This window comes from Nelumbo lutea, chromosome 3 (genome assembly GCF_056320005.1).
Source record: "Nelumbo lutea isolate HS-2025 chromosome 3, American lotus-T2T, whole genome shotgun sequence".
Taxonomy (NCBI): domain Eukaryota; kingdom Viridiplantae; phylum Streptophyta; class Magnoliopsida; order Proteales; family Nelumbonaceae; genus Nelumbo; species Nelumbo lutea.
The window spans coordinates 28,072,270-28,216,448 of NC_142686.1; the positions used below are offsets into that span (position 1 = coordinate 28,072,270).

Sequence of the window (144,179 nt, forward strand, 5' to 3'; positions counted from 1 at the left end):
CAACCCGAACTAGCCCACCCTAGGGCAGCTCGGACCACACTTCTACCCAAACTCAAGACTTTACCTCGCACACCACTCCAGCACTTCATCTCCAGGCTGCCGAACTGAACAACCGTACCTGACACCAAAGGAGTCCGTATCCTGAGGCGGCGCACCTGACTGACTTAGGATCTGACGCTTGACAGCCGCACTTCAACGGCCACCTGCCACCGCCACCTCCAATCACAGAGACGGCTCCGACAAAGAGAGCAGTGGCGGTTGTCTGCCCCAGCAGAGGTGATGACACCCGAACTGGCAGAAGTGCAGAGGTAATGATACCCGACTTGACAGGAGCTTGGGAGTGAGTGTGCAAAGTGGTTATAAAAGGCCTTCTTTCCCCCAAGAAGGGAGGTATGTGATAAATTTGCGTCATCTGGTTTTTCATCTTTCCTTTGAGGAAATACTAACTTGAGCTTCGAAGCACTCTCATCGGGCTCCTCCCCGGAGATTACTCGCTTTCTTCCTCGTTTCAGCACCTTTTGCTCCAGCCAAAGGCAAGATCATTGACAGCTAGGACCGACCGGATTGCGCTCCATCAATTGGCGTCGTCTATGGGAACCGCTTCTAAAAGCCTCCCTCTAAAACTCTCATAACCCCTTTTTTCCAAGAAACCCCAACACCCATGGCTTCTTCCAGCAATGTCAGATGTAGCACGGAGATGAACGCTACTGGGGAACAACTTCAAGTCCCCGTGGTGTGCATCAGACAGTTCACCATCCCCCTTCTGGTGGATGGAATCCCCAGCTTGAATGCGCCACGAATAGTGGCGCCTGTGAATCTTCCCGCCATGAACGCCCCCTGCCTCTCACTGTTGAGACAACCTTTACCGAACCAACTGTTGTCCCTCTGGCGACTAGCCAAAACCAATTTGATGACTTGATGCAGTGCATCCGAGCAATGCAAGACCAAATGCAGCAGTTCCAGCAACATCAGCTCCAACAGCACCAAGTACTGCACTACATCTCTCAGTATCACTATCAACAGCAGTTCCCCCAACTGCCTCTGAACCAACCACAACTTCCACCTTGGCACCCCGCTCCGAAGCCGGTTAAGCCCTCCCCTCAGGGCGAACGCCTTCACCGAGGAGAAGCCTCCCAACTTCAACCCCCCCAAGAGCAAGGCCTCATCCCCAGGTTGGGGGGAAAGAAAAATCACCCCCGCCTTGCAGCTCATCGGTAGGTTGGGAACCTCGCCTGCCAAGTCAGCACCTTGGCACTTCAAGTCTGAGCTCTCGCCACAGATAACCAATTCAGCGTCCTAGCGGTGGACTACCAACAGTCCGAGCCCATCGAGCTTGATAACACCAAGGCCAGCAGCGCCAGTACCAAGCCCACCCAGCAACGAAGACGCCAGCGAAGTCGCCGAACTACCACCCGCGTCCTGCCCAAGTTCTGAGGTAAAGAAGAGACAAGATTGAACAAGGTAAAAGCTGCCCCTATTCTCTCAGTCCCTTCCCCCTCTCATCAGAACTCCTTGTAGTCCCCATGCCCAGAGATTTCAAACTCCCCCCTTTGGACAAGTATGATGGGTCCTTTGACCCCAATGACCACATCGATGCCTTCTAGTCCCAAATGCACCTGGCAAGGGCCAGTGAATAATGCATGTGGGTGGCCTTCACTACCACCTTCAGGGGGTGGCCCGCACCTGGTATAGGAACCTGGCCCCCAGATCAGTAAGAAGCTGGACCCAGTTCGTGTAAGTCTTCACTACACACTTCGTTACCAGCAAGCGGTGCCCCAGAACTGAGGAAAGCATCTTCAGAGTAGTCTAGAGAGAAGAAGAGTCCATCCGGGGCTACATCAAGCCGTTCAATGATGTGTGTTTGCAGATACCGCGACTGGACCCTGCAGCAGCCAAGAGAGGAGTGACACACAAGGAGTTCAAGTGGCACATGGTAGTTACCCAGCCCACGACTGTAGCTGAATTCCTCAAGCTCGCGGATAAATTCATGAGAACAGAGGAGGAGATCAACCAAAGGACCGAAAGCGGGATCGAGAAAAGGAAGAGGGAAGGCGAGCCCTCCAACCCAGATGACAGAAGAAGGAAATATCTAGCTCAGGACATGAAGTCGAGCCAGCTGTTCCGAGCTCCCTTAGCAGCTCGGACAGACTACACACCCTTAAACGCGAAGCGGGCTGAGATCTTGATGACGATCAAAGACGCCCCGTACGTAAAGTGGCCACCTCACCTAAAAGGGAACCCCAACGAGAGGAACAAAAACTTGTACTACAGTTTCCATAGAGACCATAGTCATAGTACTGAACATTGTAATAATCTCCGGGACGAGATAGAGGGACTCATTCGTCATGGGTACTTGAGAAATTTTGTGCAACATAATAATAATAATAATAATAATAATAATAATAATAATAATAATAATAATAATAATAATAATAATAATAATAATAATAATAATAGTAATAAGATAGGTCGGCAAGGAGAGCACGGTAAGGATGCCCCTGAGTCCAATAGCAGGCCGGCCGAACCGTCACAAAGACAACATCCGGAAGAGAGGCTAGTTCGGGGAACCATCCACGTGATAGTGGGAGGTTCGGTAGTAGCGGGTTGTACTTCAGTAGTGGCTCGGGCATCAGTTCGCGAAGCTGCCCCTGAGAAGAATAGAACCCTTTGAAGAGATCGAAGATGGAGGAACCGATTTTCTTCACGGAAGACGATACGCGAGGGGTCCACTACCCCCACGATGATGTGCTTGTCATAAAACCAAGGATCAGCGACTTTGAAGTCAGGCGCGTGCTTGTTGATTCAGGCAGCTCAGTGGACATTCTCTTCAAGTCGGCGTTTGACCAGCTTCAGTTGCAGAGAAGGGAGTTGAAGTCTGCAAACACTCCTCTGGTGGGCTTCAGCGGAGAGGAAGTCAGACTCCTCAGGAAAATAACAGTACCTGTGAAAGTCGGCATATGGCCCTGTGCGGTCAGATTCAACCACGATTTCCTGGTGGTCGCGACCCCCTCCCCATACAATGCCATAATAGGGCGGTCAATCACTCATGTCCTACGGGCAGTGGTTTCCACCTACTAGTTGGCAATGAAGTTTCCTATAGACTTTGGTGTGGGGGTAGCGCGGGGCGACCAACTTGAGTCCCGCAAGTGCTATGTTGCCGCCCTGAAGGGAAAAACCAAGGTGGCCGACGACCTCGAACTGGAGTAGCCTACGGAGCAAGGTGAAGAACGAGCTTCGCCCACAGAAGAAATGGTCGCAATCCCAACTTCAGCTGTGGACCCGGCTCGGACACTACAGATTGGTGCTTCCGTCCAGGAACCTCTACGAACCGAACTGGTGAGTTTCTTACTTTAAAATTTAGATATTTTTGCATGGTCCGAGGCCGATATGCCTAGTATTGACCCCAGCCTTATAACACACAAACTTAATATTGCCCCTGTAGTTAGACCCATTAGACAGAAGAAACACAACTTAGCCCCAAAGCGCTGGAGGGCGGTCGACGAGGAGGTTGAAAAGTTCATCGTAGTAGACTTCATAAGGGAAGTTCATTACCCGAGCTAGGTAGCCAACCCAGTTCTAGTAAAAAAGGCAAACGGCAAGTGGTGCATGTGCGTCGACTACACCAACCTGAACCGAGCTTGCTCGAAAGATTGCTTTCCCCTCCCCAGAATTGACTGCCTAGTGGACACGACCTTGGGACATGATTTGCTAAGCTTCTTGGACGCCTGCTCGGGCTACAACCAAATTAGGATGTACCAGTCCGACGAGGAAAAAACCACCTTCATAACCGAGTTCGGCCTGTACTTCTACAAGGTCATGCCCTTCGGACTAAAGAATGCTGGGACGACCTTCCAAAGACTCGTGAATAAGCTGTTTCAACCCTTAATTGGCACGAAGATAGAATGTTATGTAGACAACATGGTCGTCAAGACAGTTTTCGCACGAATTAATACAATACTTACATTCTGTCTTCCAAATTCTGCGTCAATTTAGCATGAAACTAAACCCAAACAAGTGTGTCTTCGGAGTCACATCGGGTAAGTTCCTAGGGTACATCGTCAACCGGCGCGGTATTGAGGCCAACCCAAATAAGATAAAGGCCATCCTAGATATGAGACCACCCCGAAAGGTAAAAGAGGTTCAAAGGCTAAATGGCCGCATAGCCGCTCTGAGCTGCTTATTGTCCAAGTCAGTAGACCGCTGCTTGCCTTTCTTTAAAGCAATTGAAGGCAAAGGGTTCGAATGGACCCCTGACTGCCAGCTTGCATTCGACGAGCCAAAGAACTACATCGCTAGTGTGTCAATTTTAACCATGCCCGATGAGGGCGATGTCTTGGAACTGTACCTCTCGACAAGCGACGAGGTGGTCTGTTCAATACTAATAAAAAAAGTAGATCGAGTCCAACGACCCATCTATTATGTTAGTAAAATTTTGCAGGGAGTAGAGATGAGATACCCACAGATAGAAAAGTTGGCATACGCATTGATAATTGCAGCTGAACGAGTACGAGGTAATGATACCCGACCTGACAGGAGCTTGGGAGTGAGTGCGCGAAGTGGTTATAAAAGGCCCTCTTCCCCCCAAGAAGGGAGGTACGTGATAACTTTGCGCCATCTGGTTTTTCATCTTGTCTTTGAGGAAATACTAACTTGAGCTTCGGAGCACTCTCACCGGGCTCCTCCCCGAAGATTACTCGCTTTCTTCCCCGTTTCAGACACCTTTTGCTCCAGCCAGCGACAAGATCGTTAACAGTTAGGACCGAACGAATTGCGCTCTATCAAGGCCAAAACAAGCCAAGGCGTGAGCCACCTTGTTTGTTGATCTTGGAGAATATACTATTGAGAAATCTTTGTGGTGATTCAGACTAGTCTTGCAATTGTAAACGAATGTAAGTACATTCCACGGAGGCTTACCAGAATCCTCCAATAAGAAATTAATTAGAGAAGCACAACCACCCTCATAAGTTGCCTTAAAATGGCACAAGAAATTGCAAACTACAGGCTTTCGAGCAGGGCACGAGATTCAGCTTCCAAGGCAGAGCACGGGCAGAGAGGTGCAACACGAGAAAAAATCATATTTCCGTGATGGTCCCTAATGATACATCCAGCTGCTGCACGAATTGAAGAAGTGGCCCCATCAAAATTTATCTTGACCAAATCAGCAGAGGGCCTACACCACCTGAGAGAAATAGAAGACGGATCATCAGCGTCAAGGACCCCCACCAAGGAAAGTTTGACAAAATCACGAGCCTTACAAAGGATTAGATCAAGAGACCAAACACCCTTCCGAAATAATAATGCATTACGCGCCACCCAAAGATGCCACAAGATGGAGAATGCTAAAAGGTAAGGGGGATAAGAGAGGGATTTAGAGGGGATCCCTGGGGAGATCCAGAAGGAAATAAATTCTGGAAGGGACTGAAACAACTCAGTCCGGACACCTAGATCCGAGCCAAACCAAACTAATTTAGCAATGGAACACTTGAGGAATAGATGATGAGCTGATTCCATTTAGAGTAGCAAGCATCAAGATTATATTTCCGGATTTTAAGTCTCTGCTTTGTGGGGATAGCATCATTTAGAGCCCTCCAAAGAAAAATCAGGATTTTAGGAGAGGTCCATTTGAGTTTCCAGAATTTAGACCACTCGTAGTCCCCATATAAAAAGTTCTCCTTTGAGGAGTTAGGGAGATTTGAAAGAAGGAGCTGATGGGCAGAGGAGGCGGAGAATTGTCCATGGGTGGTAAGGGTCCAAACCAGCTGGTCCTCCATAACATTGCCATGCCAAGGAAGATTTAAAGATAATATTTCTTTAGCTGCATGAGGGGAGAAAATTTGATTCACCAGTCAACTGTTCCAAGTCATAGAATGATGATTAATGAGCTCAGCCACTTTCAAGGAACTGAAATTATGAGACTAATTAGGAATATTCACCTCAAGAGGCAGCATCAATATTCCACCCATTACCAATAATCCATCGGCAACCTTGACGAAGAAAAGATTTACAAGCGAGGATATCTCTCCAGATATAAGAGTCAAACGGTTTTGGTCTGAATTCCAAAAATTGGAATTTCTGAAATATTTGGCACGCAAGACCCTCGTCCACAAGGAAGATGGCTCTTTCAATAACCTCCAACCAAGTTTCATGATATGGGCTCTATTTGCCACCTCCAACTCACGAAAGCCCAGTCCACCACAAGCTTTAGGTTGACAGAGAAAAAGACCACTTCCTAAGATGAATGCCATTCACATCAGAATCAGACCACCAGAAATTACGGCATATATTATTAAGCTCAGTGCACGTTTGTTTAGGAAGCAGGTAAGTGTGCATGATGTAGTGAGGAATTTCTAGGAGAGTAGATTTGACGAGAACCAATCTGCCAGCATGAGACAGAATCCGTTTCTTCCAACCCGCCAGCTTGGATTTGAGTCTTTCAACAAAAAATTTCCACTCCTGAATTTTGGATCTACCTAGAAGCAAAGGGACGCCAAGATATTTATCATTTTTCTTCATTGTAGGCACTCCAAATTTTGCAAGAACAAGAGATCTCCTCCTCCGATGAGTGTTAGCACTGAAGTGAATAGCAGATTTCTGAAAATTAATCTCCTGGTCCGACCATTTACAGAAAGAATTAAGCACCTCTAGAATATGGGTTGCATCAGAGGAGCAACACCTTCCAAAAATTACTAAATCATCAGCAAAAAGCAAATGAGTTAGCTTAACACTAGAGCTACCGAATTTGAAGCCATGAGAGAGGTTTCGCGCACATTTGGCTTCCAGCATCCTGGATAGAACTTCAATACTGAGAATGAAGAGATATGGAGAAAGCGGACAGCCCTGCCTAAGGCCTCGAGAGGGAGAGAATGACATACTTGGGTTGCCGTTAATAAGGATGGAAAAGATTGGGGAAGAAATGCAGCACAAAATCAGGTTGCAGAAGGCATCAGAGAAGCCGAAACACTTTAAAGTCTTCATGAGAAAAGCCCATTCGATGCAATCATATGCTTTCGACAAATCAATTTTCAGCATAAATGAGCCATACCAATCTTTTTGGCGCTTCATGGAATGGAGGACCTCTTGAATAATGATGGAATTATCAGCGATATTTCTTCCCAGAGCAAAAGAACATTGGAAAGGGGGAGATGAGCTTCGAACTTCGAAGTAGTGGTTTGAGCCTATTTGTAATAATTTTGGCAATGAGCACATTGCTCAAACCAATAGGCCTGAAATCATTAAGGCCCTCAACAGAATCGGTTTTGGTATTAAGCATATGAAAGTAGAGTTCACTTCACAAATTCATGAAGGATCAGTGAAAAATTTTTTGAACCCAAGGGATAATTTCATTCTTCAACAAACCCCAACAGTGCTGAATCGCGTCAGCAGGAAAACCATCAGGCCCAGGAGAATTCCAAGGGCCCATACTGAACAATGTTTGGGAAATCTTGGTCTCATCAGGGATTGACATCAAGATGTCTTTCTCTTCATCAGAAATAGAGCAAGCAATATCAGGGATATCAAAATCGGATAGATCCGGGTTTGAAGAAGAGAATAACGCCTGAAAGTAATTTTCAAGGATTTATTCAATTTCGTTCATTGATGATGTCCAGGACCCAACATAATTTTTAAGGCAATGAATTCCATTTCTCCTTTTAAGATTATAGGCCGAGATATGAAAAAATCTTGTACAGCGATCCCCATCCACATTCCAGTTGATCCGACTTCTCTGCTTCCAGTAAGTTTCTTTCCTTTCTAACCAGGCAGCTAATTCATCCTGCAAGAGCGCAACTTTCTGGGAGGAGGAAGAATGATAGGGGAGGGATTGTTCATACAGCAATTGCTTTTCAATCTGATTCATATGTCTCTTAATATTACCAAAGCTAGAGTTAGACTAATTCCGGAGGTCACCTAGAGTAGCACTGAGCTTTGTGATCAACAACCCAGAAGACTTGTTCCAAGCATCATGGAAAAAGGAAATGAAGTGAGGTCACCTATGCACACATCCAACAGAATGAAGAAGGATGGGATGATGATCACTTCCCACCGATGCAAGATGTTGAACACGAGCTGTGGGGAACAGACTAGACCAATCTGAGAAGACCAAGAATTGGTCCAACCTTAAGCGGATATCATCAACACCAGTATGATGGTTGGACCAAGTATAACGGAGGCCCGAAATTCCAATGTCAATCAGACCACAATTTGAAATCAAGTTTTCCAAAGGAATAAAATCCGAATCTGCCAGAACTCTACCACCAGACTTTTCAAGAGTAGAAGAAAGCATATTCAAGTCACCGCACAGGCACCGAGGCTTATCAGCTGAGGATGCATAGGAATGGATCTCGTTCAAGAAACGCTGGCGAGTATCAGAGGAGGGATGAACGTAATAGCATAGAAGATCCCAAACTCGATACGAAGGCATATTTAGGATTGAGCAACTCACTGCATTATCAGATATTCTGGTAATGTTAAGGGAAACATTACTGGACCAACCAAACCAGAGACCACCAGAACGACCACGAGACGGAACAATTTCCATATTATAATTTGAGCACCAATGCAGAAAGAATTTGGAACGATTCAACTTATTTTTGGTTTCACATATAAAGAAGATATCCGGCTTGTGCTTCTGGAGGAGTCTTTGAAGATATGGAACTGCCAGACGATCCCCAGCACCCTGACAATTCCAACACATTATTCTCATGGCGCCTGGTGGGGCAATATGGGCCCTACCACCACAGCCATCTCGTCCAAACTAGGTTTATTTGTTAGAGGCCTAACCCGAGCCTGTTTCTTGAGCCTTATCCTCGATGAAGACGGGAAGTTGTCGATCATCAGAAAACTCCATGCTCTTTCTTTTGCGAAGTACCTCAATGGAGGGTGGAGAAGTATCCACAATCATGGGCTGAACATTTGAAAAGCACGAACTATCGGAAGCTGAGGTCTTCAGTGGCATCTCAGAAAGATCCAGATTAACTTCAGTGGGGGGCGAAGCTTGCATGGCATGTACTGGTTTGGGTGCTGAGTCCTGTGGGCTAGTAACCAAGCTGGGGGGGGGGGGCAAAAACATCACCGGCCAACCGTGGTGGGGGCTGAGCGGAGGGGTGTTCGTATGATGCCTCGTCAGCATTAGAATTGTTCAATAATGGATCATGGGAACTCGGAGAGGTGACGAGTGTGTTGGAACAATTAAAGGTTGACATGGCATAATCTAACTTCGGCGTATCCTTGGGAGTAGAACCCCCAATATCCAACGTTGCATGGGGGGAATGCATGCAGTAAACACGTCGCCAACTTTTCCACTACCCAAAAATGGCTACGCATCATCCACTACCAACACAGATGGAACCGGAAGGGTCTCGTGTACAGGCACCGATGAATCACTTTCCGGTGACTCGTGACAACCAACTGGGTGATCATCCCAAGGAGACAGCGGACTAAGAGCAACGCCAGGCGCAGTCTTAGTAGCTTGAGCGAACTTGGTTTACGAAGGAACTCTGATGTCCATGGTGATTCTATCTATTAATACATTTGAGATCCGCTTCTTGGTATCTTCCGAAGCGCAAAGCTCAATAGAAGAGAGAAGCCTATGTTTAGATCTGTATGCAGGAGTCTCATGGCCAATCAAACCGCAGAGCTTGCAGAAACGCAGGAGCCTTTCGTATTGGAATGCAATTTGAATGGTGGATCCATTTAAAAGTTTAAATGAACCGATTGACAGAGGGGTTTTGAGATATCAATAGCAACCTTAATACGTGCATACTTACTCCACTTAAGAGCATCCTTTTTTGCAAGTTCATAAGGGGAACCCAGAGCAGAAGCCACCTTTCTTTCCGCATTCACATTAAGATAGGCCACAGGTAACCCAACAAGATGAACCCAGAAGTCTGCTATGGATAGAGAATAATCCTCCGGTTGTAAAATTGGTTCAGATTTTTGAATAACCAACAGATCATTCTCAAATACCCAGGGACGTTTTTCGCATATTTGGTCACGATCAAAGGAAGTTGGTAGACGTACCATGAAGGAGGCAGAGCCAAACTCCAGTATTGCTGAATCCTTAATTTTCCACGATTTGCAGAGAATTTCCCGTAACCCAGCTACACGAACGGTCTTATTGGTGATTACTTTAAAAACCAACGAGCGACACTACTCATCCTTAGGAAGCATATCATCACTGGACGCCTCAATAGGAGGGCAAGAAGATGAAACTAACAAACCGGACAGGTTTCGAAGTATCTGTTCATCGTCCATAGGGCATGGACTCTCAGAACAGGAAGAGAGAGGAAAAGAGAGACGAAGGAGAGAAAAACTTGCACTACGGCAAGAGAGGCATTAGTGGGTTCATAAAATCAGTTTTTATCAAACGCTCAAAACACATCTTGGCTCATTTTTCCCGTCAATATTTATCAAAATGAGGCCTTAATTTGTTAGTTTTGGATGTTATAAGAGGCTCCTACAGGAGGTCAGATTGGTGCTCCGGAAATGTTTCCAATACACGGTTGGAATGTATTGTGGCTTGTGGGGCACCCTCTATAGAGCATCTATGCCAATTTGCCTAAGAAGTATTCTCTTCCTGTCATTGATATTTCTTATTAAAAACCTTTTTTTTTTCCCTATTCGGGTTGTGAATGTAAATCCAAACCATCATAGTTACCAACCTGTGCATAACCTGAATCATTGGTATTCAAAGCACTCAGCAAAACAGACTCCATGACCAATGTAAGTATACATTAGGGTTTGAATATTGGAGAATTGGAAAAAAAATCTAAATATGTGGTAAATTAATGAATGCCACAGAGATTAAGAAATCACTGGTCAAGTTTTTTTAGGAAGATTTTTCAAAAGCTCAAGACCTCAAAAGATACAATGAGCTTTCACCGGTAAATCATCAAAGACTAAAGATTGCTTGATTTCAATTTTTTTCTTGGATCTTTTCAAAAGTTAAAAGGAGGGAAAGATCATTTGGTAAGTGCAAATAACACAACATAAAAGTGTTAAAGCATCTAAATGGAACACCTGTGAAATGTCATGTGTGAGACCTACTTATGCATTGAAATATATATTTAACACTTATGGGCCTCACATAAACATTCGTCTATGCATATAATATTTGTGAGCCCCACTATACACACACCATTCAATTGTATGCAATTTTCTATTAAAAGATATGATTTCCAATTGCACTATTCAGGTTATGTTTGGAAATGATGCAAATAAGTGTGAGTGTAAACATGTAAAGTGTAAAACGGTTCATATATATAAATTGTAAAGTTGGATTAGTTTTGTATCAATAAATTTATCTTTTTACTTTTAATTGTAATGGATGCAAACATGAATTTCAATAAAACATATGATTTTTTTTTATCAAAAGTTGACTTGAATGCAAAATTACTTCCTACTTTTACATCTTATTATCAATATAGATATACATTGGTCTGTCATTTGTCAATACATAAATTTAATGTTACCAAACATAGACAAAAGTGAATCAGAGTGCAAATTTACCCTGAACCGAGATTTACACTCTATTTGCATCGTTTCCAAAAGCAACCTCAGCATTGATCATCATTATCATTGCACTGAATCACAGTTGTCTCGGCAACAAAAATCCTATTCCCCACTTTATTCATCTAGACGCATTTGCAAACATCTAGCAACCACAATCGGTTTTCTTCTAGACTTAAACATCCTCAGAACTTCACTTTTCTCCATCCTCACAAACCTACCAATCTCTTCTCTATGGCCCTTACAGTACCACAGGAAAAAAAAAAAGACAATAAACAAAAGTTACATAGAAGGGTGGAGCTAAGTAGGCAGTGTGGCTAGCTAAGTTGGGTATTAAGAGTCCAGGCAGCGCCTGATTTTAATCTGGTATAAATTCAGCTTCAGTTCCTTCTTGGCTTGAAATGTTCTTTCTGTTTGGAAAGAGTGCAAATGTTGGTACGTGCATATGTGCACATTGGTTCAGTCATGGTTTTCAAAACCGAACCGAACGGTCAGACCGGAAAAACCGGTAATCATTCAGCCCCCGAGTCCAGTTATACTATAAATCGGTAAATCTTTAAAACCCATTGAAAAAGTCAGGAAACTGCTGACCCGGGGATCGAACCGTTAAATCGTTTGACCCGGGCAATGGTTCGTGGGTTATCATTTTATTTTCACGATTTAAATAAAATAAAAATATAAAAAATAAGATGACCCCCATATCCCCAATCCCATCTCTTACGTTTAGGGTTAGAACGGCACCATTTTCGTTCTAACCCTTTCCTCATCTCAGCTGCCACACTCAACCGATCACCTGCGACGACCACAGTCTACGACATCCGACAGCGATCGGTGACGGCGGTGAGCTTCATCTAATGCGATCAGCGTTGATTTTGCAGCAGATCCAACCGTAATAGTAGTGGCGACTGACTTGCAGTCGTGGCAGACGATTTTGCAACCTTACTTGTAGTGACGGTGATTAGCTTGAGGGTATAGAATCCATCTTTTGGATTCTCGAATCGGTGGTTACCAATTGAATGTTAGGCTCGAAATTGGTGGTTCCAAAGATTTCGTTGGGAATCGCCAATTTCAAGCTTGACAGGCTGACACTCAATTGTGAATCCAAAAGTTTTGCTTTTTTTTTTTTTGAACTTTATACCTTTTTGGTTCGAAGGAGTGAAGGTCGGGTGGTTCCCAAAATTGAAAATGTATTTTTTATTTTTTAATTTATTTATGACAGATTCAGATAGTTGAACCGTTTAACCGAAAACCGATCATCTGACCGGTTCGTTTTTAAAAACCATAAGTTCAGTTTTTCTGGTATTCGGTAAGAATGCATTTATATAGTAAAAGTGATATTTTCAGAAACTTCAAGGCATGTTTACATTCTAAATGAGAGCAAAAATGAATGCAAACTTTGCAATCAAAGTTGGTCAATGTTTAAAAAGTATATTTCAATATCTGAATTTGTATTTACACCTATTACAATTAAAAATTATTTATCAAAAAATAAATTTATCAACACAAAACTAAACCAGCTTTATTTCGCATTTGCATTAACTGCTCTATTTAAACTCTTCCCAAATATAGCCTTAATCTTCTGCCTAGGACCGCCAGATATAAGCAAGTGATACAAATACACAGCTGGCTGGTGCCATCATTTTCTTTTTCAGGGAGCGCTGTAACAAGATGGCAGAGCTGTTTTTGTGGCCATAGCATCTTCGGGAATTTTGGGTCACCAGGCCTCCGAGAGTACTCCAACAACCTTTTAAGTTTTAATTTACTTTGCCATGTGTATCACATCGCCACAGTGTCACGGGGGTAATTCTACAGCGGAAGAAACCCGTGCGGCGTCCTGGCCAAGGCAGGCCAGGACAAGCCTTTGTGCGCTTAGAGGCTAGGAGTTGCCCGCTGGGATGGCTCCACCAAAGTCAGTAGCACTGGATCATGACCTCAAGTCCAATGGCCGGGGCACTCTTCTGGCTCAGACTGGTCCATGGGAGGCGCCGCTTACGTGCTAAAGGGGGACAACCATCATGGAAGGCGACTATGCGCCGATGAGGTGACTTGGCACCGATGTGTAGGGTCTCCTGTATGCCGATGATGACAGGCACCTGTGTGCCATGATGATAGGCAACCGCTTGGGCCGGAACCCACCCGTGCGCTAGGGGCAACGGGATAGCTCAATCAGCTTGGGCAAGGGGCTGGCGAGGTGTAGGGACATGCTTGAGCCAGGCCCGCGTGCCAAGCCTCCCTTGAGTGTCGGCAGCGCAGTGCCGGTCCAACACTGTCCCCATGAGCTAGTGTGCGCCCATGAGGAACCCTGGTAGCCATGCTAGCCGTTAACCAGGGCCGCCCCGCAAGGGGATGATGGTCTAGGAGTGCCAAGGTTAGGCACCCAAGGAGGTCGACCACCCCTCCTCAAGGAGTACGTTAAGCTTTCGGTGGTCTGCCTGAAGATGACATCAGTTCTCCCAAAAGTCTTACAGGCGAAAATGACGGGCATGTCCCCAACGTAAGCCTGCCAAGCGTAGGCAAGGCTAAGCCTGCTTTGAACCGTAACAGGCTCCCCCACTCAATCCATTGTCGTCCTCGACAATGGGTCTTCCTCGTGAATGGGCGTCTGTGTCCCGCGCCATCCACTTCCTTGCCAGTTCCAGGGCTCGTCTGGCTAGCCCGGGTCTTGCCTATATTGGTGTCCATTTATGGGGACGGAACCATTTCACCATGCCGGCCTGCCTGGACTTCACCCCAGTGTCGAGGTTACTCAAACCGCGCAATGGCTATGCCGTTGAATTGTGAAAGAAAGGCCCTCGAAGAAATGTGTGTGGTGCTTCGCGGAGGTCCGCCCCATGTATCATCTTACCTCAAGGCTCAACCGTCTTCTTGGTAGCTTTTCGGTGATGCTACCGAACACGTTGATAGGTCTACTCCTCATGTTGGCGATGACCTGGGTACCCTTTCACCATGCTGGCCTGCAGACTTCACCTCGCCCTGTGCGGGTTACTCAAACCTAGCCATGGCTTATGCTCTCCTGGGCCCTCGAAACTACGCTTCGCCTCGCCGACTCGGGCTACATCTTCACTCCGAGGGGGCCCCACCGCTGCTGCCTCAAGGAGACTTGACCGCTTCGAATGCGAGTGTGGCAACTTTTACCCATGAGTTGCCGAACATGCACTCGCCTTGTGATAAGCTTCTGCTGTTGCAAGTGTTCAACCTGAAAACTGAGCATGTCCACCTGATACTTTGCCGGTGTAGGGCCGCCATGCTCCAACGGCTAGCGTAACCACATTCCTAACAAGGCCCACGCGTCTGCCCCCGCATGAGGACAACCACCAATGCGTCTGCCCCCGCAAAGGAAGCTGTTTTAGGGTCATTGGAATGGGAACGCGAACATTGAATGGCCTCTTGATAGGCCTGATTAACAATCTGCTCGGGCAGTGTACCCATATTCCTATCAAGGCTCACGCGTCTGCCACCGCATGAGGACAACAACCAAAGCGTCTGCAACCGCAAGGGAAGCTGTTTTTAGTGTCATTGGAATGGGGCCACAAACTATGAAATGGCCTCTTACCAGGCCTGATCTGAATTATGCGCGATCCTGGGTGGAGGTGACTAGAGACCGCACCCCACCAAATGCTGCTTGTCGAAATGACCGATTCAACTGGCTCTGGGCTAATCTGTTGAAAACCAACTGCGGCTGCAACTGGCCAACTTGCTCTGATACCAACTGTCACGGGGGTAATTCTACAGCGGAAGAAACCCGTGCGGCGTCCTGGCCAAGGCAGGCCAGGACAAGCCTTTGTGCGCTTAGAGGCTAGGAGTTGCCTGTTGGGATGGCTCCACCAAAGTCAGTAGCACTGGATCATGACTTCAAGTCCAATGGCCGGGGCACTCTTCTGGCTCATACCGGTCCATGGGAGGCGCCGCTTACGTGCTAAAGGGGGACAACCATCATGGAAGGCGACTATGCGCCGATGAGGTGACTTGGCACCGATGTGTAGGGTCTCCTGTATGCCGATGATGACAGGCACCTGTGTGCCATGATGATAGGCAACCGCTTGGGCCGGAACCCACCCGTGCGCTAGGGGCAACGGGATAGCTCAATCAGCTTGGGCAAGGGGCTGGCGAGGTGTAGGGACATGCTTGAGCCAGGCCCGCGTGCCAAGCCTCCCTTGAGTGTCGGCAGCGCAGTGCCGGTCCAACACTGTCCCCATGAGCTAGTGTGCGCCCATGAGGAACCCTGGTAGCCATGCTAGCCATTAACCAGGGCCGCCCCGCAAGGGGATGATGGTCTAGGAGTGCCAAGGTTAGGCACCCAAGGAGGTCGACCACCCCTCCTCAAGGAGTACGTTAAGCTTTCGGTGGTCTGCCTGAATATGACATCAGTTCTCCCAAAAGTCTTACAGGCGAAAATGACGGGCATGTCCCCAACGTAAGCCTGCCAAGCGTAGGCAAGGCTAAGCCTGCTTTGAACCGTAACAACAGAGCAAAGTGTCTTGTCATTTTAAAAGTAATATTTTCAAAATGGGATCGGAAAAACTGGAAACCGGTCATCTAATTGGTTCTGTTTTATCCAAAACCGCTATTTGGCCAAAAGTCATCATTCACTCAGGTGGTTGAATTATGGAATTATTCGATTCTAGAATGGTTTTGTCATTATTTAAAATTTTTAATTTTTTTAATATTTTGTCGGAGCAAGTCATTCGTTTGAATTAGACGATTACCAGAAACTGGACCCAAAATGATTCCTTATTCGCTCTGTTTAAAAATCATGATTGAAAGGGTAAGAAATACTGCAAATTAAGAAGATAAAACCCTAGTGAAAAGGTCTTAAGAGAATGTGGAGAAAGAACCACTACAAGTATAAACTTGAAGTTGTCAAACTAGAAAATAGGGTCTTGAACTTGACTACTCGAGAGGATATACATACACTGTGTATATCCGTCACAATCATGTTTAGGCTATTTGCTGTACAGGGGTTGTGGACTTGTGGTAAAGAGGAATAAGACTAGAAAAAACAATGAAATTAAAGGTACAGGGGTTGTAGTTAAGATTTAAGAAAGAAACAAACAAGCAAACTGCTTTCCCTCCTAAAGAAAAATCCCTCTCATGGTATTATAAAGAGCTAATTATGCACATGTGGAGTCAATAGCAGTAAACATAAAATATAGGAGTATACACGTTTACAATCAATCTGGTTTAAAGAGCCTGCAGTCCATGCAACGGTATATTGAAGTTAGATAGTTCATAGTTAATCATATATGAAGTTAGATATTGCTGCATTTAGGGGTGTAAATGGATTAAATTTGAATTGGATCAGGCAATATCCAAATTCGAATTTGATATCCAAATTCGATTTGATATTTGATGGATATTGAAAATTAATATTTGAATTCAAGTCCGATTAAATGTTTGAATATTCGATTTGAATTTGACTAATTAATTATTTTATGTAATTAATAAATATATAAAATAAATATTTTATTCATATAGTATATAAATATATAAATTAATTATTATATACATAAGTTATATAAAACATTTAAAAATTTTATATATTGTATATGAGAAATAAATAATTGGTTGAATTCAGATATTTATCGAATCGAATCAGGTCATATTCGAATCCAAGTCTGATTAACTATTCGATATAAATAGGATATCCGAATTCGACCAATTAAATATTTGAATTATCTGAATTCGATTCGATTATATCGAATCTTGAATTCGAAATTGGATTTTTGAATACCGTGGACACCTCTAGTTGCAGTATTTCAAAGGCAGATGTTGAAGTGATTTTGTTGCACTTTCTTGGATCTAGAGAGAGAGAGAGAGAGAGAGAGAGAGAGAGTTTAGCTGGGTTCCAACGTGACAAGGAGTGAACCCTTTGTTTTATACCAACCATATTGCTTTGAGTTGTGCATTTTCATGCAATTACAACAAAGAAAGGGGCATCTATAGATTTACTAGGAAAAACATAAAATAAATCCCTATAGAAGTAAATTGGTTTGTGCCACTCATGGCGGCCTGGCATGGTATGACAACATGTGGGTCGTGCCAAGCCCGGTACAATGGTCCAAGCCATGCTAGGCTTGGGGTCATAGGTCCACGGGATAATACGACATGGCACGACTGTGCATACTGTGCCGCCTGCATCCCACGTGTTGGCATGACCTAGCCCGTAGGCTGCGCCCGGCCCACCTGATGCTCCCCAACGGCTAGTTCAAGCTTTTTGTTTTTTTTTTTACAGAAATACCCCTCAACAGCTATAAACAGCTATATAGGAGGATATTTATGTATTTTGCTTTTGGGGGGAGAAAGAATGATACAAATGCCCCCAATAGCTATATAACAACTAGTTTGGGGGCATTTTGAGTAAAGTGATAAATAACTTTACAATGACAAAAATACATCTCCCAACAACTAAAAAACGACTAGTTTTTAGGGTCATTTGGGCAATTGAATTATTTTCAATTCCTATAAATAGCCCTATCCTCCACCATTTTCATCACAACAATTCAAAAATTCTCTTAATCTCTTTTCTATTTCTCATACTCTCTCAAGTCTCAATCTCTCATACATTCTTTGATTCTCCAATTCTCAACTTCATTGAAGTTTCAACAAGAAGGCTTGATTAATAGCTCAAGTATCCCAACTCTCAAGTTAGCAATTTGGGAGGCTTAGACTCTTAGAGATGAAATGCTTCAATTGTTGAAATCAACTTGGGATTCTGAACATCAATTCGGGTAAGTACAAATAAATTAGTTTTTATTATTTTTAGAATTTAAGAAAATAGTCGGTTCCTCCCAAAACCAATTCCCCAACATGTTTAATATTGACGATATTCAATCGCAACATGGTAGTATTAGCACCAATACATATGCTATTGATATTGATGGTACTTCCACCCCTAGTACTAAAACTAGGTGAAAGAAAAAGAAGGCCACTAAGTTGATTAGCCCGATTTGAAAAATATTTAAAATAGAGGAGGTTCAAGGAAAGGGAAAATTATTTGTTTGTCAAAAATGTAGGAAAGCCTTTAGCTATTGTAGCAAGGGTGGTACTGACCATTTGGGTAGACATTTGCTTACCCATGAGAAAGAAGAAGAAGAAAAAGGAGGGATAGAAACAACACAAACACAAATCGGGCGGGGGGTTTGGTACTTTTAAATATTCTTAAGAAAAAATGAGGCAATAATTAGCAAAATACATTGTACATATTGAACAAGCATTTTTGTTAGCCGAAGATACTAAACTTGAAAAATAGTTACGTAGTTCTATAAATTAACAATTTAAAGAAGTTTCTAGGAATAATATTAGATCATATGCTTTAAAATTTTTTTATTCACATAAAAAATGTAATTTATATGTTATCAAATCTCAATTCTAAAGTTGTAATTACTTCTGATATTTGGACTTCTAAATTTAACATAAGCTATTTTTGTGTTACTAGTCATTTTATTGATGAAATTTGGCTTTTAAATAAAAGAACTTTAAATTTTATTAGGCTTGAATGGCCACATATTGGCCCAGCTATTGTTGCAAGTATCTTAAATACTTTATATGCTTATGGAATTAACAATAAATTATTTTCTATTAGTTTTGATAGTGTTAGTAATAATGATTTTGCAATAAATATTTTCTATTAGTTTTGATAGTGTTAGTAATAATGATTTTGCAATAAATATTTTAAAATCTCAATTAAAACCATGTTTGAATGGTAAATTATTTTATATCAGATGTGCATGTCACATTATAAATTTATTTATTCAGGATGTTTTAAATATTATTTCTAATCATATTTCTAAAATTAGAAATTATATTATATATATTAAATGTTCTAGAGCAAGAAAACAAGAATTATTGGGAGAAACATATTGATTGTTTTGCAACTAATGAATTATTGGGTATTTATTATCCGAATAGTTGTAATTTAACTTATCAATTAATGATGATTAGTGATTGTTTTGCAAAATATAGAAAGAATCCACAATTTAAAAATATTGTTGAAATAATAGAAAATAAATTTAAAAAATATTAGGATAAAATATTTTGAAAATATGAATATTGAAATTAGAAATAAAAAAGAAGAAATTAATAGTTTATTATTTGAAATGCATAGTTTATATGAATATGAAATAATACGGAATAATAAAAATTCTACAACTTGTATATCTACATCTTCCACTTCTGAACTTGGGTCCAATATTGGAAGAGAAAAAAACTTTTTTATTTAATAAGAGGCAAAAATCCATTGCCTCAACAACAAGTTCATTTACTAAACTTAATTTTTATTTACAAGCAAATTTTTCTAATTTAGGTGATTCTTCCTTTACCTCAAAGGGAATAAATAATTTTGATATTTAAGCCTAGTGGAGTGAATATGCAAAAAATTATACAGTTCTCGTCACCATGGCACGTGATCTACCAACCCCTTCGATGTCTATAGTTCCATCAAAGTTTTTGTTTTAATGCAGGTACTTGGGTGTTGAATGACAAGAGAAGCTATATGGTTGACAAAAGTCTACAAATGTGCATCTGCTTTAAAGATTGGATGGATGTTGAAGATAGATTACAAGACAAAAGAGGGCATGACACTACACCTAATGTTTCACCTGAAGCAGATGATCAAAGTCAAGAAGAATAGGAGAAAATGATGAAGTCAATAATTGTATATCATTTTTTCAAATTATTGTAAATTTTGTTTTAATTTTATTTAATTTATTTGATTTTTTTAATAACATAATTTTTATTTTCAATGTATTAATATATTGTATTTTTTATATTTTATTAATTTATTTCATTTTCTAATTTTCATGTTTCATTCATCCAACCATTATATGCTTTGTATCATTGAAATTTAAATGAAATAAAATTCCTATTTTTCTTCCAATTTGTTATTCACTTTGAGTCATTGTCTCTTTGACTTCTTATTTGGTTAAGTATTTTTTCAATTTCTTCGTTAGATTTCTTATTTTTTAAATAGTTTCCAAAGGAAAGTAAAATATTTTAGTTTTACTTAGCAAAGAAATAAAAAGAAGTCTAGCTCGATTCGGCCCATGCCCAAGGCCTGCCTTGTGACCTAACCTGGCGCCCACTGCATGGCCTGCAGCATGCTCGGCCCAGACCTATAACACAGTATGGCACAACACAACACGGGCTTGGGCTATGGGCCGTATTGGGCTTGGGATTAAGGCTCGGTTGACTTGGTAAAAAAGTAATAATAGTAAGTTACAGGGATGAAGAATCAATATAGAGAGCAGAAACAGAGTATGGTTCACCAATAATCTGTAGGGAACTGTGCTTAAAGAATTATTTCTACAATCACTAAAAACTAAAAAAAAAAAAAAGAAAGGAGAAAGTTTAGAGAGGGAATGGTGAATCCTTTTTAACAGCAGCAACCCACACAAATAATTTAAATAGAGATTAAGATTTAGGGGTATCAACCAAACTAAACTTGATCAACTCTTTTTTTCTTTTCTTTTCTAAGTTGTAACCATCCCATAGAAAACATTGAAGTGGAGAGAGGATGGCTTCCCACTTAGCCTCATGGTCTAGAAAATTAATTCATAATGTTGATAAAAGTTCCATTATGCTGGCTACGGTGAAGCGAAAATCCATTAGATGTTATCCAGACATTACAAGAACAATGTTGTTAATTAACTAGTGCAACTCCAGCAAACAAAGATATGTTCTTATATGCATAACCATGCAAGAAATAGATGTTTAGACTATAGAATACATAGATAACGTAGCAAAAACAGATTATTCATCAATAGTTTTTTTGTTAATCTTGCCCAATCACAAATATATATATATATATACCAAATCTGAGAGATACTACATTGCATTTAATTAAACAAATCATTAAATCTAGGAAAAACTCTAGACCCTACTGTTCAATGAAAATTTCAAACCCTAAAACTCCAAATGATGAAGGAAATTATCAAACCCTAAATGAAAGAGGCTCAAGACAAGGTTTTTCAAGCTCTGAAAAGCTTTAAAGACTCAATTGAAAGATTTACCAAACACTCTCTAAGTGGGCATGATTGCCCCACATTGGAGGCATTATATGTCGTGGGGATCATTAAGGCACATCTGCTGGTGTGGCTATATCTTTGTACTTATGTGTTTTATTTCATAGGGAGATATTCTAAGGCTATAAAGGCTGTTTGAATGGGCCTTGTACTGGCTGAATCTGGTTTTGTGAATACACACACAAAAAGGGTAAATTGTTGAAACCTCTCCTGAAGTTTCTGATCCTTGTTGAAACCTCCCATGAAGCTTTGTAATTACAACCACCTCCCCTGAACTTTCTAATACATTTGCAAGTAGCCCCCTCTAATCTTTTAAAAAAATGCATGAAAATGTTCAAAATGCCCATACAGTTACTTTTGGAGATAAATTCTATGGGAAAAAGAAGGAATACAAGTTTTATAAACAACAAAAAACAAAGAGATTTTAAAGTTGCAGCTTTACCTTTGAATGATTGATATGAAGGACAAATTTGGAAAATAAAACAATTTCATAAAAGAGATTGGAAGAGTTTGGGATAGTGATTCATATGAAGTGAAATTTTGAAAAATAAACATTTTTGTTAAAAGTAATTATATGAGTATTTTGGATATTTTAATGCCATTATTTTTTAAAATTCTGCGGGAGGTAGTCTACTTACGAATTACAACTATGTCAGAAAGTTCAAGAGAGATGATTACACTTACCAAACTTCAGGAAAAATTTCAGCAACAACCAGCAACACTATGGATGTGCATGTGAGGCGCCCATTTGTGAGGAGCAGATCCCGTCTCCACTTTTGGAGGCTTTTGAAGTTGTGTTTTCATTTGGGTCTACATCATTTCATTTGATGATTGAAGGAGATGTGATGTGGCATCCCTCATTGATTAATTCCTTTTTGTCCTCCATTCTATAGCTCACTTGATTTTTATTATTGCTCCTTTCTATTTTGATTATTTTAAGGTTACCTTTGGAATCAGTATAAATTAAGAATAGTATAAACATTTATATGGTTTGATTTTATTCACATTTGAAAAGAGTGTAATAATGATTGACATATTTCAATTCAGTTTTGTTCATGTTTGGATGGAGTGAAATTTTACATCGTAAGTCAGTATAAAACATCATCATATGTAGAGTTTTACATCGATAATCAATGTAAATACTGTATTAATAAAATCGATGTAAAACTTTACACCAATTGAATCATGTTTTTAAAAAATACAAAAGTTGCTTAATGATGGTTCAATGTAACGTTTTACACTGATTCCAAACGCAGCCTAGATAAAAAAGAAAGAAGAAAAAAAGAAAAAGTGGGCATGGTTACCATACAACGAGGATGGGCTTTATTTGTGGCCCATATTTTGTTTCCTCTCGCTATATAAATTAAGTAAAACAGTGTGGGCTTAAATTGGGGCCTCCATTGAGAGCTAGAAAGATCATCAACGTGGTGTTTCTCTCCCCATTTAGCTAGAGTTACCTTGGCGAAATGATCAAAATGGTATCTAGTTTGCCCTTGCCTTTTCGTGGTTCTAGGATCCTTTTGTAGATTTTTTTGACCCCCTGTACTTTATTCTATGACCGTGAGACAAAAATACCCCTTGACCATTAAGTTAGATAACGGAATGAGTTTAGTTACCAAACTACCCTATTAAACTTTTTTTATTTTCTTTTTTTTTTGCCCTTTTTCTCTTAAAATATATTTGATCTTCTGCCTACAGTGACGCTCTAACCTCGGAGAGTGAGAGGTAGCATCATCATAGCCTACAAGAAACGGTGAGTTAAGGGGTGTTGGGGAAGATGGGGTCACTGTAACTTTGGAGGAGAAGCTCTGAGGCGCGTCTGAAGATACTGTCTTTAGAACGTTATTTGCGCCCACTCAGTTTTATTGAGTTTGCTATTGGGTTACAGGCAAATTCGTTCTCAGGATACAACAGAGCCTTGGGCGAGAATCTACAACCAGCAAAGTTGAAGAGTCTCCAAAGAAACCTTCTGTGAGACTGTAGCAGATCGGATTGAGAGAGAGAGATAGTGAATTTCGAAATTGTATGTTTTAGAGTCTGATTCATGCTCCTTAAATAATTTGTGAAGAGGTATGAAGAAAAGGTAGGTGCTGGTTTAGAGAAAGCACATTGAACAGTCACAATTTCAAACATTGTGACTGTTTAAAAAGTTGTTAATAGTTGGTGACTGTTAACTTTGAATTGTGCCTCTTGATCACACCCGATCGAATCGTGACCGTTGATCTCATCAACGGTGATCAACGGTCATCATTGCACCAAAACCAGAGCTGCTCATCACGAGCCACGCGGGTGTGAGCAAAGTGCGCCTCTAAAGCGCCTCATTGCGCCACACACACACGCGCACACGCGTTGCATGGTATCGAATCCCCATACTCTACTCTACTAATTCTAAGGAGTGCAAATCAACTCCTATTGAAATACTAAAAACGAACCTTGTAATTATCCAATGTGGGACAAGTTCAAAATTGGTTTCTTTTTTTTTGTAAGAGAAAAACTGATTTTTCAACCAAGTGTGCAGGTGCAATTTCTCATGTAATTGACCAATCAAACCCATTGGATTTAATCTCTTATGAGATTAAAATCCAACAATCCCCCACATTGATTGATCAATTGCATAGTTCTCTCTCAATCCAAACTACTATGACATAGTTATGCATATAAAATGTGTTTATCAATTTAAACCTCTTGTTAGTATAGTTATCTCAGAGCCTTGTCAAAGTTATTGGTGGTAAGACCTTAAACCAACTACTCTCAAGACAGACTGGAGACACCTATACATAAAAATGTTCAGTCTCTGCAAGAGTTTCAAATTTTGCTCAGCACTATTATGGCCATGTGCTTCTTTCCTGGTTTCATGAACAATCTCGAGAGAAAACCCAAACCCTCATGAGAAGCAGCACCACTTCTATGTTCACATAGGTGAAGTTCCACTATGTGCTCCGTTATTTGACACATTTTAGAACTTCATTAAGAGTTTATCTCAACCTCTCATCATAACGGACATCACTGTTTATGTTGTGATTCAGGAAGGATGATATTAAGGGATCAAATTTTATTGACTATCACATGTAGTTCATGAACTTGCTCCAGTATAGGTTTATGGTCGTTCATGGTGAAGTCAAAGTATTCTGCAATAAGATACTTATTCATACCTGCTTCTTGCACCTTGTATTTGAATTTCAGGGCCTTCCAGATTTCTTTTGGAGATGTAAGTTCTTTGTAGAAGTTGTAGAGCCAGTCTGATAAGGCATTCAGTATGTGTCCTTGGCATAGAAGTGAGTCCTCTTTCCATTTTGCTCTTTCCTTCTTTAGTTTCTTAGAGTCTTTGTCAGTGGGTTCAGGAAGTGATTGCAGATTCGGGTCCAACAGATAGTATAGCTTCAGTGTGGTCAGAAAGAAGATCATCTTGTCTTGCCATCGGCTGAAATTTGCTCCATCGAACTGGTCTAGTCGAACAAGATCTTGGTTCATCATCTTGATCGAAGTCATGCTTGCTTCCGCCTCCATTGCAAAATAACGTTCTAAAAATGATGGGGAAGATGATGCCACTGTATCTTTGGAGGAGAAGCTCTGAGTCGCGTCTGAAGACACTGTCTTTAGAACGTTATTTGCCCCCACTCAGTTTTACTGAGTTTGCTGTAAATTCGTTCTTAGGATACAACAGAGCCTTGGGCGAGAATCTGCAATCAGCAAAGTTGAAGAGTCTACAAAGAAACCTTCTGTGAGACTGTAGTAGACCGAACTGAGAGAGAGAGAGAGAGAGATAGTGAATTTCGAAATCGTTGCGCGGTATCGAATCCCCATACTCTCCTCCACTAATTCTAAGGAGTGTAAATCAGTTCCTATTGAAATACTGAAAACAAACATTGTAATTATCCAATGTGAGATAAGTTCAAAACTGAGTTTTTTTTTATAAGAGAAAAACTGATTTTTCAACCAAGTGTGCAGATGCAATTTGTCATGTAATTGACCAATCAAACCCATTGGATTTAATCTCTTATGAGATTAAAATCCAACAAGGGGGAACCCAAATCCGAAACTACAAATTTAGTGAAGATTGCAAAGACACCTTATATATACGGCTCCTATTCAAACAGAAGCTGAACTTTCAGAAGTACGTGGCCCGGAGAAGCACACGCTTTCCCGACTACACGGTTGAACACACACTTCTCGCCATATAAATGAAAAATCCTATCAAGGATCGGATTCTTTGACCGGAAATTCGCCAAAGAAGCTGCAGAGACGCCTCTTCTCCAAGCAAAGCCAGCTCTCTCCTTGCGCTCATTTCAGCAAGTGGCAGTGACTGTTGCTCACATATAGTTCTTAGCATTTCTTCTACAGAGACAGGAAGAAGAACCTCAATAGAACATTCCGCCATCCGAAGAAAGCTGGTACGAATGTACCAAAAATGTCAGGATCATAGAAGATTTGAAAAAGAAGGGTTCCCAAACAAGAAGAAAGGAAAAAACAAGACTGTGACAGAGAGATATGCAGTTCTGAGCTCCGAGGTCAGAGCATGTGAGCAGTGAGCTCTCGACTTCCTCAACGTTCAACATGAATTGCAGCGGCGTCCCTCTTTTGAAGATGTCCTCCACTTCCACCGCCGCCGCCGCCTTCAAATCCATCACCGATTTCCATGGCGGCGGATTCATTATCTTTTTCTATTTCAACTCCTTCCCACAGTTGTTGCGACCTTTGTCACCGCCGAACCAGTTGTTGTCCCCCTCTGTACTTCCGCCGAACCAGTTGTTGTCCCCCTCGATGGGTTGGTGTTCAGTAGAGCGAGCTCTCTCACGTCTTTTGAAGAGCGAGCGGTAGAATAAGACCTGTAGAGGGAACGGAATTACAGAAACGAAACAGCGCCGTTGCCGCCGCTTCTGCACCTGCTTGGGTCCAAGAGCGAGCGAGCTAGACGCGATTCTCGTTCAGTACAGTTGCACCAAATTCGTGAAAATGAGTTCAATGGGTTCAATCCCAATGTTGTTAAGGATAAGGGGAAGAAGAGAGATCGGGGCAGAGGAATAGTTATTAAAAAGATAATAATGAGGATTAAAAAATATTACAATGATCTTCAGAAAGGGGTCTTTGTCTTTATAATACAAGGGGTCTTACAGGGAAGTCTTTATAATTTACCCTAAACAAAAATACAGAGATGTTCTAATACACGTTCCCCAAGTGTTGTGAGAACTGAGAACAGTGTGAAGACCAATTTTGGGAAGACGAAATCTGGGCTGAACGGGGAACATTGTTAAATTCATGGTAAAGGACGCTTCTCAATTATATATAAATGGACTCAGGTCCATCTGTTAATGAGGCTTATCAACTTGTCAACTAGTAGCTGGGTTCTTGTATGGAGTATGATGGCCCACCGTTCATGGGTTCAGATCTGTTGTACCATTACACAGTTTGCCAATTGATCAATTATGCGATACATAAATCCATGGTGAATAAGAAGATAGGGCTGTAAATGGATTGAATCAAATCATATACAGATTTAATTGGATCTTATCCATTGGATTTATATCGAAATCGAGTCTAATTTGTCTTGTAACCGGATATTGGATCTTAATAAAAAATGACTTTCATATTGTATTCTATCAACAAAGTGAGGGTCTGTTTGGTTTATGGCTAGGATTGAAATTAGAATCGATATCGGTAGGAGTGAACAAAAAAAATTGAAAAATTAAATCGACCGAAATCAAATAAAAAAAATTGGTTAATTAAATTGGTCGATCCAGTTTCAGTTTAATATTCTTAAAAAACTGACAATTTCAGTTAACCATTTAAAAAAGATGGCGGTTAATCGAACCGACCGATATATGTACAATAATATATATTTATATAATATTATATATTATATTTTTATTTTTGAAGAAAAAAAAGTTCGGCAGTCTCTCAGTTTCTTCGAAAATCGAAACCTTTCAACCTTTTTCTGTTTATCTCTTCGAAACCTAAACCTAATACTTTCTTTAAGTTCTCTATTTCTCTCTCTCAGTATCTCTTAGTCTTCATATTCCGCAGACGGCCAGACCCCAATCCCAAGTGTCCAGTTTGGCAGTTGATGCTGTAGTTCCCCTTGCTTTCCTCCGGTGCCGGTTGTCCTTCAACCGACGGCCTCTCCGACTCTCCCCCAGTGTCTCTGTCTCTCTATTCTCTATGAGTGTTTGAGTGAATTTCTTTCTTCTCGCCTGTCATCTCCGCCATGCGGCCTGCACCAACCACCGGCACCAAGCGGCAACGCCGATCGCTACCTCGTCGGAAACAAACACCAATGCCATCTCTGTATCTCTCTCTCTCCCCTTTCTTCTCTGCGGCTCTTGCAGGTGCCACCTCTCAAGCTCTCACTTCAGGCAACAGTCGACAGCAACCATCGGCACCAACAAATCGCCACCGACAACAACCACCGATGAGGGACTGACGACTATTGCCATGGAACGATCTGGAATTCACCGCAATAGATCGCTTCAATCGCCCGATGGGAGGTGGGACGATCCCTTCCCTATCCAAGTGAGATTACTTTGATAAATTCTGGCGACGATGCCTTCTACGTCGTTTTCAATGGCGATGCTTGGAGACACTGTTACTTGTAGGCTCGGTTTCAGATCTGTCTAAGCTGGATTTCACATTCTTTACTTCTTGACAAACTCTAAATGTAGAGTGAGAATTTCATTATCAAGAGGAGCCTGGAATGGCCATTCCCCAATATAATGGAATATATTTTCCTAAGAATGGGAATCAGAAACCTATTCTGACCAATTGGATTCTAACTCCGATTTCAGGCATATATTCCAGGAAGCCAAAGAGACCATGAATTGAAAATCTATATAAAACTTGAAACTATTGCCACATGTATAAAATCTATATATTTGAAACATAGAGTAGCACGTAGTATTATACTATATAAAATTTATACATTTGAGGGAGTCATAAGATATTTGGTCCCGAATCGTTAACCGACATTAACAGACAAGTGGAATGACACAAATACCCCTAACAATCCGTACAAGAGAATGATTTTTTTAAATGTCAAAATTACCCCTTCTAAACCCTTACTGATTTAGACCGTGAACCTCGATCTATTAACAACAAATACCAGAGGTCCTCTTCGAAGTTGTAGCGTTCATTGCCAACGAGTTCATCTTGGAAATTGTTACAGGAGAGAAATCTTGGTGTGTTCAGTTCGACCGAAAATCCATTTAATCTAAAAAGTACAAAGTCTTGTTATTGGAACGAAGGTGCATAGCTATGAAACTCCAAACCTTATGACCCAAGAAGGGTTCTTGTCTGTATTCACCCAGGTTGATGGACACGAATCCCCTGTTCAAAGTTTTACTTTAGAAGAGCGTGCCTAAAGGTAGAGTTCTTGGGAGAGCAGCGTTATCTTTTTTTATTAAATCAAATGTTACTTAAAATGAAGTGTAGACCTCACCACTTTGAGGCGTGAGGTGGTGAGGCATATGTCTCATCAAAATTTAGGTGCAAACATCTTGCACTTTTGGTCCACCTTGTATTGATGTATAAGCCTCACGCTTAGCCTCAACCACCTTTTAAAGCTAGGGTTATAGTGTGTTTTCTTATGTGTTTAAGTACGGGGGGTTATTTAATAGAACATCCCATATGGTGCATTAGATTTATTTAAATCTATCTTACAATTTTCATTTTACTAAAATACTGCTATAGTTTGTAACCTATTTACTTAATTGACATTTTACTAAAAAGTGTCTATTTTTTTCTCTAAAAATAGTAACATGACCATCTAAAATAAATGAAAAAAATTTCAAGGACATTGGCCCATGATTGTTTATTTCAAAAGTACCCCTAACACTTCTTTGTAGAGAAGACAAAATTAACAAAATAGATTGGTTGTTTGTGTCTTATCAGGAACAAAAATAATATTTTTATTTTTAATTATTTTCTTTTGATTAAATTTATTTAAATGGACATTAGTGTCAAAACTGTCATTTTCCACTGTCATCTAATAAAAGGTTGATTAAATAAATGAGTAAATCCATTGCAAATTATAGGATAAGTTTTAGTATATCCATAGAACTATAAGGAATGTTTTTACAAATGACCCTTTCGATATTTTTTTTGAATAATTTTACTCATAAAATTTATTATATTAATGTATTTTTATGATTTATTTGAATTTTTTATTATATCATTTTTTAATAATATGTTAGATCTGGTTAGAAGGGTTAGTCGTGTAAGATAGTCTTGGAAGGGTACACATGCAGCTCTCACCGATATTCAGCTGTGACCAAGTACTACTGGGCCATTCTATCATATCTATGTATATCTTAATTACTCTATCTTTGGTATCTTAAATATTTGAGCTTCCAATAGGCAACGGTTTGGGAGCACTTGCCCTATTTTTTATTATATAAAACCAAGAACTTTGGATGAACCAACATTCATGAGAACAGCTGAATATATGACCTATTCTGCTAGGTGGATAGAGGTGTAAAACAGGTCGTGTTGGGTTGGTACGACATGATCCATGTTTGGCCCGCACAAAATGCAGGTTAGTTTGCGGGCTATCTCAGGCTGTGCCTTTCTCCCCTGGAATATTTTGGGGGGTTGGCCCGGCATGGCTCACGGCCCAAGTCCACATGGGCCTGTGTCGGGCTAGGATGGGTCGGGTCGGGCCGTGTATCGGAACACAATTATTTATTTTAAAAAACTGAAAAAAAACTTAAAATTTTAATTTTATATGAATTTTGATATATACAATAATTAAATAAAATAGTATAATATATATATTTATATTTATATACATACTAGCTATGGATTGTGTTGGCCCAGCCCATTGACCTAAAACCCTAAGCTTGACATGGCTCATCGGCCCATACAATCGTGTCGGGCCGTGACAAGGCCCATAAACCATCGGTGGGCCGGGCTAGACTGACTCAAGATCGTGGCGAGCTGTGCCAGGCCACGGGCGACATGATTTACACATCTAAGTGTCCATCTAGCTACAATTGCGATCTTAAAATTTATCAACTATCTTGTCAAACTTTGCGGTCTGGATGTACTAGGCACGTTAGGTAACCACTATGAGTGAGCACCTAAAACCTGTGCAACACCTGTCCTAACTAATGCTCTTTCCATCTTAATGTTTTTGTGCTGTTTAAGAATTACCTATTATTTTATTATTTGTATTAAAATAATTAAAAATAATAAAATAATAAAAATGAAAACATGTCCCAAGGCCTTTCTCTCCAACAAAAAAGGAAAACCTGTCCCAATGCCTTTCTCTCCAACTTTCTGCCCTTTAGGGTTCTCCCACCTCTGTACCTTCAGCCGCTGCAACCGGTTGGTTGGGGCAGTAGTTCTTGAAGCCCTCACTTTACGGTTTTCAATTTAAAAATTAGAAGGAAAACTTAAAATTTTAGTTTTATATGAATTTTGATGTATACAATTGTTTATATATACAATAATTAAATAAATTAGTATAATAAAATTGAAAATAATTGTTTATTTTATTAATAGATTATTATATAATATATAAATATATATAAATAATATATATGGGTCGTGTCGAGTTGGGCGGCGGGCTGGGCAGTGCCGACACACGAGCTGTGGAAGGCACGGTCCACTCGGTCATGCCGTGTCGGCCTAGCCCGCAGACCTAAAACCCCAACTGCCTGGCACAACCCACATGCCATCGTGTTGTGCCGTGCCAATCCAAACTTGACCTGATTTACATCTTTACGTTGAGGACGAATGGCAAATTAGAGAATTCAGTCTAGGCTACTATGGGAATGTTTTTTCTTGAACATTTTGTTTGAAAATTATAAATTCAAGTACACGGTTTAATAAGTATGATATAAAGTAAAAATTGGTTTTTATCTTTATGTCAGATACATTGAGATAGAGGTGTAAAACGGGTTGTGTCGGGCTGGCATGGCACAACCCACGGTCCATCTTGGGTCATGCCACCCTCCTCTAGGATAACTTGGGGGGTCGGCCCAGCATGGCCCACCGGGCCAAAGCTATTTTTGCCTATTTATTTTAAAAAAAATGAAATGTGAATTTTGATGTATACAATTGCTTGTATATATAATTAAATAAATTAGTATAATAAAATTGAAAATAATTGTTTATTTTATCAATAGATCATTATATAATTGTAATTTATATAATATATTACATTATATATATAAATATATAAATAATATATATGGGTCATGGTGGCACGTGGGCTGTGGAAGGAACAACCTGCCCGATCATGCTGTGTCGGCCCGACCTGCAGACCTTAAACCCCAAGCCTAGCACGACATGGACCATCTAGCCTGGCCTAGCACGACACAAATGCCATTATGTCATGTCATGCCAAGCCGGTCCAAACTTGGCCCGATTTACACCTCTACGTTGAGGAAGAATGAAAAATTAGAGAATTTAATCTAGGCATAAGAAATATTCTCTAAAATTATAACATGTAATGCTTTATTATATATTAATTCTCTAAAATTAGAGCATTCACCAAAAATAAAAAGCTTTTAAGTAAATTACTAGTTTTTGCATAAACTATTTATTTTATGATATAATTAGCATATAAGAATTTTAATGCCTATGATATATTTGTCTAGTGGTTTTTGTTTATTGAGAAAGACAAAAAATATTACAATTTTAACAAAACAAGACATAATTGCAAATACAGCGAATGAGAAAGAGAAACATAAGATGTTTTCCTTTTTTGTTGGATAGAAAGGAACTGGGACATGTTTTCCTTTTTTTTGTTGTTGTTTTGTTACTTTTAATTATTTTGATACAAATAATAAAATAATAGATAATTCCTGAGATGAAAAAAGCATTAGCCAGAACGGGTGTTGAACATAGGAAGCAGATTTTCTACTGACATGAGTACATGACTTAAGGTTTGTTCAACGATAATACTTTGTGTCATGTTGCACAAAAGATAAATATGTGCAAAAACAAATCACATACATAAAACATTGATATACAGTAAAGAGGCTTTTGCCCATCCGTGTAGGTTGTTCCTTCGGCCATAAGATACTAAGTTTATTCTTATCGAGGGCGTCTGGCCATTCATTCCAATTAATTAACAAACATAAACCGATCAAGAATTGATCTAATTTGAAAAGAGAAATAAATGCCTAGAACGAGCTACTTGGAGGCAATTTGTCTGTTTCACCAACAAGTCAAAATCTCATATCTCTCTCATGTGTGAAAGCTTACGTCAGTTTGTGTGATGCTGATGCACCAATATAAAAAGGCGAATGCCTTCTTCATAAAGATATCATCTCTTCCTATCCATCCTCTGTTCATGTGGCGCATTTTTCTCACAACTTATAGAAAATTGAGCATTTTGTTCATCAGTTATTCAATAAATACATTCAAATCTGGCTTGGGTCAAGACACTTAGGGTCGAATCCACAAATGTTAGACCCTAATTCCAAATGTTCAGATTAGAGTTGATCTACTGATTAATAAATTACTTAATTCCAAACATGATAAAAAACTTGAACATTTAACAATTCAAACAGTAAACAATAAAGAGTAAAGAATAAAGTGTGGAAACTTCTAACAATATATAAATAATCCTAATTAGACCTGGCAATTAGGTCAGCCCAATTTTTTCCAAGTTGGATCGGGTTGGGCCATTCTCAAATTCAAGTTGCTAAATATGAGAACCTAACCCTATGTTTTCAGATTAGGTTGGGTCAGATTTACAAGTTGGGTCAACTTTTTGCCAAGTCTTATTCCTATCACTTTATGAGCTAGACCTACTCATGACAGAGTTTGGCTTGGTTTTTGCCAAAATTCTAATGAATCTGAAATCAGAATCTGAATTAATGGAGGATTCCATTTGTTTGGTTAGGCGGAATTGGAATCCTATCATCATTCCTGCTGGAATGGCATTCCACCATTTAATTAATGGATTGGTCATTCCCGTCTCTTCTTCTAGTAATAAGAATCCATTTCAGCCAATTCTGATTCCAATTTCAGTCTGAACCAAACAGATGAGGGAAATAGATCATTCCAATTTCGATTACAAAGTATTCTGCCAAATGGACCTTTGTTACTTTTCCATACGTAGTAGAACCCATAAACAAAACGGAGAAGTAAGGAAACACCCAATGTAGAAATCTGATTCTCGATGCACAAATATAAACATTCAAAGTCAAAAAACCACACCTCCACTTATACCTATCCTATTTTGAGTGGCACCTAACCCACATATACCTTGAATATACAAATTTTGACGGGGCATGGGCCATTCTCCCTAAACAAAACAAAACATCACTATCTCGTGTCAAACAGTAATGATGGGCTGGGTTGTTGACGTTTCATTGGAAAAGTTAGGAAGAATGACCAATCAGCACAGATCAGATTCTGTGCTAGTAGTGGGGGGGGGGGGTTGGAATTCAGAATTCTGCATCTTTGTATCCGTACTTGTCCGAAAAAATTAAGGGAAAAGTATGAATACACACGATGCTGAATTCCAGCCACTCCCTTCGACTAGTCTTCTCCCTCCCTATGAACCACATCCTGCTCGTGAATTTGACATCAATTCACGGTCACGATGCATTCCCCATGTACTGTGGCTAGTACATTCTGAGCTGGGCTGATCGGTAATTCTCCCAAAAATTAAACAGCATTGATCTGTGTGAAGGACACGTTAGCATGGGTGTCGGTCAGTCATTCACATGGAGCTTCAAAATTAACCAAGCCTTTCCCTTTCATTGGGTCATGCAACTATCGATTCAAGCCAATTTCCTCTCGTTTTTCATTGGCAGTGGGGAGTTGGTCCAGTTAAAAAGTCCATAGACTTGTTTTTTGGCTCGGTTTGGAAGGAGTAAATGCAAATATGTACTTTGCAAATACATATAAGATAATGCAAAATATAAGGTTTTGCATTTATAATCCTTCCAAACTGAGCCTAAGAAACAAGTCTATTTTGTTTTCTGGTTAACAAGAAGTATATAATTAATTAAGTTCAGTCTGATCAGCTTGCTCGAACTGATGAGGAACGTGGAATTGGGTTAGACTGGTAGTTGATAAAACTGGAAACTTCTGTTTAGAAATAGAAATTAAAACCCCAGAAACCCAACACCCCGAATTTCTCGCTTGTGGTGAAACAGGCATGCACGTAGCACAGTTTGTGAACCTTAAAGCTACTCAAAAACAACTTATAAATAACTGCTTTTGGTGGCACTGCACTGCAACTTAGCTAACTCCATTGTCTCTCTTCATGCACGCATGCTCTTGAAGATATGTTGAGTAATCCGGGTTTAAGAAAAGGTTCCTGGACTGAAGAAGAAGATATTCTTTTGAGGGAGTGCATTGAGAAGTATGGGGAGGGAAAATGGTATCGGGTTCCTGTTAGAGCAGGTGCGGTGTGCCGTATTTTCTTTGTTTTCTTTTTTGCTAAATTATATTGCTGATGCAGAGAGAGAGAGAGAGAGAGAGAGAGAGAGATTCTCTTAATTAAAATAGTTGCAAATAAAAATTTGTTGAAATTTCTTTCTCAATTCTTCTTGGGTTTCCAGGTCTGAAGAGATGCCGGAAGAGCTGTAGGCTGAGATGGTTGAACTACCTCAAACCAAATATCAAGAGAGGACAGTTCACGGCAGATGAAGTTGATCTCATTACCAAACTTCATAAGCTCTTAGGCAACAGGTAAATTCAAAGCCGTTTAGTTCAGCCCTGCAGCTTGAATGCCACAAAAAAATCAAACTAATTGTGATATTATACCCTTGCATTAATTATATCCTGAAATGGGTCCATTATCAAAGTATTGTAGGGGAGGTGAGTGAGTTCAGATTTCTTGAAAATGAATTGCTTCCCTAACTAATAATATGGAGAGTGGATTAGTTGAACTTGATAGCTGTGTTATGGGCAAGGTTCAAAATTCCACAACTATTTTGTTCTGACTTCTGATGACCAACTTGTGCCGGTACTGGAAACGTAGTTAAAGGAGCTGAGAGATCTCATTCCTTTTCGTCGTTTCGATTGAGCCTGTATTGGTGGCGTATCGTAGCGTTTCGGTTGCATATTTGCTATTACTGAAAGCCAAGATAAATTAATAGTGCAAAAGCGAAAATAAAAGGAAAGAGGAAACAAGAAGTCTAACCCTCTTTAGAATCCTTTCACACTTAAATTCTCCAAATCCTTTCTAAACTAAACACCCCAAATCTCTATATCTATAGAACAAAAAGGCAAAAACATTAATGTTGTGTTTGGTTTGAAGGGAAAAGAAGGGAAAGACTTTACAAACTTTGTATAAAATTACCTACCTTTTCCTTCAAACCAAATATAACCTAAAGTTCAAGAATTTTTTTTTTTTTTCACGTTGATATACTTTTTTGTGTTGAAAATCTAACATTTTCTTTGGTGCTATAAGCAAACATTAAAATATTTATACTCGGACATATTGTATATGTCCCAATGGACATGGCCATGTATGGGATATATATACTATGTCTAAGAGTGTATGATACACCTTGGTTTGGTTTCAGGCCGTATTGCAATGTATAATGTATTGGTGGCCACACTTTGATACACAACGATACAAAGGCGTATCGACCCCTAGAGTTTGATGATTCGATATATAAGTCTTTTCACCCCTTTTGGACTTGCTATGGGCGCATATGACCATCCCAACACTTCTGTCAATTGGGAATCATGCCCACTTGCAATAAAAAGGCAAAAGGAAGGAAAAGTGGGAAAAGAAGAGGAGGAGAAAAAGATATCGTCGTATTTTTCCAAAACAAAAGGTATATTCTCTTATTTAATTTTTTAGATATTTATATTTTTTGTTTTGTTGTGTAGTATGTTTAAAGTGAATATATTTATTATTTGAAGAAATATAGTTATTATTTATATAAAAATTTTAAATAAATAATTTTCTCGGAAGAATAGCAAAAACTGAAAATTATAATGTTTAATAAAAATAAAATAAATGCTTAAATGTTGAACTTTTTATTAGTGTTATTGTATGGTATGTACATGTTCTAGAGTCCTGTTATTGTTGATTGTAATATTTCTCTTTATATAACCTATTAAAATGTGTATTTCTCATGTGTTTATACCTTATTTTTAATTCATCTTTATATTTACTGTTATTAATGCACTTATGTGATTTGTCTGAATTTCTCTACCATATCCAGGTGTCTTCATATGTTTTATTTGTATCCATGTGTTTTCAAAGTGTAACCGTATATGAGCTCTCCAATGCAATGCAATACTCATTACTAAAACATTGAGCCTTGGCTATAAATAGATTTATGGGGTTTGAATTGAAAATTGGGAAAAATAAATTAACTAATAAAATAGATTTTTATTATTTTTATTTTTTATTTTTATTTTGGTGTGATCTCATCATAAGAAATGATCATATAGTAGATCTACAAATGATCTATCATATCCATAGATTTATTAAAATTTCTTGTTTAGTATTTATTTTTTTCTAAAATTTTGAAGCAAACAGTTACATAATAATTATTATAAAAAAAATTATCAATAGCATATTCACTTATAAATTGTTTGAGTATATCTTTGATGGTGGTGAAGATAATTGGATTCTTAATTAGATATAAGATTTTAGTGAAAATTAAAAAAATAAACAAAATGATATAAAAAGTAGAAATTTATGTCTTACATGATGTGATGATACATAATAATTATAATGTGGATCTATGGTTAATCTATCATTTCCATAAACCCACTAAAAGTTTATATAAAAATTTAATTTTTTGAACTAAAAATAAATAAAAAAGTAACTATTTGAGCACTAAATAATTACCAATTTTATTCTTATAAATGGTTTCTATATTGGGAAGTTAGATAATTAGATTGCTTGGCTTTAGCTTTTTATAAGTACACACACAGAGAGATATATAGGTCATGCAAAGTGAGAGATTGAAAAATTCATTTTGGATATGTTTTTGATATTTATCTTTTTTGTTCACATTCATCATGAGATGTCATTTGCAGCAGTCTACCAAAACAGTCCAATTAATTTTAATTGGAGAAGTCAATAATAACACTCAATGCATGCCAGCTGTAAAGTGTATATGACTCAGAACCACTCAACTCAACTTGTCACTTGGTATTTAATTTATGGCTAGCATGCGTGGGCGTTGATAATTGGTCACACGTACAGCTTATCATAGCCCATGATACTGCTAGTTAGGGGAAACCGGATTTTTGAAAGCAAAACAAAAAGGATAGGAATGGAACCGAAATTACCTTTTCATTTCATTGGATTCCAAATCCAAAGCTTTGAAACCAAATTATCTTTTTCAATTATTGCTTCTCAGGTGGTCATTAATTGCGGGTAGACTTCCCGGGAGGACAGCAAATGATATCAAGAACTACTGCAATACGCGGATGCGCAAAAACAAGGTCCCCCCTAGAAAAGAAAAAGAGACGACGGATGACAAAATTGTAACTCAGAAGACCAAAGTTTTCAGGCCTCAGCCTCTGAATTTGTGCAAAAATTCTCCATGCTTCCTGAGAAGGATGGCTGATTCTACAAGTGTAGGTGCTGTTAGTCATCATCAAACAGGAGAAGAAATGCCTAATAATAATAATAATAATGAGGTGTTTCTCAGTCTAGATCGTCCACCTCCTGCAGATGAGGCTTTACCATGGTGGAAGAGTATCTTAGCTGGGTGTGAAAATGAAATAGTAGGGGACAATGGGATCTCATGCTCCATTAGTGGTGGTAGTTCTGAACAAGATGTTGAGCTACTACTTAAAAGCCTCTGGGCTGAAGAAATGGACCCAAAAATGCTGGTCAACAAGCACACTTCCCTGGAAATAGGCTGTAATGATTGGGATAACTTGTCATTAGACAATGGAAATATTTGGGATCTTCTATTATAGCAAAAACAAGGACACTTCAATTTATAATTTGGTTTTCATGGCTTATTTGTCCTTTTTCACTTTCGTTGGACTATTCTTGCTCATTTTAACTTGGCAAGCTATATTAATTTATTGGGTATACTTGTTCCCAAACCTCATGAGACCCCCTAGGCTCTCAACTATCGTAACTAAACCTAAAACCTAGATACGTGATTTGACAATAAATTCACTGATTCTCTACTTCTCTCTTCTCCAGCTACGTTATATAATTCCCTATAAAATGATAAGTTTAGACAAATCTTATATGAAGGTCCAAACAGGTAAAATCAATCGGGACCCTGTTAAAATCTCAACTCAACTCAGAATTCGCACACCCACAAGTAGTAGTTATTCTATTAATATCAAGACTCAAACCCTTCGAGTCGAGTCTATTCGGTTTGGCCCTCACCACTGATAGCCCTAATAAAGATACATGCAAATTTACAATTATCAATACATTGTCTCAACCAATGCTCTCTCCATAATCCATATGAATTGGTCTTCTAGTACTTGCATAAATAGAGATAGGGTGGCCTTCATCGCTAGATCATGTGGTGCACCGTGTCCAGCTCAACGTTTAAAGCTATAAAACTGACAACATATTCGGCTTCTTAAGTTTTAGATTAGAGGGTGAAATACCTTTCTCACTCCTCAGTCTCCTGACAATTTATATTTTACTTTACCCTTATCAGGGAGCTGAGTGCCTTTGGTAATAGACTTCATTGTGAACGGTTGAAAATTGTTTACTTTTATTTGAAATAGTCATATAATACATAGAGATTAGCACGTAGTTTTTAATTTTTATATTTAAAGTATATATAGTGGATTGATTTTGTAAACCAATGTTTTTAAAACCGATTTGGAGGTTAATGGTTAGACCATCGGTTCAAATATTACATTTTTTTGATAAATGAACAATAAAAATGCAGTACTAAATAAGAAGATAAAGCATTACAAAAGGAAGAATCCCCAAATAGGTGGACTATCAATGATACCCAAAACTTTTTAGCCTAATATAAAATGCTTACATAATCAGAATCGAATTTTGCAACCTGCATTTGATTAATAATAAAAAAAATATATATATATATGAATTTTATATAAAAAAAATTGGATATATTATTATCACGATCTAAAATTCCCATGTGCATATTATCATAAAAAGTAAAAACAAGAAAGTGTTTTATCTTTTATATAAAACAATTTTTACTTTTTTTTTTAACAATGATGAACGTCTCTAACTTCACAAAAATTAGGATGAAATTCTATTTGTTTCATGTACGAGGGTTTTCTTATGCCAACCAATAAGATGAACGATGAACCCACTTAAAAAGATATTAAGAAGAGAGCATACTTGAATTTATTAATTTTGGCTAGCGAGACAAGAGGTTTCCTTGTGCCAATTGCCAACCAATGAAATGAACCCACATAAAAAATTATTCTGCATCACATTAAATGCGCAATTGAGGTGAGACAGGAATAGAGCATACCAGAGTTAATTAATTTAGATTCTTCGGCGTACTACTATACTAGATAATACAACATTACAACGTGTCACTGACACCGTGTCAGGGACAATACAGAACCAATTGATAAAAAATTGTTCCACGTCACATTAAATGTTAATGGGTGAGAAAACATTTAATTATTTGCAAATAATTTCTTAAGAATTACTAAATTATTTAATAATTAGTAAAATAATATCTTAAAGAGTACTAAAATAATTAATAATTAATTAAAAATAAAATATTTAATAATTAATACAAATAAAAATGATAAAAAAAATTAAAAGTTACAAAATATTTAATAATTAAGAACTCTAGTTCTATGGCACTCATCCACTATCACTCCCTTTCCTTCCCTAAGATCTTGGTCTCGGGTATTTGCATTGTGAAACAAATCATTAAAATGGACCCAAAACAGGTCCGTTTCCAGTGAACATCTTCATTCAAAATTAAATTTGTATGGTTGAAAACTGAGCTTGAAAGATGAAAAGAGTGTTCAACAGCCTTACAGAAAGACATCAAAGAATAATCCTCCAGAGCTAGCTAGGTAGAATCCAGTACAGTGCTGTAGAATCCCAACACTTGCATGAGAATAAACATAAAATGTGTATCTTCAAGAAATCAAACCAGAAAATAGCAATTCCACACAGGGCTCCAGAAATTTGAGTTAAGACTTAAGCACCATAAAAAATCAAAACAGAGTTTAAGGAGCCAATAATTTATAAATTCTTAAAGACACTATATATGATGTTGTTAAAACTTGGATTTTGAATGCTCGTGGCGACAAGGGTTGATGAATATGGATTTAGCAAGAAATCTATTATTTCTTCCTTAGCTTATTTCATGGCATGCCATCTTTTTTTGATAAGAGATTTTTGGAGGGGGTAGAATGATGGCAAAAATCTATCCTATAAAATTTTCCATTAATTTATCTAAAAATCATTGAAACTGGTCAACCTTAACAGCTAACCGGAGACCATCAAACATGCAAGAAAGCTTCAAAACACAACAAAATAATGCCCTGATTGTTCAGTTGTTTAGAGTTTTGACAATTTTAATACCTCAAAATAGGCATGCTTCAACAGACAAACCTGTCCTTCAATTCATATTTTCAATTTGAAGATAATATCTTTTTTGTTTTCTGGTTGATTGGTGAATAGGTGGACTACATGCAACGTCATGGCTGAAATGGCATAGCTGAGTTGTAGTAATGGTCCCAGCGAGGCTCCAACTCGCCACCTTTGGCTCATATACCAATGCTCTAACCAACTGACCTACAGGACCAACATTAACTTTTTATCTTTTGCTACTTTTCCCTTCGTACTTTGCATTGTTGGGTCATTAAAGTTTAAAACCACTGTTATGATATATATTTATCAAAAAAAAAAAAAAAAAAAACTGTTTTGATGTACTATCTGCTGAAATAAGCCAAGAAGAAGTGGCAGCCAACCAAAATATGAAACAAGATAGAAGCCATTAAATTGCAAGAAGTGATAATTGCTAGAATTAACCAAGTTATAGACTGGATTCTGACAATGGTTCCTTTGTTTTATTGTACAAGATAATCTTAGGTGCATACTATGGCGCATTTATCAATTTTCAAAAATAAACAAAATAAGTATAAAGATATGAAGACATCAATAAGTATTCTTTTATGTGCCAAGGTGGTTTTGGGGTAACCATGATTTCATAATTTTCTTTCAAACACACACAAACTGTAGCTTTATCCTTCCTTGTTTAGGATTTAATACTTTGCATTGTTGGGCTGGAGTGTTTGTTTGCCAGGTGACTACTGCTCGGCAGGTCCAAAATAGAGGGGTTATACCCATGAAAGCCAAATTGGACAAGAAACATCTGACAAGTCACAAGCATGTTTTTGTTGTTTGCAGTATTTCTGTGGTGTGTAATAGAGGTTCATTTATGGTTTGATGAAATATTAGAAGGTGACAAGCATGTTTTTTTTTTTTTTTTGGAGAGATTTTAATGGGCACAAGATTTGAGAATCAAGATGTCAAGCTTCAAAGATTGTATAAAGATATTTTTGTCTTTAACCCATGTCTGAAACACATCTAACCGCATTAATCCCGTGGCCCCGCTCTTACCAATTTAGATATGAAATAGAGTTTTAGATCTGCTAATCAGACTCAAATTGAAACACAAAGGGACATGAAAAATAACATTTTCAGATTTCAACATGGGTGGATAGAATTGATGTGGATAGGAAATCTGGACACTCCCAACTCACGCCTCCCATTTTGCCACATCAACAAGCCTCTCAACCATGTTACGTAGACTATACGTAAAGGATTCCTTCTCCTTTACGTAGATTATACGTAAAGGATTCCTCTCAACCTGTCGCACCTACCGGTACCAAGCACGAAAGCAGAGCAGAGAAGAAAGAAGGCAACATGTATACCTTTGGCCTTGATAACTGCAGGCTTATTACCGACGTTGAACATCAGATCCAAGTTAGGAGGCCTTCCTGAGTACGTCCTCATATGTTGCAGGATTCCCCACATTGTAAAAACATCTCATCCTTCTACTATATCTCTATACTTCTCCACGTAAGCTCTCCCGTTCACGACCATCGTTAGCCTAAAACAACGCAGACCTTCTTGCTCCTTCCTCCATCTCCCTTGAGATTCCAGTATCTTTCCATACCATGGGTCTTCATGGATCCAACGGAAATATTAATTCTGGGCATACCTCAGTTGATGATGGATGCTCATTTCCCTTTCTCTTAAATTTTGCCCCATAAACATCTCTCAAATATGATGAATGCTCATATTCTGGGCGCAGATATATATGCAGCAAGGGAAACGATCATGGTGATGGTTTCTACCCATCGATCACTCATCCCACGCCCATGCTCCAGCTCGAGAGCACTGATTTCAACCACTGTGAGTCGTGTGTTTCCTCCACAACTTTGGTCCATTTACTGTTAGAAACCAACACTTGGAAGACCTACGGACAGCCATGTGGTGTTCTACGCGTTCAGCGCTGACCTATTAGTGCACTAAAATGAGAGAGAATGGCTACTATGTTACGCTGCTTAGAGCGAACACTGTAGCTCTAAACGGGTTAGGAAGACGATACAAATGGGTCAGATCCAAACCATACTCGACTCTAACCCCACTGAAACCCGACTACAATTATTTAACTTTTAGACATTTTTATTGTATATGAACCGGTTCAACTCGATAATTTTGGTAATTATTTAGTAATTAATTAATTAATAATTAACCATAAATAAACTGAAATTCAATTACAGATTACTAATTAATTAATGGTTAACTACTGATTTCAATAAACTATTTACAAATAACTTTAAATTATCACAAAAATTACTCTTAATTTTCACTGTTTACAATAAATAATTATAAAAAATTAACAATCAATTGTCAATCAAATAACAATCAATAATTATTAACTTACAGTAATTTAAGTTATTGTAAATTACTAAATAAATCACTAAACAACTGAAAATCAATAAAATATTTTTTCATAACAATTATTAATTATAGAAAATCATCACTATAATTACTATGAACTTACAATATTTAACAATATATAATTGTTTTGGTAAATTATTTTGGAAATTTAATATCCAATATTCTAGCTAAATAATTATATAACAAAATATTACTATAATGCAATAACTTTAAAATAAATAAAACTTAAATAACAAAAAATAGTTAGGTAATGAACATAACTTTAAATATTTTAAATAATGAACATAAATAAGTTTTAAATATTTAAAATAATGAAATTAAGTAAAAAATTTAAAAATTTTATGAAAAATAGAAAAATAATTATTATAGACTTCATAATATTCCAATTAATAATAATAATTTTATATTTTACAAAATTAATAATAAAATTATGTAATAACAGTATAAATTATAACTTTATAGATTATATAATTTAACAAATAATTAATAGTTTTAAAATTTAAATAACAAAATATTTAATTAACCTAATAATATTGTACGTAATTAAGGTGGTGTTTTGCATCGATGTGCCACATTAGAAAAAGTGGTGCCCTTCACAAAATGGCCTCTTATTTGGTGCCGTTTTTTCTAGAAAAAAAAATGTTGCTTTAGACCATGCCTTGGAAATCGGGAAAGTGTAGTCTTAAAAAATGTAAAATTCAATGTTTTCTCAGAAAACAGCCCATTGCTGCCAGTGGTGCGATGATGTGACATCAATGTGGCATCATCTTTGATGTTGAATAATATGACCAATGTTGAAAACGGTTCTACAGCATTGGTACCAAACAAAACTAGTGTTGTTTCCCTAGAAAACAACCTATGTGGCAGCACCATTTCCAAACAAAAAATAAGCACCATTTTCTAAGCTTACAACTCAGACATACCCAGCACCGTTTTCTATGTTCCCAACACCGATGCCAAACACCTACTAATTTTTAAATATTTTAAATATTGATAAAAAAATATAATAACTAAATTATATTTCAAATATTATTGAAATAACAAAAAAAAAAGATTAAATAGTGAAATTGAGTATTAACACAATAAAAAATATTAAAAACAAAAAAAATAATTATAATAGATTTAATAATATTTGATAATAAGAATATAAAATATTAATGATTTTATAAAATTAATATTATTGAAATAGTGAAGAGTAGATTAAATAACTTAGAACTATTGAAGTTTCCCAATAATAAAAATATGTAATAACTTTCAAAAAATATCCTTTAATATATAATTGAAAATAGAATAATAATTACATTTATTATTGTACTAGTAATAAACAATTATTTCACTTATATCAATTAATAATTCTAGAAAATAATTTTCAAAAAATAATATTTTTAAAATCTTTACCTATCTCCATTATATATTTTTATATGTACTAAAATTAATATTTATTGTATTCTCAGTAATTATTTATTATATTTTGTGATAAATATAATTTCAATAAATTTTGGAGATTAAAGTATTGTTATTTAACTTTTGAAAATTAATTTGTTAAATTTATTTTTATTAATTGTGTATTTTCATTATAATTTATTCATTAGTATTTATTGAATATTAACCTATTATTGGAGATTATACTATTTATTAATTAATTTAATATATTTTCAGTATTTATTGTATTTCTATAATTATTGGGTTTGTTTTGTTTTTATTAGTTATTGATTTTATTTTTATTATAATTTTATTTTCAATAATTATATATTTTTACTATAAATTTTCAATAATTATTGGCAATTAAACTATTGCTATTTATTAGAGATTAGACTATTAAGTTAATTATTTTTATTTTCTTATTATAAAATAATTATTAAAAGTAGTATTTTTGGTATTGAGTCATAAGTCTGGACCCCATAAGGGTCATAATTTTTCTTTTTTTGGGCACTACACAATAAGTTAACAACACAATTCTTCAAAATCTGAGCCGTTAGCGAAACTTGAATCCACATCTCTGCTAACCCTCATAGGGGTCATAATTCTTTTTTATCTTTTTTGGGCATAGCACAGTAATTTTTTTTATTAATTTACTCTTATGTGTTTTTATTGTTTCACTTTTGTCTAACAAAAGTTCCTGCATCACACTAGTAAATTAATAAAAATTAGTAGTAATTTATTATTAAATAAACAATAATATATGATTAAAAATAATAAAAGAATACTAAATTTCATTAATTGATATTTGATTTATTTTTTCATTCCCATGCATGGACAAGGGGTCCTACTAGTTGTTGAGTGGCATGTTTGGGTTTCCCTAGGATTTTTGAAACCCCCTCTCCCTTACTTGAGTGTCGTTCCACTCGGTCTCTCCTTTTAACTCAGACGATCTCTAGGGTTTTGAGCTTTGAACTCTCTTGAATATTGTACCCAATGGTAGTTGTACGCAAGGTGGTGGTCAGGCTAAGGAGATGGTCTCCTTGAAGGACAAAGGAAGACCAAAGGCGAGGAGTCAATTAGAGGGTCAAGGCAAGGAGAGTGGAGAGATGACTAAGCAGAGAATCAGATAATAGGGTTAATCAATAGCTGAATGAATGAATTTCATAATAAGAAGGATCTCTATTTATGGGGAAGATCCCGAGTTCCTGAAAGGAAGGAGCTAAAAGTTTTTATTTTCTACTAGGAAAGGGAATATTGGATTCGTTGTTGGTCATTAAGGAGCATTGCTATGGTTTCATCACATGTTCCTATGAGGATCTCTTCGAGGATTGACTTTCCTTTCACCCGAAGATCCTCATAACCCACATGTGCTACTACATTTTGTACCTTACTTAATTGAGATGGCGCTAGTAACGTCATTGCTTGGCGGGCAACGTCTTATTAGACCTACGTGGCACTTTGTCACATTTGTCACTTCAAAATTACACGCGTAGCTAATATTCGAACCCGATTTTTAACTAATTGTGATTCCATAGTGATCCAGGGTTCATTGTGGGGCCAAATGCATGTAAAAAACTCATCGTAGGTTCAAATCGAATCTGTATTAGGCTTGCACTAAGCGTAGGTTCATCATAAGCGTGTGGTGAACCGCAGGTTCATCATAGACTTGCGATGTACTATAAGCTTATCGTAGAGGAAAGATGAGCTGCAGGCTGATCATAAGCGTCCATGTGGCATCGATCTAGTGTTTTTTATGTTATGAGGGACTAAGCGGGCACTATGCACCTACAATAGACTCTAAATAAAGCATAAGAAGATGTTGCAATTGAATACATTCTCAACATGATAGAAAAATAATTTTTGATACTTTCAATATTATTAGTCAAGAGCCGTGCGACATATGAAGATGGAGTTCTATGACATTTCGAATTATGTATTGCTCATTTAAGTTCGATTCAATTATTATTTTTTGGGTGAAAAATTGCCACCCATTTTCCTTTTCTCTCCGACAAACAATGTCATAGTCAATGGGTTACGTGAAGTAACATCACTCTGTTTTGGTGACCAGAATAATGATGAATTGATCAAGGTTTTCAATTTTAACTTTGTTCTCAATAATAAATTTACTATCTTTGTTGGATTTTGATATTTTACCAACAATAAATATTAAACAAATTTTAATATCACATTATGGTAGCATATTATATTTTAAATGAGATTATTTTTTAGCTTGAAATAATGATCCATTGGTCAAGGCTCTCACTTCTCTGTTTTCAATAATAAAATAACTATTTTGTTGGATTTTGATTTTTTACTAGAATAGTATAAGACAAAGCTAGAATATAGCGTTGGAAATTGATCACTCATTGGTGAATAAACTGCATTGTCGTCAAACTGGCTAGACATAATCGAGAAATACTTCTTGAGATTGAGTTGAACATGATCCCAAACAAGTATGTCTGAAGATGGAGCATTTACGGGAACATGTATTGGAAAGTTGACCTTGTTTTAGGATGTTGCAATGCTTATTTCAAACGCTGTCAAAGGTCTTTTACACCGCCACCCTACCCTTTTAGGTTCTTTTTTTTCCTCTTGTTACTAATTAGTTGCTGGGATATATGTTGTCTTCATGTGTAATTCATTTTAGGGTCCGTTAGGTTTGTAGTCAGAATTGGAATCGGAATGTTTCATTTTCGTAGTCTGTTTTTGGTCAAGGAATGATCATTCCCTCAAATGGGGGAATGCCATTCCAATAGGAATGGGAATGATATTCCAATTCCGCCCCACCAAACAGTTGGAATCCGAATAGAATTCCAGACCCCTATTTCTGCAAGCCAAACAGACCCTTAAATTTAATAAAAAGTCACACAGATTGTACTCACTTGAAGCATTCCCTGACTGTGTAGTGTATGTTTACACTGGCTATAACAATTTTTTCTTCCTAAAGTTAATGTTTGAGAGTGCAGTCTTCTTTGGCTAAATTTTCCGGATTGTTTCAGGGTGCTATCCCTTCACTGATAGGGATACTTTCCTCATGTTTACTTTGTTGGCGATCAAAATAAATAAATAGTAAGAAATGATTTATTTTGATCACCAACAAAAACAAATTAACAGTAAATATAATAGACTGGGGAGAGAGGATTCATGTAACCGACAGATAAGACATGAATGATAATAAATTTTTATATATTCTTGCAACATCCTCACAACCCTTGCAGCCATGCATCATCTCTCCATATCTGTGATTTTATTCATGGAGATATATTTACAATGCACGAGCACGGCTGCAAAGGGCTGCGACTCTGCGAGGACGAAATTTGAACATTGGATTTCATCCTGACAAAATTGGTCCTCCCGTACACTGGGAACATCTCGCTGAAGCGTTGTGAGGACGGTGTGAAGACCAATTTTGCAAGGACGAAATCCGGATCCTCCAACGAGAACACCAAGGGTGTGGTTAATGAGATCAAACTCACTGGATCAGCACTCTTTTTACAAACATGCATCAGAGTAAAACAGAGTGATGATCATGTGAGGGCAGTCACGTTGAGAAATCCAGGCCAATAGGCAGTGAGTGACACATTTCGGCTCACACTTGCTACTCAGCCTGACCAGAATAAACTTTCATTCACTAGCTCCTTCAGATTGTGGATAACAAGGCTTCCAATCAGTCAGCTAATGGTCCTCCACTAAGTAGAAGAGTATTCAACCAGGGCGATTTTATGGTCCCTACAATCCACCTTACCTCATACTTAAAACTAAACAAACATCGAGTCTGACTAGTGTGACTACAAATTTTAGCCACCGACCATTAATGGGCTCAGACACGACAGTCCCATCTGCCCTAGACAACCTATAGTAGCCCAAGTCAAAGGCATGAGTGACTATGGTTTGGTTTGGTTCATAGTTCGACGCGAACTTAGTGTCTGACATGTTTGCCCTTACTTTTTCAGACATCTTCAACACAAGATCACCAACTTTGAACGGTCGAAGTAAAACTTTTTGGTCATAGGTCCTCTCCTCGTATATACTTCGAGATTTTGAGCAGCACGAAGTCAGGCTTCGTCCAAAGCTTCTAATTCGGGCAATCGGACTTCTGCATATTCTGCTGATACAGGGTCTACCTTACTGGCCTGGAGAATTCGCAGAGACTCAATTTCGGGGAGAACAGCTTCCGCTCCATACACTAGTGAGTAGGGTGTAGTCCCAGTACTGGATCGCGCCGAAGTTCTATACGCTCACAAAGCAAAGACTAACTTCGTATGCCAATCTTTCTGGTTTTGGCAGACGGTTTTCTTTAAGATCTTAAAAAGGATCTTATTGGTCGCCTCAGCCTGCCCGTTGGTTTGCGGATTATATGTAGTTGACCGACCGTGATTCATTTTTTACTTGGATAGGAGGTCACCAACCTGTTGATTGACGAACAGAGAACCATTATCAGATACTCTCTTCTGTGGAATGCCGAACCTTGAAATGATGTTCTCCTGAATTCAGTCAGCCACAGCTGATCCAGTAGCTTTCCTCAAAGGAATCTCCTCTGGATTCTCTCGACTTTCGCTTTGATTCCTTTAGGAACGTAGAACACAGACATCGCATAAACTGGCATACTTTGGAGAGTCTTTTTAATGAGTTGCACTCTCCCGGATAGCAGTTTCCCCTTCCAGGCGGCGAGCTTTTCCTGGAGGGCCACTTACCTTCCAGGAAGCCGTTCTTTTACTTTCTGCCTATTTATTTTTCTTTCCGCGGAAGAAGATTTTGCTTTTCTGCCAGCAAGAAAAGGCCTGACTCTCATAGGGGCTAACGCGCTGCCGTTTTCTTGCCTGCGCGCGCAGTAGTTTTTCAGCTGGGTAGCCGATTTTTAATAAAAACTGCAACTTTGAAAGCTTCAGTCCGAGTGTCGGACATCATAGAAAGCCCAGACTCGGTAATATGACGATGTTTCCGTTCAGCGATTCCATTCTGTTCTGGCGTGTAAGGACATGGGAGTTGAGTTGATGAGCGATGCCGGCATTCCGTAAGTACTCAGAGAATGCGTTAGACGTTCATTCTCCTCCCCCATCAGATCGTCAGGTCTTGTTGTTATGGGTCTATCAAAAGCTTTTTCAACTCTAGCCCGAAACGCCTGAAAATGGGAAAATACCTCGGACTTATGTTTCATGAAGTAAATCCAGGTAAACCTGCTATAGTCGTCAACAAAAATGACAGTAGCGAGAGCCAGATAGGGAAGGCACGGGAGCAGGTCCCCATACATCAGAATGCACAAGTGTCACGGGGATAATCTTTGAGGCCCCGTGTGGCACTCGAAATGGGCGAGTAAGCCTACGAAACAAAGCAAACACACACAAAAAGGCAACAAGAAGGCACACGAATTAGCAAAAAGGCTACTTGTATTGCATTAATCAATGGTAAGCACAAGCACACAGTACAGTGTCGAGGGGATCTCGTGCTTAACCTTTACACGCTTATGAGCTCACTCGACTACCTACCTCCCCTCAAAGAGTACGTTAAGCTTTTGGGGGAGTGACAATATGAAACATCAAAACAATGGAAAAGCATACTAAGTAATTACAATTACACCATTGGCGGTCCCCCTTACAAAATACAAGCAAAGCCCACCCATGACACACATGTTGGCACCATGAAACCACGTGGCTGGCACTCGGATGGCCCACTGTAGGTGCTTGATGGCGCGATGAAGGAGTCACCTGTGACTTTCTCCCCCACTCAATTCGATCTACGTCCTCGGAGATCGGCTTCGGCTGGTCGCTTAGAATCATTGTTGCAGAAGGAGGGTTCTTCTGCTGCTCCCCGAACCGGCTGTCGTCCAAGGCCGAGGTGTATATTTTGGTGGCATGGTCGGGTTGGCTCATTCTGTTGGGGTTTCCTATGGCTAAGTCCTTTCCTAGCAGCCTCAAGGTATGTTAGTGGCTGGTCCTGTTTGGCTAAGGGGTAGGTTTGGGCCAGGGAAGGATCAAAATGGTGTTTTGGATTATTAAGGTGTGGATTCCCATGCATTTTTCCCCAAGGGTATCTCACAGGGCTACTACAGGAACTAGCCTTAGGGATAGTGTGATTGTGGTCCCTAGATGGCTTGGGTGGCACTCGCTCTCCCCGGTGGTCGTGGTCGTAGGTGTGGGAAAGGTTTGACACGGCCTTGGGTCTTCTTCTGTTGGGCCCACCAGTTGCGGGCACTTGCAACTTCTGTTGCGAAGTCGACTTCTGCTGATGTGGTTGGCGTTGAAGCTGATGTTGCTGCTGGTGTTGACTTGGGCGCTGACGTTGGTGTTGGCGCTGAAAATGGAACTGTCTCGGGGGTGACTTCTTCCTGGTGACGACTTCCCAACCAGTTCCAGTGTCGATGTGAGGTACTTGACAGGGGTTCTTCCTTGTTGACGCAGAACTGTCTTCGTGAAAAAGTTGTAGTGCAGAAACTCGCTTCCCATGAACCTTAGTGGAAGTCGTAACTGGTACCATGCAAGGGGAGCGCTCGTCCAAGATGCACAAAGAGTTGATGTGAGGTAGGAGTGCTGCTTCTGCTTGTCTCATGAAGTCCATTCCCAAGACAACTCGAAAATCATCTAGGGGTACCACTGAAAGATTAACCTTGCTTGTCCACGGTCCAACTTGGAGGTCAACCCCACGAGCCATGCCTTCAATCGCCTTTGCCCCAGAGTTCACGGCCTTGACCCACCCTGTCTCTTTCATAGCGTTCAGATTGAGTCGCTTGGCCTCGGCAACTGAAATGAAGTTGTGGGAGGCCCCTGTATCAACAAGGGCTTGGGTCGGCTTCCCGCCGAGGAGGATGTCTACGTACTTCAGCCCCCTTTGGGCGTTCTTTGGCCTTTCATGATTGGCCTCTTTCTTCACCATGGCGTTGAAGAGTTGAAGGGCGCCCACTCTAGGCGCCTGCACAGATTTTTCCTCATCGCTTTGCTCATCATCACTGAGCTTGGCGACGAGGGCATTGATCTTCCTTTTGGTTGGGCAGTTGCGAACCAAGTGATTTCCCCCACAAAGGAAGCAAGAAATTGGGGACCCAGCGGTTTTGGGCTTGTAACGGTGCTGAGGGCCTTGTTCTCCTTGTGGCTTCTTCCCATAGTCTTGTCTTGCTGGCTTGTTGAAGCGGGAGTTGTCGTACGGAGGGCGTGAGGGACCTGCTCCCCCACTCAAATTAGGGGAACGCGGGCTTTCTGGCTTAGGGGCTTCTTCATCTGATAAGTTAGTCTCATTGAGTTGCTCCGCCACTGCCATTGCCGTGGCGAGGTCTTGTACGTTGCGGCGTTGGAGTTCTAATTCGGCCCATGGCTTCAGTCCGTCCAGGAAGTTGAACAGTAGATCCTTGTCGGACATGTCCGTGATCTCCAAGGTAAGGGCTGAAAACTCTTTAACATAATCGTGGAGTGAGTCCTGATGCTTGAGTGATTTCAACTTCTTCCGCGCCAGGTACTCCACGTTCTCTGGGTAGAATTGCCGCTTTAGTTCTCGCTTGAAATCAGCCCATGTCTCGATGGTGCACATACCCCGTTCAATGTCTTGGCATCGCCTGCGCCACCATAGCATAGCAATGTCAGTCAAATACATAATCACTGTACGAATTTGCGTTAGGTCATCATCAATGCCAGCAGCATGGAAATATTGTTCCATTTGCCACAAGAAGTTGTCAAGTTCTCTGGCATCTCGGGAGCCAGCATAAGGTGTGGGCTCCTGAATCTTCGCACGAGCAGGGGCCAGTGTTGTGGAGGGGCTTGGAGTGCTGGCCACTAGTCTCTTGAGGAGCGTCATGTCTCCTCTTAGATCATCCAATTGAGTCTGGAGGTCGAAGGGAGAGGCCATGGCTACTTTCATGGCCCCCCATTCAGCTCTCATCTCATCCACCTGGTCTTGGATGTCGGATCGAGATGAGCTCCCTTCTTGTCGGGATTTTGTTCCAAGGACTTCCTTGAGGGTTCTATTCAGGACGTCTTGGACCTCATTCACAATGCCATTTAAACGGGCTTCAAGCTCCACCACGGAGCTCTCAATTGTTTCCACATTCAAGTGGATTTCTTCTACTCGGTCACGCATCTCCCCAACAGTCACTTCACAGCGAAGGATGCGTGTGTCGAAGGCAGCAAGCGTGTCAGTTAACTTGTCAGGCTTGCTTGTCTTGGATATGCGACCCCTTGGGGCCTTCTCTATGGTGGCTTCATCGCCTAGAGACTCATCAGTCTCCCTCGCATGGGCAAGGCCATGCCCAATCTCGTCGGTGAGTTCCTTGTTGTGCTTCATTGCGCCACCACTAGTGTTGCTATGCAAGGGTCACGAGCGTTGAGGAGAAACCCACTCTGATACCAACTGTCACGGGGATAATCTTTGAGGCCCCGTGCGGCACTCGAAATGGGCGAGTAAGCCTACGAAACAAAGCAAACACACACAAAAAGGCAACAAGAAGGCACACGAATTAGCAAAAGGCTACTTGTATTGCATTAATCAATGGTAAGTACAAGCACACAGTACAGTGTCGAGGGGATCTCATGCTTAACCTTTACACGCTTATGAGCTCACTTGACTACCTACCTCCCCTCAAAGAGTACGTTAAGCTTTTGGGGGAGTGACAATATGAAACATCAAAACAATGGAAAAGCATACTAAATAATTACAATTACACCATTGGCGGTCCCCTTTACAAAATACAAGCAAAGCCCACCCATGACACACATGTTGGCACCATGAAAGCACTGGCACTCGGATGGCCCACCGTAGGTGCTTGATGGCGCGATGAAAGAGTCACCCGTGACACAAGTGCATAGGGTGCAATTTTCTAAAATGAAAGGAAGGGTAAGTATGGCAGTACATAAAGATTGATTCTCTTTTTTATCCCTATAATAAAAAAGGAAAAAGATTTGGCATGGAGCTTATTGAGAAGCAGATAGCTTGCATGCCCAAGCCGAAGATGCCAAATGGAAGCCGGCACCTTATTAACTCCGTCTGTCTTTTCTTGACTGCCATCGCCAACGCATAAACCCGGTCATCTGTTAACGCATACAGCTTCCCGTGCCTTCGCCCTCTAGCAATCTCCATCCCCGTTCTGAGATCTTTCACAACAACAGTAGAAGGAGTAAAATCAAACTTGCATTGAAAGTCAGACGTGAACTGACTGAAAGATAGAAGACTCTTCTTGACTCTTGGAACAAGGAAAACTTTAGGGATAGAAAAATTGCCAAAAGAAGTGGACATCATGGCCGTGCCAATTTGGGAAGGAAGAGCAGTATCGTCGCCCGTAATAACCATGCAATTTCTCTTGTATGGGACAAGTGTCTGAAATATACCTGGAGATGGGGGTATCGGGGTGAGAGCTTAGGGCTATAGCGATTGCCGGAAAAGGGAAGAAGGCCTGAAGTTAGGGTTGCAGTGGATCTCTGAAGGAAGAACAGAGAAAGGCTGGGTTAACTGCTATTGATTCCTTTGCCCCTACTGAATCAGCTCCCGCGTACGCAGGATTATCCACAGGTCTAGGGTCAAATGCAACCCTTTCATCGATTTCTCAATGAGAGATTGATAAGGGGCCCGACACTGGATCTCCATCTGTACAAGGTGCTTGCTTTGGATCCCCATCATATGGATCTAGAACATATTCTTCAAACCTGGCTTCGACTCTCGAACAGCAACGCTTGAAGCCTTCCCTCGAGCGCCTTTTCCTCAACAACGGGTGGTGCTGTTCCAATTGGTACTTTGGCCAGGTCAACTACAAAGTACTGAAGTCATTAACTCCATTATTTAGGAGAATCTGCCTTTTTTAAAGAGCGAGCCCACCGACGAAAGAATCCACGGATTGCCCATATTTGAACTACCGCCGCTAAGACCTTGAATGAATCCCCTACAGGTTCTAGAGATCTCGGCTCGAGCTTCTAATTCTCTTTCATCTTCAGACGAGAATAAGATCGGGAATTTCACAAATTTCTCTCACACCCATCAGCCTTTGTTTTCTGCCAACTCTTTTCTCTTTAATGTGGGTAATGCCCATTTGTGCTGATGCCGCTTCTCAATCTTAGAGCAGTGCTCGCTCTATCCTCTGTGTTCCCTTTGCAGTACTCATCATTTCCTGCAAAGTGAAGTGGCATCGTCATTACTTTCTACCACTTTAGTGGTCAAGTGTCCTTTTCCTCTGGCCACTGAAGATTTCGCCTTTGCTTGTCGAGAAAGGCCTTCAGTCACCACTTCCTTTTCTATTCGAATTTATTTTTCTTCCCTCTTTCTTTTCCTCTCCGGATCAGTCTGGTTATGTTCAAAGCCCTTGAGCAGTTCCAACAGCCAAATGTCAAATATTTTGGTGTGGTTTGGCCTGATCTGCTTTCTCCGGGCTTGTAAATCACGGAGTAAGTGGAAGATTTCTGGAAATAATTGTATTCTTGGACATACCAGTTGGGCAAGGATATTGACAGGGGGGGTTGCTTGATCCAGCCCAAACTGCCGTGCCACTCTATCTGGCCTGTAATAGAGGACAGGCTTTTTCCTTCCAGATAAGGTACTACAGGTATCAGAGAGGCGGGACTGACTAAATGAATTAATTCGGCCACTTCCTTTTTTTTTCAGGGATATTCGATGATACCTGCCGATACCCATCCATGAAATTCTATATTCGACAAAAACCAATTCAGGAGGGGGGTTAACATTAGGCCTCCAACGAAACTTAGTCGGGTCCTAGAAAATTTCTAAGACATTACTTGGCCTCTTCGCCCTCCCACCATACCTGTCGAACCAACAACGGGTACTGTCCTCAGGTACAGTGTCATCCTTGGGACCGGATTCGGGAAAACGCTCCAAAATCTAGTGCAATAGTGCCAGCACGGTCCCCAGACGCTGTATTTTTACTCTTTCTCAAATAGTCCGTGGTGGCCCAGCCGAGTATTGAGAGCATTCTCGGCATAAACGATCTTTGCCGTGACTGCTGTGGCCCGGGAAATTTGTTCGCCATGGGCTAGACGAATGGCCGGATTGAATGTTGAGCGCCCTATTAGGTAGGGGGGCTAAAAGGGAAGATTAACTTGCTAAGCCAGGCGGCATAGAAACCTATCCGGGGGGCAGAGAGTGAGACCTTTGGCGGCCTTTCCACGAGAGGAGTACACATGGATCCCTTTGGTTTTACGGGCTCAGGAGCGAAGGTTGGGTTCTTGGTGATTAATCTCGAAGGGTGATTCTGCAGGTTTAGACGATGAGTGAAGGCCTGCAGCGGGCCCATTTGCCCAATTGATTGTGTAGGGTAGGTGGTACAGTCGTTCCATGGTTGGGTAATGGGTCCTTATACACAGCCTGGTTCATTCCTGCGGCATGAGCAAGCGTCCCAATTCAATTGGTTCCGGTCATTCATGTCATAAAATCCCTAAATGGTTTGTATCTAATTCGTGACCAGGATACCTATCGAAGGGAAAATAGTTCTCATAGTCCAAACCAGGTGGCCTTAGGTGTAGTTTTGCTTTCTCTTGTGGCAAGTAGAGAACGCCTTGTGATAACAACACCGAGAATATGGTTTGAACTGACTCGGGCAATGGAGGGTAATGATCTCGCTTAGGTCCCCAAGGTCTTTGTCCATCAGCCCTTAGCTTCCGCTTCCTAACTACAAATAAAGCTAGTTAGGGGTAGTACCTCTCCTCTCCTCTTCGAGTCGAGTTCTGTAGCTTGAGTTCTAGTTGCTATAAGAAAAATTTCCCATTAAGTTGTGAGTTCGTTCCAGTGGACTATATAAGCATGCATAGCTGTGCCTTATGAGCCTTATTGGCTTCTTAGTTGCTTTGCTTATGCCAGCTAGTGTAGGCTTGGTTGCTTCTTTCGGCTTGTACGCTCTGTCATAGGCTTGCTTCCTTCCGGCTTGTAGGCTTGTATGCGCGCAGTACTTCTACGCTTCCTTCCGCTTCTGCTTCCGGGTAGTAGGCTATAGCTTCCTTCATTGGCTTAATCCGCTTCTTGGATCCGAATTGGGCTTCTAGCTTCTTTCGGTTGGTTGAAGTGGAATAATCTTCCGGTCTAGTGAGCGTATATGCCTCCTTCGCCTCCGGCTTGTAGGCTTGTTAGCTTCGCTACCTCTGCTCTGGAAGCAGCTTATGCCTATGCCAGCGTGTTACGGTTCAAAACAGGCTTAGCCTTGCCTACGCTTGGCAGGCTTACGTTGGGGACATGCCCGTCATTTTCGCATGTAAGACTTTTGGGAGAACTGATGTCATCTTCAGGCAGACCACCGAAAGCTTAACGTACTCCTTGAGGAGGGGTGGTCGACCTCCTTGGGTGCCTAACCTTGGCACTCCTAGACCATCATCCCCTTGCGGGGCGGCCCTGGTTAACGGCTAGCATGGCTACCAGGGTTCCTCATGGGCGTACACTAGCTCATGGGGACAGTGTTGGACCGGCACTGCGCTGCCGACACTCAAGGGAGGCTTGGCACGCGGGCCTGGCTCAAGCATGTCCCTACACCTCGCCAGCCCCTTGCCCTAGCTGATTGAGCTATCCCGTTGCCCCTAGCGCACGGGTGGGTTCCGGCCCAAGCGGTTGCCTATCATCATGGCACACAGGTGCTTGTCATCATCGGCATACAGGAGACCCTACACATCGGTGCCAAGTCACCTCATCGGCGCATGGTCGCCTTCCATGATGGTTGTCCCCCTTTAGCACGTAAGCGGCGCCTCCCATGGACCGGTCTGAGCCAGAAGAGTGCCCCGGCCATTGGACTTGAGGTCATGATCCAGTGCTACTGACTTTGGTGGAGCCATCCCAGCGGGCAACTCCTAGCCTCTAAGCGCACAAAGGCTTGTCTTGGCCTGCCTTGGCCAGGACGCCGCACGGGTTTCTTCCGCTGTAGAATTACCCCCGTGACAGTTGGTATCAGAGCAGGTGCTCCTACAAATACTCTGGACCGTCTGCGTCCCTACAATAACCCAATGAAGAGCAATCGGGGCGTTTCCGATGACACACCACATGGACGGATTCAAGGCCACGACACTGTACTGTGTGCTTGTGCTTACCACTGATTAATGCAATACAAGTAGCCTTTTGCTAATTAGTGTGCCTTCTTGTTGCCTTTCTGTGTGTGTTTGCTTTGTTTCGTAGGCTTACTCGCCCATTTCGAGTGCCGCACGGGGCCCCAAAGATTACCCCCGTGACAGTTGGTATCAGAGCAAGTTGGCCAGTTGCAACCGCAGTTGGTTTTCAACAGATTAGCCCAGAGCCAGTTGAAGCGGTCATTTCGACAAGCAGCATTTGGTGGGGTGCGGTCCCTAGTCACCTCCACCCAGGATCGAGCATATTTCAAATCAGGCCTGGCAAGAGGCCATTTCATAGTTTGTGGCCCCATTCCAATGACACTAAAACAGCTTCCCTTGCGGTTGCAGACGCTTCGGTTGTTGTCCTCATGCGGTGGCAGACGCGTGAGCCTTGATAGGAATGTGGGTACACAGCCCGAGCAGATTGTTAATCAGGCCTATCAAGAGGCCATTCAATGTTCGCGTTCCCATTCCAATGACCCTAAAAACAGCTTCCTTTGCGGGGGCAGACGCATTGGTGGTTGTCCTCATGTGGGGGCAGACGCGTGGGCCTTGTTAGGAATGTGGTTACGCTAGCCGTTGGAGCATGGCGGCCCTACACCGGCAAAGTATCAGGTGGACATGCTCAGTTTTCAGGTTGAACACTTGCAGCAGCAGAAGCTTATCACAAGGCGAGTGCATGTTCGGCAACTCATGGGTAAAAGTTGCCACACTCGCGTTTGAAGCGGTCAAGTCTCCTTGAGGCAGCAGCGGTGGGTCCCCCTCGGAGTGAAGATGTAGCCCGAATCGGCGAGGTGAAGCGTAGTTTTGAGGGCCCAGGAGAGCATAAGCCATGGCTAGGTTTGAGTAACCCGCACAGGGCGAGGTGAAGTCTGCAGGCCAGCATGGTGAAAGGGTACCCAGGTCATCGCCAACATGAGGAGTAGACCTATCAACGTGTTCGGTAGCATCACTGAAAAGCTACCAAGAAGACGGTTGAGCCTTGAGGTAAGATGATACATGGGGCGGACCTCCGCGAAGCACCACACACATTTCTTCGAGGGCCTTTCTTTCACAATTCAACGGCATAGCCATTGCGCGGTTTGAGTAACCTCGACACTGGGGTGAAGTCCAGGCAGGCCGGCATGGTGAAATGGTTCCGTCCCCATAAATGGACACCAATATAGGCAAGACCCGGGCTAGCCAGACGAGCCCTGGAACTGGCAAGGAAGTGGATGGCGCGGGACACAGACGCCCATTCACGAGGAAGACCCATTGTCGAGGACGACAATGGATTGAGTGGGGGAGCCTGTTACGGTTCAAAACAGGCTTAGCCTTGCCTACGCTTGGCAGGCTTACGTTGGGGACATGCCCGTCATTTTCGCCTGTAAGACTTTTGGGAGAACTGATGTCATCTTCAGGCAGACCACCGAAAGCTTAACGTACTCCTTGAGGAGGGGTGGTCGACCTCCTTGGGTGCCTAACCTTGGCACTCCTAGACCATCATTCCCTTGCGGGGCGGCCCTGGTTAACGGCTAGCATGGCTACCAGGGTTCCTCATGGGCGTACACTAGCTCATGGGGATAGTGTTGGACCGGCACTGCGCTGCCGACACTCAAGGGAGGCTTGGCACGCGGGCCTGGCTCAAGCATGTCCCTACACCTCGCCAGCCCCTTGCCCTAGCTGATTGAGCTATCCCGTTGCCCCTAGCGCACGGGTGGGTTCCGGCCCAAGCGGTTGCCTATCATCATGGCACACAGGTGCCTGTCATCATCGGCATACAGGAGACCCTACACATCGGTGCCAAGTCACCTCATCGGCGCATGGTCGCCTTCCATGATGGTTGTCCCCCTTTAGCACGTAAGCGGCGCCTCCCATGGACCGGTCTGAGCCAGAAGAGTGCCCCGGCCATTGGACTTGAGGTCATGATCCAGTGCTACTGACTTTGGTGGAGCCATCCCAGCGGGCAACTCCTAGCCTCTAAGCGCACAAAGGCTTGTCTTGGCCTGCCTTGGCCAGGACGCCGCACGGGTTTCTTCCGCTGTAGAATTACCCCCGTGACAAGCGGGTTAGGAAGGTGGGTTTTGGTTTACGGAGCCTGACGGTCAGTCAATCACTCGTCTAGGGCCTTCCTCGCGGTCAGGCAACTATGTCCTCGTCGGCAATCCCAATCACTTGCTGAGACAAGCTCTCCTCCTATTTCTGCACTGCTTCCGGTTGATGGCTATTATGCCTCTTCCTGCTCCTTTGACTTCTTCGACTCGTCTTCCAGCTCAAACTCAAACTCATAAGCAAAGACTCCTATTCCGGGTAGTGTTGTTTATAGTCCTTTGCTCTTTACAAAGCCCTTCCTCTTGCATTCACTCACTTGGATTCAGTCTCGTTCGGTTGTTGATTAGTTCATCGGTAGTTGGTTAGATAGTCGTGGTTGGGTTATTCACTTGGAGTTGCTTGGGCACTTCCTGGCATTATTCCGCTTTCTCGGGTGTTGGGTAGTTGCTCGGGTGGTGTATTGTATTGTGGTTGGTTGCATCAGTTGATTCACTCGTTCCTCAGCATTCGTCGATTGGTGGCGTGGGAAAGGGGCATTAGATCACGGGCATTAATGTCGATGCAACTCATTATGACCGTTGGGTTGCCTTATTAACCTGCCTTTCCTCCAGACTCATCGGTAGGGTGATGCTAAACTATCTTCTAAGGGTGGATACTTTTACATAGGCTTGGGGCTCCCATGCTTTCCCACGGGTATCTTGAAGTTTGTTGGCTCCTTCCGATTGTGGGATTCCCCATCCATTTATCTTTCCATTCCTTCCCCTCATTCCAATCTTGGGGCGTACTACCATTATTCCAGGGGCTTATTCCAATCATTATTCCCATTCTCCTCCAGGGCCCTATCACGTAAGGCTCCCTTTATTCCCATCCCAGGGCGGACTCCCAAGATTCCTTTCCCAGTGTCTATATTCTCCCCTCATCCGAGGCTAAGACTTCACCTCCATCCCAATGAAGCTCGATCTCAAGGTCCAGTCGAAAGTCAATGGTCATCTCCTTCAATGGCCGAGAAAAGGGCATATTTCGGCATTTCAATGAGTTGCATGATCAATCTATCATGAGCCTTTGAGGCCGTTAAATGGCGTTTTAACCGCCTTTTCATCGTACACGAAAAAGCGCACAACCGTATCTCAAAAGCAAATAATCCTGTTGGTCTATGGCCATCATCGGATCAAATCCCGCCTCTGGTCTCTTCCAGATCCTCTTCTTTCTTAGCAAGAGCAATAGGAGCGGGAGCTGGGCCGGTAAGCAGCTGTTCAAAACCTAAGGAACGAAGGGAACGGTCAATCAATACTTGTAGGTTTTCGTACAGGAGTGGAACGAAGGACGAGAGGCGCAGGTGGGTTTTTGCTCGCCAAGGTTCAATCGGGAAAGCAAACAAGCGAGAGGCAACAAGCAACGGAGTGAGCGCTGACGCGCGAAAGCCAACAAGCAAGCATATTAGTGTGCATTGATTGATAGAAGCGGCGAGCTTTGGTTGGGACAAGCTATCGCATGCATGGAAGTGAGGCAAGCTATTTTAGCTTGCTTAGCTGTGGTGTTTTGGTCTCTAAGAACTGCAAAAAAGATTGGATCTTGTGCGCCGGCTATGCGTCAGGTCTCTCTCTCCCGCGAGGCAGCTTTGTCTTTCTTACGGTGTCTCAGAAATGGGTTTGAGATTTTCCATACAGACAGAAAGACATCAATCAATAAAGAATTCCATCTGCGAAAGAAATACGGCAGGCACCTGGGCTGCCTCACTACGCCGAGATAGATTTGTTCTTTCCGCGTTCATCCATCACAGCGAGTTTGGATGGCGCGCCCCGAGAGAGAAGTAGTCGAAAGGTGCATGCGTTTGAACGTATGTCGGATCGGCTTGCTGCGCCGGCTTCTCTGACTTGATTCTTCTCTGAAGGCTAGGTTAAGTAGCCTTCCACCGACTCAACGGATGGAGAGAAGCGCGCAAACAGAGCCGGACGTTACTTAGGCAATGCCGACCGGCACTTCAACCACTGAAATAGCAGCGAATTCTTGAAAGAATTCTCAATGGTGCCGAAATCTCTCAATAAAGCAGCTAGGCCGTACCGCCTTATTCATAAAGGGGGCTTTACCCTCAAGCCAGACGACGTAAGTAGTCTCCGCGGCTATACTATATCAAATAGCCTAGTGTGACGGTTCAACCTCCTTCAGCACGCCATCAGCACACCATCTGAGTGCCTGGGGTTGGGTCCTTGTACTCTTTCGTAAGGGGGTATGCCCATGACAATTATGTAAATAGTAGTACGAATGTACAGTATTTTGATGTATCCTTTTGTCACTCCCTCAAAAGCTTAACGTACTCTTTGAGGGGAGGTAGGTAGTCGAGTGAGCTCATAAGCGTGTAAAGGTTAAGCACGAGATCCCCTCGACACTGTACTGTGTGCTTGTACTTACCACTGATTAATGCAATACAAGTTGCCTTTTGTCTAATTTGTGTGCACTGTTGTTTCCTTTTGTGTGTTGTTGCTCGCATTTGTAGGCTTTCTCGACCCCAATCGAGTGCCGCACGGGGCCCCGTCGATTAGCCCCGTGACAGTTGGTATCAGAGCCCGTTGACACTAGCGGTTATCAAGCGCAACGAGTCCCTTTCGTGCCCCGCAACAACACCAGTCGGATGAAGAATCGTGACACGCGAGAGGAGATCCAGGAAGGGGTCTGATTAATGCAACACAAGTTGCCTTTTGTCTAATTTGTGTGCATTGTTGTTTCCTTTTGTGTGTTGTTGCTCGCATTTGTAGGCTTTCTCGACCCCAATCGAGTGCCGCACGGGGCCCCGTCGATTAGCCCCGTGACAGTTGGTATCAGAGCCCGTTGACACTAGCGGTTGTCAAGCGCAACGAGTCCCTTTCATGCCCCGCAACAACACCAGCCGGATGAAGAATCGTGACACGCAAGAGGAGATCCAGGAAGGGGTCTCACGGGTTTATGATGAGGACGAGCCTAGAGGTAGCTCTCCCAAGGACAAAGGCGTCAGCTCAAAGCATAGCAAGCGTGACAAGTCAGTTGACAGGCTTGCGACCATGGACAAGCGCATCATGCGCTGTGAAGCAGTGGTTGGCGAAACTCGTGACCGTGTGGACGAGCTTCAAATCAACCTTGAGACCGTAGCATTGGTCGTGGAAAGATTGGAGGACCAGTCCGGTGACGGCTCCAACAGACTAGATAACCCACTAGAAGACCTGGTGAAGTGCCTACAGATCCAGCTTGAAGACTTGAAGGGCGAAGTGACCCTTCTGAAGAGGCTGATGGCCAGTACAACCAGCACACCTGCTGCTCCAGCCCCTCCAAAGATCAAAGTCCGCGAGCCTACCTCATATGCAGGGACCCGCGATGCCCGGGAGCTTGACAACTTCCTTTGGCAGATGGAACAATATTTCGCTGCCGCCGAACTCGTCGAGGAGGCGGCCAAGGTGCGTACTGTTGTTATGTATCTTACTGATGTTGCTATGTTATGGTGGCGCAGGAGATGTGCCGATGTGGAGCGAGGATTATGCTCCATTAATACGTGGTCCGTGTTCAAGAGCGAGATAAAGCGCCAGTTCTATCCAGAGAACGTGGAGTACCAAGCCCGTCGGAAGCTCAAGAACCTAAAACACACGGGCTCATTGCATGAGTACGTGAAGGAGTTCTCCGTACTATCGCTCGAGATCACGAACATGTCAGACAAAGACCTTCTCTTCAACTTTATGGACGGCCTACAACAATGGGCCGAGCTCGAACTCCAGAGACGAGGTGTAAAGGACCTCGCCACAGCCATGGCCGTTGTTGAACAACTGGTAGACAACAGGCGACCAAGCAAAGACGGCCCCAAACCCAACTCATATCAGGGCGTAGGCAAGATGGGAGGTGACAGGAAACCTTACTACGCGCCCAAGGGAGACTCTGGGCCAAGTAAACCCAACACTTACAAGTTCTACAGGAGACCCGAAGGAGACACTGGATACAGGGGTGGCCAGTTTGTGAAGAGAACACCTCCGGCACCTTGCTTCATCTGTGAGGGAAAGCATTGGACTAAGGATTGTCCTAGTCGGGGGAAGCTCAATGCCTTGCTTGCAAAGCTTAGTGATGATGAGCATAGCGAGGAGGAGAAGGAACCGGGGGAGACAAGAATGGGGGCTCTACGAAGACTCAACGCAATGAAGAAAAAGACGAGCCCACAAGGAGCATCGAAGTTCAAGTCGAAGGGACTGATGTATGTAGACATTCGCTTGAATGGTAAGCGCACAAGAGCCATGGTGGATACCGGTGCTACCCACAACTTTATCTCTATGGAGGAGGCATCCCGAGTAGAACTTGCACCTACCAAGGAAGCCGGATGGTTGAAGGTTGTGAACTCTAATGCCAAACCCATACAAGGTGTAGCTCATGGGGTGGTCTTGCAACTTGGTGACTGGGAAGGGATGATAGACCTCTCAGTCGTGCCCATGGATGATTTCCAGGTTGTTCTCAGCATGGACTTCTTAACTCAAGTAAAGGCGGTGCCCATGCCCTTCCTCAACAAAGTGTGCATATTTGAAGACCAGGCTCTTTGCATGGTTCCAGTTGTGCCAGATACCACGTCCACCCCCAAGATGCTCTCAGCATTGCAACTCAAGGATGGAGTGCGGAAAGGAGAGACCACTTACCTAGCCACATTGGTGAACTCCGACCTACCTGATCCACCAACCGAGCATATCCCGCCAGCGATTACAATGGCACTAGAAGAATTTCAGGACATCATGCCTCCCACATTGCCGAAGAAGCTTCCCCCAAGGAGAGAAGTTGATCACAAGATTGAGTTGGAGCCTGGAACCAAACCACGGGCACGTCCGCCATACAGAATGTCTCCTCCTGAGCTGGCCGAGCTACGCAGACAGTTGAATGAGTTGTTGGAAGCTGGATTGATTCAGCCTTCTAAGGCCCCTTTTGGAGCACCAGTCCTGTTTCAGAAGAAGCACGATGGATCTCTTCGGCTCTGTATTGACTACCGAGCTCTCAACAAGCTCACCATCAAGAACAAATATCCCATACCATTGGTGGCCGACCTCTTTGACCAACTCAGCAGGGCCAAGTACTTCACCAAGTTAGACTTGAGGTCGGGATACTATCAAGTGCGTATAGCCGAAGGAGACGAACACAAAACAGCCTGTGTTACCCGTTATGGGTCCTTTGAATTTCGTGTCATGCCCTTTGGGCTTACCAATGCTCCAGCCACCTTTTGTACATTGATGAACAGAATATTTCATCCCTACCTGGACCAATTTGTTGTTGTGTATATTGATGATATTGTGATCTATAGTAGAACCCTGGAGGAACATGTTGACCACCTCCGCACTGTTTTACAGGTCTTGCGGGACAACAACCTATTTGTTAAGAAGGAGAAATGTTCTTTCGCCACAGAAGAGGTGGCCTTCCTCGGTCATATAATCCAAGCCGGCACAATCAGTATGGATCCAGCTAAAGTCAAGGCCATTCAAGATTGGGCACCGCCCACCAGGGTCACCGAACTTCGCTCCTTCCTCGGCCTCGTGAACTACTATAGAAGATTCATCTCTAGATTCTCAGCACGAGCCACTGCCCTCACCAACTTACTAAAGAAGACTAGTATGTGGACCTGGAGTGAATGTTGCCAAACAGCTTTTGATGATTTGACGAGAGCTGTCTCAGCAAAACCTGTCCTCGACTTGGCTGACCCAAGCAAGCCGTATGAGCTGCACACAGATGCTTCTGATTTTGCTATTGGCGGGGTCTTGATGCAAGAAGGACATCCCATTGCCTTTGAAAGCCGCAAATTGAATGATACAGAGAGGAGGTACACTGTACAAGAGAAGGAGATGACAGCCATCGTCCACTGCCTCCGCACATGGCGACACTACCTGCTTGGCTCCAAGTTCGTGGTCAAGACTGACAACATAGCTACTAGTTACTTTCAGTCTCAGAAGAAGCTGAGCCCTAAGCAAGCGCGATGGCAAGATTTCTTAGCGGAGTTTGACATGACTCTAGAGTACAAGCCAGGGCCGACGAATAGGGTTGCTGATGCACTTAGCAGAAAGGCCGAGCTTGCAGCACTATCCACAGGTGAAGGTTCCTCTCAAAGCCAGATCAGACTAGACCTCATCAAGCTCATCAAGGAAGGACTCCAGAAGGACCCCATTGCTCAGAGCCTATTGACAGCGGCTCGTGAAGGGAAGACTAGGCGGTTTTGGGTTGAAGAAGACCTTCTTTTGACCAAGGGAAGGCGGATATTTGTGCCGAGAGTTGAAGACTTGAGGAAGACTCTCCTACGTGAATGTCATGACAGCTTATGGGCAGGACATCCTGGGTGGCAGCGTACCTTGGCACTTCTACAACATGCCTACTATTGGCCTCATATGGAGCAAGATGTTCGAGAATACACACGGACATGCCTGATTTGCCAGCAAGACAAGCCCGAACGTGCCAAACCTCTTGGACTCCTACAACCTCTTCCAACTCCCTCACAACCTTGGGAGAGTGTTTCCATGGACTTCATCAGCGGTCTTCCTAAAGTGGGAGACTATACATCCATTGTTGTTGTTGTTGATAGATTTTCCAAGTATGCCACTTTCACCCCAGCACCAAAGCACCTTTTAGCAGAAGACACGGCATACCTTTTCTTCAAGCACGTGGTGAAGTATTGGGGAGTCCCACGGAACATTGTTAGTGATCGGGATCCCCGATTCACTAGTGCTTTCTGGACAGAGCTATTCAAGCTTCTTGGCTCGAACTTGAACTTCTCCAGCAGCAGCCATCCAGAGTCAGATGGGCAGACAGAGAGAATGAACTCCCTCCTTGAAGAGTACCTCCGCCATTTTGTATCAGCCACACAGAAGAATTGGGTTCGATTGCTGGACATTGCGCAGTTTTCCGTCAACACACAGAAGAACTCCTCCACCAATCAAAGTCCTTTTGAAGTCATCACCGGCCAACTACCAAGATGTCCGCACAGCATCGTCGACGACCATCATGGAAGAAGCCCTCGAGCCTTCACTTTCACCAGGGAATGGAAAGAATGCCTTGACATCACTCGAGCCTCCCTAGAGAAAGCCTCTAAAAGAATGAAGAAATGGGCCGATTTGGGTAGACGACCCGAGAACTTCCAAGTAGGTGACCTGGCCTTAGTAAAACTCCATACCCACTGCCTTAGGTTCTTTCGAAGAGTTCATCCCGGGCTTGTGAGAAAATATGAGGGACCCTGCGAAATCCTAGCCAAAGTAGGAGCTTCAGCCTACAGACTCAAACTACCTCCATGGCTAAAAGTACACCCTGTCTTTCACGTAAGCCAACTTAAACCCTACCATGCCGACAACCAAGACACCTCCCGAAACCAAAGTCAACGCCCACACCCATCATACCGACCACCCAAGAACCGATCCCTTGACTCCATCCTCAATCATAGGTTGTCCCAATCCTCCCAAACATCAGAATGGGAGTACCTGGTGAAGTGGAAGGGACCTACAGAAGAAGACACCTGGGAGCTTGCAGCAGACCTCCTTCCGTTCGCAGTGAAGCTGGATGAGTACCTGAGGAAGAATCTTCGAGGACGAAGATTGAATTGAGTGGGGGAGACTGTGACGGTTCAACCTCCTTCAACACGCCATCAGCACGCCATCTAAGTGTCTGGGGTTGGGTCCTTGTACTCTTTTGTAAGGGGGGTATGCCCATGGCAATTATGTAAATAGTAGTACGAATGTACAGTATTTTGATGTATCCTTTTGTCACTCCCCCAAAAGCTTAACGTACTCTTTGAGGGGAGGTAGGTAGTCGAGTGAGCTCATAAGCGTGTAAAGGTTAAGCACGAGATCCCCTCGACACTGTACTGTGTGCTTGTGCTTACCACTGATTAATGCAATACAAGTTGCCTTTTGTCTAATTTGTGTGCACTGTTGTTTCCTTTTGTGTGTTGTTGCTCGCATTTGTAGGCTTTCTCGACCCCAATCGAGTGCCGCACGGGGCCCCGTCGATTAGCCCCGTGACACTAGGGCGCTACTGTACTTGTTTTTGTCGGGTTCTTTGCTAGCCAGACACCTGTCAACCAACCATCCAGCAACTATCAGTTCTTTCGCAAGCCAAGCCAATATGCCTTGATCCGCCCGAGGAGAATCCGAGTGAAAGCAGCAACCAGAGTGATAGTAGCGTGTGTCATCAAACAACTCTAAGCTGAACTGATTACAGATAGGTAGTGCGGACTACACTACTTTTCTCACTTCACTCACTCTGAGGTGAGTGAAGTGCCCTACACTACTTTGCACTCGCCCCAAATCGCCTTTTGAACGAAGGAGATAGGAGTCCGTTAGCTGCCTTTGATCCGATAGATGGAAGAGTGCTTTCTGTCGGAGTTTGCCCTGTTGGTTCAGAGCTCTCTGGAGGATCTTGATTCATGGAATAACACTCAATGTCAACTAGTCTCCAGATATAAGTTAGCCGATGAAGGATTCACTGATACAAGTCCTCTTGTCCCTCCCTCCCCGGGTTTATTTAGATAATCAATGAACTGATCCACTAGCAGATAGCAGCCTTGGATCATCTCCGACTCACTTTCCTTTCTACACCTCTAGCTGCCTTAGCACCTGATATCTTTCATACATATGGAATATCTTTGGTTGGAACAACTTCTCGACTTGTCCCTCCGACTGATGGTTTGGGTAGGATAGTTTGCCCCACTGGCCTCCGTCCAGCAACAGCCAGGGATTTACTTGTAAAAAGAGATAGAAAGTCTTCCGGTTCTAGAGACCAGGAAGTGGGGATATTTTGATGTTGATTCGTATATAATGGATGGGAAGACTCTTTCGGAGAGATAGATTCACCAGCCTGTCAAGTGGAGCCTTCGGAACTTGACTCCACAGGGGATAAAGGATTGAAAGTAACGGATAGAAGGTTTGCACCCGCACCGGAACGCCTTGAATCACTCACAGTCTATACTATGTCGCGAGTTTAGCTTACATACGGTTTTTGCTCCAAAAGCCGGCTACCGGGCCGTCCTTGCCTGATCTCTTTCTCCTCCTGGATACCTAGAGAACCTAAAAAAAGCTTATGTCTTAAGAGGGTTCTCTAGGCTTGTATCCAGTATGGAGCCTACGTCGAAGTATAAGTCATGGCAGCCTCCGACTGTTCCTGTTCCCTGTTGTTTGTAGCAGGGACGCGGTGGACCTCTCACTATAGCCTATCTCTTTGGATTAGGTCCGTGTCCACCGCGCCAGGTAACCTAACACGGAATCAGGCCAGCTATTTCGACCTGAACTTGCTTAGTGTCATCGGCGTGGGAGCGCATCTATCTGACTCACTCGTGTGTTCAGCATAATGGCATCGCCCGCACAATCATAGCCGGCAGTTTCTTACCCCATCCAGTCTGAATGAAAGGTAAGGCACAGAGCTTCTCCAAGCCAGACTAGTTGATAAATTAGTATCCGGCCTAGAGGTGACGACAAAGAATAGGTCACACGCCTACTGTGCTTTCTATGATCATCTACGCAATAACTCGATCTGTCTTTCAAGAGATAGTCCAGAAGGACTTCCATTTCATTAAGGACACGCAGGCGGCTTGGAGGAGAAGGCCCGAGCGAGTAGGAGCAGGAGACAAGTAAAAAATGGGGGCCTCCATAGTTTTTTGGCGCTTGGCCAACTAGTGGCCCCTCAGCCACTGGGGGAATTCCCAAACGGTCCTCTTCATCTTTGGATGCAGAGGTTACCTCCCCCTGAAAAATAAAAGCTGCGAACAGCTCCTCCGAATTACACTGCGGAGAGTGGCACCTTGGAGGTGCTTCAACTCCACAGACGTTTTCGGAGCTGCCCAGGCCTTCATCGAAGGGGTTTAACGCCCAGTTCTCAAAAAAGGCCCCGTGGGCCTCCCACTCATCTGGAGCGGGCGAATATGTTATTCGCGTGGGCGAATAAAAAAATGGCCTGGAATGGCTTTAAATTCTCAACTGGAACAAAACTGCCCTTCAAAATGGCATGAACTAATTGAAATGTTTTCTCCTCTTCCTGTTCTATTAATCAAAATGGTTTTGCGCTAGCGCGCGGGGCTTAGTCAAGTCAAGGCGCGCTAGCGACTCTTCTTCTGCGAGACTCCATCCAAATCCGCCACTCGTTGGTTGGTGTTCCATTCTGTTCTTTGAGACTATGCCTTCCATTCCATTCTTCGTCTCCCTAGTCGCAGTCTTCTTGCTGGCCTCAACCCAACATGCATTTTAGAGTGCCGTGCCGGGGCGATAGGCGCGCCGCAGTCACGCATTCGAGCAAGCGCCTTTGCCTTTCTTCGCTATGTAAATAGAGGGCCGGAATAAGTGCCAGACCCTCAACAAAAGAATGGATTAAGGTGATAGAGTGTTATCAGGAGACGCTAGGCTTCGGAATTGAAATTCTCTTTTTTTTTTTTTTCGTAACGCTCATCAAGTTCTTGTTTGATCTGCCGCTGTTAGAACACCACAATATTCGTCCTTTTGGGGTTAATGCTCTCAATGGTGAATCGATCATTCGCTATCCTTTGAGTTATGAAAGGACGGAATGGAAGAAAAGTAATGAAACCTGCGATGGCTACTGAATAACCTCCTTTGACTTTATCAATAATAAAGCCTTTGACCTTTGTATTCGTTCGCCAAATCTTGTTCAGTTCCATCCAAGCTCGGTTTTGTCTGAATCTTCGTGGAAGAAGAAGAAGCGGTTCACCAGCCACTACATCTGTGGATCCCACCAAATCATTAAACCTGGCGGCTGCTCGCTCTTTGATCAGTGATTCACCGGCCACTAGATCGATGAAGAATCTCTCCAAAGTCTGCTTTTTGATCAGTGATTCACCAGCCACTACATCCAGGGATCCCACCTTATTCTCAAACCTGGTGGCTCGGTTGATTGGCACTCCTGTAGGCTCATCTTGCATACTAATTGTGGGGGTCCCAGGTCCTGCATCCACCAAGAACATTTCTTCCCTTAAGCGTAAAACTGCAGATTGTGAGGCGTTTCCACTACATAAGAAAAAACTGGAATTAGATCTTGGAAATGATCGACTCAAATAGATGCTCATCATAAGCTTTTTTTGTATTCCTCCTCTTCCTATTGATCAGAAGCATCCAGCAGCGCCACGCCAGTAGAAAGAGTTAAGCTACTAAGCAAAGCTGCTGTTGGGGAACTCGGTAGAAGCGATTTGCCGCTTCCGCCTCTCTAGGCTTCACAAGAGCTCCCCCTATATAGAATGCAAAATTCGCCTTCTCCCCCCTCCACTATAATAAATCCGAAAGGAATTGAAAATTCCGAAGGATTACCCTTTAGTTTGAGCAGGGGACTCCGAGTCCTGTGTTGACAAAGATCAGATAGGCACTCTCTAGAGTCCTCGATCTCTTCCTGAATATTGATCAACGTTCTATCGATATTCAGGAATTGCCCACGCGACCCCTCATCCATTAGTGCATCCATTAAGTAAGAAATGCTGTATTGTATTCAGAACCTCGTAAATCAAAGCCCAGTTGGGCAAAGAGGAGCTGTGAAATCATTTGTCTTTCTTCCTTTTAGCTCCCTGCCTTAAGTTAAGAAACCTACGCAGTGCTTCGTCGTAGGCTCCAGGTGTGGCTGCTCTTTGAAGTTCCTCGTAGACAAACCTGACTACGTCAGGGTCCTCCTCGTAGGACAAGTAATGGGCCATCCTCAGAAGGCATAAGCGGCCCCGGATAACCGGAAATATGGTCCGAAGAATCTCGATAGTAGTTCCATGAACAATCCTTTGCGGGATTGGGTTCGTTTGATAGTGGAAATGCCATAAAGCGCGAACCAACATCCGTGATACGAAAACCAAAATCAGAATGAGGAAGAAAAAGATATCGTGATGTAAGTCCATTATTCCTTGCATCATAGGTGTTGCTGCGTCTTGAGATCCTAATTGCCATGGTTCCGCAGCATCACAAGGAGCGATTGTGAGGAATAGCCATTCTAGAACAATCATTTGGTTTGGTTCATTCTTTGACTGCTCTGCTCCCGAAAGAGAAAATCGAGAGACTTGTTCTTGCCCGAGCGTGGCGTGCCCCACAAAAGCCTGATGGGAGAATAGAATGCAATGCATTCTTTTCGATACAGTACGGTACACTGAACACCAACCCAATCTCGATGATAAAAAGAAAACTACAAACAACTACATCAACAACCTCTATTCCTGACGTGAATGGCCGCTTTCAGTTAGTTATAGTGTTCTAACTAATATAAACAAATATAACAAGCGTGCGATACGCAGCATCAACCAACGAGAAATTGTTTGCAATGGCTGAAGGAGAATGAGTTCTGGAGTCAACAAGCTTTCTCCTCTTTTGAACCCTTTCAAGCCCCAAATCCTTGTCCGTGTCCGGTTCCTTAGTTGACGCCAGCCCTCTCCCCTAACTCGCTTTATTTGTAGTTAGGAAGCGGAAGCTCACTCGCTTTAGTAGTTAAGGCGAACGAACACAGAAAGCATAACATAAGTTAGCGTGGTTTTTTCTTTAAGGAGAGAAGAGAGAGGCAGAAAGTAGCCTCGAGTGATATCAGGCCGAGAAACATTGGGTTTGTGTGCAGCCTTACGAGAAGAAGGCGAACTTTCTTTTCATGTATCCATCTTGAACGCAACACCTATCCTGCCTGATCAATGTCATTCTCATCCTCAATATCATGCTGGCTGCTTTCTAATTTCTGCGCCCGGACCGGAAGTCTCGCAAGCAAGATAGATCACCAACGAGGAATCGCGTATATATAACAAAGAAGAACTTTCCCCCTCTATGGAACAGGATAGTCAGTCGAATGTTGGCTTCCGTACGACGGGTCTTTAGTTCACTGTCTGTTTCCTAAAAAAGTGGGACTAGCAGTTGTATGTCCTATAACAGAAAATACCTAAAACAACAGCACCCCAATTCAATAAGCCCCGCTCACTAAGGGGCCCCTCCCCTTTCTTAGTTGGGGTTGGGTTGGGTTGGAATCAAGGACACGTAATGCTATGAAAGAATTTATTAAGTATAGTCAAGCCCCTTGACTCTATCAGTTTGAAAAGTATGGAATTCTCTCCACTTGCCAACACTTGCCCGCTTACTACATAGGCTAGCGTTGGTGCTATTAGTGCTCTACTTGCAAACAAAAAGGGGCTTTCGACCTTTGTCGGCTGGCTTGCTTGACCGAGTTAAGGTCAAGCGATTGAAGACCGTTATTTGGTATAAGCAATTCTTTCGCAGCTGCTGGCCCTTTGCAAGAGTTGTTTCTTTTCTTTGTCCGATGGGAGGCTCCTACCAGCTAGTCCTGGAATCTCCTCACCGGATGCGGGGAGTGAAGCTCAACCTGCCGTATTTCCGACCGAGGGATAACTCTCCGAGTTGGGCTGGTTGCTCAATCCGTCTGAAATCCGTAAGTAGGGCCATCTGCAGCGGATTCTTTCCGAGAAATACTAGTTGATGGCAGGTCGGGCACAAGTCAATATATAAACTCCGGTAGATACGCCAACGCTATTTCTCAGTTCCACTTTAAGGGGTCTCGTCCATCTCTCGCCCATCTATCTCCGGATGCAAGCATTGATCATTTGAAGAATGGTGTGGTGCAGTTATCATGCCTCTTAGGAGGCACTATCTCAAGAAAGCCGAGTCCAGCAAGCCCAAGTCTTCGAAGCCCATCATGGCAAAGGTGGGGGAGAGAAGAAGAGTGACTCAAAGGAGGACTCTAGGAAGTCGTTCCATGGCAAAGGCAAGGCCACCTGGAGTGCTGGGTGCTTCATCTGCGGAGCCGTTGGGCACCGGGCCATGGACTGCCCTAAGAGGAAGGCTCTCAATGCACTTCTGAAGACAGAAGAGGCGAAGGAAGCCGCTAGTGAAGAGGAGCCTGAAGAGCCTAAGATGGGTGCGCTTAGGCTACTAAACGCTGTGAAGAAGCAGCCTGCAAGTCCCAAACGGGCCACTAAGGGTCTAATGTACGTGGATGTGAGCATAAACGGCCAGCAGGCTAGGGCCCTAGTTGATACAGGAGCAACCCACTACTTCATATCCGAGGGGAAAGCCAAGCGCTTGGGGCTGAAGACGGAAAGGGACACCAGCCGCATCAAGGCCGTTAACTCTGCCGCGAAACCAATCCATGGCATTGCAAAGGGCGTGGAGCTACAAATAGGAGGATGGAAAGGGACGACTAATTTCACTGTGGCGCCCCTAGACGATTTCAAGGTCGTCTTAGGGATAGAGTTCTTGGAACCAACCAAAGCCGTCCCTATGCCATACTTGGGCACCTTAGGCATCATGGATGAAGGAACACCATGCATGATCCCAACTGTTAATGTGAAGACTAGTGTGCCCACTTTATCCGCCTTGCAGCTTGTCAAGGGAATCAAGAAGGGCGAAGAAACCTTTGTGGCTGCGCTAGTTGGGGATGAAGAAAATGGGTCAAGTGAGGAGCTACCGACTGTAATAGCAGAAGTCCTTGAAGAGTTCAAAGATGTTATGCCACCGGAGCTGCCGAAGAGACTTCCACCTAGGAGAGAGGTGGATCATCGCATTGAGCTGGAACCAGGGGCTAAGCCACCGGCAATGGCACCTTACAGGATGGCCCCACCGGAGCTAGAAGAGCTGAGGAGGCAATTGAGGGAGTTGCTGGATGCCGGATTTATTCAGCCATCAAAGGCCCCATATGGTGCACCAGTGTCACGGGGCTAATCGACGGGGCCCCGTGCGGCACTCGATTGGGGTCGAGAAAGCCTACAAATGAGAGCAACAACACACAAAAGGAAACAACAGTGCACACAAATTAGACAAAAGGCAACTTGTATTGCATTAATCAGTGGTAAGCACAAGCACACAGTACAGTGTCGAGGGGATCTCGTGCTTAACCTTTACACGCTTATGAGCTCACTCGACTACCTACCTCCCCTCAAAGAGTACGTTAAGCTTTTGGGGGAGTGACAAAAGGATACATCAAAATACTATACATTCGTACTATTATTTACATAATTGCCATGGGCATACCCCCCTTACAAAAGAGTACAAGGACCCAACCCCAGACACTTAGATGGCGTGCTGATGGCGTGCTGATGGCGTGCTGATGGCGCTGAAGGAGGTTGAACCATCACAGTCTCCCCCACTCAATTCAATCTTCGTCCTCGAAGATTCTTCCTCAGGTACTCGTCCAGCTTCACTGCGAACGGAAGGAGGTCTGCTGCAAGCTCCCAGGTGTCTTCTTCTGCAGGTCCCTTCCACTTCACCAGGTACTCCCATTCTGATGTTTGGGAGGATTGGGACAACCTATGGTTGAGGATGGAGTCAAGGGATCGGTTCTTGGGCGGTCGGTATGATGGGTGTGGGCGTTGACTTTGGTTTCGGGAGGTGTCTTGGTTGTCAGCATGGTAGGGTTTAAGTTGGCTTACGTGAAAGACAGGGTGTACTTTTAACCATGGAGGTAGTTTGAGTCTGTAGGCTGAAGCTCCTACTTTGGCTAGGATTTCGCAGGGTCCCTCATATTTTCTCACAAGCCCGGGATGAACTCTTCGAAAGAACCTAAGGCAGTGGGTATGGAGTTTTACTAAGGCCAGGTCACCTACTTGGAAGTTCTCGGGTCGTCTACCCAAATCGGCCCATTTCTTCATTCTTTTAGAGGCTTTCTCTAGGGAGGCTCGAGTGATGTCAAGGCATTCTGTCCATTCTCTGGTGAAAGTGAAGGCTCGAGGGCTTTTTCCATGATGGTCGTCGACGATGCTGTGCGGACATCTTGGTAGTTGGCCGGTGATGACTTCAAAAGGACTTTGATTGGTGGAGGAGTTCTTCTGTGTGTTGATGGAAAACTGCGCAATGTCCAGCAATCGAACCCAATTCTTCTGTGTGGCTGATACAAAATGGCGGAGGTACTCTTCAAGGAGGGAGTTCATTCTCTCTGTCTGCCCATCTGACTCTGGATGGCTGCTGCTGGAGAAGTTCAAGTTCGAGCCAAGAAGCTTGAATAGCTCTGTCCAGAAAGCACTAGTGAATCGGGGATCCCGATCACTAACAATGTTCCGTGGGACTCCCCAATACTTCACCACGTGCTTGAAGAAAAGGTATGCCGTGTCTTCTGCTGAAAGGTGCTTTGGTGCTGGGGTGAAAGTGGCATACTTGGAAAATCTATCAACAACAACAACAATGGATGTATAGTCTCCCACTTTAGGAAGACCGCTGATGAAGTCCATGAAAACACTCTCCCAAGGTTGTGAGGGAGTTGGAAGAGGTTGTAGGTGTCCAAGAGGTTTGGCACGTTCGGGCTTGTCTTGCTGGCAAATCAGGCATGTCCGTGTGTATTCTCGAACATCTTGCTCCATATGGGGCCAATAGTAAGCATGTTGTAGAAGTGCCAAGGTACGCTGCCACCCAGGATGTCCTGCCCATAAGCTGTCATGACATTCACGTAGGAGAGTCTTCCTCAAGTCTTCAACTCTCGGCACAAATATCCGCCTTCCCTTAGTCAAAAGAAGGTCTTCTTCAACCCAAAACCGCCTATTCTTCCCTTCGCAAGCCGCTGTCAATAGGCTCTGAGCAATGGGGTCCTTCTGGAGTCCTTCCTTGATGAGCTTGATGAGGTCTAGTCTGATCTGGCTTTGAGAGGGACCTTCACCTGTGGATAGTGCTGCAAGCTCGGCCTTTCTGCTAAGTGCATCAGCAACCCTATTCGTCGGGCCTGGCTTGTACTCTAGAGTCATGTCAAACTCCGCTAAGAAATCTTGCCATCGCGCTTGCTTAGGGCTCAGCTTCTTCTGAGACTGAAAGTAACTAGTAGCTATGTTGTCAGTCTTGACCACGAACTTGGAGCCAAGCAGGTAGTGTCGCCATGTGCGGAGGCAATGGACGATGGCTGTCATCTCCTTCTCTTGTACAGTGTACCTCCTCTCTGTATCATTCAATTTGCGGCTTTCAAAGGCGATGGGATGTCCTTCTTGCATCAAGACCCCGCCAATAGCAAAATCAGAAGCATCTGTGTGTAGCTCATACGGCTTGTTTTGGTCAGGCAAGTCGAGGACAGGTTTTGCTAAGACAGCTCTCTTCAAATCATCAAAAGTTGTTTGGCAACACTCACTCCAGGTCCACATACTAGTCTTCTTTAGTAAGTTGGTGAGGGCAGTGGCTCGTGCTGAGAATCCAGAGATGAATCTTCTATAGTAGTTCACGAGGCCGAGGAAGGAGCGAAGTTCGGTGACCCTGGTGGGTGGTACCCAATCTTGAATGGCCTTGACTTTAGCTGGATCCATACTGATTGTGCCGGCTCGGATTATATGACCGAGGAAGGCCACCTCTTCTGTGGCGAAAGAGCATTTCTCCTTCTTAACAAATAGATTGTTGTCCCGCAAGACCTGTAAAACAATGCGGAGGTGGTCAACATGTTCCTTCAGGGTTCTACTGTAGATCACAATATCATCAATATACACAACAACGAATTGGTCCAGGTAGGGACGAAATATTCTGTTCATCAATGTACAAAAGGTTGCTGGAGCGTTGGTAAGCCCAAAGGGCATGACACGAAATTCAAAGGACCCATAACGGGTAACACAGGCTGTTTTGTGTTCGTCTCCTTCGGCTATGCGCACTTGATAGTATCCCGACCTCAGGTCTAACTTGGTGAAGTATTTGGCCCTGCTGAGTTGGTCAAAGAGGTCGGCCACCAATGGTATGGGATATTTGTTCTTGATGGTGAGCTTGTTGAGAGCTCGGTAGTCAATACAGAGCCGAAGAGATCCATCATGCTTCTTCTGAAACAGGACTGGTGCTCCAAAAGGGGCCTTAGAAGGCTGAATCAACCCAGCTTCCAACAACTCATTCAACTGTCTGCGTAGCTCGGCCAGCTCAGGAGGAGACATTCTGTACGGTGGACGTGCCGGTGGTTTGGTTCCAGGCTCCAACTCAATCTTGTGATCAACTTCTCTCCTTGGGGGAAGCTTCTTCGGCAATGTGGGAGGCATGACGTCCTGAAATTCTTCTAGTGCCATTGTAATCGCTGGCGGGATATGCTCGGTTGGTGGATCAGGCAGGTCGGAGTTCACCAATGTGGCTAGGTAAGTGGTCTCTCCTTTCCGCACTCCATCCTTGAGTTGCAATGCTGAGAGCATCTTGGGGGTGGACGTGGTATCTGGCACAACTGGAACCATGCAAGGAGCCTGGTCTTCAAATATGCACACTTTGTTGAGGAAGGGCATGGACACCGCCTTTACTTGAGTTAAGAAGTCCATGCCGAGAACAACCTGGAAATCATCCATGGGCACAACTGAGAGGTCTATCATCCCTTCCCAGTCACCAAGTTGCAAGACCACCCCATGAGCTACACCTTGTATGGGTTTGGCATTAGAGTTCACAGCCTTCAACCATCCAGCTTCCTTGGTAGGTGCCAGTTCTACTCGGGATGCCTCCTCCATAGAGATAAAGTTGTGGGTAGCACCGGTATCCACCATGGCTCTTGTGGGCTTACCATTCAAGCGAATGTCTACATACATCAGTCCCTTCGGCTTGAACTTCGATGCTCCTTGTGGGTTCGTCTTTTTTTTCATTGCGTTGAGTCTTCGTAGAGCCCCCATTCTTGTCTCCCCCGATTCCTTCTCCTCCTCGCTATGCTCATCATCACTAAGCTTTGCAAGCAAGGCATTGAGCTTCCCCCGACTAGGACAATCCTTAGTCCAATGCTTTCCCTCACAGATGAAGCAAGGTGCCGGAGGTGTTCTCTTCACAAACTGGCCACCCCTGTATCCAGTGTCTCCTTCGGGTCTCCTGTAGAACTTGTAAGTGTTGGGTTTACTTGGCCCAGAGTCTCCCTTGGGCGCGTAGTAAGGTTTCCTGTCACCTCCCATCTTGCCTACGCCCTGATATGAGTTGGGTTTGGGGCCGTCTTTGCTTGGTCGCCTGTTGTCTACCAGTTGTTCAGCAACGACCATGGCTGTGGCGAGGTCCTTTACACCTCGTCTCTGGAGTTCGAGCTCGGCCCATTGTTGTAGGCCGTCCATAAAGTTGAAGAGAAGGTCTTTGTCTGACATGTCCGTGATCTCGAGCGATAGTGCGGAGAACTCCTTCACGTACTCATGCAATGAGCCCGTGTGTTTTAGGTTCTTGAGCTTCCGACGGGCTTGGTACTCCACGTTCTCTGGATAGAACTGGCGCTTTATCTCGCTCTTGAACACGGACCACGTATTAATGGAGCATAATCCTCGCTCCACATCGACACATCTCCTGCGCCACCATAACATAGCAACATCAGTAAGATACATAACAACAGTACGCACCTTGGCCGCCTCCTCGACGAGTTCGGCGGCAGTGAAATATTGTTCCATTTGCCAAAGGAAGTTGTCAAGCTCCCGGGCATCGCGAGTCCCTGCATATGAGGTAGGCTCGCGGACTTTGATCTTTGGAGGGGCTGGAGCAGCAGGTGTGCTGGTTGTACTGGCCATCAGCCTCTTCAGAAGGGTCACTTCGCCCTTCAAGTCTTCAAGCTGGATCTGTAGGCACTTCACCAGGTCTTCTAGTGGGTTATCCGGTCTGTTGGAGCCGTCGCCGGACTGGTCCTCCAATCTTTCCACGACCGATGCTACGGTCTCAAGGTTGATTTGAAGCTCGTCCACACGGTCACGAGTTTCACCAACCACTGCTTCACAACGCATGATGCGCTTGTCCATGGTCGCAAGCCTGTCAACTGACTTGTCACGCTTGCTATGCTTTGAGCTAACGCCTTTGTCCTTGGGAGAGCTACCTCTAGGCTCGTCCTCATCATAAACCCGTGAGACCCCTTCCTGGATCTCCTCTCGCGTGTCACGATTCTTCATCCGGCTGGTGTTGTTGCGGGGCACAAAAGGGACTCGTTGCGCTTGACAACCGCTAGTGTCAACTAGCTCTGATACCAACTGTCACGGGGCTAATCGACAGGGCCCCGTGCGGCACTCGATTGGGGTCGAGAAAGCCTACAAATGAGAGCAACAACACACAAAAGGAAACAACAGTGCACACAAATTAGACAAAAGGCAACTTGTATTGCATTAATCAGTGGTAAGCACAAGCACACAGTACAGTGTCGAGGGGATCTCGTGCTTAACCTTTACACGCTTATGAGCTCACTCGACTACCTACCTCCCCTCAAAGAGTACGTTAAGCTTTTGGGGGAGTGACAAAAGGATACATCAAAATACTATACATTCGTACTATTATTTACATAATTGCCATGGGCATACCCCCCTTACAAAAGAGTACAAGGACCCAACCCCAGACACTTAGATGGCGTGCTGATGGCGTGCTGATGGCGCTGAAGGAGGTTGAACCGTCACACCAGTGCAGTTTCAAAAGAAGCACGATGGGAGTCTTCGACTTTGCTCGACGATAGAGCCCTCAACAAGGTAACGATCAAGAACAAGTACCCCATCCCTCTCATTGCGGATCTGTTCGATCAGCTAGGAGGAGCACGGTACTTTTCAAAGTTAGATCTTCGGTCAGGCTACTATCAGGTCGGAATCGCTGAGGGCGACGAGGCAAAGACTACTTGTGTCACCCGATATGGTGCCTTCGAGTTTCTGGTGATGCCTTTTGGCTTGACCAATGCCCCAGCAACGTTTTGCACCCTGATGAACCGGTTGTTTCACCCCTACCTGGACCGGTTTGTGGTGGTATATCTTGATGACATTGTGGTCTATAGTGGGACGCTTGAAGAGCACGTGGAGCACTTACGAGCTGTCTTCCAGATATTACGCGACAACCAGCTTTATGTCAAGAAGGAGAAGTGCTCTTTTGCTCAACAAGAAGTCTTGTTCCTTGGACATCGGATCAAGGGAGGGACCATTTGCATGGACAATGAGAAGGTGAAGGCCATAGAGGAATGGGATCCCCCATCAAAGGTATATGAGTTAAGATCTTTTCTTGGCCTGGTAAATGACTATCGTAGGTTCATCCAAGGCTTTTCGGGTCGGGCTGCACCTTTGACTAATCTCCTTAAGAAGAACCAACCATGGCATTGGACGAGAGAATGTCAAGAGGCCTTTGAGGACTTAAAGGGAGCCATCATGGCTGATCCGGTGTTGGCCTTGCTGAATCATGCTAAGCCGTTCGAGGTACATACCGATGCTTCGGACTATGCCATCGGTGGAGTTCTTATGCAAGAGGGGCACCCTTTCGCCTATGAGAGCCGTAAGCTCAATGACACCGAGCGGAAATACACAGTACAAGAAAAGGAGATGACCGCCATAGTGCACTGTCTACGCACTTGGAGACACTATCTGCTCGGGTCAAAATTCGTTGTCCGAACGGCCACCAGCTATTTCCAAACACAGAAGAAGCTCAGCCCAAAGCAAGCAAGGTGGCAAGACTTCTTGGCTGAGTTCAATATGTGTATCGAGTATAAGCCGGGACGCACGAATCTAGTGGCTAATGCGTTAAGTCGGAAAGCAGAGCTTGTGAGCTTGAAGCAACAGGAGATAATTGCTGTGAGCCAGTTTAGGAGCACCCTTTCTGATAGGATCAAGGAGGGTCTACAACATGACGCAGTAGCTAGGAGCCTACTACAAGCTGTCAAGGAGGGTAGGACTCGTCGCTTTTGGGAAAAGGATGGTCTGCTCTACACCAAGGGGAATAAGCTTTTCGTCCCAAGGTGGGATAACATACGTAGGGACTTGTTGAAGGAGTGTCACGACACTCGCTGGGCAGGACATCCCGGTCAGCACCGAACAATGGCGTTGCTTGGCGCTTGATTTTATTGGCCTCAGATGAAAGAAGACGTGGAAAGTTATGTCCAAACCTGTCTTGTGTGTCAACAAGACAAAATAGAACATAAGAGGCCAGGAGATCTAGATCCTTTGCCTATCCTCACCAGACCATGGCAAAGTGTTACTATGGATTTCATCTCTTGCTTGCCCAGGGTGGATGGGCTTGGAAGCATCATGGTGGTGGTCGATAGATTTTCTAAGTATGCCACCTTCATGGCGGCATCTGCCGACTGCACTGCGGATGAGGCCGCACGCTTGTTTATGAAGAACGTGGTCAAGTACTGGGGGCTGCCCTCGCGTCCCTTCTCTTACAAATTCTTCTATGAAAAGAAGGAATGCAGCGTGGTAAGCCGCATCGGGTGAGTGACATAGGAAAGGGGACCGCCAAATTGTTACGGTTCAAAGCAGGCTTAGCCTTACCTACGCTTGGCAGGCTTACGTTAGGGACATGCCCGTCATTTTCGCCTGTAAGACTTTTGGGAGAACTGATGTCATTTTCAGGCAGACCACCGAAAGCTTAACGTACTCCTTGAGGAGGGGTGGTCGACCTCCTTGGGTGCCTAACCTTGGCACTCGTAGACCATCATCCCCTTGCGGGGCGGCCCTGGTTAACGGCTAGCATGGCTACCAGGGTTCCTCATGGGCGCACACTAGCTCATGGGGACAGTGTTGGACCGGCACTGCGCTGCCGACACTCAAGGGAGGCTTGGCACGCGGGCCTGGCTCAAGCACGTCCCTACACCTCGCCAGCCCCTTGCCCAAGCTGATTGAGCTATCCCGTTGACCCTAGCGCACGGGTGGGTTCCGGCCCAAACGGTTGCCTATCATCATGGCACACAGGTGCCTGTCATCATCGGCATACAGGAGACCCTACACATCGGTGCCAAGTCACCTCATCGGCGCATGGTCGCCTTCCATGACCTGATTCTGACGTTCGTGAGCGTGACCCTGCGAACGGAAAGAGTGAGCCAACCGAAAACCATATACGCAATAAGCAAAGCAAGCACCAGTACTAGAGTCAGTTGTTCCAGATCGAGAACCAGCCCTAATAGCAACAGAGGCAAGGATGGCAAGAGCAAAGCAAGCAGTAGACCTAGCAGCTAATCCAGTGTTAGATCAAGACCCAGCATAAGATCCATACCTAGTCAAAAGACCAATAGGAGCATAAGTAGCTAATACGTCAGAAGCACGCACCAGTCACATACCCAGTAGTAGGACCTGCACCATAAGCTAGGGTTGCAGGAGCAGAGCAAGCCATACGTTGATCCAGTCAAAGAACCAGTAGTAGATCCATGTTTACCAACAGCATTACCAGAGCTAGTCCTTTATCCAGTTGAAGAACGAAGAACCAGTTGACTAAGTTACAGTTCCTTAAGCATAACCAGTAGAGACCACAGATCCATATCAAGCAGATACGAGGGTGACAGTACGAGTACCAACAGTAGCATATCCAAGTACAGATCCTATATTTGCAAAGGTATAAGCATAGCCAAGACCAGTATACCCACACCAGCAGTCGATCTAGCTTTTGATATTGGCAATGCTATTGAGGATGTTATTGAAGCACCACTACAACCACCAATAGCAGTTGTTAAACCAGTAGCTCTAGATCGAGAGCCGGATGCACCAGTAGTCAAGGCATAGCCGGTTGGTTTACCATCACTAGAAAGGGCAGAGGTAGCAGCTCCAGATCAACCACCAAACGTAGATTAGTTCGATCAGCAGCACCTAACAAGTAGTAAACAGTTCCGGCACTATTTGGCTTTGGCTTTGCACCTGCTGGCTTTGGTATTTCTTCATAGTCTGATGCCCATGGTAGAGATTCTCAGTTTCGTGATCAAGATCGTGATTGGTATTTTAGTGATCGAAAGGAAGAGTCTGAATTTAGGGATCGAGACCCGTACCCTTTAGCTTCCCTTCGTACGGTTATAGACCTAGAAGTAAAGGCAGGAGCATCCCTTCCATTTCGAGAGCTAGAAGCAGGAGAGCTTGTTGTTTACCCATAAGCTGCAGTGAAAGGTCCAGCATCAGTCGTTTCAGCAAGTGGTTAAGCAAGTGATTCTGTAAATGGAGCATACTTTGTTCTCGCACCCACCCCAACTAGATAGTTGCTTCGATCGGCCCAACCCCCATAGAGAGAGAGGAATATCTTCTATATACTCTTTTTCTAGTGAGGGGAGCACTTTGACACGGCTACTACGGTCACTATAGAAACACTATTTCTCTTTGAGAAGCGAGTCAAGATCTGATTCATCGGATCACAGAAGGGCTTAAGGAACTATCAGCAACAGGGATTTTCTCCGGCCTGCCGAGCGGAAAGACTCACAGTCCATCGTACTGACTTACAGGGAAAGGTATAATAACATATTTGAGCAAGCGAAGAAACAAGCAACGGAATGAGCGCCTAGCGCTCGTGGAGTTGCTTGTTGGTTTTCATCATTATTTATCTAATGAATCTGTTGACGGAAAAATTTTGTTGTTCTGGAATGAACATATTTCTATCCAACCTTGGAGATTTTCGACCTAATGCTTATCTGTCTCGGCAAATTATGGTGGTCAATCGTTTATTATTTCGATCATCTATGCTAAATGTTCTCGTTCTGAAAGACTTCCTCTTTGGGATGAACTTAAAGACTCTCACAGACATATGGATAAACCTTGGATTCTAGCTGGTGACTTCAATGTTGTTGGAGAGGTCAATGAAAAGCTGGGCGGGAGGTCACCTGACTTGAATGCTATCAATGACTTTAGAGACATGATTTCTTTTTGTGGCCTCATTGATGGAGGTTACACTGGCAGCAAATATACATGGTAGAATAATCAGGAAGGTAACAGATGCATCTGGGCTCGTCTCGATAGGGTTCTTTTTCACTCTGATTGGCTTCAAACGTTCTCAAACTCATCTGTGGAGCACCTCCCTCGTTTTGATTCTGATCACTCTCCACTTTTAGTCTCTTTCAAAAGCCCAGCAGACCTTCACCCTTGCATTTTCAGATTTCAACATATTTTGGTGCATCATTCGGACTTCATGGAAGTTGTCAAAAACTCTTGGAATCAGCCCATGTATGGTGAGTATAATCCAATGCTCCACTTCTTTCGCAAACTAAAAAGACTCAAAGGCCATCTGAGGGACTGGAATAAAGCCTCCTTTGGAAATATATTCCAAAACATCCATACAGCTGAAGATGATGTCTTGAGGTGTCAATACAATCTTGAATTGGGCTGGTCGGAAGATAGAAAAATCGCCCTTGAAGAGGCAAAGGCTAAACTTGAGAGATGTCTTCTCATGGAAGAATCTTTCTGGAGGCAACGTTCTCCGGTGAAATGGCTTAATGAAGGTGACAAAAACACCAAGTTCTTCCACGTTTCCACTAAAGGAAAAATACGGAAAAACTACATATCCCGAATCAAAAACAGCCATGGAATTTTGACTAATAATCACGAGGAGATGGGTCAGGAAGCTGTTAATTATTTCCAGCATATTCTCTCTTCGGAAGGAGCTCCCCAAGATCTCGAGTTATTACAGGTGATTCCCAACCTTGTTAATAATGAAGACAATGAGATGTTGATTAGACTTCCGGATGTCGAAGAAGTTAAGAATACTGTTTTTGGCATGTCAATTTTGAAAGCAGGGCCCGATGGTTATTCAGGTATTTTCTTCCATAGATGCTGGGAAATTATTGAAAAGGATCTCATGGACTTGGTCACTTGTTTTTTCAACCAGGGTCAAATTCCCAGAGCTTTCAATTTCACTCTACTTGTCCTTATCCCAAAGTAAGAAGACCCTGTTTCCTTTTCTGATTTCCGTCCGATAAGCCTTTGCAACTTCATATAGTTGATCCTGACCAAAATCATTGCTAATCGGTTGAGCCTCATCTTGCCTAAGCTTATTTCTGAAGAACAAGCAGCTTTTGTGAAAGACCGAGACAGCATTGAAAACGTCACTATTGCTCAGGAGCTTGTCTTGGATATTGACAGAAAGGTCCATGGTGGTAACATTATGTTCAAACTCGATATGGCGAAAGCCTACGACAGAATCGAGTAGAATTTTCTCATTGATGTTCTGATTCGTTATGGTTTCTGCCCGAAATTCATTGATTTGATCCAAGGTATTCTCACAGAATAAAATTTTTCTGTTATGATCAATGGCAGTCCGTTTGGTTTCTTCAAGAATTCTAGAGGATTGCGCCAAGGTGACCCGCTCTCTCCCGCACTTTTTATACTGGCTGAAGAAGTTCTGAGTAGAGGCCTTAAATACATTTTCTCTAGCGGTTTGGTGGAGTACAACAGAGGTGGTAGAAATTTCTTACCTGTTTCCCACCTCCTATTCGCCGACGACACGCTGATTTTTCTCAATGGCAAAAAGTCCTCGGTGCAGCGTTTATTCCTCTTTCTTGAACGTTATGAAAAGGCCTCTGGGCAAGCCATAAACAGAGGTAAGAGCTCCTTCTTTGGTCCCAAGAATATCTCTCCGAATCGTAATAACATGATCACCACGATTTCTGGCATACCCAGGAAGCAATTCCCTTGCTAATATCTGGGTATTCCTCTTTAAAAAGGAAGACTCAAAAAGGTCTACTTTGCTGAATTGACAGAACAAATTCGTTACAAGGTTGGAAATCTCACCTTTTCTTTTGTCTAGAGGCGGCAAATTGATCCTTATGAAGCATGTTTTGGCATCCATGCCTATTTATTTCCTATCCGGCATTCCGGTTCCATCAGGCGTGATGAAGACCATTGAAAACTTATTCATGGATTTTTGGTGGGGTTCGGAAGACGGAAGGCAAAAGTGCCACTGGCTTTCGTTTGATAGAATTAGCCTTCCTACGACTGAAGGAGGCCTTGGTCTTAGAAAGCTCTCGGACATTGCTACTGCATTTCGGATGAAGTTGGGTTGGAAACTCATCAGACAAACTTGTCTTTGGGCTGATTTTTTCATACACAAGTATTGCCGCAACACTCCTTTATGGTTTCTCACTGACAAACCTGGGGATTCCAAAACTTTGAAAGAGATATGTGGTCGCATCCGGGATATCATGATGGGTTCTAAATGGCTGATTGGGAATGGGCAAAAAAAATATTTTTTGTTTCATCCCCCGCTTATTGAATTTGCTTTGGATAGACCTAATCATAGGTTAATGAAAAAGGACGTCCTCAACTCAGAAGGAGATTGGAACCTAAACTCTGTGGAGAACCTGCTCCCTCCGAATATTCTCGATTCTATTCATCAAAGTGGTTTCTACACGTCTCCTAATACAAAAGTAAAGACATGATCATCTGGAAACTTTCAAATAATGGTCGTTTCTCCATCAAAAGCTGTTGGGACATGATAAGGGATGAAGGCCGGGGAGAAATTCTGGGCCAAACACGTCTGGAATAACGCGGTCCCAAACAAGATTGCTGTCTTTGCTTGGAAGCTCATAAACCGTGCCTTACCTACTGATGACAGAATTCAATCCAAAGGTATCAACCTGGCGAGCAGATGTTGGTGCTGTACTAATCGAACAAATGAATCCCTACACCATCTCTTTATAGGGAGTGAAATGGCTACTGCTCTTTGGTCTTATTTTGCAACCATTTTTGAGGTCAACATTCAGCCTGACGATTCAATCTACTTCAGACTTTTTAAATGGTTCCGCCAAGTTGGTTGCAGCACTTCTATTCGTCGAGTCGAATGGGGATTCCTCCTTTCTTCATCCTGTGGGAGATCTGGCTCGAACGAAATAGAAGACGCCATGGAGAAAACCAATCCACCCACATTATGAGACTCAATAAAGTTCGTCAATGGCTAAGGGATTGCTCTCATATGTTACAGGTGCGTAGCAGGCCTCTTCTTTTGGATTCTATTATTCTCAACACTCTAAATGTTCCTATCCGCCCGATCGAAAGTAAAAGAATTATCTTGACTAAATGGTCTCGACCAAACAAAGATCATTTCAAACTCAATACGGATGGCGCATCCAGAGGTAATCCGGGCATCAGTGCGGGGGGTGGTATTGTCAGAAACCATGAAGGCAAACTGATCAGAGCCTTTGGAAAATTCTATGGGATTTGCTCCAATATCATGGCAGAAATCAGAGCTATACACGATGGGCTTGACTTATGTCACCTTCTGGAGCTACACAATATCATCGTTGAAAGTGATTGCAAGGTAATTGTGGATTTCTTCAATGGTAAAGCTAATCTGCCTTGGCCAATATGGTACTGGAAGAACAAGATTATGGAAAAAGTCTCTACACTTTCTTGTTCATTTCATCACACCTTCAGAGAGAATAACAGAGTCGCGGACGGACTAGCTAACCTCAGCTGTGATTCTTTGGCCGATTGCTATGTTGAGTCAGAGATCACACTTCCGCTCAACATAAAAGGTTTAGTTCTTATTGAGAAGACGGGTCTCCCGAACATTCGAAGATATTCTATGCCTTACTTTGCTCGATTTCCTGTTATTTGAGTATCCGGGTTACTATCCAGCAGGGGTGTAATTGTATTTGTCTTAGGATTGCTGGATTTGTACCTTGCTTTTCTCGAGGGGTAAGGCTTTTACGTCCCCCCCTTAATCCCTCTCGGGGGGAGGACAGCTCAGTTACAGCAGGACAGCCAAGCCATAGATCTAGCTGCTGATAGATGCAGCGGTTATGGAGTTGGATTAGAGCGGTCAGGCCTTACTCCATTCGCTTTGCTCATGGCGGCCTGACTTAATGCCCGTAAAAGGAACGTTCCGATAACACTTGCAACCACAAGACAGGCATTTTGGCATACATAATAAGGCTAACGCATTATGCCATACATATAAGCCGGCTGATAGCTGCTTACTAGCTGATACTAATAGCTGCTAATAGCGGCTGCCTAGCTCCTGTTAGTTGCTAATAGCTGCTTAAGCCAGCAAAAGGAACGTTCCGCTAACACTTGCAACCATAAGCAAAGACAGTTTGGCTAATAAGGCTAACGCACTATGCCATTAAAGCCGTAGACGTATTGACAGCCAAAGGCGTACTAAGGCATTGGCTTAAGACAGGCACTAGCTTAAGGCATTAAGGCATTAAGACATGGCTTAAGACAGGGCATACGGAATTAAGCCATTAAAGCCGAAGGGAGTTTGGCTAATAAGGCTAACGGACTATGCCATTAAAGACGTAGGCATATTGGCAGCCGCAGACTAAAGGAATTAAAGCCAAAGGCATTAAGGCAGGCTTTAAGGCATATAAGGCTAAGGAATATAGCTTGCCAATCTTATGATTGGCATTATAGGCGTATTAGCAACGGACTAGGAATGGTACTCTTCCCTACTCTAACCTCTAACTGAATTCGGACTAAGAGATTACACTCACTCAGCTAGCTCTTAAGATTTTCTTAAGTTAGTTTAGTCATTATTACTTCCTTTAGTCGGTAAGAAAGGAAGCTCATTAGTCCTAGTCCTAATAGTCAGACAAAGCAGCAGACAGGCAGGGAAATAAGCTCAAACATGCTATTAGTCTAACAGAGCTAGTAATAAGAGCAGGTAAAGCCAAGCAAAGAGGAAGAAAAGGAAGAGGTATTTATCAACTAAGAGCCGAAAGCAAGGCAGGCAAGTCAGCTCAAACATGCACTAATGCCAAAAGCGGAAAGCCAAGACTAACTGCTAAAAGCAGAAAGCCAAGCAAGTAAGGCAGACCAAGCTACTAAGGCAGAGCAGACTAGGAAGGCTAGCTACTAAGCTCATTAAAGCAGTCAAGTCAGGCTAGCTAGTCTAGTAAGGTCAAACATGCCAGTATTAGCTGACAAAAGAACAGACAAAAAAAAAGGGATCTATTAACAGCTAGGCTAGTAAAAAGAAGAGGTATTTATCTATCACTTGAGAATCGATTAAGGCATGAAGACGTTCCTCCCCTGACTCTAAAGCCCCTTTAGGCGGGGTACCTTCGCTCCACTGACCGTAACTCACCTTCGGACTAATACGGTTCCTCTTCACCTAAGCTTCAAAAAAGTTAGGAAGTAAATTCTCTTAATTAGTTGTTTCTTAAAAGACTAGTCATAATGAAACTACTAGTAAGGAAGATTAGTACAGCAGGTTCGGACAGCTATTCCTAGTGAAGGAAGAAAGAGGCTCTCTAGCCTGAAAGCCTACCAGAAACAAGCGAGGTATTCTCCTGTACTCGCTTAAGGAAGGGGTCCATATAGCTGCTCTAGCCCGCCCTATTAAGTCAGTTCGAAGCAAGGATAGCAGCTAGTAAGACAGCTCAGTCATAATGATGCTACTAGTAAGAGAGGCAACTAGTCCAGTAAGGCAGCTAGTAAGGCAGCCGACAGCTATTCCTAGTAAAGCAAGAAAGAGCTCTTCTCTAGCTGGATTGGCAAAGCAACGATAACTAGTAAGACAGCTCCTAAGTAGATAAGACTAAAGCTACTAGTCGGTAAGGAAGAAGGTATTAGTACGGCTATTAGTACAGTTGATTAAGGAGGTCATTGATGTAAGGAAGTTATAGTGGCTAGTCTATACGGCTAGGCTAGTAGGAAAGGGAAGCAGAAAGAGACAAGTAAAGAAGGTCTGTCTAACCGGATAGTCGAACAAGACAGTAAGTAAGGCAGAACTAGTAAGACAGAAAAGAAGAGGAATAAGTTCACTATTCATAGAGTCAAGTAAGATAGGAAAAGAAAGGTCTTTAGTTACAGTAGTCTGCCAGCCAGTAGTACCAGTAGTCAGAAAGCCGAAAGCCGCCCTTTTAGTAACTTGGGAAGGGTATTGCCAACTATTAGCCAAGTAAGAGAGGAAAGAACAGTCTTACCGGCTGGCTAACCAGACAACTAGTCAATAGAAGAGGCCTTTGCTAGCTTGACGAAATCTTTTCCTCTTTAACATGGAGCAGTACTACTACGAATAGAGGTAGAGAACTACGAATATATAAATAAATATCTAAATAAATAAATATATAAATATATATTTAAATATATAATATATATATTTATATTTATATATTTAGAGAAATTGAAATAAAATAAATAGAAAAAACTATTTATATATATATTTAGATATATTTATTTAAATAGGATTTTCAAAAATTTCGTATATATAGTGCTCCGCTAGTCTGGGTTTCACATTAGCATTCCTGAGCTGTACGGACCTTAAGAATAAAGGCTTCAAACCAAGGGAAGGACTGTTTTCACATGCCACAGTTAGGACTTTGAAGTACGATACTGACTGTTCACTTTCTCAAAATTGACTCCGTATAGTCTGTACCGGAGTGGTTCATCGTCAAAAGAACAACAATTGGTTGTAGCATTTCAATTCATGTGATGTAAAAGAGGGCTTTCTCGTCTCGCAGGCTGGGGTGAGCTTTCTCACTATACAATGACCACTACGAACGAAGGACCAACGACGATCTTGGAGGAGGAGGAGGAGGAGGAGCTAATTCGGACGGAATCGAAGCGAGGAAATTCAGAGTTCATGCCACGACGATCTATATGGAAGGGCAGTTTTGTTGATGCATTCCTGTTGAGAATGAAGAAGAAAAGAGATCTTCTTTTGAACAGGAAAATTTGGTCACGTAGATCTTCTATTTCGCCAGAATTCGTTGATTGCTCCGTACGAATTTACAATGGAAAAACTCCTGTTCGTTGTAAGATCACTGAAGGAAAGGTTGGTCATAAATTTGGAAAGTTTGCTTCTACACGGAAACGAAGACCTTCGAGAACAAATATTGGACAGGGAAGAAAAAAGGGGAAAAAGTAAAGTCTAAGCGCATATGGCACGAAAAGGAAATCCGATTTCAGTTTTCATATTCACTCTTTTTGATTCTATAATCAAGTTTAGAAAGCCTCTTTCTTTTTGTTACAAGTTCATCTTCGGTGCCATTGCTGGAGTGATGGTCAAATCCTTTTCCATACTCAGTCGAGTCCTGGTCTCCAAGTGTTTTTCCGAGCATCTTTTTGGCTCTTAATTTATGTTTTTACTCCCATTTCATTCCTTATCATTTCTTTTGACTTATGCTGGGGTTTCAGACAAGTTCCTTTTTTCCGCCGTTTTTTTCCTTGTTTCTCTCTTCCCTTTTGAGATGAAAATGGCGGCTGCCGTAAAGCCTTATCTTCCTTCACAGGAAAATCTTTCCATCCGCGAGGATGATGCCCTCCACAATGTAATCCCAGAACCCGGTCAACCCGAGGTGCCCCAATTTGTGCCCCCAGATCCTTCCCATGACTTCCTTAGTGACGAGTTTTTTCGCCATATCAAGGCGACCAATAACATTTTCCTACGGGGCTTCTCACGGAAGATGAGCAAAGGGATCTCCTGGATATACACCAGGCTACTTTTAATGCTATCATGTGCGTTTTAGGCCAACTTGGAATCGAGCCGGAGATCGTGCTCAAAAATAGGCGCGGCATTCTGTTGTCTCCAGCCCCTAAGCCCACCTGTCCTGAAAACGCTCCTTTTGGAGCTTATACTCTTTCCTGATTGTAGCCTTCATCTAAGCCGAATTTTGCGGGCAATAATAGATTATGAAATTGTATAGACGGGTTGCTGGGGTGTGGATCAGTTTTCGCGGGGCGGGGGGCTCACACAAGTAAGTGAAGGACCCCCCGTAGGGCCTTTCTGAAGTGTGGCCCACACACGGCCAGGGGGTAAAGAAAAGGGAGGGGGGATAAGGGGAGCCTTAGCCCTTAGAATCGAATTCTAAACCGGCGTGGCGCTGCTGGATGCTTCTGATCAATAGAACAGGAAGAGGAGTCAGCCAAAAAGAAACACCACCAAAAGTAACGACCACCAAGATACGCATAGTGATTCGATCTTTTGATCACCCATTTTTGGAAAACCATTTTTGGGGGCTTCCGCCTTACACACGGAAGATTGGATTGCCTGAATCACGAGTCTTATATACTGTGTTACGATCACCTCATATTGATAAAAAGTCCAGAGAACAATTTGAAATGGAAATCAAGAAACAATTTCTGGTCATAAAAACAGAAACGCATGAATTGCGCAAGAAGTTCTTTCGGTTAAAACGCCGTGCGACTCGGAGGACGTAAGACTTCTTGGTCAAGCCAAAAAGATTGCCGACTGGATGCTCCTACCCCACCATGCCTGGCCCTTTACCTTAAGAAGAAAGAGGGGGGTATGAAGCGTGGGAAACAATGCAAGAAGTGTATGATACAACAGGTAACCTTAAGGAGTGGCGGCAAAACTCTTGATTGATCAACGCGAGTGAACTGTGCTTAGACGCTTCGTAAAACCGCACCGCATCTACGAGAGGAGCTGATGGATGAGTAGGCTTCCCCTTTCGATTCACGGAATGTGATCTGGGACACGATGGGAGTTTGCGTGCCTCGGTAGGAAAGAGATCACCGGAGTATAGCACAAGATCGCCTTTTCTTGCTGCCATGGGGTCGACCTGTGAACAAGGTAAACCCAATGGGAACCAAAAAACGGGAGGGTACCGCATTGGGCAGAAGACGATCCAAAAAGCGAAGGCTCACCCAGCGAAACAAGCAACGGATTGAGCGCTGACGCGCGAAAGCCGTTGCGCTAACAGCATGATGAAAAACTACAGCGCAGCAAGCAACGGATTGAGCGCTAGCGCGTAGTGCAGCCAGCGCAACGGCAGCGCGCTAGCGCGTGCATCCGTTTTGAATCTTGCTACTCCGGCAAAGAGCGTTGCGGCGCCCTAGCGGGCGCCTGAACTTGCTGCCGGAGCTTGTTGGAGCCGCTCGATTGGCGCGCTAGCAACAAGCAACGGATTGAGCGCTAGCGCGGCGCTAACGAGCGGCTGCGCTACCGCGCCGCGCTAGCGCTCAATCAAGTAGGCTCGAAAGTCGGAGTGCGCGTTAGCGCACTTACGTTTTCTCGCTTGTTGCATCCGGCTTTCTTGCTGCTCACGTTTTTCATCATACTGGGCGCGCTAGCGCCAAACTATACACCAAGGTGGCTTCGCATGCTTACTGGCTTCAGATGAAGAAGAAGCAGGACCCCGTGAAGAGTGCATCGAAGCGTGGTGTTCAGACCGAGAAAACATCGAACCGTAGGGACCAAAGAAATATGTCACGAGTGTATGACAGGGGTCTTATCCCGCGCCCCCGTGAGGAATGCCTAAACGTGCTTGGCGTCTTATCGAGGGGGTACAGCGTATACGTCGAAAAGCATAAACCTGTTTCGAGAGCGAGAGTAAGGGTTGCCAGTTACCGCTCCGATCATTACCCAGCGATATGAAGAGGACTGGCCTGGACCATTCGCACCGCATCGCATTCAACACGCAAATGAGATGCTCCTCGATTGGCGGCCATTCTCCGATCGCACATGTCTGACAGGAAAAAGCTAGGAAGAAATTCATGGGCTACCGCCCTTGATCGCGGAACCATTTGTTGGATAGTTTGGTCTACGCATTAAGACAGCAGAGCCGCTTTATTAATATACCCCATCACAGGTATGGCTTTGAGTTCCGTTCCACCCACCCGAATGAGCGAGCCCTTCGGGAAATGCTGAGCTATCCCTATGGGGCCAAAAACCCGGAGTTTGGCTCGAAAACAAAAGAAGGAGATGCGCTCGAGTACGGAAACCCGCGAGTATCGGCAACTAGCCGGAACGGCCGAAGACCGCTACCTCTAGAAACAGCAGTAGTCGCTAACCACGCCATACTAACTGCGACGGTGGCTCCATACTGGAAACTTCTAGTCGAGACCAGAGAAAGAACGGCTAAATAAAGGCATTTAAGCCACGGTTCAAAGCCAAGGTTAAAACAGTCTGCAAGCCTCTCGATATCGGCCACGCTATAACTTGTTTCTGGCGGGGGATCCAGGTGGTGAATCAGAGCTGAAGGCGGCCCTCGCTCAAGCGGGTTGTGAAGATGTTGTTTGTGTTCCGGGGGAGCTATCTAACTTACCATAAGTAAACCAATAAATCAACAACTAAATGGAAACGTAGCTATCAACGCGTCAGGTTGCTTTTTCATTTTGCTTGGTCAATAACTTCAAATCCTAACTATAGATCTTCTTGTATTGCCCATTCCAAAAGCGAGACGAGAGAGGGAGGGACATTAGTGATTCCCCTACTAACAATCTAGCAATGTTCTCGAATTTGGTATTGATGGTGGCCGTCCTCGAAGTAGCTATCAACGGCAGAGGGAGTTGCTAGCACTATCTAACGACTCTGTTTGTACTAGTGTCACCCGCACACTGCGCCTCTGGGAAACGCTCCACTCAATCCCCAACATGGTTCTCTGTTTCTGGACGAATTCGGGATATGGATAGTCGGTAGTAGCTAGAGCGATAGGGAATATTATAGCTATTGACGAATGATGGAAATTCTTCAGCTGGAAAAACCGACCCAATCGTGACTATCAATTTGGATCGAGGCCTGAAGCGACTACTGGACGTACAGGTCGGTCCTGCCGGAACTAGAAGTATCAAAGCGATAATTGGACACTGTCGTCCCTATCCCATTTCATATCTATCACCGTAGTTACGCCGATTGTGAAACCATTCGGAAGTAGCTTGGTCCGGCTTTCCCACCCTTTTCTTCAACCCCCAAAAAAAACACTTGGTTATTTTCGGTCAGGCAAGGTGTTGAAATTTATCGCACTTTAGGGCGTGGTTAGATAGTAGTGGGAATAATAGTTCGGGAAAAATAAGTTGTTCATATTCCTTGGTGGATCTGGTCCCATTCATTGGTTAAGTTCCAGGTCCGTATATGGATAGATCCTCCAGGTGCTGTTCCAGATACAGATCGAGTAGTTTACCAAGAAAGAAAGGAATAGGCGGGGTTTCGCCCGTAGAGTCAAAGGCAGGGCGCGTTGTAAGGCGATCAATTTGATATGTGATTCGATAATTAGGATATGGATTTGAATCCGGAACTTGAACTGATGCAACTACGAATGGATCAACTGAATGAGCAACTGGGTAAACCAGTGCCTTTGGTGCTTTTGTTTGGTAGAGCCCCCACCGGTCGGAGACTCTTTAGCAGTCTCCTCCCCCCGGGTCACTCGCGGCCATACCAGAAAAGGGAATCACTTCTGGGGCGGGAGAGGCAATCGAAAAAGTAGTAGCAGGAGATCGGGGTGGGATCGGGACTCGAACTTGCTTGCTCTTTCCTTTTGGATCTGCTGCATCTGACACGGGTGAGGGCGAGGTGGGGATACTCGACGAAGGGCTGGCTGCTCTAAACCGCCCCTCTTCTCGCTAGCAGAAAGAAGGTTTTCAGTAGCTTCTTCCTGGCCTTGGGCTTAGATCCGGATTTAAGGAAGAAAAACCGCTCGTATCGAAGTGTATATATAATATAAGATATGTTGATCCATCGTTCCTTCATCCAGATGATTCGGTAAACGGATTGGACACACCGCCCGCCAGCAATAGGAGCAGAAGATAGCCTTTCATAACCTCCGAGATCTTCACTAGTTGGAAGGAAAAAAAAAAGCTTTCTTCGGGTCACGACTTCCAGAAGGAGTCATATCATTCGACTGATTGTCTCCATTTAACAGAAAAGATCCAGATACCGCTCTCAACGCTCTACTCTCTTCCGAGAGCAATCCAGATAAGTTAATAGGAACATCTCGCCCTCCCCTCACCTGGGCTGAGAAGATAGGAACGAATCCGGGCTGCCGTGGATTCTTACAGGAAAGTAGGAAGCCCTGGCTCCCCTATAGATGCACCGGTTAGCAGGAATTACGGGAGAAGAGAAGAGTTAGAGTTGTATAGTAGGGCCATCATTCGTAGCAGCATTCTCACCAATTGATATTGACCCACCTGGCCGCTTTCCTTTCGAAAATTTCTTAGTATCGACTGGCTCTCTACGGATCTATAGATTGGCACCGGTATCAGAAGAGAAGCATTCATCCCATCCTTCCTCCCCGTGTTCCTCTTTACCTCTTGTTAGCCGCTTCCCTTGATGGGATATCAAGGTTGAATAGATAATATTTAGTAGATCACTGAGAGGAAAGAAAGATAGCACCGACCTCATCCCCTCTCCGGACGGACATCGAGCAATGGAGCCAGCAGGTTCCGGTGCTCCGGCTCCTTCTAGATTGATCCCGATAATGATCTCGAACTGCTACTGCTAATATGTTATATGCGCGCGAGCTTGAACATAAGAATCTACTGAGACTACAGGTGCCTGACCAGGTGCAAGGATCGAGATACCAAACCCAGCTGCAAATCCCTAATATAGGTGGTTCGGACCGGAGGAGAAACCGGATGAAGGGATGAAGCCAGGCATACCGGTGGATTAGACATCCCATCTCAGCTAGAAGAAACCGGTAGCCTGTTGAAAGGAGAGATATAAGAGATTGGCTGTCCTCCCCGCTTCATTCTCTCTGTCGGCCTCGGGACGAGAAGTTGGAAACACAAATGATAGGGGGGGGGGGGGGAAGTACAACTACTATATTGATCTTGACTAAGGACTTTTTGATCGGTGAAATCCTTTGATTGGTGGCACAATACGGCTGGAGGAGAAGAAATAGAAATGAGTGCTTTCCCACCGCTATAAAGTCTTAACTTAAATGCAAATCTTTTATTGAGGCAGGCTACTGCTACTATTATTAAATATTTCCAAAATAAGTAATACCATTCTTTCTAACTATCAATTGTTCCCCGCCATCAGCTCCCCTATATCCGTGGGATTCATACCCTAAAGTAGCATAGATGCAAGTTCAAGAGGCATCTTCCATTCATATCGGAAAATTCTGATCGCTTTTCAGACCTTTTTGTGGGGTCCTTTAAGCATTAAGCGACAAAATTTTAGATACGCACCCAATCGCCTCAGGTACCAAACAAAGGAGGCGACCCCAAAGTGTCTTGCAAAGGAAACAACCTGGATTCGCGCATCACAGGCAGAAATGAGACGAATAAAAAGCGACAACACCTAAAAATAGAAAGAAACCTCTTTTTTATTTTACATTTTAATTAAAAGATAAATTTTTTACGAGAAGGCATGACCAGAAGAATTGTGTGAAATAAGTGAATTTATCCAGTGGAGGCAAAATAGCATAACCAAATGATTGTTTAGCCGATGATGGATTTCGCGCCACGGAATGGATCGAGGAACTAAGGACGTTTCCAATACCGACAGCAGCTCCCGCTCCAGATCCACCTATCATCGCCGGCATAACCATAAAAAAGATCATTAAAGGAGCGTGAGCCGTTATTAAAACATTATAAAGTTGATGATTCCCACCAAGAATTTGATCGCCGGGTCGTGCTAATTCCATACGAATCAGTACTGAGAAGCATGTGCCCATCACTCCAGCAATGGCACCGAAGATGAAATATAGAGTCCCTATATCTTTGTGGTTAGTGGAGAACAGCCATCGGACCGGATTTGTCGTAAAATTGAGATTATTTCGTTTCCTTCCTTATCAGAGAGGGGCCCCTTAGGGAGCGGGGCTTATTGAAAAAGGGCGCACTCACTCTAACGGCGTACCTTGGGGAAGCCCACCAAAGCTGGATTTCGGGCAGGGCCTTGTCTGTCGGTCGAAGAAGGCCACAAGTGGAAGCAACCGATGCTTTGGTCATTCAGTTGACTCCTTGCTGCCAGTCCGTGCTTGCTGTCATGCTGGTAAAAGCAGGGGTTTAGGCCGGTTTTACCTACTATTAGATTTGAACCAATGACTCTCGCCGTATGAAAGCGATACTCTAACCGCTGAGTCAAGTAGGTCAAGCTGAGTCAAGTCAGAGAAAATAGACCTAACAGAGAAAGCCGCGCAACCTGAGTTCTCCGCGGGGCGGAGCGCTAAGAAAGAGAAAGCGTTATCACTATACGAAATGAAGCAGCGGCTAGCACGCAAAGATCAACCACTTGGAGAACGCGGAGCCTTTCTTTCTCGGTCGTCTGTCTTAATAAGTTAAGTTGATTCCGATTCATGCGGTCGTTCTCTGCTGCATTGGTGTTTTCACTCCCCACTCTCCACCATAACAAAATGTTTCCACCATATCTCAGGAGTAGTCAAAGGAAGCGATGAAAACTACAGGATTGGTACCCTTATTTGCGCAACGGCTTGAGCGCGTCAGCGCGAAAGCATGCGAAAGCCGGAGTGCGCGTTAGCGCACTTACGTTTTCTCGCTTGTTGCCCTGTAGTTTTCTTCGCTGGAGTGCGCGAGACGCAGGAGCGCACTATAGTTTTCTACGAAATAACATTAGTAGGAATAGTTGCTGAAACATCTCCAGCATCTCCACTGCCCACAGAACAATCGACTATAAGACAGAGCAGCGGAGGGACTTCAAGTATTCATGTTCAAGAGCAAGAGTAAGTCAGGTTTAGGCGAGTAAGGAGAGGCCCTTGTTTGGTACTAGAAGCAAGCTCGAACTACCAGAGAAATTGGGTGGGCCCCTGAAAAAAAACCGAAATAAAAAAGAAAGAAGAGAAATTGGGCCAGCAGTCTTCTACTTCTAGTCGATTGCTCTGTGACGGGCTTCCCTGTTTCCTGGGCTCTGCTCGCTCGTCTACGCTCCGACCCAGCAAGTAATAATTTAAAAATGATGTTCCCTTGACCGAATCGTCAAAAAGACAATCAATCAGAATCAAGAAAGAAAAAAAATGGAAATAGTGAATCAAGATGGATCCCTATCTTTATCTCTATCCACATCCACGGAGATACCTATCTATATGGAGAGAGATCTATCTAAATCGATCTAGACTATCCTCTATCCGGATAGATATGTCCCTATGAGCGACTATGCCGATCTTTATATGTTTTGGCCACGTCCGTTTCCGCTCCGAAGAGGAAGGTTTGGATCTTTCAATCTTATGTCGTGAGGGATGTGACCAATGTGAGGTCCATAAGATACCACTGCTTTTGGTGTTCTATGATTCACCTCCGAATAATGAGTAGGTAGTTCCATCCTTTTGATTCTTCTCTTCCTAGTAAACTGATGGGGGATCCGGAGCAATAGGTCGAATTACTATATAAAGAAGAGTTGTTAACTATAGGACTTCTTGTTCGAGTAGGAAGATTTCGGTTTTTCTCGTTCCTTCTCTTCGATAAGAATAGGGATTTGAAATGATACAAATTCCTCTTCATTCTGTTGTGCTCAGCGAAGGAACTGCCTAAGCATACTTTTTCGGATCCAAACTTCTTTGTTCTTTCTAAGTCTTCTTCTTGCATAGAAGAACGCAACTGTTGCAAAAACCGGGATTTTAGTAGTAGGCGGCACCCCCTCTTAGTTTTGAGTAGGCGGAACCATTCTGTTTTGGTTCTTCTCCACATTCTTACCGGGTGATCCAGGAATTTGCCTATGATTTTTTCAACTGATATGTCGATATAGAAAGATCTCCTTATTTCTTCACCGCGGGTTCTCGCGTCATTTTCTTGAAAAGATATTAGATCACCGTGGGACACTTTCAAATGAGTAATGCTTACCATTCCATTATTCACACAAACCCTTCGATGACTTATCGGCTGCCTTGCTTGAGGAATAGTTTGACGAAAATGGAGACGAACCGGAATAACGTCCGATCTTGTTTCTGGATTGAGTGGAAAAGGGATATATGAAGTTCGTTCTGTTCCTCTGTGCATATCTGTGATGGGTAAATCCCCATGAAAAAGGGGCAACTTTCGTGTAGTTTGTGATTGGATGTAACTGTTAAGATTTTCTCTCGGATAAATCTTTCTCTTAATAGATCTCTTCTTGTTCCTCAATCTTCGGAGAATGCGGCGTTGTATTATTGTAAGTTCTCTGTTCCGAACATTTCCTGGAAGTGGACGACAAGTTTTAAATCTTAATGCAGGCAAGGCATATTTCGTTGAATCAGTCTTTTTCGCCACATCGCGTATAACGGGAATCGAACCCCCTCTGCTGCTGGCGGGTGGATGGAGAATTTCCTACTTCGATCCAAGCTGAAAAACGGATGCACGCGCTAGCGTGCTAGATCGAGCGGCGCCGTTGCTTGCTCGGTGCAAACGAAGGCTCTCAAGCCCCTAACCTAATAGGGGCGCAGGAGCGCCCTGTAGTTTTCTTCGCAGGGTGTAATGAATAGAGATCTCCCGCCAGCAGTCTTCTCTTCCTATCACTTCACTTCGTTCGAGAGATCTGATCTCTTCGGACCTCACCGGGCCGGGCGAAGGGGAAGGAAGGGGTGGGTGGTCCGGGAACAGCAACGGGAGAGGGCTCGTAGCCCCCCCTCTCCCTCTTCCCCACGCCTATTTGTTCCCCGGGCCCCGGAGAGATGCGGAACTCTTTTTTTTTTTTTTGAAAAAAAAGATGAATAGATAGGGCCGTGATACATTCCGGAATATTTGAAAGGTAAATAGACTCTTTTCGTCCCCTTTTCGATGCCCGCCTGAGGACCTATGTGAATGTTTTGGAATGGGGCCTTTTGTAACAAGTAGACACACGATACAGACTAATAGATGTTCCTACTGTTACCCGTAAGTAAGATCTATTCATAGTTGGTCAGTCCCCCACGGCACGGCTTCTCGCTTTTCATGAATGTGTCTCCCCCTCTGCTTATGTGAGTTTGACCCGCCTTTGACTCTGCTTGCTTCTGACTCCCTATGAGCCGTTTTACGACCTGACTTTTTCGGGGGGTCGGCGGGACATGGGAGCCTCAGCTCATGCATCGGTTTACCGAAATCACCCCCGCTATCCCACTTCCTTCTATTCAAAAGGCGAGCAGCCCTTAAACAAAAAGGCCCTAAGAGGGCTCTTCGCCTTTATATATTACATAAGCCCTAAAGTAGGTAGCCCCGAAAGCCTCACTCATAAGTTGCCGGGGTTGACAATGGAAAAGGCAGATGGGCCGCGGAGTCATGGGAACGAGGAAAAGTCGTTATTTGTTGGAACAGAGATGCGAACGGCCTCCACTCCCCTTTCTCCTCCAACCCACAACCTTCTAGAGAGGCCTATACCTAGCCTAGAGCTGGGGGCCTCAAAACAGATCAAGCAGGAGTTTCAGTCAGAATCACTCTACTGTGCCGCCGATCTATTGATTCCATTCATTGCCAAAAACAAGGTGGCTTGCTTTCTTTCAAGCCACACTGGAAGGGAGGGGGCCTCTCTTAAGGCGGGTTGGTTGGGTCTTTGACTTTGACCGCCGCTGCGGTAGCCAAAGAATCCTACGCAATCCTAGAGCTTTCAATTTCTATTTCAATTTCTATTTCAATTTCTATAGAAATAGAAATATAGAATCGCGTGGAAAGGAGCGAAGCCTCTTTCTATCTTTCTATGTAGATCGCGTATACAGGGGATGCTGTACATGATCCTTTGATCAAGATTCCGTTACCGATTCGATTTTTGCTTTTTTTTTTCTTCTGGCCGTGCCGTTTGTTTGATTGATTCTTTGGGCGGTAAGTCAAGAATAAGGCCGATCTCCAAGGCAACTGATTCCGGAAATAAGGAACAAGGAGTCAAGAGGAGAGGTGTAGCCGATGAGCAACAGGATGAGTAAGCTAACATAACTGCAGGGGATGATGAACACAACTATCTGATGATGCATCTCAGCTGCTTCATTCCATTGAAGCTTGGGTAATGGATGATCAGATGGATCGGGTAGACGACCCAGCAGAAACATTGATTCTGCCCGACAGCGGAAAAGCGGTGAATTCTCCATATCGGCCTGGACTCCTAAAGCAAATAAGCCCCCCGATCGAAGATGAAAGCCAAGGCGGGCAGCAAAGGCCATTCTCGATATCAGCAAGATGAACGCCTCTCAGGCCACTGCATTCTCTTGTGCGCACCTCACCTCAGACTCCAGATCCCACGTCCCTGATCTTGGGTTTACCCCATTTTAAAGCGTCCCGCTTCCCCGTTTATCCCTCCTAAAATAAAAGAATCGGTCATTCTGGATAAGTTCCCCAACGCTCCCAGAGGTATCCCCAAACCAATGTTTAGGGATTCCCCAAACATTGGTAACGTAACCAGGCAGTCGGCGGAACATGAATGAGACGCTCAACTCACAGGGACTAGATAGGGAACTCGTCACCTTAGGGAAAGACCCACCTCCACAAGCCTAAACTCGTGTGGATGTCTCCCCAACGTTGGATGAGGCTCTCCTCTCCACGTGTGATCCACGAGACCATCCCATCTCATCCCATCTCATCCTATCAGCACGCATTCCATCAGAGTAAAACAGAGTGATGATCATGTGAGGGCAGTCACGTTGAGAAATCCAGGCCAATAGGCAGTGAGTGACACATTTTGGCTCACACTTGCTACTCAGCCTGACCAGAATAAACCTTCATTCACTAGCTCCTTCAGATTGTGGATAACAAGGCTTCCAATCAGTCAGCTAATGGTCCTCCACTAAGTAGAAGAGTATTCAACCAGGGCGATTTTATGGTCCCTACAATCCACCTCACCTCATACTTAAAACTAAACAAACATCGAGTCTGACTAGTGTGACTACAAATTTCAGACATGCTAAAGTCATATTGAAATACATGTTCATAACTTGTAAAGCTGGAAAATGCTGCTGATTGGAGAAATCATTTCTTTGCAATAAATAGCCCCCACCTTTGCTCACCCATTGAGCTCCTAACCAGCTTCGCCTTCCAACCGCCAACAATTTCATTGTAGTCTTCCTGGGATACCATATAAAGTCATAAAGCAAGAATATGGAGTAAGTTTAAGTACTGATAGTTAAACAGACTCAAAAATAAGGAAAAAGAAGTGCAGAGAAGAAACCCGCACTTCAGAAAAGTCATATATGAATGTCCCTCTAGCCTTCTCGACAGCATCCAATTCCCTCTGCAGAACTTTTATGAACTGAATAAGCACCATAAAAGCAAAGCTTGTTAGGTTCCTGATCCCCAGTTGTTGTAAAACAAAAAAAAAAAAATGCAGCTTATTGCAATGTTGCATAGACATGGAAACGCAAGTTGGAATCCAACATGTCTGGGAGTGACTCAGCAATTAGAGAAATGAATTTGTACATGTATATAGAAAAGTAAATGTTATTAAAACAGTATTTTTTGAAATCTACCATTCTATTACCCATAGAAAAAGGTCACAAAGTTCATTTTTATTAGCTAGTTGACATTCTGTATGAAATGTCAAATTTTTAGTACATTAGTTGTTAATTTATGTAAAATACCAACTGCCAAAATCTAAGGTTATGTTTGGTTTGAAGGGAAATGCAGGGAAAGGTAGGTAAACCTTTACAAACCTTATATAGGTTTTCCTGTCATTCCCTTCTTTTCCCTACATTTTCCTTCAAACCAAACATAACCTTAAGGTATCCAACATGGACATTTCATCAATTCAAGAGAGAGTCCATGCAACACTGTTTTTATCCTAACCTGATCTGTTCGATCTTCTGCATTGACTTCTTTAAAGCCAGCATCTCTGAGCATCTGTTGACAAAACAAAACATAATAGGCTATAGAGATATCTGAAGAATGTGAACTACAAGGAGAGAACAAAAAGGAAAAATAAAGGAGAAAGGGAAAACAGAAACTTCAAATATGGAATTACCTGACCATATGCCTCTACATCATGTAGATCATATCCTCTCTGCTCAATATACTCTGCAAATTCCTTAGATGGAGATCCAGCCCTTTTGCAGTAATCACTAATAAGAACCTTACCACCAGGCTTCAACCACTTGAAAAAGCTTTTAAATAATGCAGGTTTGTCCTGAAAGTACAACAAGGAATACATTATTAAGGAATTGGCTACTCGGATCTATGAGTTACATTATGCTTTTGTATGTGTTCTTAAGCTGGAGAAGAATGTTTAAAGCCAAAAATAAAGTATTGATAAAAAAGCTAAAGATTGAAGTTGAGAATGAAGCAAAAAACAAGAGTTGCAACCCATAGGAACTCTACACATTGAAATACCAGAGAGTGTGGAGCAATAAAATGTAGAAATTGGCTGGAAAAGAGTCCTAACAGTGATGATAAGCTTAAGGCATGTCCAAGAAGATGTGGTGGTTAATCTCACACTTAATATAGTTGTGCCTATGCTGAAAATGAGAATTCAGACATTCAATTTCAACAGTTTAAGACACAAGGAATGCATCATAGTTTGGTCATGTGCAAGAAGCCTACCGTATGATCTAAGTTTCTTGAAGTAGCATTAAGAGTTTCTGTACGGTTCATTTTACTAGTAAAGACAAATCAGCCTTTGATCTCAAGTTCTTTAAAACATGAGTTCAAGTTTTCTTGAACTGGGGGAAAACAATGCAAGAGCCAAGTGGCTGAATATGGGATTTTTTTTTTAATTTCTATGTACTTTATATTTTATATAGTAGGGGTATTTTTTTCGTTTTATATATTGCCTATGGGATAAGGTTAAAAATCTTGACTTATAAAGTTTGGTTGTGTCTGAATTTTCATAGCCATTGGTTTGAGGAGTTCAAGAGTTCTTGAGTTTTCTTGTGATTATTGCAATTCAATAATTTTTGTTTTGCCTAGTTCTAATAGGATTGCCCTCGTAATGTATATATAGAATGTTGAGTGATTTCCATGCCCTTGAGTGATTCTGGACACCCTGTAGAGTGATTTTAGTTCTCAGTAAATTTTCTTTATTTTACATCAAAACCCATAATTTTAAGTGAACAGGCTATCAGAGAGGGGCAGCAAGATAAGTGGTGGCGGAAGTAGGACAGCAGTGGGAACTTGTTCAAGATAGCTTCCCTCAAAAAACATATCTGGAAGACAGCCGCTCCATCAAAGGTTGGATTTCTAATATGGCTGGCTGGCTTTAAACAAGTGGCTTACAGTTGACAGCCTAATTAGAAGGGGTATGCAGATCACTAATCAGGTTTGTGTTCTATGAAATCAAGCGGTGGAGCAGGTGAACCACCTGTTTATTCACTGCCCAGTGGCCCGGGGAATATGCCTGATCTTCATCAGAGAGGCCAAGATCCACTGGGTTGTCTCTGGCTCCTTGGTGCTGCTGTCTTCTTGGCACAGATAAGGGAAGATCATTTGGAGTTTGGTACCAGCAACTATTTTATGAACTCTGTGGTCTGAAAGAAATAACAGACTATTTAACTATTTAAAAGCAGAGTCAGATCAGAAGAAGACCTCCTTAGGGTGGCTAGCTGCAAGAGGGCCTTGGATACAAAGGATTTATCTCAGTTGTCCCCTATGAGAATCTTGTACTCTGTGTGCCTTCCCTGGTGTTGTATGTTATTCACCTTTTAGCTATTTTTGTCTTTTTGTGCCAAACCATCTCCAGTTGCTTCCAATATTTGAATGCCCTCAGATCTATACAACCTTAGTGCAAGAACTTTAAATCTCCTTTTTCTGGAATTTTGCAATTTATTTTGTGGGAAACCTGCTCAAAATGCTTTTAAATTAAACAGCACCAAGCTATCCATTATTGTAAATATCTCTGGAAACTTTATTAAAAATTTCACCCCTAAACTTTTTTGAATTTTCTATTCTTCCACCCTTCCACATATGCAGTACTCAATGATTCGACTGAGGACCTTTTCCAACTGCAAATGATGCTTCTCTTTAGTCCCAAAATCATTTCAAAAGTCTATAGCCTATGATTACACCTTAGATTCATCTTTAGGTCATTCAGATGAATCTTCGACACAAATGCAGGGGTGGACAGATAATTTAGGCAAAACTGCAATCATATTGGATTATTGATAAGTTTAGAAGAACCTCAAGGAATGAATCCAGGTTAAGAGTAATTTACTGTTATAACATAATAACCTGAAGTTAAATCTCAACACTATTGCACATCCTGTATTGATATAAGGGGGACAATTTACTCTTACAATATGTACAAGCATGTTGTAGAAAGTTTCATGGTTTTTCCCCACATATGATAACAGCCCAACAAAGTCAATATAAGATAAATATGGTTGAGCAACAAATGCAGAAACATTTCAATAGAGTTCTGAAAATAGGCGAGCTGAAAAGTAAGAATTCAGAAAGAGGTAGATTACTTTGATGTGGAGAATGGTATCACGGCTGTAGATCACATCAAATGTGTTATTAGGATATGCTTTCTTGGTGCAATCAGCAACTTCAAATTCCACCAAGCATTTGCGGCCAATGGCACGCTCAAGAGCAAAAGAAACCATATTTATGGAAAGATCAATTCCGAAAACCTCAACATCAAAGTTTTCCGCCATGTAGAAGTCACCTCCTCCAATGCCACAGCCCACATCAAGGACTTTCTGACCAGGCGTAAGTTCCAACTTTGCCACAAATTCCTTTGTTGTGTCTGTCATATGTAGATGACACTTAGTACAACTGAAAAGATATCTCAAATAGAAAGTCAAGTGTGTATACTTTTTATTGTAAAATTCAAAATCCACAGAGGAGAACTTAAGTAACCAGGAATGTTTTTGCCACCTCACAAAACTCTCTTTAATACTAAGAAGAGTTTTATCTGACTAATAATATAGCAGACTTTAATCAAGACGATAAAATTCATAACATCAAAATAGAAGTGACATGATTATAGAAAATCAAAATATGGTTCACAACAAGAAGCACAAAGGAAGCTTGGCCCTTGTATTTTCCCCAACTATAGCATGATGCCTTGTCAAGTTACACAAACAACTTGTACATCAGAGATTATGCCTGTTAATTACAAAAAGTGCATTCGTATAAAAAAAGGTACCCCCAAAGCATCAATGTACTGCTACCCATGAATATATCCTGCCTCGTAGGGCCTTTACAATTTTATAACAGTAGGACTTAGTGGTCAAGTTGTTTCCACCACAGACACTAAGCTGCACTAACCTAAAATTTCCACAAACCTTCTATATGGAAACACTAAGGTGAGAAACTAGCCAATCTCAAGAAAAGAAGAAGAAAGGCTCTTTGCTCAGGTGACAACTAAGACTTGTTTTCAGTGAAGCTGCTGAAAAGATTATGCTGAATCTTTTTTTTTTTTTTCATTAAAGTAGGACTTGGTAGTTGAATTGTTTCCACAACAAACACTTATTTTTCTGCTGGGAAATTTAATGACTCATAACCCATAATTTGTATTGTTAATTACAAGTGGAAGAAGGAATTTATGAATATCCAAATCAAGATGCCAAGGTAAAAAGATATTGCAATCAAAAGATACAAAACTTTTTCAATTTCTCCTATTAAATGATGTAAGAAAACTAAGCTTGCATACCAATCCCTCCTGTGCTCACAAAACCTTCTCCAAAGACACGTTCATATCGTAATATGCCATTACATTTGTACTGCACATTATCCAAGAATCGTTGGAACCCCTTATCTTCATGTGAATTGACCTTTTGCAATATCCAACATATCTGCATCAAACAGGATACCATATTAGCGTTAATTCAGCTGGCTACGGTCTGACTTAGACCAAGTTGGAGAACTGCAAACTAAGAAACATCCAAACACATTGCCTGATTTTGGTTCTTCTTGTTTCTCACATATGCTCCAATGCACTTGCATCCAATAAGAGAAAGCTCGAATGAATTTCCAGACCTATCATCCAAGTGTAATTCTTTAAATACCTGCAGTACATGTCAAATTATAAGTAAAACATCACAGGTATGTAGAAAAATTGCTCTTTGAAACTAAACTTCTTCAGAAAGATCATCTAATCACAATCTTGTGTTTTTTAATCTAAATCCAGCCCCATAATGACAACAAAGATGAAAAAGAAAAATATCATTATTTTCTGGCTACACTTATAACCTGATTAGAAGTTAGAACATAGAGAATAAAATCAATATCAACTGATGAACTTTGACCACAGCTATATATAAAAAGCAACCAACTATGAACAAAGGATAAGAAGTAGCACAAAGACAAAGAAAGAAAAAAATATATATATGAATTTATCTTAATAGGATTATTTAAGGCTGAAAAACTAAATGAACTGGATAGGGTAATTAAGTGCACACCTTTGTGTAAAATCTTGGTTCACGATAGTGTGTAGGGTTGTTTTTCCGCTTACAATCTCCAGATTGATGAAAACAAGATTCTCTGAAGAAAATAAAGCCTCCAACCTTCAACCATTTTGCCATCCTTTCTGCTAGATTCTCAACCTGCCAAGTGCCAACCATGAAAATAAATGAAATAAAAAAAGCTAACTTAGATGACAACAAACTAATTTATTCAGGAGAAAAAACATTATATGGTGACAAAAAGAAGTTATAAGCAAAATAAAAACAGAGCTAAATTGGTAAATGAAGCATCAAATCAAGTAAATAAAATAATTCCAAGTTATTGAATATTTTACATATGAATTGATAAAATAAAATATTTCAGAGAAATGAAAAGATAAAATCTGACAACGTATATATGGGGTGAACATACCTGCCAAGTCAAAAGAGTAAAGGTTACTAGATCACGAAAGGGGGAAACAAAATTTAGGCAATTAATATGCTGACAACAAAAAATATTGTGATTAACATAAACAAAAGCTTATAAATATTTATTTTACATCATCATCAACTAAATAATATATAGACATATTTTGTAGGTGTTTGTGCATGTATAAACATTCTAAGATAAAATTATTTGTATACACAATTTATGATCAATTTTATCAGCTATATTTTATTAAGGCTTCCCTAAATTTTTTGGTAAATGCCCATCCTCCTAGGCTTCTTACCACCATAGGCATTTATAAGACACCGATCATGGCTAAGATGCTTAATCAGAAGCACGAATTGAATGGGAATGGAATGGATGAGAAAGAGAATTAAAAAAAATATGATTCTAGATTAAGAACATCCATTTCTCAACATATGCAAACTACAGTAAGCATCCTCCAAATCCCATATATGCATTAGTATCTAATTTGAGAAAATGATGATACAACTTGAGAAAATAATGGATAACCTCTTTATCTGACAGATACATAAGTAGCCAATTCGAGAATATTAAATCCACAGACTCGGATGCAATCTGTAAATCTGGAGATGTTACATCCGCACACAAAAACTTGACATTCTTATGATGGCCATTGATGCTTTCATTCTGCAAGGTTCCAATTTTGGAAAAGAAATATTCAGATGTCCAAGTATTCTGAAGAGAAATAACACATTTCTGCTTTCTGCTATATTATGTATAATACTAAAAAGTAACATTACCTTCTTTATCACATTTTCAATGAAGTCCAAAGCAAGAACCTGACCAGCCTCCTTAGCTAGTTCACCAGTGAAACGACCAATACCTGCTCCTAGCTCCAATACATTTTTCCCCTTAAAAGGAGGAAGTAGAGAGAGTACCTATTTGCAATCAAAATAGTTCATTGTTATAAGACCAAAAACAAATAATTAGACTATTCAAATGATAAAAAGTAATAGAAACTGAAGAAGATCCTTAGGCATTTATGCAGCTCAGGAGAGAAAAGCTCGACAATCAACCAGAAACAGGGAAGCAGACAGACAAGTAGAAAAACATAATCAATTGTACACATATTGATGGAAATTTTGAAACTCTAATTCTTAATCTTTCTTTCTATCAGAAAAAGGAAAATGGATGCATCTACTATGATGTTGTCCGTTATCTTTTACCAGTAACTAGGCATTTTTCCTAAAGATATTAGTACACAATGGAAAGACAAGCACATAATTGAAAAGTTCACTCAAAAGTCATCTGGATGATTCAATTGATGTTGAATGCATGCCAGAAAATGCTATATAATACAAGAATAAGATGGAAAACCTTTTATATGACGGATTCCCATTACTCATGGCAAGAGATCAACCACTTGTTACTGTCATAGCTCTAAAATAACAAATGACAAACCATACCAAAGACATGTTGAATATTCACATCAAACAATTTAAGACCAAATTGAATAATTTCCACAGGGCCACCCTGGTGGTTTATTAGTTCCGTCACTTCCATGCGGTGATAAAGAAGAAAGAAATTATATATTATTGGAAATGCAGTCGTAGGAAGAGAGGTTCAAACTCTGAGGCAGCCAAAAAATGTGAAAAGGAAGAGGTTGGAATAAACAGAACAATTATTTGTTTACCCTTCAATTTCTCCATGCAGGCCAGACTTCGTAAGAAGAAAATTAGAGGAAAAAAAAAGCTACCATCCTTGAAATACATCTTAATTAAGTTGGCTTAACAACATAAATCACCACCGTCTTGTGCTTGAGAACATATTTTTGACACAGAAGGGTATCCTATCTCTTCATTTCTAGATGAATTTATCCATGTGTATCAACACTCCGATCCAAAATCATATAGACATAGCTAAAAAAATCCAATCACACAAAAAATCTTAAAAACCGTAATCAAAAGAAAAAACAATAACGACAGAAAAAAAAAAATTCAAAAATGATTATCAGCATCAGACATTGGCCTTTTCCATACTTAACAAGAACAAACACCTCATAATCATGAAAGAGAAAAATGGAACATAAACCAATATCAGGTCTCCATCAAGAAATTAAAACAAAAAAAAAAGACCGAAACATAGAAATTTAGCGAGAAACACTTATTACTTCAGGTCTCTCTTCCTTGTCAAGATCAGAAGCTTTGGAATCAAGCATCATAGCTTCAACAGTCAAGTCCACAGAGTGCTCAATCCAGTAGCTCTTCTGGATCTCGCGTTCTCCACCTACAAAATTTCACAAAGTAAACCATTTTCAACGAATAGCAATATTATGAAATGGACTCCTCCATTAAATCCGAAGAAAAATAAACCAAATGACATTCGAATGAGATCTTACCTTGAGCAGCCATGGCGGTAGATTAAGACGTGAGATTCAGACGCTAATGCGAGGTTGTCTGTAAATTTGAGAGTTGAGGAAATGAATGAGATCAAAAGCGACTGCACTAACAACCCTCAACGGCCACACGAGCCCTCGAAAAGCTCCTCGATCTTCGATTGTAAACCCTTCCCCTCTGCTGCATCACCAATTCCTCTCTCTCGCTCGCTCTCGCTCTCTGATGTTCGTCGTGCTTTCTCCGTTCTGCTTCGCGTCTTCATTATATAGAATTGGCGAGTTGAAAATGAATCTTGCATCTGCGAAGCAAAACGGCCCAGTGGCGGAGAAATCGGAGTATCGGACGATATAGGAATCATGATTAGCCACGTGTCGTATCGTATGAATGGGATCTAGTGCAAGTTGACCACGGTAAGTTTATATGTCCTATCAATCCAAACCGTTGGACGGGTCACGGGTGTAAGAAGCAAAGATCTGTTGGAGCTAGACAAAGTAGGACGACCTGCAAAGCATGTTACAGGAATTTGGTGGAGGGGCTTGAACGAACGGTGGAGATTGAACTTGTGTAAAAGAGAGATTCATCAGGGTACGATGAATCTTGCGTACAATAATATAGTTTGTCTTCATAGAAACAACTTTCCTGCCCTCACATGGAGTTGTGAAGTCATCGTGTCCGGATCTCCAGCACTCGGAATGGTGTGTGCTGGGATGCGCATTTCCATTCATAAGCGAATACATCAATGACATCACCCAGTTCGCAGACTCGCAGGGGCGGAAAAATTAAAGGACAAGTTTTTCCTTAGTCTCCGAAATTTTGAGAAACCACTATTACTATTGACAATGAACAGAGGAGAGAACCAGCGACGACGAACAGAAGAGAGGGAGAGAACCAATGCCTTCCTTTTTACCATCGACGATCTGTTACCTCCCCTTCTCAATTCAAACCCAGAAGCAAAGCAACGGCGGTGGCATCCTCTCTCAGCCATTCTCTTCCTCCCTCTCTCCTCTCTTCTTTTCTTTCTTCTTCTTCCATCTTATGTTTTTCACCCCAAAAAAAGCATTGTTAATTGTCTTCTTGACAACGAACACAAGAAATACCAACAACGGTGACCATGATCATTTACCCTCTAGTACCTCTCTCTATTCATCATTTCACTTTCCGCTGACAAATTACTGTCTCCAACGGCATTGTTTGCTTTCCAATGGTGAGTAGCGACATTGTTCATTGTCTTCACTTTCCACCAGTGAACTATTGTTCGTCTTCCTCTTGATGAAACAGAGCACCCCACAGCGATTATACTCCATCATTCCTACGTCTTCGGCAACCGTTTCACTGGTTTTGACTAGTTTTTCCGTCATCCATTGTTTCTGATTTCCTCGTTTTCCCTCTCTCTCTGATCGTCGCTGCAGTCAGAGCTTTCTTCTTCACCTTACATGAATCCGACGAAGAAGTAGTTCATCATAATGCTTCCCCATTACTTTCCCATATATAAAACCAAACAATGGAAGTGTAAATTTTTACACTTTCACATCACATCCCACCCAAATTAAAACACAAAACAAGAAAAAGTGAAAAAAAAATGGAATCACAGATCTAATTTTTTGAGTTCACATATGCACCACACAAGGGGGAAGCCCTACAATGCCCACAGCACATCCCCACTATGTATTAGGATACATCATCACTTCTGATACTATCATCAGGAGATATTCCCCACTATGTATGGGGATATGCTGTGGGACGTTGTGGGGCACCCCCCTTGTGTGGCCAGATTTGAACTCGAATAATTTGGACTCAAAAGGAGAGAGAGAAATACAGCTAAACCTTAAAGTTGAATGGATGTCATTAGCGATTGTAGAGCTCTCTTTCTTTTTCAGAGTAGAGTTTTTACAACTTCAGAGTAGACTTGTCTTTTTGTCCCCAACCTTTAACTAAGGTTGCAGAGAGAAATTGTAAAACAGAGAGAAATACAGTCAGGCAGGGGCGGAAGCCATCAACGATTGCAACTTCAGAGTAGAATTTTACAAAAGAAAATTGGTTTTTCTTCTCAAACATTCCATGAAAAGCGGAAACCATCTATAAATAGACTTGTCTTTTTGTCCCCAACCTTTAACTAAGGCTACAAGTCTCACGTTTTTTGGAGCTAATTTTTTAATTTTAGTCAAGGACGAATTACAGGCGTATTCAGTTTTGGGGTCCGAATCAAAGCCATCTAACACATGTTGTTCGAAAACCACTTCTAATAAGAGATCACATCTCCATCCCAAAAGGGGCAGTTACAATGTCCCACAGTACATCCCCGCCTTGTATTAAAAACATCACATCTCTCAATGTTTTTTTATCAATTGCTGTAACCATGTTGTTTAATAATGGTTTGAGATTTAACATAAGTTGATATTGTTAAATAATGGTTCGAGATCTTGCTGAACAATGGTTTAAGATCTTGCTGAAATTTCTTCTTATGCAAACCATTCATCAATTGAATTCCCTATTTCAAAATATTTCTTATCTTAAGTTATCTATGCTTATTTTTCATACAAATGGGTTTTTCTTATGGAAATGAGGAAATCTTTTATCAATTGAATTCCCTGTTTTAAAATACTTTCTACTTTCTGATCTTAGAATTTTTCTACTTATTTTTTACACAGATGGTTTTTTGGGATCATTCAAACTATATTATTTATTTATTTTTAGTACTTTTATTTTAAAACATTAACCAAGGGCGTTATACCCAACTGACGTATTATCAAATGAATGGAAGTGCACCTAGGCACACACCATTCCGAGTGCAGGACATCCGGACTCAATTCATCCAAGTGTAGGTCTGGTCCAGTCTCATCAGCGGCCCCATGCCATGTGTTTCCGAATTCTGTGCGAGTGTAGTGCATTATTCATTATGCACAGGATATGACCAGCGCTCTGTGGTCAGCAAATCCGAATCTGTGTTTCCGTCCACACTGTTTTGGGGTCCGACCATTTTGATAACAATTGAAGTAGTTGAACACTTGAATAGTATGATTTAGCGAGTGTCTACAGCACGACTGCATTAATAAAAATAATATAATTTTGTTGTGAGAAACACACGATTACTTCTTTAATTTTGCTCCCAACGGGCCACTTAATAATGGATGAAATTGTTAAATTGAATGGCTTATTACTTTTTGTCTTTTAGGCTGTGTATGATAGAAATGACTTATTTCTGGACACTATGTATGAAACGTGGGGACATACATGTATAAAAGTAGTTTTTTTATTGGAAGGAGATCCGGACTCGCTTATTAGGCAGTGGTCTGCCAGAGTTTCTTTTTCCTACTCTTTCCTTTTCATTGAAAAATATTAAATTATTCCCTTAATTTTCATTGGAAATAGAGTCATTTAGAGATACGAGCTTCTCACGTGACATGGTCTAACATACTTCCAAAAGCTCTAATTTGTTCCATTCCCTAAATTAATATATATCGATTCCAAGTTGGTGAACCATATTCCACAATTTGGAATATATAAAACATATTTTCCCACTTTTCCCTATGTTGGATCTTGTCTTAAGAATGAATCCAAGTGGTTATTGATCCAATGAATGCATATCAAATAAATATTGATCCAATGGTCGATAATTGGAATCTTGACTGATGTACCAATATGTTATTCTACATGTTGATCAATATTCTTTTCACACACACACAAAAAAAAAACTTAAAAACAAAAACATTATAAAAATATTATTTAAGTTTAACTAGGGGTGCTTTAGGCGGGTTGGAAACCTTTGGGTGCAAACCTTTGTATGTGAATCCACTTGTATCTTCTTCTCTCTCTATGTTTTTTCTTTTATAATTTTTTTATTATATCTATTTCTATTGATCTCATTTATAAAAATGAGAATAGAGCAAGTAAAATGGTCCAAGACCCTGATTTCTCTTTTCCAATATTATTCTTGCCAAGTAATGAGCTTTTGTTTTGTATATATTAACAAATGAGCATGAATTTTTTATAATATTATTGATGAGGGATAATTTGGCCTGACGTGTTAGCATACGAACATGTGGACCAACTTGTTGATTAGATGATATCTCAGCATTTTTGAACACCTCAGCAAGTCAAGTCAATTCAGGCACCTCGGCTAGGACCAAGGTCTGAGCAGCTTGTGGTGTCCCAACCTACAGAGGGGCCACACAACCTTCTTCTAGAAGCTAGCCAGTAGTCTCCGACCTCTCTGGGGTCACGCCACACGACAATGAACCTTATCCTTATCCTGCCTAGATCAGAAGGACTCGAATAAGGCTTATCAATTTACACGGAGTCTATCCTTGGGTGCAGAATGGGCTTTGAGTTATGTGGGCCGACGATCTCAAACATGTTTCGTGAGGCCTACGGAAATTTGCCTATATAAGGGCATCACATCGAGTCTCACAAGGTATGCACGATTTAAGTTTCAAATACTAGCAATCTTGCTTTCAGATCTCTCTAAAACCCCCAATTCTCTAACTTAAGCATCGGATTGCCCACACCGGATAAGTACCTTGGAACCTCTTATACTACTTTCTTGTAGTTCGACCGGCCACGCATTAGACCAACGTCCGAACTACCTTCCAGTTAGGAGTGTTCAAATCACGCATCATCAATTATCATATATAAAAGCCATAGAAAAAACAAATAGTAGATTATTTCAACGTCAACACTTCTCGAAAATGGAATTCCATGTGTTTCACTTCTTGGGTTTCGTTGATAATCAAAGTTTTTGCGGTAATGAATATTGAACGAGAAAGCATGCCGGAATCCTTTTCAGCAATGTTGTGTTTTTCCTCATGTGAGAGGTAGTTTCTAATCTCTGCTATTCTCGTTCTTTGATAATCAGTTAGTTTTTAACTAGAAATGCCATAGGTTTCAACTCCATTACTTCTTTTATGAAATCTTTTGTTATTATTATTTTATAAATTTTAATTAGGGTTTTGGTTTAACAACATTTGTAACGAAAATTTTGTGTTTTATGTTTTCTCTTGTTAATTTTTTGTGATTCAATTAATTTTAATCAATTAGTGTTTTGGTTTAACAATGGTTTTTTATTTAATTAGGTATTGGTTTTTCAGTTCATTAGTTAAAATATGTTTAAAATGACTATCATCGATTCAACTAATAGTGGTTGTTCAACAATTTTAAGTGTTTTTTTTTAGCTTAGGCATGCCAACAGTTTAATTCCTTCTACCATACTACATTGTAAAGGATAGGTAAGGATTATTTTCGTTTTATTTTTGTATCCAAAACATGGACCTTTAGATGCATATATATTTGTCTCAAGGATGTATGTGTGCCAATATTGTATTGTTTAATAAGTTCTTATCCCACCTTTGGTTGTGTTCTTGTTACTGTTTTAGTGGTTGTAACTTTTGTTTTTGGTTATATGTAGAGAGAAGCAGTGAAAGCACTTAATTAGGAGTTTCCCAAATTAATCTAAATGTTGTTCCAACTACATGTAGTGAATGTCCCATTTTCGAGTTCAATGTTGGTAATGAGGTAAATAATTCTAATTTTTCACTACTTTTTATCAAAATGACCAAGCATCTATGTTAGGAAGATTTAATCATCATGTTTTTTATTTTTTTTGAGAATGCCATGATGCCATAACCATTTGAACAAATCCATTTCATTTTTATGTTGCTCCTTTGTTGTGTACTTTGCCCATGGTTACACCCTTTCTTTTTCTTTTCTTTTTTCTTTTTTCTTTTTTGACATGGTCCACATAATAGATGAAATTTTCGTAAATTGTAGAAGCAAGAAAAACCGGGAACTGGTCTTTTTAACCCCAAAATCGATTTTTTCAAAAAACTATTGATTTGATTAGCAAACCACTAACTCGGGAAGGGTTTTTGGCTGTTTTTTGGGTTTTTTAAGTTTTTTTTATTTTTTTGTCAAAGTGGATTATCCGTTTGGGCCAGATGATCAAACCGTTCAACCTAGGAACCCAGACCCTAGAATGGTTCCCTATCTAATACAGTTTTAAAATCCATATATATAAGGGCATTTTACAAAATAAAAAGAGGCAGTGTGTAAAATTTCATTTGCATCGACGTGAATGCATTGGAGTACAAATAGCTAGGCTGATTCATATTTGGCTTCGTCTTGTTTATATATATATATATATATATGAAAGAGAGTGGAGGTAAAAAGAGAGTAGTTTGTATGGGTGTGATAAGAAGCAAGATAATAATGTGATCCTAAGAGAGAATTGATACAAGAGGCCGTGTGTAAAATTTACACCAATTATGGGATACAAAATTTGTACTACCAATAAGTGCAAATAAGACAAAAAATACAATTTTTTAATCAATAAAAATACAAATCGTAATTACAAAAAAACATATAAAAATCTGAAATGCAAAATTTGAGATTAGGATCTCATAAAAGCTAAAACTTTATATATAAATACCATAAAAGCTTTTATAGACATCTAACTACTGTGAAACATCTCTCTCCGAATCATGGTTTTCAAAACTGGATCGGACCAGACGGTCAGATCGGAAAAACTGAGAACCGGTCAGGTGATCAGTTCAGTTTTCCCCAAAAACTGGATTTTCCCCCAAAATTGTTGATTTTAATTTGCAAACTGCTGAACTGGGCAATTAATCATTCAAACGATTTTAATTGTTTTTTAATTTTTCAAAATTTTTTATTTTTTTATTAAAATAGGCTGAACATATGATTCGAATGATCACACCGTTTAACCCGGTAACTAAATCCCTGAATAATTCGATCACCGGGTCGGTTTTAAAAACCATGCTCCGAATTTAACATAGATATACGTGAGGCGTTGTTCATCTTTTGGTTGGATATTATATTCTCAAAACTTTTGCTTTGACTGCTGCATTCAACTGTTATTAGGATTCAACAAAATATCCACTTACTAATGGGGTGTAGGGATCCCGCAAATGGCCACTCCCATTTGTCTGTTACGAAAAAGGTGGCGTTTGCCAATTAATAATATTAGGGATAAGTGGAAATCTGAATTGCAGCCCCTTATAGATCGCATTCGCCCGTGAATTTGGCATCAATCCATTCCATGGGCAGGATTCCGTCTATACGGGTGACCTTAGTATTATTTTTACAATGTTATTTATTTTATTCATGACTTGTGACTCGGATCGACACGTAACCATCACTGTATTAAATGCCTGAAAACGCAGCCAGTTCATAATTCTTAGCCCCATCATACAAGAGAGAGGGCTACTAGACTAATGTAATTTTAGAATTCTGCATTGGGCTACAGTTGATTAAGAGGATTCTGCTTTGTTGTACTATGGGGGACTAAGAATTCTGCATCCGGTTTGTTGTAGGATGTTAAAACATAACCATTAATTTTTTGGTATAAGTAGACTGCACTTTCCACAATATTTTTTTTTGAGACTTACACTGTTATTATTTGGTAGTTGGTAGTCATCATGGTTTTTAAAACCAATCCGGTGATTAAACCAGTCAAGGGTCTGGTGGCCGTTCGAACCGAATACTCTATTCATTCTGATAGAAAAATAAAAAATAAAAAAAATTTAAAAAAAACTATCAAAACGATTCAAACGGTTAACTGCTAAATCAGATTCAAACTGTAAAATATAGAATTTTACATCGGATTTATCGGTATAACTTTCCACCAATTTCAATGTAAAATTTACACCAATTCTCTATTTACACTTCAAACAGACACGGCCTTAATTAGTTGAAATCTTGAAGAACAGTTGATCCAACACGAAATAAATACACTCCAATCTCCATCCTCCAACGCAAGGCTCTCAATACGACTTGGGGAGTTCACATCAGGAGTATCTCCCTTTTTCATCCATGACATGTTTTCGATGTGGGATTATAATGGCTCATCGAGACAGTGTGAAGTATTGTATTGGTAACAGATCCGAACTCCCTTCAAAATTAACATTATAATAACTGACTTAATTTTAATGCAGGTCATAAGAATTAACCCTACCATTACATTAATATTAACAAAAAGTGAAAACTAATTACAAAGCTAGCTCAACACAACGCAAGGAAGAAAAAATATGGAGCCATGAAAATACAAAGAAATCATAAGCCAACTGATGGAAGGTGATTTGACCTGACCTCGTAGCATGGGTACACGTGCGTATGATTTTTCTTAAGCGATGACTCAATGTGACAGCATAACAAGCGGAACCGCAACTAGGTGGGAAGGGATCACCGAGCGTCGAGAGCCGCCTGGCTTGCACCTCCTTCCCAAGGCTGAGGCACCCCGAGCTACCTCCGAGCTCGGGGCCCCCTAACCTTTCCTAATGCCCGAGTTTCTCCCAATGGATTTTAGGCCACTCCCAAACAAGAACACCACGATCCGCCTTTAGATACCCCTGTGGTAGAGACACCTTGGAACAGACAGCTCGATGTAGCTTGCCACAAGTAGCTTGCCACTTGCAGGGTAGCTCGGTACAGGGTAGCTCGCAGAAGAGCAGTTTGGCACATCACAGGAAGGCCTCCTGCCTGACCACCGTACTCGACAAACCTGAAGACTGCAACCACGTCTCTCGTCAGACAGTGTCATGCCCGCCACCTTTAGAAGGTATCTTACACCTGACAGGTACATACCCTGCAAGGACAGCCCCGCACGTGCCACATCAGCCCTGCGGCAGGACGGCAGTGGCGGCTATACCTGCCCTGTTATAAGTAGCCCAATCCCAAAGGACAAAGGTAACTTTCTGATACCCGCGCTATCTGCACTCTTAGCTTTCTTCCTCTTTTTGCATCTTTCACAGAACTCTAACTTAAGCATCAAAGTGTTCCCGTTGGGCATGCCCTTGGGGATTCCTCATCTTCTCCATCTCAAGTACCTTTCAGGAGCCACACAAGTGCCAGATTGCGCACCATCATTTGGCGTCGTCTGTGGAAAACGCTTCTAAAAGCCTTCCTCTAAGCTCTCACCGTTCCTTCTTTTCTGAAAACTCAGCATTCATGGCTTCTTCAAGCAATGCCGAGCGTAGCATGGAGATGGACATCGTCGGGGAACAACCCCAGGTCCCTGTGGTCTGCATTGGGCAGTTCACCATTCCCCTTTTGGTGGATGGAGTCCCCAGCCTGAATGTGCCACGAGCAGTGGCGCCTGTGAGTGTTCCCCTTCCCCCCTCTATTGAGACAACCTTTGCTGAACCAACTGTTGTCCCTCCGACGATGAGTCAGAGCCAACTCGACAACCTGGTGCAGTCCATGCAAGCCATGCAAGCCCAGATGCAGCAGTTTCAACAGTTCCAGCTCTACCAGCAGTAGGTGCTGCACCAAGTCTCTCAATATCATTATCAGCAACAGTTCCCTCAGCTGCCTCAGCCTTAGCCTCAACTCCCTCCTCGGCACCCGGCCTCGCGACAAGCTAGGTCTCGCCACCAAGATGAACGCCCTTCTCGCCAAGAAGAGGCTTCTCAGAACCCCCCTAAGAGCCAAGCCTCCTCTCGTGGTAGAAAGGAAAGACCAACCACTCTGATCTCGCCGCGGGCAGTCAGGTCGGGAGCCCCCCAGCTCGCTAGGTTTACGTCACCACAGCAATCGGAGTTCAAAGCCCCACTTCTAGAGAACCGGTTCGAGATCCTAGCTGCAAACTCTAAGTAGAACCCCTCTGTCCGCAGCCATCACCAACAGCCCTAGTTGATTCCTACGCGCACTATTCCTGATAGTATGGAGGTGAGTAGCACCAACATAGAACCTGCCAAAAAGCAAAGATGTTGCCACCAAGCTCGCCGAACTACTACCCACAACTTGCCCGAACTCAGAGGTAAGGAAGAGGTAAGCTCGGGTGAAGTAAAAGCTCCCCTCCTTTTTGTTCCATCCCCCTCTCTCCCGAGCTCCTAGCTGTTCCAATGCCCAAGGACTTCAAGCTCCCCCCTTTCGATAAGTATGACGGGTCGTTCGACCCAAATGATCATGTGGACACTTTCCAGTCACAAATGCACCTAGCCAAGGCCAGTGAGTCTTGCATGTGTGTGGCCTTCTCCACCACTTTCAGAGGAGTGGCCCGCACGTGGTATCGGAACCTGGCACCCGGATCTATAAGAAGTTGGGCACAGTTTGCGCAAGCCTTCACATCGCACTTCGTCACCAACAAGCGGTGCTCACGGACTGAGGAAAGTCTTCTTAGCATAGTCCAGAGAGAGGGAGAGTCCATTTGGGGCTATATCAAGCGATTCAATGATGCATGCATGCAGATACCATGTTTGGACCCCGCAGTGCGCCTTGCAGCAGCCAAGAAGGGCGTGACGCACAAGGAATTCAACTAGCACATGGTTGTCAACCAGCCGACAACCATAATAGAATTTCTCAAGCTCGCAGATAGGTTCATAGCCATAGAGGAAGAGATCAATCAGAAGGGCAAGAGCACGCTCAAGAAGAGAAAGAGAGGAGGAGAAATTTTCAGCCAAGGAGATAGCCGAAAGAAGAAGGACGTAGCTCGGGGGGCAAAGTCGGGTCAGCCGTTCCAACCCTCTATAGCGGACCAAACTGACTATACCCCACTGAACACTAAGCGAGCCGAAATCCTGATGGCAATCAAAGATGCCCCGTACGTGCAGTGGCCACCTCGCCTGAGAGGGAATCCTAATGAAAGGAATAAAAACTTATATTGTAGCTTTCACAAAGACCACGGTCATAGTACCGAGAACTGTAAGAATCTCCGCGATGAGATAGGGGAACTCATTCATCGCAGATATCTAACGAATTTTGTACAGAATGACAACAATAATAATAATAAAGCAAGTTGGCAAGGGGAGCACGGTAAGGATGCTCCCGAGTCCAACAACAGGCTGGCAGAGCAGTCACAGAGGTAGCCTCCAGAAGAGAGGCCAGTTCGGGGCACCATCCACATGATAGTTGGAGGCTCAATTGTTGCAGGTTGTACATCGACGACAGCTCGGACTTCAGTTCGTGAGGCTGCCAGAGAAGAGCAGAATCCTCCTAAGCGACCGGAGACAATGGAACCGATCTTCTTTACAGAGGACGATGCCCGCGGGGTTCACTACCCCCACGATGACGTGCTCGTCATAAAAGTGAGAATCAATGATTTTGAGGTCAGGCGCGTCCTCGTTGACTCGGGTAGCTTGGTGGATATCCTTTTCAAAGCTGCGTTCGACCAGCTTCAGTCGTAGGGAAGTGACTTGAGGCCAGCTAATACTTTCTTGGTGGGCTTCAGCAGAGAAGAAGTCAGGCCCCTCAGGAAAATAACATTACCTGTGGAAGTCAGCACATGGCCCAGCGTAGTCAGACTCAACCATGACTTTTTGGTGATCGCGACCCCCTCCTCGTACAATGCCATAATAGGCCTGCCAATCACCCATGTCCTACGAGTGGTGGTCTCCACTTATCGTTTGGCAATGAAGTTCCCTACAAACTTCGGAGTAGGGGTAGCACGAGGCGACTAGCTTGAGTCTCGCAAGTGCTATGTCGCCGCCCTCAAGGGAAAGACCAAGGTGGCTGACAATCTCGAACTAGAGCGACCTACGGAGCAAGGCGTAGAATGAGCTGCACCCCGGAAGAAACAATTGCCATTCCGACTTCAACAGAAGACCTAGTTCGGACACTTCAGATCGGTGCTTCAGTCTAGGAACCCCTGCGATCCGAACTAGTAAGTTTCCTACTTCAAAACTTAGATGCTTTTGCATGGTCTGTGGTAGAGATGCCGGGTATAGACCCTAGTCTTATAACTCACAAGCTCAATACCGATCCTGTAGTTAGGCCCATTAGATAGAAGAAACGCAACCTAGCCCCAGAGCGATAGAAAGCAGTCGACAAGGAGGTTGTGAATCTCCTCGCAGCCGACTTCATAAGAGAAGTCCATTACCCTGGCTGGGTAGCCAACCCTATTCTGGTAAAGAAGGCTAATGGCAAGTGGCGCTCATGTGTCGACTACACCGACCTAAATCGAGCCTGCCCAAAAGACTGTTTCCCACTCCCCATAATCGACCGCCTGGTGGACGCGACCTTTGGGCACAAGTTGCTAAGTTTCTTAGATGCTTATTCAAGCTATAACCAAATCAGGATGGACCCAACGGACGAAGAAAAAACTGCCTTCATCACAGAGTTCGGTCTATATTGTTACAAGGTTATGCCCTTCGGGTTGAAAAATGCTGGGTCAACCTTTCAAAGGCTTGTAAATAAATTATTTAAGCCATTAATTGGCAAAAAAATAGAGCGTTATGTAGATGACATGGTCGTCAAAACTTAGTTCTCACACGAATACAAGACTTGCATTTTGTCTTTCAAATTCTACGACAATTTAACATGAAGATGAATCCAAACAAGTGTGTCTTCGGTGTCACATCGGGTAAATTCCTAGGATACATCATTAACCAGCACGGCATTGAGGCCAAACCGGATAAGATTAAGGCCATCTTAGATATGAAACCACCCCGGAAGTTGAAGGAGTTTCAGAGGTTGAATGGCCGCGTAGCTGCCCTGAGCCGCTTTATGTCCAAGTCAGTGGACCGCTATCTGCCTTTCTTTAAGGCAATTAAAAGCAAAGGGTTTGAGTGGACCCAAGATTGCCAGCTCGTGTTTGACGAGCTCAAGAAATACCTCGCTAGTGTGCCAATCTTAACCCGGCCCGAAGAGGGCGATGTTTTAGAGCTGTACCTCTCGGCAAGTGACGAAATGGTCAGCTTGGTACTGATAAAGGAAGTAGATCAGGTCCAACGACCCATCTATTATGTTAGTAAAGTATTGTAGGGAGCAGAGACTAGATATCTAGAGACAGAGAAGCTAGCCTACGCACTAGTCATCGCAGCTCAGAAGCTCCGTCCGTACTTCCAGGCTCATACTGTTATCGTCCTCACCAATAAACCTCTGAGGCAAGTCTTACTTAAGCCCGAGGTCTCTGGTCGATTGACGAAGTGGGCCGTTGAGCTCAGCGAGTACGACCTCCAATACAAGCAGTGAACTACTGTTAAGGCCCAAGCCTTAGCAGATTTCATTGCCGAGTGCACTTTCAGCTTCGAAGTCCCTAGGCCGGTTGAGCACGAGCCCCCAGTCCAAGTGAGCCCAGAGCTCCCAGGCCAGTTGAGTCTGGGCCCATGAGGTAGCAGCCAGTGTGGCATCTCTCCTAGTTAGGCCAAGCACGAACTGGGATGAGGAGCCCTAGATCCTTCACGTAGATGGCTCCTCAAATCCACATGGTAGCGGAGCCAGAATAGTTCTGGATAGCCCAAGTGGCACAAAATTGGAGTACGCACTACGCTTCGAGTTCACGGCATCCAACAATGAAGCGGAATACAAAGCGTTGATAGCTGGACTAGCTTTAGCCAGAGAAGTAAAAGCTAAGCACATCGTCATCTGGAGCGATTCCCAGCTCATGGTCGACCAAGTCACAGGAGATTACGAGGCTCGCGAACCAACCATGGTTGCTTACTTAGCCAAAGTAAGAGAGGTTCTGCTCAACTTCCAGTCACACTTCATCAAGCAAATCCCGAGGTCAGAGAACGTTGAGGCCGATGCCCTGTCCTGGTTAGCCAGCTCTAGCAATATCACCATGAGAACAGTGTACATAGAGGACCTACCTCGGCCTAGCATTCTCGAGGGGGCAGAGGAGGACACTCCCGTCGTTCAAGTAGAGCCGAACTGGATTGACCCACTCGTGAGCTTCTTGCTACACGGGGCCCTCCCTATAAATCACAATGCAGCCAGAAGGGTAGAGCGCCAGGCAACCAAATACGTCATAATAGACGAACGACTGTACCAAAGATCCTACATGCTCCCCTACTTGCATTGCTTGCGACCTAGCGAAGCCGAGCTCGTACTCCGTGACACTCATGAGGGTCTGTGTGGCAGACAATTGTGGGGCAGGGCCCTCGCCCAAAAAGCACTACGACAGGGGTATTATTGGCCAACAATGAAAGCAGATGCCATCGAGCTCGTCAGAAAATGTGACAAATGCCAGAAGCATGCCAATATTCACCATCAGCCTGCTACCGACCTCAAGTATCTCACCAGCTCGTGGCCTTTCGCACAATGGGGCATCAACATACTTGGACCATTCCCGCCAGCGGCAGGCCAGAGGAAGTTCTTACTAGTAGCATTGGATTACTTCACCAAGTGGGTAGAAACTGAACCTCCTGTAACGATCACAGCCCGAAATGTCCAAAACTTCTTCAGGAAGAACATTGTGTGCCGCTTTGGGCTACCTCGGGTACTAATTTCTGAACTAGGGCCAAGATATGGGGATACGACAGAATTTCACTTCGGTCGCACACCCTCAAGCAAATGGTCAAGCAGAAGTCACAAACAGAGCCATCCTCCGTGAAATGAAGGCACGTTTGGACCGAGCTAAAGGATTGTGGATAGACGAGCTACTCAGTGTTCTATGGGCCTACCGAACCACGGAGAAAACTGCCATAGGAGAGACTCCCTTCAACCTCACCTACGACACCGAAGCAGTTATCCTAGCAGAGATTGAAGTGCCTACATTGCGACTGGAAGCATATAACGACAAGACAAATGAAGATGAACTACGTACCAACCTCGATCTACTCGACGAAGTAAGGGATCTCGCGTACATCATGACTGCAGCTTACCAGCAAAGAGTAGCTCGGTACTATAACGCCAAGGTCAAGAAATGGAACCTCTGCGTCAGTGACTTGGTCCTTCATAAAGTTATGGTACCTGAGCCCGGTGCTGGCAAGCTCGGGTCCAACTACGAAGGACCTTACCGAGTGAAACAAGTGCTCGGGGAAGGAACATACGAGCTCAAAACCCTCGAAGGGAGACAGGTACCTCAGACATGGAATATTATCAACTTAACACATTATTACCTGTAACAACTGAGTAGACTACGAGTCACTCCCAGAGCCTAAGGGCAAGAATGCCGAGTTAACATGACCTCGGCACTATAAGACCCTGTCGCCTCTTCGGGACAGCCTCTTTGGCACAGGCGAACTCTAGGAGAGCGGACTATAAGCCCCTCCCCCAGCCTAAGGGCTAAAACGCCGTGCTAATGAAAGACCTCAACACCATATAAGACCTAGCCGCCTCATCGGCATAGGCTAAGTACCTGTAATGCCTATGGCGCAGGCAGCTCGGATACTAACCTTGTGATGCATAGCCTGCCCCGGCATACAACAGGTTGAACCCGCTAGGAACAACCGATGTCAACTTAACCCGGGTGCAGACAGGTCGGGCATATACCCTACTATGTTGCTCACCTCGGTGTACATAAGGTTACCCCTGCTAAGTACTGGGAGACAGTTCGGGGTGACAACAGTCGAGAAACCCCCGCTTCAGGTATTTAGCTCGATAGCTTAACAGTTCGGGGTAAAATAATCATTTCAGCAAATAAAGTAAATGGCACAACACTTAGCAAAGTGTATTTTCATTACAAAATGTTGGTTACAAGAGGGAAAAAAACATCAAGCTCGCAGGTATGGGGGCTGAACTACTTCGGACTCCCATCGCCTTTGCTAGGGACCTCCTTAGGGGCATTAACCAGACCGGTGGCCTCTGCATTGTCATCGGCGCCTTCGTTCTCGGAGTTCGGATCATCCACTAACTGACGCACTATCTCATCAGTGATCCGCGAAGTGGTGGTGCCGCTCGTATCAAGACCGGGGTAGATGGCCTAATTAACCACCAGCTGAGCTTGAAACCCTTACGGTAGGCCTCGGTCATCACGTCGTCGAACCTCGAAGACTTAACATAGTCAATGACAGCCTGAACATTGGTCTCCTTGAGGGCGCCCTCGAAGATTTCGGTCTTCTCTTTCATGTCACCTCGGAGGTACTCCACCTCGTGCTCCAACTTCTCTTTTGCTTCCTTGAGGCTCTGCACCTCGAGCTTTAGGGCATCCCAGTCTGCCTTGAGACTGTCCACCTCGAGCCTCAAGGCCTCTTGGCCAACCTTGAACCCGTTCACCTCGGCCCTCAATTTGTCCTTGTCTCAGGCCAGCTCACTCTTCTCCGCCAGCAGCACCTCGTTGAAGCTCTTCTGAGCTGAGGCATCATTCTATAAGAGGTGGATCTGACCGCGAGCTGCCCTCAGTTCGGTATGGGCTGCGCGGGATGACTTCTCAGCTTCCAAAGCTCGTCTCAGATGCCGATCAGATTGAAAGGTCAAGGCACGCATGGGTGAGATCACCTACAAACAGGAGACCAGTCAAAAAAAAGAGAGAGAGAGAGAGGAGAAAGAAAGAAAGAGAATCTTTCACAGGGAACTCACCACCATGGTATGAGAAGCAGCTCGAGCACCGAGTTGACCAGGAGTGAGATCGGCCCATTCTGCGACCTCCTCCGAGTACGCAACCTCCTTACTCTTCTGAAGGCTGCAATGGGGGTTCAGAATGCTTTGACCCTCCTGACTCCCCAAGCTGGATATTGACATCTCTACCGCATGGGTGGACTCCTCAGAAGCTTCAGTGGCGACACCCACAAGACAAGCCCCGGCTGTAGCCTCTGCAGGGCGAGCCTTAGCGGCAGCTTCAGTGGCATCTCTGGCAATAGTCTCGACAGGCTCGGTGGTGGGCTTTGCCACCATCTCGGGCCCCTGAGGCGACATGTCTCCCTCCAAGTTGATGACAGGTTGAGTGCCGGGGAGCTCGGGCTCTGGAGTTGGGGCCTGTGGAGGCTGAACCTCGGCAGAGGCCTACGGGGACTCGATGCACGCCTTCTTGGCTACACGCTTCTTCCTCTTCATCTGGCAGAAGAGCCTCTGACCATCTATCTTTTCCGCCTCCATGGGACCTATAGCGAAGCTCGGCATTAGTAATCCTGAAGTAAGTATGCGAACAAAAAAGCTGAAGTAAAGACAAGACCTACCCGGGATCAAGCCGGCCGGGATGAGCTTCTCCTCGGTTGTGAAGTCCTTGTAATTCAACCCGATTTAAGCCCACGACTGAAGTGACTTCTTTGTCTTCCCATTGAGGATAACACCGGGGTCTTGAACGGCCACCCATCAGTCAGTAGGGAAGGGTCACCCTTTGTTGCTCTGAACTACGAAGTAGTCTCGCTTCCAAGCCGAGACTTTACTCGGGAGCTTATGCATTAATTTAAAACCCGGGCGGGGAGACAGATAATAAGCCCGCCTGTGCCTGGGGAGAGCGCCCAAAGCGCTCTTCTTTTTTGCCAATATGGTACTGAGGATATCTAGGTCAATGGGGAAGGAGCGGTCGAAGCAGAGGGAAATGGTCCCAACCACATTTCGTATGAATTCGGGTGAAGCAAGTTCAAGGTAATGTTAAAGTGCACCAGCACCTCAACAATCAGAGGGTGAAGAGGAAGACGGAGTCCGGTGATCAATTGCTCCTTGAAGACCACGATCTCATCGGGACCGTGCTCCCATGGAAAGTTGCTGGTAGGAAGACTATAAGAGTACTCCCCAGGAAGGTGGAACCTCTGTATGAGGTTCTGGAGTCTCTCCGGAGTCATGGTGGAAGGGTCGAACTGATCTAACACCCGACCTCAATGGGAGGTGGATGCCAGATGACTTGAAGCCATCCGTATGTTGGATGGCTGGGCGGTAGAAGAGCCACCCAGAGCCGAGGTACCCACCTCGGGCTCGTCGATAAGGCTATCTACACTAGATGACATGATAACACATAAAGGAAAGAATGTTTAGAAAAGAAAAGGAAGCTCAGGGACTCATCGCAGGAAACGCGAACCGAACTAAGGGAATAACCGAGCTAGAAAACCCAAACTAGGAACCTCAGACGCGAACTCAACACTGACGTTGAAGGCTTTGTGGCAAAGAAATGACCAAGGGTCCCCCACTATTTATAGCCACTGCATCTGGGCGTTAACGGTCAAGATTGAGATGATCCACGACTCTCAAAGAAACCGGCTACGGGCTCTTCGAGGCGAAATCAGTTTAGCGCGTTGAATGTCCGCGAAGTCCAAATCGCATGAGGTCTGCGCATAAATCGAACGCGACCCGGGTTTCTCTTGATCGACCCGGGCATTGGACCGGTCTAGCTGGACGAAGCGCACGACAGAGTGGCATGAGTACCAAAGCCAAATCCACCCGGCACATCATGAACTCCCCGCACTGGGTCAACACCGCCAGCACAGGGAGTGGGAGCAATTGATGGAGGGTGATTTGGCCCAACCTCGTAGCACGGGTACACGTGGGCATGACCTTGCTCAAGCGATGACTCAGCGTGATAGCACAACAAGCGCAACCGCAACTCAGTGGGAAGGAATCACCGAGTTTAGTCTGGCAACTCGGCGGGTTAGGCTACTCGCCGAGAGCCGCCTGGCTTGCACCTCCTTCCCAAGGCTGAAGCACACCGAGCTACCTCCGAGCTCGGGGCTCCCTAACCTTTCCTAATGCCCAAGTTCCTCCTAGTGAATTTTAGGCCACTCCCAAACAGGAACACCACGATCCGCCTTTAGATACCCCTATGGTGGAGACACCTCGGGCCAGACAGCTCGGTGTAGCTTACCACAAGCAGCTCGCCACTTGCAGGGTAGCTCGGTACAGGGTAGCTTGTAGAAGAGCAGTTCGGCACATCACAAGAAGGCCTCCTACCCGACCACCGTACCCGACAAACCTGGAGACTGCAATAACATCTCTCGTCAGACAGTGTCATGCCCGCCACCTTTAGAAGGTGTCTTACACCTGACAGGTACGTACCCTGCAAGGACGGCCCTGCACGTGCCACCTCAGCCATGGCTGTAATGGCTGCGGTAGGACGACAGTGGCGGTTATACATGCCCTGTCAGAGGCAGGTGGGCCTGATTTGATAGAGTTCAGTTATAAGTAGCCCAATCCCAAAGGACAGATGCAACTTTCTAATACCCGCGCTATCTGCACTCTTAGCTTTCTTCCTCTCTTTGCATCTTTCACAGAACTCTAACTTAAGCGTCGGAGTGTTCCTGCCGACTAAGCCCCTGGGGATTCCTCATCTTCTCCATCTTAGGTACCTTTTAGGAGCCATGCGAGTGCCAGATAGGAGTGATCGGATTGCGCACCATCACCAACCACAAAGCAGCTCACAAACACTCAAACAAAACAGACCCAATTATAGATAAACAACCACTCTACTTGCACTACAAGTTTAGCCAATAGGCTTGGGGTCAAAAAGTCTAATACACCCTCCTTATTCCAATAGGAATAGCCTCCGCCGGTATAATCCAGATTTCTCTACCCACATTATATTGCAGACACATATCTCATAATACAAGATGATAATGTATGGCTGCAATTGAAGGCCGTAGAGTGTGGGTAGAGAATTGTGGGCAAGAAATCAAACCCAGTGTGCCACTAGTGCTGCTCACATCACTGTATGATAGAGAGCTCCAAATCCAATAATCTCTTATCTTTTAGGCCCTATTTGCTTTCGAGGAAGTTATTTAATTGGATAATTATTCATGTTCTTTTATTTCCTAGGTAAAAAATAAAATGAACGTTTTAGTCATAAAAGTCATTATTAAAAGGGATAATTTTGTCATATCTAAGTATTAGCAACTTTCCCCTAAAGGTGAGAAAGTTACTTATCCACCTGAGAAATGGGTATCACTTACCCGATTAAGTATTGCTTAAGAAAAAAATAAATTTTTTCATGAATCCCACATAAATCTGAAAAAAAAGAACATGAATATTTTAGTCAACAGGGATTAAAATTCCATTGACCAATTTTTTCTCTTATCAAAATCCAAGAAAAAGAAATGGTCCTTATTGTGCGATTCAATATTACTAGAAATGTTGGCATATGTTTGGGTGCAAGCAAAACTTCAAATGACCAAAAACATCCGATGCCATTCCCTAAAAAATTGAGATCTCCTGGAAGCAGCTATCATTTTCTCGTTGCTAGTCAAGTTTACTTGAACCAGTTATTTCTATTAACTCAATTTGAAAAAAGTATAATACAGAATACAATGTTTTGCACTCTATATATTTATATTTTGTACTAGCCAATTATTTCAAAATAAAGATGCCCAATCCGATTAACGTCCCTGAGTGGAATGAAGAAGCAGCCCAAGATTAGAGCTCTCGAAGCTCAATTTGTGATCTACTACTCGAAGTGTACAACCGTTTATACAAAAGGATGTCCTGGCTCCTGGGCTCTGAAGTTATTGCAAGACCCAATGCATCTCTTACTGATGTCCGTTTACAGACCCGGGCGGGTCCGTCCTGAACATGCTTACCAATTAGCATTGTCTATGATGTACTTAAAATCTAGCCATAATATTATGAAAAGAAAATCAATGACTTCCGTTTTTCCTATTGAAGTTTGGTTCGGTTTGGCCCAACCCATAGCGTTAATCCATTGATCAGGCTGGATGAGCCCAAGTTTTCTAATTAACCCCATACACAATATAATTGGACTTTGGACCAGTTGCAGCTTGCAGTGCTAAAAGGATATCGATATAAAGCTACTCAACACCCGAAAGCTCTCGTTGGCATCAATCCTAATAAACAAACATATAGAATTGCCTCACTGTAACTGTCATTCTATTTCTTATAAATCTCATGTTTTTTAACTCCGATACAATTGCAACCATAAAGCCATTGGTGATGGTCACCTCTCTATGGTTCAAATCATCTTGCCCCATGAATGTAGCGACAAATTTAGCGGCTTCTGACATTACATGAGCTGAGAAATTCGGAAAGCCATTGAACCATGTTTGGTTAAAAATCAGAAAACTCAAATTAGGGTTACATGAGCTGAAAAATCGACTTTCCAGTAAAACTATCTTAGGCAGCTTCTCTAAAGTCACTCAGTCAACACAAAAGCCCTCCCAAGCAGGTCCTTCGTTTTCGTTATGGCTTGCAATTTAACTAGTGAATGACACACATCATACACTAATCCCTCCCAAGGCAGAAGCCCTCCTATTATTTCTTAGAACCACAGAAGAAGGAGAAGATGTAACACTCCACAACACTAAGAGTTCAACTTGGGCTGGGCCACCCTGATCCGTGAACCCAACTCAAACCTAGGCCAAAACACTATTGTCTGGTTGAACCAGAGCTCGAAATGTCAACTTGATATCTAAAATTGGATTGAGCTAAATTTGAGTTCTTGGGTAAGCTATATTATATGGTATAGAGTTATACCAGGAGCAACAAATGGCTACATCAAAGTATTATTTTCTTTTTTCTTTTTTTTTTCTCCTGATAAACAGTTCTTTCTCCTGTGGTGCCCTTTGCGGTGAATAAGCACAAGTGCTGAAAAAGGCCATCAATATTGACAAGCATCAAAATGCTTCGCGTTGTTTGCAAACTGAAAGGAAGAGAAGCTGCTGATGATAATAATAGGATATCCAAGCTCTAACTTTTAGAATGTCTTTAGAACATTGCTTTCAGGAAAAATACTACCATACCCTAGCTCAGCTCACTTGACACCACACCTGGGTTAAGGTGTAGGCGCGTAGCATGTCATTTTTAGGCTGCGTTTGAATGAGGTGTAAAATGGAAAGTGGGATTATTGATGTAAATGTTTACACCGTTTTTATCCAAGTTTTAAACTTGATGTGAGTGGAGTTTTAAATCAATTTTCGATGTTTAATTATACTCCATCCAACGGCTATAAAATCGAACCGAAGTATTTAATTACACCAGTCCAATATTTACACAGCAAATAAAAGCAGCCTTAGAGAATGCCCTAACATGAATAAAAAACTATAAATTAGGATTCATGTCCAAACTTTTAGTGCTAGCTGCCAACTTGATGCAACCCTACTTCTCTATTCAAACTCAAACTGACAGAGTTATGCTTGTTTTCAATTGGATTATTATTATTATTGAAGTTTTTTATTTTCAGATAAAAAGAAGTAATTACCTAATATTGGTCCTAGCTATTCAGGTCTCGGGAGGAATATATTGGATATGGGCCTAACTTTTGGAATTTTATTACACCAAGTGGCAGCTCTTAAACTTGAAACAAGCCCAATAAATGACCCTCTTTTGGGGCTTACTACAGGCTTTGTGGTAAGGCATCAACTCAATGCATTTGTTGGCATTCATCTTCATTTGTTAACATGAAGACGTGGTTCAGTCCTAATATCTGTAATAGTGTAATTTGGAAACTTATGCTCAAGGCCTAAAACTCTCCCCGTCCTACGTTTCCATTGGGCATGCCCAAAGTCATAAGCCTCCTGCTTTCCTCTCCTATTGATTCTCAGGCAAGGGCCCAAAGTTTTCTTTACTTTGGGTTAGGCCCATTTCTTGTACATATTCACATATCAAAACCATGTAAATCAAATCTAGGCCCATAATGGTGTTAAAAAAATCTAGGCCCATAACAACTACCCATATTCTTCATTTTCATGGTCAAAGCTACCCTGGCGAGTGGCAAATGACAGTTAGCTGCTAGCCATAATGGAGCCTTAAATTAGCAAAGAGTCAAAGCGTGACAACCCATTAGCCCTGGACTTGCACGAAACCCGTTCTTACATTTTATTCACAACAAGGCCTCTGTGATGGACAAAGCCCGTGATGCTAGCATTGCCCAACTAATTTTTGAAATCTAATAATTGGGTCCATCTGAACGGCCATAAAGCGTAAGCAATCAAATTGTCCAGTACCAATTCTTGTACGTTGAACCACAAAAGCCTTTGTAGCTTCATTAATTACTCAAATCTAATATCAAACATCATGGGCCAGACATCCAGGACCGACAGTGTTCATATTTGTTTTGGACCCTACCCATTTATGAAGCTTGAATCTGGTAGGAGCGACGTCATTACTTAATACAGTCATCATGGGTTACGTCTGCATTGTTTCATCATACAGACCTATCCTTTACCCATCATGGGTCAAGACCGATTTTAAGCATCCATCATGCATGTATGCATGCAGGTGTCATGCACATTCAATCACTTTCGAAGCATGGGAAATTAAGTTTAATCTTCAAGGACTTCCGTAAGCATATTCAATAAAAATTAAAATGAGAGTGAAGTTTTGATGCTGTTAGTTGGTATTGCTTATTGAAAAAAAAAAAAACAAAACAAAGAGGGTGATAATAAGGATTAACCCATTTTTAATCTGGGCACATCCTTAGTGAAAAGATAAGTGCTTTAATAAAAAAAGGCCAACATATTTTCATCATCATCTAGCCTTATCCTGGTTAGGCAATAGAAACCCTAATCCTTCAATACAATGTTTTTAAAACCGGGTCAGACCAGACGATCGTAAAAATCAGGATGACCGGTTGTGTTTTACCCCAAAACTGTTATTCGACTAAAAATCATTGATTTGGCTAATGAATTGTTGATCCGAGCGATTGTATTGCCGAATCATTTGATGCAGGAACCAGACCTAGAACAGTTCCCTATCCCATCCAGTTTTAAAAACCTTGCTCCAATATCCTTTACAGTCAAATCAAGTAATAGTTCAATAACTAAATATGTGTTTGATTCCGTTTACGTTTATTGAATAAATGCTGCCACATAGGCACCTCATCATCAAAGGCGTCATTATATGCATCTGTACGTATCGATATTTGCAAAACTGTGCGCCTCTCCCATTTTAGTAAGCTTCATTTTGGAGCTTCCCCCAACGGTAGGCATTTATTGGCACCTTTGTTGATGTGGTGCCTAATGACGCCTATGTGTTATAAACGTTATTATTAATTGTTTTTTTTTATTTTACAATTATACAAATACAAAACATTTACTTAATAAACATAAACGTAACCAAATGCATACTAAGTGAATCGTTTAAAAAAAAATGAAAACATAAAAATTTTATAGCAAGTGGCAAAATAGTTTGGAGGTCAGAAAGTGCTTCACATGTTCCTCTATCCACCCATAAACAAAGTTAAGCTAGCCACTAAATCAATGTTGTTTAATTATTGACATCATTTGAAATATCTCCCGTAACAATACTGATTCTTCTGGAAATCAACAAAGTTAAGTAAAACAATGTTGTTTAATATTCTTATAAGAGACCTTACTTCCCCAAAAACACGAGAATTTTATTCTTATTAGTTTATTTTTAAATGGAAGAAGCAGTGGAAGCAAGCCATATTTTAACTTTCTACATGCAATATTAAAATTTTTGGTGGGCTTATTCTTTAAAAACAATAACTGATAGTATCAATAATTGTTCATCTCTTAGACGTAACAAGAATGTTTGTATGAAAAAAGGTAGACAACGTTTTCTACATTTTTTATTAAAAATGTAAAATAATTAAATAAACAATGCCGGTTTTTATTGTGTAAAAAATACTAGATACAATTAAGTGGCCTAAAAAAAAAACATAAATGGGGATATCTAATTAGAAGATAGTACTCTTATCTAGTAGCTACCCATATCGATATCCCTTCTTTGGTGGTTCCACAAAAGTTCTCGACTTGGTTTCACAACTGTCCTTCACATAATCATAGAATAGGCTTGCTTTGATTAGGTACTATTTCAGATGTTAAAGACATGCACTTCAATGGAAGTTGAAAATTTTTGTGTGGATATTGTATAAATGAAGGCTGTCAAATCAGTAGATAAAGAGGTTATCAAACCAGATAGAAGATTATGTATTTGATTACTTACTTCTATACAAGCCTACCTAGGAATTGATATATGATGATGATAAAGATTTCAACACGGATATGATTATACACCACTATAAATTAGAGAGCATATCAAGAGAAATGAGGCCATCAAAGTTAAAAAGCAAAAGAAAAGGAAATTAAAAAAGAAAAGTAATAATAAAACCAAAGTGGACTGGGATGGTAATATATGTATCTTCTATCAGAGGTTATTGAACAGTCAATTAAAATACAAAACCTGAAACAAAAGCCCTTTCCAGTTGAAATATCTTTTCAATTCCTGTTTTCAAAACATTGTGTTGTTGCCTAAGATTGGTTGAGGGTAATAAGGTAAATCTGTTTCAGAGTTGAGGGCTGACTGATGAGTCTGAGGTTTATTGTGGCCAAGGGCTGGTAGGTCAAATCTTTGAGGGAAGAGAGAACGTCAGGCCCTTAGGTGCTAATCTGAGGCGAAACTCCAATGATTAAGTTAACAGGGCTGTGATAAAGCTGGACGAGGCCTGAAATTGAGATGCTCAGACGATGCCAAAAGAGAGGCAAAGAAGTTCTTAGCAGTAAAGAGTCTAGATGCTCAAGATGTGATCCGATCTCGAGGGCACGGCATCGCAAGGCTGCCATGTGTGGCCGCACTATTTTCCGTATCGCATGCCGGCCTCTATTCTGTGCGTGCTCCCATTGGATCCATTCTGCGCGCCACATTCCACAACACGCGCGCATGCACGCCATTGGCCAGAGCTATAAGCGCCTACATCACATTGCTAGGAAGGAAGCATGTCTGGAAGAATTTTTTATTTTTCCTTTTTCCTCACCTAAAAGAAAGAGGTAATTAAGTTAATGATGTGTTAATAGATCTAAGTTATGTTACCAGCCGTATACAAACAGACCCTTGATGAACTTGACCTTGTTTAGTAGTCGTTTCAATGGTTAACAAGTTGCAGGACTGAGACGGGGGAGATGAAGGTTATTGATCAAGAGCAGCTTCTTTAGCGGTGCAAAAACCTGGATTGTGGTCCATAAAAAAAGATGACGAAGATCCTCGATCGCATGCATGTCGGCAAGCTGAATAGACGACACGAAACCCAGCTATGAGTATGGTTCGTTCAATCAGTGAAACCTAAAACGTCACCTTTGTTAGGCTACCATTTCACCAACTTGCTAGCTTGTGGGGCCATGGATGGTTATATGCAACCACGTAACACCCCATGATATGATGATAGTTCAGTTCGGAATCGGATGACTGACTCGGTGAGTATAGTACGTACCAGCACCACTAACAGCTTCTGTCTCACCACTTTTCTATTTGGGCTTGAGAGTCGTCGGCCGAGTTGCTTGCAAAGGTAGGCTAGTTAATGATTTCATTTCAACCTTTTGAGCGCATATATATCAAATGGCCTCTCTTCCATTTGAGGGAATTGAGTCTTTTACTTTTTATGTATGTGTCGGAGTGCTTACAAGTTATAAAATAATGGAGATCATGATGGGAACATAAGGATTATCTCAGTGACTTGTCGTTGATAGAGGTGTAAATCGGATCGGGCCTGTGACCCGGCACAGCACGGCATGACAGTTAATGGGTCATTTCAGGCTCGTGTCATGCTGGGCTGGGGTTCGAGGCCTATGGGCCGGCAAGGCACTGCACAACAGCATGTGTCATGCCGCCTGTGGTCCAGGTGCCGACATGACCCATCAGGCTCGTAAGGGGCCACGCTCGGCCTGTTCGGGAATATAGCTATTGGGCTCCCCTCCCAAAGGGGCTAAACAGCTAGTTTCAACTTTGGGGGAAGTGTTACAGAAATATCCCCCAACAATTATAAACAATCATATTTGGGGGGTATTTCTGTATTTTGCTTATGGGGGTTGAAAAAATGACATAAATGCCCCCTCAATAGCTATGTAACAACTAGTTTAGTGGGCATTTAGGGTAAAGTTATAAGTAACTTTACAATGATCAAAATACCCCTTCCAACAACTAAATAACAGATAGTTTTTTGGGTATTTTGGGCAATTAAATTATGCTCAATTCCTATAAATAGCCCTATCCTCCACCATTCTCTTCACACCAATTCAACAACTCTCATAATTCTCTCTCTCTCTCTCTCTCTCTCTCTCTCATACTCATACATTCTCAATTATCTGCAATCCAAAAAGTTTTGATTAGTTGATTGTTTGATTCTGCATTCTCCAATTCTCAAGTATCAACTTTATCAAAGTTTCGACTTTCAACAAGAAGAAGGCTTGCTCAATCAACTTAAGTATCTCAATTCGGGAGGCTTGGACATTGAAAGGCTTCAACCATTGAAATCAAGTTGAAATTTTGAATTGGCAATCAGGGTAAGTCGAATTAGATTAATTTTTATCTTTTTATAATTAAAAAAATGGCCGGCCCTTCTCAAAACCGATTCCCCAACATGTTCACCATGGATGGCATTCAATCGCATCACGATAGTATTAGTGTTAACACTAATGCCGATGCGTTTGATGTTGATGGAAGTGGAACTTTCATCCCCGGTAGTAGTGATACTAGGGGAAAAATGAGGAATTCTATGCTAAGTAGCTCAGTTTGGAAAGTTTTCAAAGTTGAGGATATTGAGGGGAATGGGAAAATGGTTGTTTGCCAAAAATGTAGGAAAGACTTTAGTTATTGTAGCAAGGGTGGTACGGGTCATTTGAACAAACATCTGCTCACACATGATTTAGAAGAAGATGAAGGGAGAGAAGCAAACCAAACACAGATTGGGAGGGAGACTAGTTTTGGTGCTTTTAGATATTCACAAGAAAAAAATGAGACAAGAACTTGCTAAGTATATTGTACATGCAGAATAACCATTTATGTTAGCTGAAAATCCAAAGCTAGAAAAATGGTTGCATAGTTCTGTAAACCACAATATAAAAAAGCTTCTAGGAATACTATAAGAACTGATGCTTTAAAAATTTTTTATTCATATAAACAAAATTTAATTTCTTTGTTAGCAAATCTTAATTCTAAAGTTGCAATTACTTCGGATGTTTTTGACATCCAAATTTAATATTAGTTATATTTGTGTTACCGGCCATATCATTGATGAAAATTGACTTTTGAATAAAAGAATTTTAAGTTTTACTAGGCTTGAATGGCCACATAGTGGCCCCGACTATTGCTGCAAGTATTTTAAATACTTTGCATGCTTATGGATTGTTTTCTATTAGTTTTGATAATGCTAGCAAATAATGATTTTGCAATAAATATTTTAAAATCTCAATTAAAACATGCTTAAATGGTAAGTTATTTCATATTAGATGTGCATGTCACATCTTAAATTTATGTATTCAAGATGCCTTGAATATTATTTCAAATCATATTTCAAAAATTAGAAATTGTATTATATATAAAAAGTTTAGGGCCTAAAAAACAATAATTTAAATATTTATGCTAAAATTACAGTTTAAAATATAAACATTTTATATTAGATGTAAAGCATAGGTGGTTAAAAAGTTGTATATCTCATAAACAAATTCTTTCTGATTTTTATAATTTAAAAATGCTTAATGATATGATATTTGAGGAAAACTGAGAAATGACAATCTGTATAAGAGATTTTTTAAAACATTTTTATGATGCAACAAATGAATTATCTGGAATTTATCCAACTAGTTGTAATTTATTGTATCAATTAATGGTAATTAGTGATTGTTTATCCACAATTTCAATGTTTTGTTGAAATTATGGAAAATTAATTTAAAAAATATTGGGAGAACATTTCTCCTCTTTATTGTTTAGCTACAATATTAGACCCTAGGATTAGGAAAGATGGTTTAGATATTTTACTTGAAACATATTATGAAAATATGAATATTGATATAGGAAATAAGAAAGAAGAAATTAATAATTTATTATTTGAAATGTACAGTTTGTATGAATCTGAAGTTGTAGGAATTTTCCTACAACTTGTTCATCTTCTTCTTTTCCTTCTGACTTTGAGCCCAATAGTAGAAGAGAAAAGATTTTTTATTTAATAAGTAGAAGGTAAAAATATGCTAGTTATACAACAAGTTCATTTACTTAGCTTAATTTTTATTTGCAAGCAAATTTTTTTAATTTAGGTGAAGTATCAAATAATTTTGATATTTTAGCCTGGTGGAGTGAACACTTGAAAATTATTCGGTTCTCACCACCATGGCACGTGATTTACTAACCCTTCCGATGTCTAGAGTTCCATTGGAGTCTTGTTTTAGTGCAAGTATCAGGGTGCTGGATAACAAAAGAAGCTACATGAACAAAGAGACCATAGAGATGTGCATCTGCTTCAAGGATTGGCTAGATGCAGAAGATAGATTACAAGAAAAGGGAGGACATGATACAACACCGGACATTCCACTCAAAGAAAATGATGAAAGTCATGAATGATGATTCATGAATTTGACTACTTGTAGAATTTTTCATTTTTTCAAATTATTGTAAAAGTTTTAAATTTTATTTAATTTATTTGATATATTTTTTATTTTTTAACAATGTAATTTTGTATTTTCAATTTGTAACCATATTGTATTTTTTATATTTTATTAACTTATTCCATTTTTATATTGCATTCATCCAAGTATGTAATGATCCAATCGTTGTATTTATAATTCACTAATTTGTACCATTCAAATTTAAATGAAATATAATTTCTATTTTTTCCAATTTGTTATTCCATCATTCTTATTTTAATTTGGTTAAGTATTTTTTCATTTATGTATTAAATAACTTAGATTTCTCATTTCTTAATTTTTTAAATAGTTCATAATTCCAAAAGTTCATAGGAAAGTTAAATATTTTAGTTTTACAATTTTATTTAGATTTTACTTAGAAAAGAAATCAAAATTTTCAAAAAATAAAAATAAAATAGTGCAGCCCGACTCGGCCTAGGCCCAAGGCCCGCCCTATGGCCCAGCCTAGTACGGTCCAAGCCCACGGCATGGCCTACAGTTTGGCCTGGCCCAAGCCCGTGTGCCGGCACCGGCCCGCTTGGGCCTAGACCATAGGTCATACTGGGCCTACCCCCAAAATTTCTACCGTGGAATATGGCATGGCTCAGTTTACACCTCTAATCATTGATATATATTTATTTGCACAAACGAGGGCTTGGCAACCAAGTTTGAATATATATATATATATATATATATATATATATATATATATATATATATATATAGCATGAAGCATGGAGATGTTCGTAATGCATGACTAAAAGCACCGTGAATTTGGTATGAGGTGCTCTATGTGAAGGATAAATCCTAGACTTCAAATAAGCGATACACACCTAGATTAAAAATCAATTAAGTTTCAAGAATTGAAGCAAGACATCTCTAGGAAGGGTACCTATTATCCTTAAAAGTGACCACATGTCCTAACTCATTGTATTTAACATATCAGTGACCCTAAATAGACGTCGTACATGTCGGTGGAGACGTATCGGTGACTGGTGTCCTAAGTTTGGTATTATTATTACCTGTCCAAAGTTGGGTGTCTGGGGTTGATGTATATAGTTCATCTTGTCAATGGTTGCTTAATTGTCTTAGAGAAAGAACTGGCTTTATTTGGTTGCAAATCAATTTAATAAATTAAAGTCCATGTGCTTTCATGTGAATTATGCTCTCTGTAGTTTTCCCTATATTTTATGAAATTTAATCTCCCTTTTTGGTGTTTTCAATTGTTGAATGGTCCAATATATCAAATAATATAATCAAATTAAACTTCTATAGCTAGCCCCTTGGGTTCTGAAAGCTAGTTTTAATTAAGTGGTGAATCCTGAATGCTTTAAACTTGACCTAAAGTCTGTAATCGAATCCCATGCACCCTCAGCTCTGACAACTGACTGCTAACCATGCATCTTTCCTTTAAAAGAAATAAATAAAAGAACTTCCAGAGACCAAATGTATTAGGTAAATCTTGTCAGTGTTGGTATCATACGTCTTCACAATTAACCCACTAATCCCCTGAACATGCATCAGTCCCTACTTCCTCTAGGAAAAGGAAAACATTCTTCAATTCAAAAAAAAATTAAAAATTAAAACATCTCATTTGAATTGATCACATTAGTTTGACTTGATATATATATATATATTGATGTGGGTTAGCTTGGCCCAGCCCACACACTTCACAGCGTCAGCCACAATAGGAGAGATTCTTGTTGCTTTCGTACGGAGCCAATCACATAACCATTAAACATATTCGTTAGGGCCTGCAGTTTGAATTTGTACGGCTCTCATCCGGGGCATTCATTTTCACTTACCCCTAGCACACTCAAGTATAAATAAGAGGTAATTGCCCCTTAAAAAGGGCTGGAGCAAGAAACTCCAACATCACTCATTCATTTACTCCTAGTACCAATCTTGTATTCTTAGCATTAATTTGGGGAGGTCTAGTGCATCTAATGACTTTCTCCAAGGGCTCTCTTGCACCATTCCCTACTCTACACCTCGTACTAACTTGAATGTCGGAGCCTCTGCCTCAAGCACTCACCCCGAGGCCTCTGACACTCCCTGTCTTGTAGTATCCTTGGTCACTAGAACTTTGCCTCGTCTTGCAGTCTTCGGCTACCATAGTCCTCGAAAGGAATACTTCGCCTTGGCTTGCAATCTTTAGCTTCGGTCAATCTTTTCCAAAGCCCCGGGGTCCTTGGCCAATACTTAGAACTTACTTTGTTGCCCCTGACCAACCCTTGCGGCAACATATATATACTCAAGTGGAGTATTTCATAGAGTTCAATATAATCATCCTAATTTGCATTGACTATATAAATATATATTCTGTTCTATGGAAAAGGATGCACCTTTGGTCCACCTGAGATGAACTATATATGATAATTTCCTTGCAGTTAGAGCATGCCATCTATAAACAACTCTTTGTATTTGCCTTCGTGATTACAACTCTTTGTATAATAGGCCTAATTTATCATTTGGACCTTGTTTTTTGATTTCAATGATATTTCTTAAGATTTCAAATTTTTATCTTTTGGCCCTCCCAAATTTCGTTGAGATGTCATCAATGTTTCTCAGTAGTGGAATTTTGGTTACAAATTATAATTTAATATAAAAATGTGCAAATATATATATATATAGGCAGTACTGTTCAAAGGATTTTTAAAGGATGTAAGATAAAAAAAAATTGAAATTCAAGTAATAATATGCATTGGAAACCCTGGTTTAGAAAATGCAGGTTTACGTCCTATAATCTCTACATGAGATGAATGTATATATATGCATTTGAGATGGTGTTCAAATTGGGTTCATTGTTTTCCACGTTGCAAGTCAAGTTTTAGCCCAAAGACTCTTTGGTCTTTGCCACAAGGTGGAAAGGGGAACTTTTGTTTAGTTAACATAAATAAATAAACAATTCATGATCACAGTAATTTCAGGAATTTTCTCATCTTAATATATCTTTTAGAGTACTACTGTAGGTGATCTCTGAATCTGCCACTCCAGCCTTTTTGTGGCAGAAAATGCGTCTGATGTCAAAACCTAGCTACGGAAACATAATAGAATACCTCTCTCTCTTTGAAAGAACATGATTCCAGTACTAGTTAATCTTGGTTAGGATGCCAAAGAACATATTTAGTTTGAAGTGTTTTAATCGATCTTCTTTTATTTTTTTAATTAGACCTTAAAACTTACTTCTACGAATGCAATGCAGAGAGGGAGATGGGGTGTCAGAGTTTTGGTGAAAAGGTCACAAGAAAGAGTACAAGAGACTTTTAATAATGGAAAGATCGGATTATATTCTCAAATTAAAGGACTAATTAATTCCTTTCATCGATCATTTGAGTTGGGAATCCTGACTGGGAATAAAACAAACAGACCAGCACGCACCCACAATCACACAAGCTCAACTCTCAGCTCTCTCTCTCTCTCCACCCAAGAGATAAGACGTGCGTATGGCGTGTATGCTTGTTTGTGTGTTGTGTGCACATACATGAGAGGGAGTTGATGGGGGTAACAACTAACAAGCCTAATACCAACGGGACAACCCACAACCTTTTGTCTCGGCAACGGCCGACCCAACACATGGTAGTGGGAGACATCAAACATTAGCCACAACTCTCTCTCTCTCTCTCTGCTTCCTGTAGATATAAACAAATATATAATCACAAAGCAATTGGATACTTGCATCCAAGGAAGACAACACTGACGTAGGCTGCTCACCCTTCGCCTTACAATTGTTAGTGGATTGTTTGGCATTTTGTCCCCACCCGGCCTGCTGTGCTGCTTTCACTTCTCCACCCACCCTTCTTCACTACTGCTGTTAGTGCGTGCATAATGCATTAATTCCTGGATGATGATGATGATGAACATATATTAGTAAACGCAATGTCTCTCTTCATCATCAGCTTTCATGGGGTTCTTCTTTACTGCTGCTGCATCCCCATTCCCCAGTTAGTGGGTCTCTATCAAAAAGTCTGCCCAAATTAAATATCTACCGTATCTTTTCTCATCTTATATATTGAGTATGGGAATTCCATTGGCTTGACGACAGTACTGCTCATGGTGGCACTACTGGTTTCTTGTCTATCTGATCAGTTAATGGGTTTTGATGATGAACTTCCATGATGGAGCTGAGATATTCCCTGATATATATCGATCGTACGTACCCAATGAGGCCCTGTCTATATATTATTAACTACTGGTTGACATAAATTGACCTGGCCATCTTTCTGCAGTCAAACCAGGTATGCCCATGCCATGA

General features: G+C 42.4%; 4 protein-coding genes and 2 long non-coding RNA genes across 6 annotated transcripts; 4 read left to right on the plus strand and 2 right to left on the minus strand.

The window, feature by feature from the left end:
- Positions 1-34,713: 34,713 nt before the first annotated feature.
- On the plus strand, positions 34,714-38,424 carry LOC148863866 (transcription factor MYB1-like). Its single transcript, XM_088979360.1, has 3 exons — positions 34,714-34,883; positions 35,042-35,171; positions 37,814-38,424. Exons 1-3 carry the CDS (start codon positions 34,766-34,768, stop codon positions 38,379-38,381), a joined length of 816 nt encoding a protein of 271 aa, XP_088835486.1. The 5' UTR covers positions 34,714-34,765; the 3' UTR covers positions 38,382-38,424.
- A 35,146-nt stretch (positions 38,425-73,570) lies between these two features.
- LOC148863867 (uncharacterized) lies at positions 73,571-74,470 on the plus strand. Its single transcript, XM_088976290.1, has one exon. The coding sequence runs from the start codon at positions 73,571-73,573 to the stop codon at positions 74,468-74,470; it is 900 nt and encodes a 299-aa protein (XP_088832416.1).
- Positions 74,471-82,428: 7,958 nt separating this feature from the next.
- LOC148863868 (uncharacterized) lies at positions 82,429-88,147 on the plus strand. The gene is made up of 2 exons (XR_016109356.1): positions 82,429-85,937; positions 86,097-88,147. It is a non-coding gene; the product is annotated as an uncharacterized LOC148863868 (long non-coding RNA).
- Positions 88,148-99,010: 10,863 nt separating this feature from the next.
- LOC148863869 (Alpha-L RNA-binding motif/Ribosomal protein S4 family protein) lies at positions 99,011-100,364 on the minus strand. The gene is given in 3 exon segments (XM_088979534.1): positions 99,011-99,333; positions 99,336-100,187; positions 100,190-100,364. Coding segments are annotated over 3 exon segments (1,077 nt in total). The 5' UTR covers positions 100,221-100,364; the 3' UTR covers positions 99,011-99,139.
- Positions 100,365-102,613: 2,249 nt separating this feature from the next.
- Positions 102,614-112,483, minus strand: LOC148863870 (phosphoethanolamine N-methyltransferase-like). Its single transcript, XM_088979533.1, has 12 exons — positions 111,029-112,483; positions 110,801-110,916; positions 109,431-109,568; positions 109,180-109,317; positions 108,237-108,380; positions 107,733-107,843; positions 107,489-107,630; positions 106,299-106,579; positions 103,865-104,026; positions 103,690-103,743; positions 103,082-103,156; positions 102,614-102,972 (listed from the first exon to the last, which is right to left on the minus strand). The coding sequence occupies exons 1-12, from the start codon at positions 111,039-111,041 to the stop codon at positions 102,877-102,879; spliced, it is 1,470 nt and encodes a 489-aa protein (XP_088835659.1). The 5' UTR covers positions 111,042-112,483; the 3' UTR covers positions 102,614-102,876.
- A 25,051-nt stretch (positions 112,484-137,534) lies between these two features.
- Positions 137,535-139,986, plus strand: LOC148863871 (uncharacterized). The gene is made up of 2 exons (XR_016110518.1): positions 137,535-137,809; positions 139,667-139,986. It is a non-coding gene; the product is annotated as an uncharacterized LOC148863871 (long non-coding RNA).
- The last annotated feature ends 4,193 nt before the right edge of the window (positions 139,987-144,179 follow it).

Excerpts from the sequence above, each read along its gene's own strand:
- LOC148863866 (XM_088979360.1), top strand. The coding sequence starts at position 34,766 with ATGTTGAGTAATCCGGGTTTAAGAAAAGGTTCCTGGACTGAAGAAGAA. Across the intron at positions 34,884-35,041 it reads TCGGGTTCCTGTTAGAGCAG|GTCTGAAGAGATGCCGGAAG; the intron begins GTGCGGTGTGCC and ends TTGGGTTTCCAG. Across the intron at positions 35,172-37,813 it reads CATAAGCTCTTAGGCAACAG|GTGGTCATTAATTGCGGGTA; the intron begins GTAAATTCAAAG and ends ATTGCTTCTCAG.
- LOC148863867 (XM_088976290.1), top strand. The coding sequence starts at position 73,571 with ATGGACTGCCCTAAGAGGAAGGCTCTCAATGCACTTCTGAAGACAGAA.
- LOC148863870 (XM_088979533.1), bottom strand. Across the intron at positions 107,631-107,732 it reads ACAAGAAGAACCAAAATCAG|ATATGTTGGATATTGCAAAA; the intron begins GCAATGTGTTTG and ends TGTTTGATGCAG. Across the intron at positions 103,157-103,689 it reads CAGAAGATCGAACAGATCAG|TTCATAAAAGTTCTGCAGAG; the intron begins GTTAGGATAAAA and ends GTGCTTATTCAG.